Source organism: Pseudophryne corroboree, chromosome 6 (genome assembly GCF_028390025.1).
Source record: "Pseudophryne corroboree isolate aPseCor3 chromosome 6, aPseCor3.hap2, whole genome shotgun sequence".
In the NCBI taxonomy this organism is placed as follows: domain Eukaryota; kingdom Metazoa; phylum Chordata; class Amphibia; order Anura; family Myobatrachidae; genus Pseudophryne; species Pseudophryne corroboree.
In genome coordinates this window covers 116911697-117030580 of record NC_086449.1, presented here as the reverse complement: position 1 = coordinate 117030580, position 118884 = coordinate 116911697, and the positions used below count along the sequence as shown (strand labels likewise).

Genomic DNA, 118884 nt, shown 5'->3' with positions numbered 1-118884 from the left:
CAACGTCGCTTCTTGTCAGCCTCCAGGACCCTCAGCATTTGTAGCAACGTCCGGTTGAATCGTTCGCAGGCCCCATTCCCCTGGGGGTGGTACGGGGTGGTCCTTGATTTATTCATGCCATAGGTGCGACACAACCGCTCCATCACCCGCCCCTGGAAGCACGCACCTTGATCCGAATGGAGGCGCTCCGGGCAGCCGTACCGCCGGACGAAATGCTCCACAATGGCCCTAGCCGCCGTGTCGGCCGTCTGGTCCCTGGTAGGGACAACCACTGTGAATTTGGTGAAGTGGTCGGTCATGACAATGGCATACTGGCACCCACGCACCGACTCTCCGATCAAAACATAGTCCACCATGAGGAGCTCCAGGGGTCTGGTGGTCCGGATGGTCTGCACCGGTGCCCGTTGTTCGCCACCTTTGGTGACTGCACACCTCCTACAGGTCTGACACACGCTTTCTACCAGGGTCTGCAACCCCGGGAAGAAATACTGTCGGCGGACCCATTGCAGGGTCTTCTCTGTACCAAAATGGGCGCCTTCTTCATGGGCCTCTGTCACCAGGCCACGGGCCGACTCGCGGGGTAGAACCACCTGCCATACTTTCCGGAGCTCATGCTCGAGGTAAGCTTGGCGGCACAACACCCCTCCTCGTACGGCCAGTCGTTCCCACTGACGTACCAGCCTCCTGCCCCACGGGCTAAGCCGCAGCCTCTCCGCGGAGGTCGGCCAGTGGTCCCGCTCCTTCCACCCCCGTACATACCGCACCTCCGGGTCTTGCCCTTGGGCCGTAGCCCAGTCCGGCAAGGTCTGCTGTAGAAGAATCCCGCGTGCTGCCTTGGGCCCGTTCGGGCTGGGGGTCATCCGGGTAAGGTCAGGCATCTCCTGACCCTCTCTCTCTTCATCCGTGGGCCCCATAGGTAGCCCTACCGGATAGCGGGACAGGGCGTCTGCGTTGGCATTCGCCTTACCCGGCCGGTATCGAATCTTAAAGGAGAACTTGGCCAAGCGGGCTACCCAACGCTGCTCCAGGGCGCCCAACTTGGCCGTATGCAGATGTGACAGGGGGCTGTTATCCGTGACCACTTCGAAGTCGGTGGCGGTCAAGTACTCTGCAAACTTCTCGGTGACCGCCCAAACAACTGCCAGCAACTCCAGCTTGAACGAGCTGTAGTTGTCAGGGTTCCGCTCTGACTCCCGGAGACTCCGACTCCCATACGCGATGACTCGCTCCTGGCCCTCCTGTAACTGGGAGAGGACGGCCCCCAGGCCTTGGTGACTTCCGTCGGTGTATAATATGAATGGCTTATCGAAGTCCGCATAAGCCAGCACGGGTGCCTGGGTGAGGGCTTGTTTAAGCCCCGTGAAGGCAACCTCCTGTGCTTGGTCCCACGCCACTGCCCGATTCCGCACATCCGTGGCAACACCTCGCAACAGTCCATGCAGAGGGCCGGCAATTTTGGCAAAATCCCGAATGAACCGCCGATAATAGCCCACCAACCCCAGAAACGCCCTCACCTCCGTCACGTTGCCCGGGGTCTTCCATTCCTGGACTGCGGCAATTTTATCGGGGGTGGGCCGCACCCCTTCCTCTGAGACTACATGGCCCAGGTACTCCAGGCTGGACTTCAGGAGGTGGCACTTCCTTGGCTTCAATTTGAGGCCGTATTGCTCCAATCGCTGGAGCACTTGTTCCAGCCTCTGCAAGTGTTCCTCCAGGGTGGGGGCGAACACTATGATATCATCCAGGTAAATGAGGATTGCCTCGAAGTTCAAGTCCCCGAGACAGCGCTCCATAAGGCGCTGGAACGTGGCCGGTGCATTGGAGAGCCCGAAGGGCATTCGACAAAAATCAAAAAGCCCCATGGGCGTCACGAACGCCGTCTTCGCCTGATCCTTCTCCGCAACGGGCACCTGCCAGTACCCACTGGCCAGATCCAAGGTGGAGAAGAAGCGCGACTTCCCCAGGGCCGCCAACGACTCCTCAATGCGGGGCAAGGGATAAGCGTCCCGGACGGTGCAGCTGTTTAACCTCCGGTAGTCCACGCAGAATCGGATCGTCCCGTCCTTCTTCTTGACCAGCACGATGGGGGCAGCCCATGGGCTCTTACTCTCCCTGATGACGCCGTTGGCCAACATCTGCTGGATCATGGTCTTAACCTCTTGGTACAGCTTCGGGGGAATCTGCCGATAGCGCTCCCGAGCGGGCAGGCTGTCACCGGTGTTTATCTCATGCTCTATCTCGGTCGTGTGCCCAAAATCTTCCTCGCTGCGGGAGAACGACTTCTGTCGTGCCCACAACATGCGCTTTACCCGGTCCACCTCGGCGGTACTAAGGCCCTCCAGTGATACGTCCATCTGGTTTAGTATCACGTCCCCGTTCCACTCCGCGGTGGGTTCCTGTTTTTCCTCGAGGGCGACGGCCAACGTCCAAGGCTCGCATGCGTCTGGCTTTAAAGTAACCCTAGGGCCGGGTTCAATACCACCCTCGGGGATAGCCTCTAGATGGGCCAGCACTGACCTGCCCGGGATCTTAATTGGAGAGTTTCCCAGGTTGCACACCCATAGGGGTACGGTACCATTCCGTACGACCGCTACGGTTCGGGCCAGCAGCAACCCGGCCTCCACTTGTCGGAACCAACAAGGCTCTATCACAACCTCCTTCCCTTCTAACCGCTGCTGTGCACGGATGGGTACTTCCAGGACCACCTCCTGTCTCGCCGGAACCCTCACCCTTTGATTATATCGCGTCTTGATCAAGCCGAGAGGATGCAGGGTTTCTATAGAGGCGGTCTCCTCCTTCTGCTGGACGACCCTCTGGAAAGCCTGCTGCACCGGCCTCTGTACACCCAGGTACTTCCAGTACTGGGGGCCCTTATCGTGTACAAGTACTCGATCTAGACTCCGTAGGATGTTCATCCCCAGAATCACCGGCCCATGGTGAAACTCCTCACCACTCACCACTACGAACCCTTTTCTCCCAAGGGACTGCCCATACACCTCCACCTCAATCCACACGACACCTGTCACGGGAATGGGGAGGTTGTTTGCGGCCACTAGGGTTACCCAATTTCCGACGCTGGTGGTCGTGAGATGGGCATAATCTTCCCTAAACCGTTTCTCGGACATGGTGGACACTTGGGATCCGGTATCCAAAAGGCAACGTTGATCCCTCCCTCCTAGCTTTGCCACTACCGTGGGACACTCACCGAACAAGTCCGATGAGTTGACGACGTCTACTTGCGCGCCGCCTTCCCCCGCGGATTGTCCCGTTACCGCGAGGGACCTTAGTTTAAAGGTCTCCTACGCCCCTCCCGTCCGGAGCGGCGTCCTGGGCAATCCCGATCGAAGTGTCCAGGCTCCTCACATTCCCAACACACCAGCTCGCGGGGTCCTCTCGAGCGCCCCTCGCCTCCTCGACGTCCGGCGGTCTCCGTTTCCTTTTTTTTCCGAGGGTTCCTTTCCTTGGGCCGGTCCTCGTCATCCCAGCTCCTCCTTTCAGGGTCGGCGTCACGGTTTTTGGCCCGTTCCACCCGCTGCCTCAACTGGGACACTTCGTCCTGGACGAGAAGGAGCGTGGTGGTTAACTCCTTGATACATCCTTCCAGGGGACTAACCTCTGGTGTTCGGACCCTATCTACCGGTTGGGTGGGTGGTGCGGCCACGGCGCTGGAACTAAGCTCCGCATTTTCCTCCTTCTTCAGCGCCATCCCTAATACTTCGAAGAAGGTGAGTTCGCCATCCCCGTCGATCTTATCCTGGAGGTAGTTCCGCAGGGACCTGCTCCTCAGTCCACCAATTAAAATACCTCGCAAGGTGGAATCCGGGTCCCCTGTCATCAAGTCCTCATCTTCTCTCGTCTGGATCTCGCTCATGTACTCCTGGATCGCGTTCGCGAACTGGGAGATCGTCTCATCTTCCCGTTGAACCCGTGCGAACACACGCTTCTTCGGGGTGGTGGTGGTGGCCTTCTCCCCATACACGCCTTTCAGGATGGTGAAGACATCGGCCAGGTTCTTCCGTAGCCGCTCGGGGCGTACTCGCACGGTCTTGCGGGCATCGCCAGTCAGAACCTTCAAAGCCAAATTCACCTGGATCCGCCTCGGAATTTGGTAGAGGTCGATCGTAGTTTCCAACTGCTCGATCCACTCTGTCAAGGGCATATTCCGTCCATCGAACTTATCGAGGTGGGTAAGGGCCGCCCCAATGGGTACCCTGTCTCGAGGCGCGTCCTTCGTCTCCTCGGGGGACTCGTTATCCTCATCCTCCGGACGTTCCACTTCCTGATCCATCTTTTCTCAGGATCCTGCCGACTACGCCAAATGTAAGCGGATCAGTATATGGTACGAAGTCTGCGCCCGTGCAAGTAAATCCCTGCTTACCTCTGTATACGTCTTATGCGCTGCCCTCAACCTGGGCTTCTGGGGTCGCTTCTTCGGAGCCCTCCCCGCCGTGGCCCAGCCGGAACTCGACGGCTAGAAAAGGACAAGAAACAGTCTTACTGCGGGGCCACTGGTTCCCTCCAGGGAATAGGTGGCACACCGGGGCAGCTGCAACGTTCACCGATTAGGTGAATGTCATCATCGGCCCATGGGCCTCAGCTACCCAATCATCACCTATTGGCACTTGCGCACCGAGGTGTGAGCGGGTCCGCTAGGCCTAGCGGGATCCTGCAACCGGTGCTCGACACGGACAAATACACAACTCACAATTAGTACTTACGCAGGCAATCTTGTCAGCTTGCTTGAAGCGCCCCTCCGCTCCTGGGGAAAAAGGACGACAGCAACCTCCCTACAACTAAACAACGGCTAACAACAAACTGAGCCTAATTGTTAGAAACTACAACTTATTGGGCTGGCTACGTCTCCTAATCACTAACAGGTCAAGCAAGTGCAAGTTCAAATGCGAATACATTTATTATGAGGAGTACCTTGTCATCCGGTCCGTCACAGGTTCTGCTGCCCCTCCTGGTGAGGCCCCACTCCCCACGGTCCTTACCCACCTGGGAGCGTACACCCGACGCGAGGGTCAGCCGACCCTCCGCGCCTCACCTACAGCGCACCCCGCCGAGCGGCCGCACAGCACACTCGTCGAGGTACGCAAGGCACGGGGTTCCACCTATTAGGTCAACAGCCCGATGGTGTTCTCCTCCCCTGGTGGGTCTGTTACCGGGTCACCTTGTAATACCCTAATGCCCCACAGGCCTAGTGCCTGGCTTGCGCCCCGGGCCTAGTGCCCGCCTAACTGGCGCCCGTTGGGTGACCTGGGCCTAATACCCAGGGTCACCTTATTCGTCCCACTTGGCCACAAGGACTCAACAATATGCCCCACGGGCCAGGAGGACCCGACTCGGTGCCCACGGGCCGGAGGGGCCCGACTAACTACCCACAGGCCGAGAGGGCCTGACCATGCCCACGGGCCTAGTGCCCGAACACCCGGTGGTCTAGTGGTAGGAGGCTCGGCGCGAGGCCGCTTACCGGGCCGTTGGGAGAGGCCGCGGTGGGGAGCTTCGTTAGCTCTTTCGCTTCCCACACACCGCGGCACTCTCCGCCGGGACTTCCGGTGGGCTCCTCTGTCCTGGCCGTTCCGACGTCTTCGTCCTCTTCCCGGGCGTAGACAGGTTCTTCCAGCTGTGACCTCTTCTGTCTTCTTTTGCCGCTTCCGGGCCGCTCTCGTCGTCGTCGTCGTCGCCGCCGCCGCTTCTGCCGCTTCCCGGGCACCGCCGCCGTCTTCTTTCTTCTTTTTCTTCTGGAGCTCTTCTCTGCTCCGTCCCCGGCGCCGACTGACTGCTCCCGCTCCGCCGCGTCTGTTATAAGACGCTGGGAGGGGGCTGAGCTATGACGCGACGAGCCTCGATTGGCTCATCGCGGCATGTCCTGATTGGCTGACCGGGCGCGAGCCCTGATTGGCTCCCGCCCGGCGCCGCTCGGTGCCGCGATTGGAGGGGCCTGAATCCCAACGGATGCAAGCCCCTCCGCACTCGGGACCCGCCGCAATGCCGCCGCCGACCGAGGGAGTGGGGGCAAGCAACTGCCCCCGTCCCCCGCAACCCGCTGCCCTCTCACATAAAAAAGACCAAAAGCCCTGCATAATATCTAGCAAGATGGCAGATGATATGCCCAAAATATTAGTGTTTATTTGAAGAGTTATCCCGCCTAGGATATCTAGTCAGAGTGTTGACAGTAACCATGTTGATATTTACAAAGTTCAACATATTTGGCTAGATGCATCATCGCTTGGAAAGTGATAAAATGGAGAGTGAAAAATTAACAGCCAATCAGCTCCTAACTGCCATTTTTCAAACACATCCTGTAACATGGAAGTTAGGAGCTGATTGGCTGGTACTTTTTCACTCTCCATTTTATCACTTTCCAAGCGATGATGCATCTGGGCCATTGTCAAGTACCATGTCCACATCCTCAACATGTTGACATGTTCACAATGCCGACACATGAAATATCACCATGTTAAATGCAATGTTCTGAGGATGTCGACAGTTAGGGTTAAGCACTCTCGGAAAGGTTAGGCTGTGTAGCGGGATGGGGTTGTTTAAGGATAGACGTTAGGATTAGGAATAGGGGGTAGAATACTCACAGATACACCGCGGCAGGGACAACGCCACCGAAACTGCTCCTTAAGTGACTGCTGGAGCTGCAACCACCAACAGGAGACGTTAAGACATTACTAGATCACCAGGGATGGTTTGTCGCCAGTTCTTCATGTCAACATGTCCTCCTTGTTGACATATTGCATTTTGACATGACAATTGTCGATCAATCTGACCACAATCCAATTCTTTTAGGAGGAGTCCACCACCGTGCCAGACATATAATTCAAAATGCTGCTATTGTTATTCTAGCCATTGAACCCTACAAGTGACGGTATTCTAACTCCAAACACGTTCAGAAGACTTGATTACCCACTCTAATTTCTAGGCATGAAAGGGTCATTTAATTTCCACATTTATGACCATTAGCGCTACCTTGCTTTTTTGTGTATTTACCGGTTGGGTCTGACCAACCCTTTGTTGTTTAGCAGCTGTGGTGAACCCCCTCATCTAGCGCCAGTTAACCACTTAGGTGGTATTCCTTTTGATTACCCACTCTAATTTCTAGGCATGAAAGGGTCATTTAATTTCCACATAACGAATGTATTCATGCTGCCTGTACTGTGAACTATACTAGGGGTGGATTAACGGAGGAGGAGAGCCGTGTGCAGACTGTGTGTGGAACCCGTCCTATCTATGGCACCGTAAACTCTGGTGTTATGCCAGAGTCTACAGTGCATGCACAGATCTCCGGAAATGCTGCACCCGTCATGTACCGATGTTTAAACATTACTCCACAGGTTCGTCAGCCATTTTCCCAGTGACTTTTCCCCCGCAGCTGCATTGTTGACTCGGGACTCCGGAGAGGTACGTATTTGAACCTGGGTGCAATGTGTGTGATGTAGGACCATGGACCCATAGGACTGTTTGCACTGTATACACTGTACCCATCATAGAAATGGCAGTGAGCCATACCCACATTGTGGCATGTGCACTGTCCCCTCTGCCCTCAAGCATGCCCTTGTCTCCCCTATTCTTAAAAATCCTTCCCTCGATCCTAACACTCTATCCAACTACCAACCTATCTCTCATCTACCTTTTGACTTTAAACTCCTTGAGCATATTTTCTACAACCGCCTAACTGCCTTTACGTAAAATTTGCAATCACCTTCTTGCTGCCAAATCCAAGGGCCACTACTGTATGCTTATTCTCTTTGAACTCTCTGCTGCTTTTGACAATGTGGACCAGCCTCCACCCCCTACAAATCTTTTACTCCCTCAGTCTGCGTGATACTGACCTCAAAATAGATACGGGAGGCCGTCATTCGGGATGACGGCGGTCAGAAGACTATCAGTGGCATCCTGATGCTGAGAATCCCGACAGGGGAGCAGTAAGTATAATAACCCTCTTCCCCTACCACCTAACCCTCCCCACCTGCAGCCTAACCCTCCACCTTAGTGCCTAAACACAACCCTCCCTTCCCGCAGCCTAACCCTAACCCTCCACAGCCGTAGCCTAACCTTAATACCCCTTCATAGTGCCTAACTCTAATACTCCCTCCCCAAGCTTAACCCTAACCCTCTCCTCCCACCGAGTAACTATAACCCTCTCACTAGTGCCTAACCCTAACCTTCCCTCCTGCAGTCTAACCCTAACCCTCCCCTTCATACTTACATTTGCAATTGTGACCATAGGGATACTGAGTAACGTCAGGATACCGATGCTGGTCTTCTGAGCATCAGCATCCTGATTGTTGGGATCCAACTACATTATTAATAATAATAATAATAATAATAATAATAATAATAATGATATCCCCTAGAATTACAAGCATTTAATAGAGAGAGAACGTTTGAGAAGGTGTTTGTGTGTCCTGGTGTGGTGGGGGGGAGGACACTGACACATAGAAACATGCTGACACACTGACGTTGACACAGACAGATGCTCACACACAAACACACTTACACAGATACTGACTATTTCACCTTCTCATGATGTGTGTCCCTTGATTCCCCATATGCAGCCATGGGAGAGGAGGCCACAGTGCAAGCCACAGCCACCGAGTGGGAGTGGTGGGTACAGTGTAAGCCACTGCCGCCGGGTGAAACGGGGACAGAGTGGCATTCTATCTGCCCCTGCACACAGCAAAACTGCAAGAGATAGGAGAGACCAGAGAATCACTGCTAGAGATGAAGGAGAGCCGAAGAGTCACTGCAAGAGATAGAGGAGACAGGCTGTAGTGTGGCCGTGAGGAGCAAAATGATCCCTCATGCTGCTGCTGGCTGCTACTAAATGCCCATCTCTGCTAACTGAATCTTAACAGCTCTTTAAACTGCACTTTTAACACCCCACTCCTCCACCCCCACACACACACTCTCTCTGGCTGTGCTGCGCATTGTTTGTAGAGGAGCTGTGTGACCTGCCCTAGCCTGGAAGAGGGCTGCATGGAGGAATCAGGAATAACTTCCCTGCAGCTCTACTAGGAAACCAAACCCTGACCTCCTATCATAGCACATACTCGTCTTATACAGTGTGCAGGGAGAGGACGCATTGCAAAGTTAGACACACTCACGGGTGATCAGAGCCACCGCCGGCCATAACCTACATATGCTTCCAGTTGCGATTCCAGTTCCTACAGGCTGCTGGTGATCAAGGGATATATTGCTCCAGGGCGCCCCATGCTAGTACACTGTTTGCCAGGCCCTGGATACCTGGCCCCTTGGTGCGCTCGCTGCCCATGGTCATTTGCCTTGAGGGCAGCAGCCAGCAGACTCTCTTCACTGCGCGGCTCCGGCATGAATGAGTTTCTGCGCATGCGAAGAAGCTCTGATCGCCGAAGCCATGGATATAGGAGATGGCCAAAGTGAAGGGGGAACACGGTGACTGAAGATAACAGTTTTTTGAGTGATCTTTCTAACCAGTGTCTTATACGTATGTTAGAAAGAGTTGCTCCAACAACTCTCCGCCGGGTCACGACTATGCTTACCCACAAGTACAGTGCTTTTTCGGTGGGCGTCTGTGTCTAGCATGTCCAGCAGACGTTAACAGGCTGTGGCCGGAGCACGGGAAGAAGGTCAGGCATCGGTTCCGCTTAGCTAGATGGAATACGGACACAGTGCACTGTTTTGGGAGGAGACTACCAAACAGTAGCTGAGGCGGCTGCCACCGCGGGTGCACCAGTGCTAGGCCTTAATGATCATAGGCTCCAGGAATAGCATGAGGCCGCGATCCCTAGGGTTGATGTCAGCAGGGGGAGTCAGACGCTCTCCTGGTCGCCCATCCCCCTGGTTCATGACCAGTTTCCCCCGAGTCTCCCGCCTAGAACTGTTTCCTCGCTTCCTTCCCGGTTGCTGTGCACGAGGGGACCCGGTCGCAGCATAGGCGGCTGTGTGACCGGTGCATCTGTGTTCACTGAAGTGTCTGTGTTCACTATAGGTTCATGGAGCGGCAGTGTACACTAGTAGCATTTGGATCCACTTAGCCTTCGCTAACGTATTGATCGATCCTGGAAGCGAGCTGATACTCCCTGTAGCCCACTCTAATGAGTACGGGTTATACAGCACTAAATCTCTATCTACCTTTTGAGTATGAATAGTTAGATAAGTGCCTATTGCATATGAGTCTTTATACATTTACTGTTGTTTAATTTGCATTGTGTCTGAATACGTCAGATCCATTTAAACATGATCAGTAATATGTTCTCTTACATACTGTACTTAAAAATGTGTTTGTAGTTAATGATGTGCTCATATTGCTAATTATACTAATGTATAACATGTGACTGACTGCTAGTGTGATAGCTGACTTTACTATATGTCTGTCAGTTTGTTTTTCTGATCCTCAATGCTGGTGCATGGGTAGGGTCAGATTGTATGTCACTTTAGAAAGTTTAAAATGATTACAGTAACAAATTGTGTAGTACACTGTGAAAGTGCTGATTATTTATCATGTCTAAGAGTGGCAAGGGTGAGGAAGGTACACTCACAGCAACACCAACACTCATATCATGTTTGTCTTGCAAAACTCTATTATCTTCTCAGGATCTGGTTCAGGATGGTTTGTGTGCAAATTGTTTTAGTTTTCAGCAAAATACAAGGCAGATCCAGGTACAACGTCAGGTACAGATAGATCCACCTTGGGCTATGTTTGCACAGACCTTATCCAGTATAGCTGAACGGATAATTCCTACAGCTTCTGTACCAGGTATAGGTTACACTATTAACCCTTACATGCAGCTCCCTACCTAAGGTATAGCACTTCCACCAGCAGCTTCTCAAAAGGAACAAGCTGATAAACCGATGGTAAGTAAATCTTCACCATTTACAGGCTACACATGAGGCAGAGGAGGATTCATTGGAGGATGAAAGCTCAATTAATTCTACTTCAGCATACGAAGAGGAAGAAGAAGGTCTCAGCTCAGAGGATATAGCTGAGTTAATGAAAGCAATGTAAGGCATTCTATTCTTAGAGGATTCAGCAGAGCCTGTGTTAAAAACCAAGGCACCTGTGTTTAAACATCCCAAAACAGTTTAAACCGAGTTTCCAAGGTCAGATCAGCTGACGGAAATCATGGAAGAGGCTTGGGCAACACCCATTAAGAAATTTAGAATTCCTAAAAAATGGGATTCCAATTATCCTCTTCCAGCTGGGGATTGTTTAAAAAGGGAGGTGGCTCCTAAAGTAGCATGTGATTGGATTAGTGCAAAAATCTATATTATCTTTGCCTTCAACATCATTAAATGATGTCACAGATAGGAGAATGGATGGGTTTCTAAAAACCATATTTTCCCTGTCTGGGTCAGTCATAAGGCCAGCCATATCTTCAGCTTGGATGGCAAAGGCAGTGGCTGCCTGGGCTGACACATTAGAGGGGGATTTTTCTGTAGCTTCTAGAGAGCAAAAATCCCATATAACTCATATAAAACAGGCTGCAATATTCTTGGAAGAAGCAGCTTTAGATATGGGTACTATTGCCTCCAGGGCATCAGCTTCAACAATCGCTGCTCGCAGAGCAGTCTGGTTACGTACGTGGATAGCTGATTCAGAACCTAAGAAGGTTTTGGAATATTTGCTTTTTTCTGGAAATATTCTTTTTGGTAAAGAGTTGACAGATATTCTGGAGTCAGAAGCAGACTCCATAAAGGTCAAGTCTCCTTCCACATACAACTTCAAACCTAAATTTCCGGCTTTTCGGCCCTTTTGGTCTCAAGGAAAAGCTAGGGGGAAAAGAGATCACAAGCAGCCCCAATACAACAAGTCTGGTAACTCAAAATAGCTTTGGGCTAACAGAGGGCCGCCTTCCAAATCAAAAGACAAGCCATCAACCTGATGGTGCGGGCCTCCACCTGGGTGACCCCACAGGGTAGGAGGCCGACTTCTTTAGTTTGCACAGATCTGGCAGCAGTCTACAACAGATGCCTGGGTGCAGGAAGCAGTTTCACTAGGTTCAAGAAGCATCCTCCTCGAAGGTTTTTTTGTACCAGCCCGTCTCGGGTATAGACAAAGACCAGGGCTTTGCAAGAAGCAGTTCAGTCATTGCTTCAGTCAGGAGTAGTCATTCCAGTTCCCCCTGCACAATGAGGACAGGGTTTTTACTCAAACCTGCTTTTAAATCAGAAGCCAAATGGGTCATTTCGGCCCATTCTCAATCTCAAAATGCTAAACAAATACATTTGGGTACCTCGGTTTTACATGGAGACGTTCCGTTCCATAGTCTTGGCCATGGAGCCAGGGGATTATATGGTATCCCTGGATATACAGGATGCTTACCTACATGTTCTTATAGCACTGTCTCATCAGTGTTATCTCAGGTTCGCTACCCTCCAACAGCATTTTCAGTTCCAGGCCCTACCATTTGGGTTAGCCACAGGCCCCAGAGTATTTACCAAGATTGTGGTGGTTATGGCATCTTATCTCCGCCAGCAGGGGATAATAATTTTTCATTACCTCGACAATCTTTTAATCCTGGCACAGTCCCAGGAATTGCTCCTATGTCATTTCCAGCAGACATTAACATGTCTGCAGAGGCACGGGTGGCTCATAGTTTGGGCAAAATCATCTCAAGTTCCGTCACAACGGATGACTCACTTGGGGGCTGTACTGGATTCAGATCTGCAGAGAGTATTTTTACCTCGGAACAAGATATCCAAGGTTCAGTCAAGGATTCAAAACTTGCTACACAGTAAACAGTATCCATTCATGCAACAATGCAAGTGATGGGTTTGATGGTGTCAACATTCAACATGGTGGAGTATGCACAATTCCACTCAAGGCTTCTGCAGCGTCTGATTCTTGCCAAATGGAATGGATTACATCAGACAATAAAAACACAGACTATGGTACTTTCGATAAAAGTAAGAAGGTCATTAGCCTGGTGGCTACAGACATCCCCTCTGGACAAGGGGAGACCCTTTTGGATATCAGATTGGGAAATTCTGACAACAGATGCCAGTCTCCAGGGCTGGGGAGCAGTGTCCGAAAAGTTGTGTTTCCAGGGGCGATGGGCCAAAGTAGAAAGTTGCCTGCCAATAAATGTGTTGGAACTTTGGGCCATATACATGGCACTGATTCAGGCAAAGGACATTCTTCGAGGAAAACCAGTCCAGATCCGCTCGGATAATGTGACGGCGGTAGCGTACCTCAACCATAAGGGAGGAACTTGCAGCCAAAAAGCAATGAAGGAGGTAAGTCACATACTAAAGTGTGCAGAACTTCATCATCCAGCCTTGTCCGCAGGGTTCGTTCAGTGAATCCTAAACTGGGAAGCGGACTTTCTCAATTGACACACCATTCATGCAAGCTAATGGGCTATATACCCGGAGGTCTTCCAGACTCTAGTAGACAAATGGTGGTTGCCAGAGATAGATCTCATGGCGTCCCATCTGAACAACAAAGTGCTCGCATACGGGTTAAGAACAAAGGATCCCAGAGCAATCTTTGTGGACGCCTTGTCAGTGAGATGGGTCTTTCGTCTCGCTTATGTGTTTCCTCCAATCACCCTATTACCCAGAGTGGTGCGAAAGATAAAGCAAGGAAAGGGTGCCGTGTTACTAATAGCTCCGGCTTGGCCCAAAAGGCTTTGGTATATGGATCTGTGCTGGCAGCACCACCACAGCTATTCCAATTCCTGGGTGTCACTGAGTCCGCAACGTGGCGAGCGTTGCGAGCCCAAAGTGGCTTCGTTGTGCTAGCCCCCTTGCCGGCATTCTGGCGGTCGGGATCCTGGCATCGGTATTCTTACCAAAGAGATCCCGTACCCAACCGCATCCTGCAGCCAAACAGCGAATGGCTTTTAGCATGCTGATAGGTGGATGAATGCAGCTATCCACCAGAGTGCCGACAGCCATTCACTGCATGGAAGCATGTGGAGTGATGGCACAGGATCACAATACTATTAAGACGACCTTGGTTAGGGGCTATAATTAGGAATTCTCACTGTCAGAAGTGCCAATGGATTCGCAGGAGTCTTCATTAGCTGACTGCTGGACTTGGAAGACATCGCTGGAAGCGTTGTACTCCATATGACCACACTAGATTGGCATACATTTTAGATTGGCAGACATTTTGTACGCTGATGATACTCAAATCTACCTATCCTCCCCAGATTTATCACCATCTGTATTGGCTCGTGTCACTGGATGCCTGTCTGCCATTTCATCTTGGATGTCATCTCGCCACCTCAAACTCAACATTTCCAAATCAGAATTAATTATTTTCCCACCAGCTAAGGGTAGTTACCAACCTGATATTGCCATAACTGTCGACAATGCAACTATCCACCCTACCCCACAAGCTCGCTGCCTAGGTGTCATCCTTGACTCTGAACTGTCGTTTGTTCCACACATTCAATCTGTCTCTAAATCATGTTACATGCACCTTAAAAACATATCCAAAATACGCCCTTATCTTACACAAGACACTGCAAAAACTCTGTTCCATGCACTCATCATCTCCCGCATTGATTATTGTAATAGTCTCCTTACTGGTCTTCCCAAACATAGGCTCTCACCACTTCAATCCATTTTAAATGCAGCTGCGAGGCTAATCTTCCTTGCCAGACGTTCTTTGTCTGCTGATCCGCTCTGTCAGTCCCTCCATTGGTTACCGGTATTCTACCGTGTCAAATATAAAATACTTTTACTTACATACAAGGCTATTAACCAAACTGCACCATCATACATCTCCTCACTCATCTCAAAATATATCGCTACCAGACCCCTCCGCTCTGCACAAGATCTGCGTCTCTCATCCAGATGTATTACCTGTTCCCACTCAAAATTACAGGACTTTACCCGGGCTTCACCCACTCTGTGGAATGCCCTCCCATGCACAATAAGACTCTCCACTAGTCTCCAAACCTTTAAACGTTCCCTGAAAACTCATCTCTTCAGACAAGCCTACCAAATTCCTGACCCACACACATAACCTTCAATGCTTCCCTATCCAGTTACATCCCCTCTGCACAGTCCCCATAACCTCACATTTTGTCTTCCAACATTGCTGGTTGATCATATCATATAACCCATTAAGAACCTAGCAATCTGGGGAACCATTATGTAACAGGTTGCATCTATCCTTGTGTATCAATGCCTATTTCCCTATAGATTGTAAGCTTGCGAGCAGGGCCTTCCTACCTCTATGTCTGTCTTTGCCCAGTTTTGTTCTATAACTGTTGTTCTAATTGTAAAGTGCAACGGAATATGCTGCGCTATATAAGAAACTGCTAATAAATAATAATAATAATAATAATAATAATAATAATAATAATAATAAATAACTAAACATTATAATGATATTAACATTTTTATCAATATTGACATGATACAAGCCCACAAAATAGTGACATACAAAATGTATTTTCCTTTGAATTCATTTTTAGATGTTTTTCAAATTGTTTTGAACATTTTACATATTTATTGTTTCAAGTTTTTGTATACTTTTTTTTATGCCATGTATTTAACAGTGATAATTAAAATTTGTATGGTACATTTAAAAAGCTTTCTTTCAATAAATTCCATTTCAATTTTATTGATAGGTATTATTTTTTATTGCTAATTCAGATCATTCCAGGTGAATATACACTGGTCTTAAATCTGTATAGTCCCCTTTAAGAGTCTTAACCTATATTAATCACCATAAATATGTTTTTATCAGATTTAACGTGAATTTTTTTTCTTTTCTAGCAGTCGTGAAATGGATACACAATAATTACATGTGCATAAATAAAAACATAAAAAAGTAATAAAATAGAAAAATTAGTGTTTACTTTTATATACTTTGTGTACTGTATCTGAATTTTATTTCCACTGAGTAGCTGTAGAGCCCCCTATGCAACCCAGATATACAGTAGCCTTATAGTCTCTTCATTTAGATTCCCAGAGTCATGAGGCTCAGGTTGTGGTCTAAGTTGATACTTTTGCACAGATTGTATCCAGCAATGTTTCAATGGAATAGTTACAATTGCATAACACTGTTTATTGCTTCTCATTAGTATTAGTTTCCAGCACACGCAGGAGTTCTGACTACATTCAGGTTCTAGCTACAATATAGGGAGTAGCTTTAGAATTAACATTCATACAAAGGGGGCGACCCGGCACCGGTCTGAAAATGGTTTTTGATTACAGAAAAACCAAATTTGGACAATTTTCAAGTAAAATCTTTAATATAATGTCCAGTTTTGGTGTGCGCCCAGAGCCAGTGACATATGCATAAACAAAATTTATTTGGAAATATTAAGAATATAATTGCCCCAATTATATTCTTAATATTTCCAAATAAATTTTGTTTTATCTGCTGACTAATCAACCTAGTGTTATTCATTCTAGTTATTTAACTACCATTAATGAGTGCGCCCACACAAGAGCCTTCTTCTTTCTCCCTTTTGTTTATGTTTTTATAATCAAAGGATTATATTACACGCAGCTGTTTTGATCTAAGCTGTGTTATTTTTGCTGTTGTTGTTGAGTTCTTGTTTGTTTAACTGCCATGCCATATTATGATCCTCCCTGGAATTAGTGCGCATAGATTGTAAGGCTTATGTTCTGTACACACTATTAGCTCGGCCATTGCAGCTACTCAGCACTGTGTGTGACGATGACGTTTTCTCTTTCACTGCCGTGTGGTATATTAGAGATGGGGCCGGGGCTGAAACCGTGTAAATATCTCGCGGGCCGTTGGAGTCTTCATATGAAAAATAGGAGGAAGAGAAGTTCTTGGCGGGCTTTCACCTAAGCCAACCAGGATGAAGGGCGTATTTATCTCATCAAATCACAGAGCAGCACTGTGCATAAATAGAGTTGTTCCCGGCAGCCAGCTATTCAGTCTTCTAGGTTTTAGCTTCTTCGTGTGAGTCAGGTGATGAGCTATGGCCAGGACCAAGCAGACCGCCCGCAAGTCTACTGGAGGCAAAGCTCCTCGCAAGCAGCTGGCAACCAAAGCTGCCCGGAAGAGCGCCCCAGCTACCGGCGGCGTGAAAAAGCCTCACCGCTACCGTCCCGGGACCGTTGCCCTGCGAGAGATCCGTCGCTACCAAAAATCCACTGAGCTGCTGATCCGCAAGCTGCCCTTCCAGCGCCTGGTGCGGGAGATCGCCCAGGACTTCAAGACCGACCTGCGCTTCCAGAGCTCTGCCGTCATGGCCCTGCAAGAGGCCAGCGAGGCTTATCTGGTGGGGCTGTTCGAGGACACCAACCTGTGCGCCATCCACGCTAAGAGGGTGACCATCATGCCCAAAGACATCCAGCTGGCCCGCAGGATCCGAGGGGAGAGGGCATAGATACTCGCCACTCCTATACACGCAACAACACAAAGGCTCTTTTCAGAGCCACTCAAATCTTTCTAAACGAGCTGAATCCAAAGGAATGCTAACTATCATTATTACGTGTTTCAATAACTGATTAAAACCTAGTTATAGAGTTCCTAATAACATTCACTTATAAAATTGTTATGCTGAACAAAATAAAAAAACATCTGCAGTGAGGAGCGCACAGATTACACGGTATTGTTTTCTCATTGTACCGTGTGATAGGGTAAAGCAATTGCACACACAGCAGAGTTTACGTATGGACAAGCTCGGCTATATACGAGCAGTACTCTGCTTTCCATTCATATAAGCCAAAGGGGCCTCGTTTACAGCATGCAGTGATGGCAAAGGGAACCTTTGGACTATCATTAGACGTCGCCACAACAGAACAGAGCACCTAAAGTGTAAGGGAGCGTTTGCACATTAGCAGTTGTATGGAAGCTAAAGTGCACGTGTGTATAAATACAGAGGATTCCTGCCCCCTGTCACTGTGGAAATAAAGGCGCGACTAGCCAGCCAGCTATCGCTACAATACAAACAATGGCACTATATACAGCTCTCTAGGGAAGAGGTGGGTGGCTCTGAAAAGAGCCTTTGTTGTGTGTCAGGTACATCGGGTCTGTGGTGGAAGCTGCAAGCCTCACATTACTTGCTCTTGGCCGGTTTGTGGCTCTCGGTCTTCTTGGGCAGCAGCACGGCCTGGATGTTGGGCAGAACGCCTCCCTGGGCGATGGTCACCCCACCGAGCAGCTTGTTGAGCTCTTCGTCATTGCGCACAGCCAGCTGCAGGTGGCGGGGGATGATGCGGGTCTTCTTGTTGTCGCGGGCGGCGTTTCCGGCGAGCTCCAGAATCTCAGCGGTCAGATACTCGAGCACTGCAGCCAGATATACCGGGGCACCGGCTCCCACACGCTCCGCATAATTTCCCTTCCTCAGCAGACGGTGAACGCGACCGACTGGGAACTGGAGACCGGCCCTGGATGAGCGAGTCTTGGCCTTTGCCCGGGTCTTGCCGCCTTGTTTCCCTCTTCCGGACATGTTGCTAGGTTCACAGACACAAATGCAAAGTACCAACCGACTGAAACGCTTCCGATAGTGATGGGTAGTTCATGAATGATTAGTTCAAAATGAACTAATCTTCAAAGTGAACTAGTTCGTTCAGTTCACAGCTTTGGCAAAGATTAGTTCATCAGGAAGGAGGAGTCAGACACAGACAGAATAGAGCCAGCATTAGGCTTCTCACTGTCTCATTCACTGGATTTTCACTTCCTGAATCTGATGCTGTGAAATGAAAGTTAAAAGTACAACACAGCCCAGGAATCAGATCTAATAAAAAATAGCATCTGCACTGCCTAGCCAAAGTGTATGGGGTAAATTTACTAAGGTGGGAGATTTTTTAGAATTGGTGATGTTGCCCATAGCAACCAATCCGATTATATTTATTATCTGCTAGAAGCAGCTAGATAAATGGTAAGTAGAATTTGATTGGTTGCCATGGGCAACATCACCAGTTCTAAAAATCTCCCACCTTAGTAAATTTACCCCTATGTGTGTCTGTGAGTGAGCATGTGTGGTCATGCTGCTCACCTTTCTGTGATACAATCACTGTCCTATTAGTCCAGATGTCCAAACACTTGCTGCTACTTCTGGTACTACTGGTTCCTGTGCATATTGCTGTGCTAAATCTTCTGCTGGGTGTTGTGTAGGTGCTGCTGCAGCACTGTTTTTATTCAGCTCTCACTCAGCAGTACTCATGAGTCAGTACATCTCTGCTGCCACAGGGGTCACTGCTGTGCTCAGACATGGAGTGGACTCACTCTGTGGAGCTGAGTGAACTGCATTGTCCTGACGACTCGTGAGTCATTCTCCTTGCAAGTAGTTCAGTAGTTCAGCAAGTAGTTCAGTAGTTCAGTGATTCATTACAGTTCACTGATCAGTTCACTGACTCAATGACTCATACAGCCATACGAGTCAGTGCAGTACTTCTCAGCTACCATGTGTGGCACTGCTGTGCTCAGGCATATGCATTGTATGGAGCTGATACTGAACTGCATATAGCCATGATTAATTCACCTAGCATATTAGGTGGTCACAAGGTACACTGTCACTACCAATCAACCAAAGACAAATTCTGAGTGCTGCATGCTATCCTGTAGGGCAGGCATGTCCAAACTGCGGCCCTCCAGCTGTTGTGAAACTACATATCCCAGCATGCCCTGACACAGTTTTGCTGTCAGATGTCAGAGAATGCTAAAGCTGTGTCAGGGCATGCTGGGATATGTAGTTTCTCAACAGCTGGAGGGCCGCAGTTTGGACATGCCTGCTGTAGGGTCTGATTACTCTACACAAGACATAGGGGGATATGTATGTCTGTCTGATGAACCTTCAGTCTTGAAATAATTAAAAATATGATGGTACATATACTTAGGTAGTTCTATAGAAGTGATGTTGCCCATAGCAACCAATCAGTGTGTGTGTGTGAGAGTGAATACTGAATTCTCATGAGTCAGTTTACCTCAGCTGCCACAGGGGTCACTGCTGTGCTCATGGAGTCAGTGGTGGACTCTATGAAGCTGATTGAACTGCATTGTCCTGACGACTCACGAGTCACTCTCCTTGCAAGTAGTTCAGTAGTTCAGCAAGTAGTTCAGTAGTTCAGTGATTCATTACAGTTCACTGATCAGTTCACTGACTCAATGACTCATACAGCCATACGAGTCAGTGCAGTACTTCTCAGCTACCATGTGTGGCACTGCTGTGCACAGGCATATGCATTGTATGGAGCTGATGCTGAACTGCATATAGCCATGATTCATTCCTCCAGTATATTAGGTGACAAGCTACACTCCCAATCAGCTAAAGACACAGTGCTGAGTGCTGCATGCTATCCTGTAGGGCAGGCATGTCCAAACTGCGGCCCTCCAGCTGTTGAGAAACTACACATCTCAGCATGCCCTGACACAGCTTTAGCATTCTCTGACGGAAAAACTGTGTCAGGGCATGCTGGGATATGTAGTTTCACAACAGCTGGAGGGCCGCAGTTTGGACATGCCTTCTGTAGGGTATGATTACTCCACACAAGACACAGGGGGATATGTACTATGAACCTTCAAGTGACATAAAGTTGAGCAGTTGTCCCTAGCAACCAATCAGCTTCTGTCACTTTATATACTGTTGAACATAAATGACAGAAGCTGATGGGTTGCTTTACAACATCTCCACTTTATCTCTCTAAGGTCTGTTACATTGGGGCAAAGGGACTTTTTCTTTTCTTTTAATTACTGTATTTTAAAAGCAGAAAAAAAAGAAAAGTGACTTATGACATTACTCTGGATTTGGGTCTTTCACATGCATATTATGAAGTAAAAAGGAGTACCAACAATGGGATCAATATTGCAGAGATACATATGTCACTATAAGGTTGCTATATAACTTATTGCTTTTCTTAAAAATAAAAAATCTGACATATTACACACATCTGATCATTTGAAAAAGATTATAACTCCTATAATGAGCTAGTATTAGAAATGCCTACTCTATGTGTAATAGTCTAGACTAGTTCTAAATCTAATCACTCCTTTCAGTCTGAGTCAGTGAGTGAAATGATGAACTAAATGAACTAGATGAACTAATCTTCTGAACTAATCTTTTCAGTGAACTAGATCATAATGAACTAATCACCGAACTGAACTAGATTTCCCATCACTAGCTTCCGAAATATGCTTTTAAACCCGCCCTCCTCCCTTATATTCACTCAGAAAGGATCCGCTGCTTGCTCTGTGATTGGTCTGCGCACCAAGGAATCAATGCCGTTCAAGTTCGAGCACAGACCAATCAGCAAATGGAGGGTGGTGTTTCGATGCCAACAACGTCACACAATTCTTCTACCCAATAGTGTTTGGCAACAGTGGCGAAGCCTCGTTTGCATAAGCTGACTATAAATAAAGCAGCTCCAGGCAGTGTAAGAGATAGACTTTCTCTGCTTTGTTTCGTGGAAAGACTTGTGTATCTGTAATGCCTGATCCAGCCAAGTCCGCTCCGGCGCCCAAGAAGGGCTCTAAAAAAGCCGTGACCAAGACCCAGAAGAAAGATGGAAAGAAGCGTAGGAAGAGCCGGAAGGAGAGTTACGCCATCTACGTGTACAAGGTGCTGAAGCAGGTGCACCCTGACACCGGCATCTCCTCCAAGGCTATGGGCATCATGAACTCCTTTGTCAATGACATCTTTGAGCGCATTGCGGGGGAAGCTTCCCGCCTGGCTCACTACAACAAGCGCTCCACCATCACCTCCCGGGAGATCCAGACCGCCGTACGCCTGCTGCTGCCGGGAGAGTTGGCCAAGCACGCCGTGTCCGAGGGCACCAAGGCCGTCACCAAATACACCAGCGCCAAGTAATCTCCCCTTCCTCTCCCACACGAACACAAAGGCTCTTTTAAGAGCCGCCCACCTCCTCGCTAATCGGGCTGTAACTGTTATTGTTTGCACTGTGTCCTGTCTCCCTGTATTTGACTGAATCACAGTAATCTAGGCTGTGTTGTAGTTTCTTCATTCCTTATACATGTGCATCTTGTTAGTCGGATGCTGGGGAACTCCCCTCTGGTGTGCGAGCTAGTACAGACCCCCCTGTTGATGATTACTGCGTGCAAAGCGGCATTCTCTCCGCTCTCATGTACTGTAAAACACGTTCCAGATGTAGATCAAGTTTCTACAGAACTCGTTAAAGCTACAGATGCCAGGGCTTCTAAATAGCCAGAGAGCAGCAGAAACACTGCCCGTGTAGTTGCTGTGTGACTAGAACATTTTCTGTCTGGCTCAAGTGATACAAACTGGATTGTTACATTGTTAATATCGACGAGGCTGAATATCGCTACTATCTCAGGCAGGATGACTTATTAAGCAACTTATTCTTGATAAACAGGTGGTTAAAAGTCAGTCTTCAAGATGACCTGTGTTACTATGATATCGTTGCAAAAGTAACAACGGGATGCAAACTGCGGTGCCCCTGCTTGTACCTAGTCCATTATGACATCACACAGCAGGGTTCCCGTTTAGGCGCACACGTACCAGTTATGCTCGTTGTTATAAAAACAGCTTCAATGTTTATTTGAGGAGTAGTAGTGATCCGGGTCGCAATGTGGCTGAGCGCTAAGGTACGGTTCAGCTGACCCAATTGACATACTATTATTATTTACACCTAATATACAATATTATGAGACGGCGAGAGAACATAGCTGATACGCTGGCGCTCGCTAATTAGAGATCGAAGCGAACCGAGCCTGGGTGCCAGGAATACTTTTAGCGAGGGACACATCAGAAGCGGCATGCCATTGGGGGAGTGTTCCCCTACCAGGATTTGAATTGTCCACTCCGGTTAACTTGTTTTGACCCGCCGAATTTAGCTCGGCTCTCATTGGGCCAGTCCGATGAATCGCCCTCCTAGCCCAAGGCGCTTTTGTGGGTCCGACGTAATAGCGATAAACACTATATATGTATTTGGAAAATATATTATTTATCATTTCAGGGAGAATGAAATGTCACTACTTTTCGTTAATTGAATATAGGTGTAAAACCTTCTTTAACTATTTTGCCCATACTAATTTTACTCTAGAAATGTGGGATCAAATGGATCCAATTATTTTTTTTAGCATTTATATAAGATATGTGTTCACGGAAATGAATAGAGATGACGAATAGAAAGCTGCCACTGTGTTGCGGTGTGCTAGGTCAGAAAAGGCGGACTACCCAGGTCTCCTCCGCTCCGAGTTCTAAGTCCCCCATCAGGTCCGCTCTTCCTCTTCATAAAGGGCAGCTGTGAGGCGATCAGTTCATTCTTACTGTCTGCAACTCGCAAGCTGTTTGAAGATGTCAGGAAGAGGCAAAGGTGGTAAGGGACTCGGGAAAGGAGGCGCTAAGCGCCACAGGAAGGTGCTGCGGGACAACATTCAGGGCATCACGAAACCTGCAATTCGCCGTCTCGCTCGCAGAGGTGGCGTGAAGCGCATTTCTGGCCTCATCTACGAGGAGACCCGTGGTGTGCTGAAGGTCTTTCTAGAGAATGTGATCCGGGACGCCGTCACTTATACCGAGCACGCCAAGAGGAAGACTGTCACAGCTATGGATGTGGTCTATGCTCTCAAGCGCCAGGGCCGCACTCTGTATGGTTTTGGAGGTTAAGATCTGGCTCCTCTCTTCGGATGATCTCCTTTCCCGAAACGCACTATAACAAAAGGCCCTTTTAAGGGCCACCTACAGTACTCCTGAAATGAGCTTTATGAACATGCTGCTTTTCAAGGGAAGCGTATTGTCAAAGTCAGATCCACAATTTTAACGATAGAAATACACTTCTTTCCCATCTACAACGTCTCGCTGGATATTCAAATATTAGACACCAGAAGTTGCTATTTACAATGCATAGACCATATAGATCTAGAATTCTAGTCATGCTCATGCTGGAATGGAAAAAGGCAGCAGCATAAATGTCCATTTGGATGATGCCTCCGTTTGTCTAGGTGGAATCGATTCGATATTGTTTTATGAAAAATGGTGAATGATGTAGGTGTAATATACTGTACATATCCTGCGCAGGAGGTGCTGTAGCGGGGTACTCTTGAAAAGATGTTTAGAGTTAAAACGTAACTTGTATTATGACGATGACATGCTGACAGAATACATGTCCTAAAATTCAAGCATAGTGTATAAAGGCACAGCTGTGAATGTTTCTCCAAGTGTAGTCTATATATAATCCTGTTGCTGGCCAGTTACAACGACCTCTTGAACAATTAATAAGTAGGGAAGCTTACTTGCTAACGACTCTGATACAGGGGATAGAAACTGCACAGATCTATTTGTCTCTACTGGAGGTTCTCTTTCTGGTATAGCAATCTCCCTGTTATTGTGTAGCTAGTGTTCTCAGAAAGTGCAAAACAAACATTAAAATGATACTTGCTTTTCAGCAGCTACCCTGCAGACTGTTCACCACAGGGAATGGTGAATGCTCGAGTACACAGGAAGGAAGCATGCCGCTATTGTGAGCGGCCTGAGGTAGGAAGCAGGACATCCAGGTATTATTTCCCGATCAGTCTTGCTACAGTAGCGCTAATAAATAACCCTGCGTTACCTATTAATAAGCAACCAAAAATCCCACGGAGACACTGCTGAACTGTAACGTTATGTAGTGACTCAATATCTGTACACAGGGTGCCCCCAACTGGTCACGCCGTGCGCCTACAGCTCTGCCGAGACAGGGTGGGTGGCTCTGAAAAGAGCCTTTGGGGGGATAACAAGGAAGCGAGGCTGCTACGGCGGCTCTTCCATCACTTCTTGGCCGCAGCTTTCTTGGGCTTAGCTACCTTCTTGGCCGGGCTTTTGGCGGCTTTGGGCTTCGCTGCCTTCTTGGCCGGACTCTTGGCTGCTTTGGGCTTCGCCGCCTTCTTAGGCTTCACGGCTTTAGGCTTCTTTGGGCTTTTGGCAGCAGCCGCTTTTGTGGGTTTTTTCACCTTCTTGGGGCTCTTGGCTGCACTCGGAGCTCTCTTGGGCTTCTTCGGGGACTTGGCCACTTTCTTTGCCGCTGGTTTCTTGGGCTTCAGGGCGGCCTTCTTGCTCTCCAGCTGCTTCTTATTGAGCTTGAAGGAGCCGGAAGCGCCGGTGCCTTTGACCTGGGTGAGAGTTCCTTTGGTCACCAATCCTTTCACCCCCACTTTGATGCGACTGTTGTTCTTCTCCACATCGTAGCCTCCGGCAGCCAGAGCCTTCTTCAGGGCGGCAAGAGAAACTCCACTGCGCTCCTTAGAGGCGGCCACGGCCCTTAGGATCAGCTCGGAGACGCTGGGACCTGAAGACTTGCCGCTCTTCTTGGCTCCTCCTGCGGCTTTCTTCGGCTGTCTCTTCTTTTTGGCTGCGCCCTCTGATGGCGGGACAGCGGCGACGGCTGGTGCAGTTTCTGCCATGTTAGCGCAAAATACAGCAACGTCCTAACGACAAGTCACTAAGCTAAACAAAACGACGAAGTTTCTTATATACGACGCCGGCTGTGCTGTGATTGGATGCTGAGAGGGTTGCGTTCTGTGCTCCTATTGGCCGAATGAGCAGCCGTGTAAAATCTTCCAAGTCTGAGAGTTAGGAAGAATCTGCTCTCCCCTTGTGTTTCCCTAGCGCAGAAAAAGAGTCTTTATAGGGCACGAGAGGACCAGCGACCTGGCTCTCTGCACCACACCCGTACTACAAGGACTCCCCTAACCCTCTATGGTCATTGCTGGCTTAGACGCTGCAAATGGAGTGAGGAACAGCCGCTGGCAGCTCACCCACACCAGGCTCGATCTGCCCGGCATGTAACACATCTCTACTTTTCTACGAGGCAAAAAGGTCCCATCGGGGCACTATTCTCACTTACTGGCATTACAGATAATGAAGGTGCTCTAGGGCACAATCTGTGCAGAGGAGGGTGCATTTTAAAACACATAAAAGTGATGTGTGGGCTCCTGTACTCCCGGGTGAGTAGCACAGGCAGGTTGCCTTACAGAGGGATTTGCACTCTTGCCTAGGAAGAATATGTAGGAGAGCCAAGTACAGGTTAATGATGGCTGGAATTCTCCTCGTAGTGAAGAATGCAGATGGTATTTGACCCAAATGTTCATATAACGATCCAAGTAGCTATCCATTTCTGTATATGTATGCAGGATAGCTGTGCCTGTAAGAGAGCTCTGGTGACATGGTCCCAATACTTTGAGACTGCTATGAGACAAAACTCGGTTGGTGTGTCAGGGGGGGGAGTCAGTGGCATTTCCCATTAGACAAGTGAGTATGTTTTGCCGGTGGACGGGATGCCGGCTGTCAGTATACCGACAGCGGCATCCCGGGCATTAGAATCCAGATAGACTCCCATGAATCCTCCTAACCCTAACCTTTTCCCTACCCTAACCCTCCCTTGTGGGTGACTAACCCTAACCCTTCCCGCTTTGTGGCTAACCCTAACCCTCCCTTTCCCGCTGCCTAAGCCTAACCCTTCCCGCTTGATGCCTGACCCTAACCTCCCCTTCTAAGTGCCTCAATCTAACCCTGTCTCCCCGGTCCCTAATCCTAACTTTCCTGCCTAAACCGAACACCCCCCCCCCCCCCCCCTTCTTCGCGTCCCACTGTGAGGACGGTCGGGATGCTGGTGCTGGCTGTCGTAAATGTGATGCTGGCACCCCGAACTATGTCGGTATGTAGACATCGGCATTGCATCCTCCTTCAGTATCCCAGCATTGTTATATTGACCACCAGGATCCCATCAATCGGGAAGCTACCTGCTTCCCATTAAGGCCCGTGCCTAGGGGCGCACTTGGATGTTTGTGTTGGTACTGTCAGCCTAAAATGTGTCAGTAACTGCAAAATATATCCAGTCTACTGCATACTTGCCTCTGGTCAGGACAATAATAAATAGCAGTTTATGGAAGAATGGGAGCAAATAGGAGTAGAATAGGGGGAGATGGGAGAAACAGGAGGAGGAATAGGGGGAGATGGGAGTTGAGTGGGGGGGGGTGGCTAGGAGGGGACAAGAGGATTCGTGAGAGATTGAAAGGTGTGGTGTAAAAAAGACCAAAAGCCCTGCATAATATCTAGCAAGATGGCAGATGATATGCCCAAAATATTAGTGTTTATTTGAAGAGTTATCCCGCCTAGGATATCTAGTCAGAGTGTTGACAGTAACCATGTTGATATTTACAAAGTTCAACATATTTGGCTAGATGCATCATCGCTTGGAAAGTGATAAAATGGAGAGTGAAAAAGTACCAGCCAATCAGCTCCTAACTGCCATTTTTCAAACACATCCTGTAACATGGAAGTTAGGAGCTGATTGGCTGGTACTTTTTCACTCTCCATTTTATCACTTTCCAAGCGATGATGCATCTGGGCCATTGTCAAGTACCATGTCCACATCCTCAACATGTTGACATGTTCACAATGCCGACACATGAAATATCACCATGTTAAATGCAATGTTCTGAGGATGTCGACAGTTAGGGTTAAGCACTCTCGGAAAGGTTAGGCTGTGTAGCGGGATGGGGTTGTTTAAGGATAGAGGTTAGGATTAGGAATAGGGGGTAGAATACTCACAGATACACCGCGGCAGGGACAACGCCACCGAAACTGCTCCTTAAGTGACTGCTGGAGCTGCAACCACCAACAGGAGACGTTAAGACATTACTAGATCACCAGGGATGGTTTGTCGCCAGTTCTTCATGTCAACATGTCCTCCTTGTTGACATATTGCATTTTGACATGACAATTGTCGATCAATCTGACCACAATCCAATTCTTTTAGGAGGAGTCCACCACCGTGCCAGACATATAATTCAAGATGCTGCTATTGTTATTCTAGCCATTGAACCCTACAAGTGACGGTATTCTAACTCCAAACACGTTCAGAAGACTTGATTACCCACTCTAATTTCTAGGCATGAAAGGGTCATTTAATTTCCACATTTATGACCATTAGCGCTACCTTGCTTTTTTGTGTATTTACCGGTTGGGTCTGACCAACCCTTTGTTGTTTAGCAGCTGTGGTGAACCCCCTCATCCAGCGCCAGTTAACCACTTAGGTGGTATTCCTTTTGATTACCCACTCTAATTTCTAGGCATGAAAGGGTCATTTAATTTCCACATAACGAATGTATTCATGCTGCCTGTACTGTGAACTATACTAGGGGTGGATTAACAGAGGAGGAGAGCCGTGTGCAGACTGTGTGTGGAACCCGTCCTATCTATGGCACCGTAAACTCTGATGTTATGCCAGAGTCTACAGTGCATGCACAGATCTCCGGAAATGCTGCACCCGTCATGTACCGATGTTTAAACATTACTCCACAGGTTCATCAGCCATTTTCCCAGTGACTTTTCCCCCGCAGCTGCATTGTTGACTCGGGACTCCGGAGAGGTACGTATTTGAACCTGGGTGCAATGTGTGTGATGTAGGACCATGGACCCATAGGACTGTTTGCACTGTATACACTGTACCCATCATAGAAATGGCAGTGAGCCATACCCACATTGTGGCATGTGCACTGTCCCCTCTGCCCTCAAGCATGCCCTTGTCTCCCCTATTCTTAAAAATCCTTCCCTCGATCCTAACACTCTATCCAACTACCAACCTATCTCTCATCTACCTTTTGACTTTAAACTCCTTGAGCATATTTTCTACAACCGCCTAACTGCCTTTACGTAACATTTGCAATCACCTTCTTGCTGCCAAATCCAAGGGCCACTACTGTATGCTTATTCTCTTTGAACTCTCTGCTGCTTTTGACAATGTGGACCAGCCTCCACCCCCTACAAATCTTTTACTCCCTCAGTCTGCGTGATACTGACCTCAAAATAGATACGGGAGGCCGTCATTCGGGATGACGGCGGTCAGAAGACTATCAGTGGCATCCTGATGCTGAGAATCCCGACAGGGGAGCAGTAAGTATAATAACCCTCTTCCCCTACCACCTAACCCTCCCCACCTGCAGCCTAACCCTCCACCTTAGTGCCTAAACACAACCCTCCCTTCCCGCAGCCTAACCCTAACCCTCCACAGCCGTAGCCTAACCTTAATACCCCTTCATAGTGCCTAACTCTAATACTCCCTCCCCAAGCTTAACCCTAACCCTCTCCTCCCACCGAGTAACTATAACCCTCTCACTAGTGCCTAACCCTAACCTTCCCTCCTGCAGTCTAACCCTAACCCTCCCCTTCATACTTACATTTGCAATTGTGACCATAGGGATACTGAGTAACGTCAGGATACCGATGCTGGTCTTCTGAGCATCAGCATCCTGATTGTTGGGATCCAACTACATTATTAATAATAATAATAATAATAATAATAATAATAATGATATCCCCTAGAATTACAAGCATTTAATAGAGAGAGAACGTTTGAGAAGGTGTTTGTGTGTCCTGGTGTGGTGGGGGGGAGGACACTGACACATAGAAACATGCTGACACACTGACGTTGACACAGACAGATGCTCACACACAAACACACTTACACAGATACTGACTATTTCACCTTCTCATGATGTGTGTCCCTTGATTCCCCATATGCAGCCATGGGAGAGGAGGCCACAGTGCAAGCCACAGCCACCGAGTGGGAGTGGTGGGTACAGTGTAAGCCACTGCCGCCGGGTGAAACGGGGACAGAGTGGCATTCTATCTGCCCCTGCACACAGCAAAACTGCAAGAGATAGGAGAGACCAGAGAATCACTGCTAGAGATGAAGGAGAGCCGAAGAGTCACTGCAAGAGATAGAGGAGACAGGCTGTAGTGTGGCCGTGAGGAGCAAAATGATCCCTCATGCTGCTGCTGGCTGCTACTAAATGCCCATCTCTGCTAACTGAATCTTAACAGCTCTTTAAACTGCACTTTTAACACCCCACTCCTCCACCCCCACACACACACTCTCTCTGGCTGTGCTGCGCATTGTTTGTAGAGGAGCTGTGTGACCTGCCCTAGCCTGGAAGAGGGCTGCATGGAGGAATCAGGAATAACTTCCCTGCAGCTCTACTAGGAAACCAAACCCTGACCTCCTATCATAGCACAGACTCGTCTTATACAGTGTGCAGGGAGAGGACGCATTGCAAAGTTAGACACACTCACGGGTGATCAGAGCCACCGCCGGCCATAACCTACATATGCTTCCAGTTGCGATTCCAGTTCCTACAGGCTGCTGGTGATCAAGGGATATATTGCTCCAGGGCGCCCCATGCTAGTACACTGTTTGCCAGGCCCTGGATACCTGGCCCCTTGGTGCGCTCGCTGCCCATGGTCATTTGCCTTGAGGGCAGCAGCCAGCAGACTCTCTTCACTGCGCGGCTCCGGCATGAATGAGTTTCTGCGCATGCGAAGAAGCTCTGATCGCCGCAGCCATGGATATAGGAGATGGCCAAAGTGAAGGGGGAACACGGTGACTGAAGATAACAGTTTTTTGAGTGATCTTTCTAACCAGTGTCTTATACGTATGTTAGAAAGAGTTGCTCCAACAACTCTCCGCCGGGTCACGACTATGCTTACCCACAAGTACAGTGCTGTTTCGGTGGGCGTCTGTGTCTAGCATGTCCAGCAGACGTTAACAGGCTGTGGCCGGAGCACGGGAAGAAGGTCAGGCATCGGTTCCGCTTAGCTAGATGGAATACAGACACAGTGCACTGTTTTGGGAGGAGACTACCAAACAGTAGCTGAGGCGGCTGCCACCGCGGGTGCACCAGTGCTAGGCCTTAATGATCATAGGCTCCAGGAATAGCATGAGGCCGCGATCCCTAGGGTTGATGTCAGCAGGGGGAGTCAGACGCTCTCCTGGTCGCCCATCCCCCTGGTTCATGACCAGTTTCCCCCGAGTCTCCCGCCTAGAACTGTTTCCTCGCTTCCTTCCCGGTTGCTGTGCACGAGGGGACCCGGTCGCAGCATAGGCGGCTGTGTGACCGGTGCATCTGTGTTCACTGAAGTGTCTGTGTTCACTATAGGTTCATGGAGCGGCAGTGTACACTAGTAGCATTTGGATCCACTTAGCCTTCGCTAACGTATTGATCGATCCTGGAAGCGAGCTGATACTCCCTGTAGCCCACTCTAATGAGTACGGGTTATACAGCACTAAATCTCTATCTACCTTTTGAGTATGAATAGTTAGATAAGTGCCTATTGCATATGAGTCTTTATACATTTACTGTTGTTTAATTCGCATTGTGTCTGAATACGTCAGATCCATTTAAACATGATCAGTAATATGTTCCCTTACATACTGTACTTAAAAATGTGTTTGTAGTTAATGATGTGCTCATATTGCTAATTATACTAATGTATAACATGTGACTGACTGCTAGTGTGATAGCTGACTTTACTATATGTCTGTCAGTTTGTTTTTCTGATCCTCAATGCTGGTGCATGGGTAGGGTCAGATTGTATGTCACTTTAGAAAGTTTAAAATGATTACAGTAACAAATTGTGTAGTACACTGTGAAAGTGCTGATTATTTATCATGTCTAAGAGTGGCAAGGGTGAGGAAGGTACACTCACAGCAACACCAACACTCATATCATGTTTGTCTTGCAAAACTCTATTATCTTCTCAGGATCTGGTTCAGGATGGTTTGTGTGCAAATTGTTTTAGTTTTCAGCAAAATACAAGGCAGATCCAGGTACAACGTCAGGTACAGATAGATCCACCTTGGGCTATGTTTGCACAGACCTTATCCAGTATAGCTGAACGGATAATTCCTACAGCTTCTGTACCAGGAATAGGTTACACTATTAACCCTTACATGCAGCTCCCTACCTAAGGTATAGCACTTCCACCAGCAGCTTCTCAAAAGGAACAAGCTGATAAACCGATGGTAAGTAAATCTTCACCATTTACAGGCTACACATGAGGCAGAGGAGGATTCATTGGAGGATGAAAGCTCAATTAATTCTACTTCGGCATACGAAGAGGAAGAAGAAGGTCTCAGCTCAGAGGATATAGCTGAGTTAATGAAAGCAATGTAAGGCATTCTATTCTTAGAGGATTCAGCAGAGCCTGTGTTAAAAACCAAGGCACCTGTGTTTAAACATCCCAAAACAGTTTAAACCGAGTTTCCAAGGTCAGATCAGCTGACGGAAATCGTGGAAGAGGCTTGGGCTACACCCATTAAGAAATTTAGAATTCCTAAAAAATGGGATTCCAATTATCCTCTTCCAGCTGGGGATTGTTTAAAAAGGGAGGTGGCTCCTATAGTAGCATGTGATTGGATTAGTGCAAAAATCTATATTATCTTTGCCTTCAACATCATTAAATGATGTCACAGATAGGAGAATGGATGGGTTTCTAAAAACCATATTTTCCCTGTCTGGGTCAGTCATAAGGCCAGCCATATCTTCAGCTTGGATGGCAAAGGCAGTGGCTGCCTGGGCTGACACATTAGAGGGGGATTTTTCTGTAGCTTCTAGAGAGCAAAAATCCCATATAACTCATATAAAACAGGCTGCAATATTCTTGGAAGAAGCAGCTTTAGATATGGGTACTATTGCCTCCAGGGCATCAGCTTCAACAATCGCTGCTCGCAGAGCAGTCTGGTTACGTACGTGGATAGCTGATTCAGAACCTAAGAAGGTTTTGGAATATTTGCTTTTTTCTGGAAATATTCTTTTTGGTAAAGAGTTGACAGATATTCTGGAGTCAGAAGCAGACTCCATAAAGGTCAAGTCTCCTTCCACATACAACTTCAAACCTAAATTTCCGGCTTTTCGGCCCTTTTGGTCTCAAGGAAAAGCTAGGGGGAAAAGAGATCACAAGCAGCCCCAATACAACAAGTCTGGTAACTCAAAATAGCTTTGGGCTAACAGAGGGCCGCCTACCAAATCAAAAGACAAGCCATCAACCTGATGGTGCGGGCCTCCACCTGGGTGACCCCACAGGGTAGGAGGCCGACTTCTTTAGTTTGCACAGATCTGGCAGCAGTCTACAACAGATGCCTGGGTGCAGGAAGCAGTTTCACTAGGTTCAAGAAGCATCCTCCTCGAAGGTTTTTTTGTACCAGCCCGTCTCGGGTATAGACAAAGACCAGGGCTTTGCAAGAAGCAGTTCAGTCATTGCTTCAGTCAGGAGTAGTCATTCCAGTTCCCCCTGCACAATGAGGACAGGGTTTTTACTCAAACCTGCTTTTAAATCAGAAGCCAAATGGGTCATTTCGGCCCATTCTCAATCTCAAAATGCTAAACAAATACATTTGGGTACCTCGGTTTTACATGGAGACGTTCCGTTCCATAGTCTTGGCCATGGAGCCAGGGGATTATATGGTATCCCTGGATATACAGGATGCTTACCTACATGTTCTTATAGCACTGTCTCATCAGTGTTATCTCAGGTTCGCTACCCTCCAACAGCATTTTCAGTTCCAGGCCCTACCATTTGGGTTAGCCACAGGCCCCAGAGTATTTACCAAGATTGTGGTGGTTATGGCATCTTATCTCCGCCAGCAGGGGATAATAATTTTTCATTACCTCGACAATCTTTTAATCCTGGCACAGTCCCAGGAATTGCTCCTATGTCATTTCCAGCAGACATTAACATGTCTGCAGAGGCACGGGTGGCTCATAGTTTGGGCAAAATCATCTCAAGTTCCGTCACAACGGATGACTCACTTGGGGGCTGTACTGGATTCAGATCTGCAGAGAGTATTTTTACCTCGGAACAAGATATCCAAGGTTCAGTCAAGGATTCAAAACTTGCTACACAGTAAACAGTATCCATTCATGCAACAATGCAAGTGATGGGTTTGATGGTGTCAACATTCGACATGGTGGAGTATGCACAATTCCACTCAAGGCTTCTGCAGCGTCTGATTCTTGCCAAATGGAATGGATTACATCAGACAATAAAAACACAGACTATGGTACTTTCGATAAAAGTAAGAAGGTCATTAGCCTGGTGGCTACAGACATCCCCTCTGGACAAGGGGAGACCCTTTTGGATATCAGATTGGGAAATTCTGACAACAGATGCCAGTCTCCAGGGCTGGGGAGCAGTGTCCGAAAAGTTGTGTTTCCAGGGGCGATGGGCCAAAGTAGAAAGTTGCCTGCCAATAAATGTGTTGGAACTTTGGGCCATATACATGGCACTGATTCAGGCAAAGGACATTCTTCGAGGAAAACCAGTCCAGATCCGCTCGGATAATGTGACGGCGGTAGCGTACCTCAACCATAAGGGAGGAACTTGCAGCCAAAAAGCAATGAAGGAGGTAAGTCACATACTAAAGTGTGCAGAACTTCATCATCCAGCCTTGTCCGCAGGGTTCGTTCAGTGAATCCTAAACTGGGAAGCTGACTTTCTCAATTGACACACCATTCATGCAAGCTAATGGGCTATATACCCGGAGGTCTTCCAGACTCTAGTAGACAAATGGTGGTTGCCAGAGATAGATCTCATGGCGTCCCATCTGAACAACAAAGTGCTCGCATACGGGTTAAGAACAAAGGATCCCAGAGTAATCTTTGTGGACGCCTTGTCAGTGAGATGGGTCTTTCGTCTGGCTTATGTGTTTCCTCCAATCACCCTATTACCCAGAGTGGTGCGAAAGATAAAGCAAGGAAAGGGTGCCGTGTTACTAATAGCTCCGGCTTGGCCCAAAAGGCTTTGGTATATGGATCTGTGCTGGCAGCACCACCACAGCTATTCCAATTCCTGGGTGTCACTGAGTCCGCAACGTGGCGAGCGTTGCGAGCCCAAAGTGGCTTCGTTGTGCTAGCCCCCTTGCCGGCATTCTGGCGGTCGGGATCCTGGCATCGGTATTCTTACCAAAGAGATCCCGTACCAAACCGCATCCTGCAGCCAAACAGCGAATGGCTTTTAGCATGCTGATAGGTGGATGAATGCAGCTATCCACCAGAGTGCCGACAGCCATTCACTGCATGGAAGCATGTGGAGTGATGGCACAGGATCACAATACTATTAAGACGACCTTGGTTAGGGGCTATAATTAGGAATTCTCACTGTCAGAAGTGCCAATGGATTCGCAGGAGTCTTCATTAGCTGACTGCTGGACTTGGAAGACATCGCTGGAAGCGTTGTACTCCATATGACCACACTAGATTGGCATACATTTTAGATTGGCAGACATTTTGTACGCTGATGATACTCAAATCTACCTATCCTCCCCAGATTTATCACCATCTGTATTGGCTCGTGTCACTGGATGCCTGTCTGCCATTTCATCTTGGATGTCATCTCGCCACCTCAAACTCAACATTTCCAAATCAGAATTAATTATTTTCCCACCAGCTAAGGGTAGTTACCAACCTGATATTGCCATAACTGTCGACAATGCAACTATCCACCCTACCCCACAAGCTCGCTGCCTAGGTGTCATCCTTGACTCTGAACTGTCGTTTGTTCCACACATTCAATCTGTCTCTAAATCATGTTACATGCACCTTAAAAACATATCCAAAATACGCCCTTATCTTACACAAGACACTGCAAAAACTCTGTTCCATGCACTCATCATCTCCCGCATTGATTATTGTAATATTCTCCTTACTGGTCTTCCCAAACATAGGCTCTCACCACTTCAATCCATTTTAAATGCACCTGCGAGGCTAATCTTCCTTGCCAGACGTTCTTTGTCTGCTGATCCGCTCTGTCAGTCCCTCCATTGGTTACCGGTATTCTACCGTGTCAAATATAAAATACTTTTACTTACATACAAGGCTATTAACCAAACTGCACCATCATACATCTCCTCACTCATCTCAAAATATATCGCTACCAGACCCCTCCGCTCTGCACAAGATCTGCGTCTCTCATCCAGATGTATTACCTGTTCCCACTCAAAATTACAGGACTTTACCCGGGCTTCACCCACTCTGTGGAATGCCCTCCCATGCACAATAAGACTCTCCACTAGTCTCCAAACCTTTAAACGTTCCCTGAAAACTCATCTCTTCAGACAAGCCTACCAAATTCCTGACCCACACACATAACCTTCAATGCTTCCCTATCCAGTTACATCCCCTCTGCACAGTCCCCATAACCTCACATTTTGTCTTCCAACATTGCTGGGTGATCATATCATATAACCCATTAAGAACCTAGCAATCTGGGGAACCATTATGTAACAGGTTGCATCTATCCTTGTGTATCAATGCCTATTTCCCTATAGATTGTAAGCTTGCGAGCAGGGCCTTCCTACCTCTATGTCTGTCTTTGCCCAGTTTTGTTCTATAACTGTTGTTCTAATTGTAAAGTGCAACGGAATATGCTGCGCTATATAAGAAACTGCTAATAAATAATAATAATAATAATAATAATAATAAATAAATAAACATTATAATGATATTAACATTTTTATCAATATTGACATGATACAAGCCCACAAAATAGTGACATACAAAATGTATTTTCCTTTGAATTCATTTTTAAGATGTTTTTCAAATTGTTTTGAACATTTTACATATTTATTGTTTCAAGTTTTTGTATACTTTTTTTTATGCCATGTATTTAACAGTGATAATTAAAATTTGTATGGTACATTTAAAAAGCGTTCTTTCAATAAATTCCATTTCAATTTTATTGATAGGTATTATTTTTTATTGCTAATTCAGATAATTCCAGGTGAATATACACTGGTCTTAAATCTGTATAGTCCCCTTTAAGAGTCTTAACCTATATTAATCACCATAAATATGTTTTTATCAGATTTAACGTGAATTTTTTTTCTTTTCTAGCAGTCGTGAAATGGATACACAATAATTACATGTGCATAAATAAAAACATAAAAAAGTAATAAAATAGAAAAATTAGCGTTTACTTTTATATACTTTGTGTACTGTATCTGAATTTTATTTCCACTGAGTAGCTGTAGAGCCCCCTATGCAACCCAGATATACAGTAGCCTTATAGTCTCTTCATTTAGATTCCCAGAGTCATGAGGCTCAGGTTGTGGTCTAAGTTGATACTTTTGCACAGATTGTATCCAGCAATGTTTCAATGGAATAGTTACAATTGCATAACACTGTTTATTGCTTCTCATTAGTATTAGTTTCCAGCACACGCAGGAGTTCTGACTACATTCAGGTTCTAGCTACAATATAGGGAGTAGCTTTAGAATTAACATTCATGTTTTTATAATCAAAGGATTATATTACACGCAGCTGTTTTGATCTAAGCTGTGTTATTTTTGCTGTTGTTGTTGAGTTCTTGTTTGTTTAACTGCCATGCCATATTATGATCCTCCCTGGAATTAGTGCGCATAGATTGTAAGGCTTATGTTCTGTACACACTATTAGCTCGGCCATTGCAGCTACTCAGCACTGTGTGAGACGATGACGTTTTCTCTTTCACTGCCGTGTGGTATATTAGAGATGGGGCCGGGGCTGAAACCGTGTAAATATCTCGCGGGCCGTTGGAGTCTTCATATGAAAAATAGGAGGAAGAGAAGTTCTTGGCGGGCTTTCACCTAAGCCAACCAGGATGAAGGGCGTATTTATCTCATCAAATCACAGAGCAGCACTGTGCATAAATAGAGTTGTTCCCGGCAGCCAGCTATTCAGTCTTCTAGGTTTTAGCTTCTTCGTGTGAGTCAGGTGAGGAACTATGGCCAGGACCAAGCAGACCGCCCGCAAGTCTACTGGAGGCAAAGCTCCTCGCAAGCAGCTGGCAACCAAAGCTGCCCGGAAGAGCGCCCCAGCTACCGGCGGCGTGAAAAAGCCTCACCGCTACCGTCCCGGGACCGTTGCCCTGCGAGAGATCCGTCGCTACCAAAAATCCACTGAGCTGCTGATCCGCAAGCTGCCCTTCCAGCGCCTGGTGCGGGAGATCGCCCAGGACTTCAAGACCGACCTGCGCTTCCAGAGCTCTGCCGTCATGGCCCTGCAAGAGGCCAGCGAGGCTTATCTGGTGGGGCTGTTCGAGGACACCAACCTGTGCGCCATCCACGCTAAGAGGGTGACCATCATGCCCAAAGACATCCAGCTGGCCCGCAGGATCCGAGGGGAGAGGGCATAGATACTCGCCACTCCTATACACGCAACAACACAAAGGCTCTTTTCAGAGCCACTCAAATCTTTCTAAACGAGCTGAATCCAAAGGAATGCTAACTATCATTATTACGTGTTTCAATAACTGATTAAAACCTAGTTATAGAGTTCCTAATAACATTCACTTATAAAATTGTTATGCTGAACAAAATAAAAAAACATCTGCAGTGAGGAGCGCACAGATTACACGGTATTGTTTTCTCATTGTACCGTGTGATAGGGTAAAGCAATTGCACACACAGCAGAGTTTACGTATGGACAAGCTCGGCTATATACGAGCAGTACTCTGCTTTCCATTCATATAAGCCAAAGGGGCCTCATTTACAGCATGCAGTGATGGCAAAGGGAACCTTTGGACTATCATTAGACGTCGCCACAACAGAACAGAGCACCTAAAGTGTAAGGGAGCGTTTGCACATTAGCAGTTGTATGGAAGCTAAAGTGCACGTGTGTATAAATACAGAGGATTCCTGCCCCCTGTCACTGTGGAAATAAAGGCGCGACTAGCCAGCCAGATATCGCTACAATACAAACAATGGCACTATATACAGCTCTCTAGGGAAGAGGTGGGTGGCTCTGAAAAGAGCCTTTGTGTTGTGTGTCAGGTACATCGGGTCTGTGGTGGAAGCTGCCAGCCTCACATTACTTGCTCTTGGCCGGTTTGTGGCTCTCGGTCTTCTTGGGCAGCAGCACGGCCTGGATGTTGGGCAGAACGCCTCCCTGGGCGATGGTCACCCCACCGAGCAGCTTGTTGAGCTCTTCGTCATTGCGCACAGCCAGCTGCAGGTGGCGGGGGATGATGCGGGTCTTCTTGTTGTCGCGGGCGGCGCTTCAGGCGAGCTCCAGAATCTCAGCGGTCAGATACTCGAGCACTGCAGCCAGATATACCGGGGCACCGGCTCCCACACGCTCCGCATAATTTCCCTTCCTCAGCAGACGGTGAACGCGACCGACTGGGAACTGGAGACCGGCCCTGGATGAGCGAGTCTTGGCCTTTGCCCGGGTCTTGCCGCCTTGTTTCCCTCTTCCGGACATGTTGCTAGGTTCGCAGACACAAATGCAAAGTACCAACCGACTGAAACGCTTCCGAAATAATATGCTTTTAAACCCGCCCTCCTCCCTTATATTCACTCAGAAAGGATCCGCTGCTTGCTCTGTGATTGGTCTGCGCACCAAGGAATCAATGCCGTTCAAGTTCGAGCACAGACCAATCAGCAAATGGAGGGTGGTGTTTCGATGCCAACAACGTCACACAATTCTTCTACCCAATAGTGTTTGGCAACAGTGGCGAAGCCTCGTTTGCATAAGCTGACTATAAATAAAGCAGCTCCAGGCAGTGTAAGAGATAGACTTTCTCTGCTTTGTTTCGTGGAAAGACTTGTGTATCTGTAATGCCTGATCCAGCCAAGTCCGCTCCGGCGCCCAAGAAGGGCTCTAAAAAAGCCGTGACCAAGACCCAGAAGAAAGATGGAAAGAAGCGTAGGAAGAGCCGGAAGGAGAGTTACGCCATCTACGTGTACAAGGTGCTGAAGCAGGTGCACCCTGACACCGGCATCTCCTCCAAGGCTATGGGCATCATGAACTCCTTTGTCAATGACATCTTTGAGCGCATTGCGGGGGAATCTTCCCGCCTGGCTCACTACAACAAGCGCTCCACCATCACCTCCCGGGAGATCCAGACCGCCGTGCGCCTGCTGCTGCCGGGAGAGTTGGCCAAGCACGCCGTGTCCGAGGGCACCAAGGCCGTCACCAAATACACCAGCGCCAAGTAATCTCCCCTTCCTCTCCCACACGAACACAAAGGCTCTTTTAAGAGCCGCCCACCTCCTCGCTAATCGGGCTGTAACTGTTATTGTTTGCACTGTGTCCTGTCTCCCTGTATTTGACTGAATCACAGTAATCTAGGCTGTGTTCTAGTTTCTTCATTCCTTATACGTGTGCATCTTGTTAGTCGGATGCTGGGGAACTCCCCTCTGGTGTGCGAGCTAGTACAGACCCCCCTGTTGATGATTACTGCTTGCAAAGCGGCATTCTCTCCGCTCTCATGTACTGTAAAACACGTTCCAGATGTAGATCAAGTTTCTACAGAACTCGTTAAAGCTACAGATGCCAGGGCTTCTAAAAAGCCAGAGAGCAGCAGAAACACTGCCCGTGTAGTTGCTGTGTGACTAGAACATTTTCTGTCTGGCTCAAGTGATACAAACTGGATTGTTACATTGTTAATATCGACGAGGCTGAATATCGCTACTATCTCAGGCAGGATGACTTATTAAGCAACTTATTCTTGATAAACAGGTGGTTAAAAGTCAGTCTTCAAGATGACCTGTGTTTACTATGATATCGTTGCAAAAGTAACAACGGGATGCAAACTGCGGTGCCCCTGCTTGTACCTAGCCCATTATGACATCACACAACAGGGTTCCCGTTTAGGCGCACACGTACCAGTTATGCTCGTTGCTATAAAAACAGCTTCAATGTTTATTTGAGGAGTAGTAGTGATCCGGGTCGCAATGTGGCTGAGCGCTAAGGTACGGTTCAGCTGACCCAATTGACATACTATTATTATTTATACCTAATATACAATATTATGAGACGGCGAGAGAACATAGCTGATACGCTGGCGCTCGCTAATTAGAGATCGAAGCGAACCGAGCCTGGGTGCCAGGAATACTTTTAGCGAGGGACACATCAGAAGCAGCATGCCATTGGGGGAGTGTTCCCCTACCAGGATTTGAATTGTCCACTCCGGTTAACTTGTTTTGACCCGCCGAATTTAGCTCGGCTCTCATTGGGCCAGTCCGATGAATCGCCCTCCTAGCCCAAGGCGCTTTTGTGGGTCCGACGTAATAGCGATAAACACTATATATGTATTTGGAAAATATATTATTTATCATTTCAGGGAGAATGAAATGTCACTACTTTTCGTTAATTGAATATAGGTGTAAAACCTTCTTTAACTATTTTGCCCATACTAATTTTACTCTAGAAATGTGGGATCAAATGGATCCAATTATTTTTTTTAGCATTTATATAAGATATGTGTTCACGGAAATGAATAGAGATGACGAATAGAAAGCTGCCACTGTGTTGCGGTGTGCTAGGTCAGAAAAGGCGGACTACCCAGGTCTCCTCCGCTCCGAGTTCTAAGTCCCCCATCAGGTCCGCTCTTCCTCTTCATAAAGGGCAGCTGTGAGGCGATCAGTTCATTCTTACTGTCTGCAACTCGCAAGCTGTTTGAAGATGTCAGGAAGAGGCAAAGGTGGTAAGGGACTCGGGAAAGGAGGCGCTAAGCGCCACAGGAAGGTGCTGCGGGACAACATTCAGGGCATCACGAAACCTGCAATTCGCCGTCTCGCTCGCAGAGGTGGCGTGAAGCGCATTTCTGGCCTCATCTACGAGGAGACCCGTGGTGTGCTGAAGGTCTTTCTAGAGAATGTGATCCGGGACGCCGTCACTTATACCGAGCACGCCAAGAGGAAGACTGTCACAGCTATGGATGTGGTCTATGCTCTCAAGCGCCAGGGCCGCACTCTGTATGGTTTTGGAGGTTAAGATCTGGCTCCTCTCTTCGGATGATCTCCTTTCCCGAAACGCACTATAACAAAAGGCCCTTTTAAGGGCCACCTACAGTACTCCTGAAATGAGCTTTATGAACATGCTGCTTTTCAAGGGAAGCGTATTGTCAAAGTCAGATCCACAATTTTAACGATAGAAATACACTTCTTTCCCATCTACAACGTCTCGCTGGATATTCAAATATTAGACACCAGAAGTTGCTATTTACAATGCATAGACCATATAGATCTAGAATTCTAGTCATGCTCATGCTGGAATGGAAAAAGGCAGCAGCATAAATGTCCATTTGGATGATGCCTCCGTTTGTCTAGGTGGAATCGATTCGATATTGTTTTATGAAAAATGGTGAATGATGTAGGTGTAATATACTGTACATATCCTGCGCAGGAGGTGCTGTAGCGGGGTACTCTTGAAAAGATGTTTAGAGTTAAAACGTAACTTGTATTATGACGATGACATGCTGACAGAATACATGTCCTAAAATTCAAGCATAGTGTATAAAGGCACAGCTGTGAATGTTTCTCCAAGTGTAGTCTATATATAATCCTGTTGCTGGCCAGTTACAACGACCTCTTGAACAATTAATAAGTAGGGAAGCTTACTTGCTAACGACTCTGATACAGGGGATAGAAACTGCACAGATCTATTTGTCTCTACTGGAGGTTCTCTTTCTGGTATAGCAATCTCCCTGTTATTGTGTAGCTAGTGTTCTCAGAAAGTGCAAAACAAACATTAAAATGATACTTGCTTTTCAGCAGCTACCCTGCAGACTGTTCACCACAGGGAATGGTGAATGCTCGAGTACACAGGAAGGAAGCATGCCGCTATTGTGAGCGGCCTGAGGTAGGAAGCAGGACATCCAGGTATTATTTCCCGATCAGTCTTGCTACAGTAGCGCTAATAAATAACCCTGCGTTACCTATTAATAAGCAACCAAAAATCCCACGGAGACACTGCTGAACTGTAACGTTATGTAGTGACTCAATATCTGTACACAGGGTGCCCCCAACTGGTCACGCCGTGCGCCTACAGCTCTGCCGAGACAGGGTGGGTGGCTCTGAAAAGAGCCTTTGGGGGGATAACAAGGAAGCGAGGCTGCTACGGCGGCTCTTCCATCACTTCTTGGCCGCAGCTTTCTTGGGCTTAGCTACCTTCTTGGCCGGGCTTTTGGCGGCTTTGGGCTTCGCTACCTTCTTGGCCGGACTCTTGGCTGCTTTGGGCTTCGCCGCCTTCTTAGGCTTCACGGCTTTAGGCTTATTTGGGCTTTTGGCAGCAGCCGCTTTTGTGGGTTTCTTCGCCTTCTTCGGGCTCTTGGCTGCACTCGGAGCTCTCTTGGGCTTCTTCGGGGACTTGGCCGCTTTCTTTGCCGCTGGTTTCTTGGGTTTCAGGGACTTCTGGGCGGCCTTCTTGCTCTCCAGCTGCTTCTTATTGAGCTTGAAGGAGCCGGAAGCGCCGGTGCCTTTCACCTGGGTGAGAGTTCCTTTGGTCACCAATCCTTTCACCCCCACTTTGATGCGACTGTTGTTCTTCTCCACATCGTAGCCTCCGGCAGCCAGAGCCTTCTTCATGGCGGCAAGAGAAACTCCACTGCGCTCCTTAGAGGCGGCCACGGCCCTTAGGATCAGCTCGGAGACGCTGGGACCTGAAGACTTGCCGCTTTTCTTGGCTCCTCCTGCGTAGGGATGGACATCGATGGTCGATGTTTCCGAACCATCGATGTTTTTGTTTCGATGGTAGTGATTTTATCATTTAATGGTGCCCTCCCGATGTTTTTCACCATCGAATGATAGTCATTCGATGTTCTTCCGATGGTGGTTTGTTTTTTTTCTAATTCCAAATAGCTATGCCTCCTCTTGCTGCTGTGTCTATCAGGGAAACTTCCTAAGTCCATTGGAGGCTGTCTGTTTCAGACATGAGCCTGCTCAGCCAGACCCCTCACCCCCTCCCCTCTCTAGGCTGCTGCTAGGCAACAGGGCCCACTGCAAGCTCTCACTGACTCAGAGAGCCAATCAGATCCCAGACCTTACCCTGCAGCAGCAGAAGCCACAGACACTCGGAGCTCAGGAGGATTCAGAGGAGACAGAGTGACCTCACTGATATTTATATCACTCCAGCTATACACCACCATTGATCAGATTCAGGGGGAATAATTTAGGAGGGCTATGGACAAAGTCCTTGCTTGAGTATGTTTTGGACTGTGGGAAAAACCAAGAGAAAACACAAAACCATGGAAAGAACATACAAACTCCACACCATAATCATCGGAATTGGTCCCATGTGAGACAGCAAAGCAAACCGTGCACTAAGCAAGTTGCCATCCACATTATTGTAAGAAATTCCCAGCCGGTACGCCGTACCACCGGGTCGTCCACAATACTGCATTCCGCTGGCTTCGTTCTGTGTGAGGGGAGGAGAGCGCAGCGCAGTGCCTCTCCTGCCCCTCAATTCTCTTGGATGCCCAGTCTCACTCTCCAACGGCGGCGGCGCGGTCAATCTGAATAAGGCACCGGTTTACTAGCCAATCAGAGCTTATGGACCGGCAGCCGCGGCTCCTGATTGGCTGCCGGTCCGCGAGCTCTGATTGGCTAACAAACCGGCGCATCATTTCAGATAGACCCCGCCGCCGTTGGAGAGTGAGACCGGGCATCAAAGAGAATTGAGGGGCAAGAGAAACACTATGCTACGCTCTCCTCCCCTCACATAGAAGAAACAGCCAGCGGTAAGGGGTGGGGGGCAATGAGCACACAGTGGGACAATGTATATCTGCCACAGGGGGGCATTGTATATCTGACACAGTGGGGGCATTGTATATCTGACACTGTGGGGGCATTGTATATCTGACACTGTGGGGGCATTGCATATCTGGCACTGTGGGGGCATTGTATATCTGGCACTGTGGGGGCATTGTATATCTGGCACTGTGGGGGCATTGTATATCTGGCACTGTGGGGGCAATGTATATCTGGCACTGTGGGGGCATTGTATATCTGGCACTGTGGGGGCATTGCATATCTGGCACAGTGGGGGCATTGTATATCTGGCACAGTGGGGGCATTGTATATCTGGCACAGTGGGGGCATTATATATCTGGCACAGTGGGGGCAATGTATATCTGGCACAGTGGGGGCAATGTATCTCTGGCACTGTGGGGGCATTGTATATCTGGCACAGTGGGGGCATTGTATATTTGGCACTGAGGGGGCAATGTTACTTCATCATTGGGCATTGTGTGTGTATATTATATATGTATATTATACACACAATGTCCAGTGATAAAGTAATATGTTGCTCAGAGTCTGGCCCTGCCCCCGATCCCAATTCCCACATTGCAAACGAAAATACAGGCTTTTGCGCATGAACTAGTCATATAAATAGTTTTCACCATCGAATACTTTTGATGTGATGGTTAGTAACCATTGCATCGAAAGTTTCAATGGTAGAACATTGCCATCATATGATGGTTTGCTTTCGATGTCCATCCCTACTCCTGCGGCTTTCTTCGGCTGTCTCTTTTTTTTGGCTGCGCCCTCTGATGGCGGGACAGCGGCGACGGGTGGTGCAGTTTCTGCCATGTTAGCGCAAAATACAGCAACGTCCTAACGACAAGTCACTAAGCTAAACAAAACGACGAAGTTTCTTATATACGACGCCAGCTGTGCTGTGATTGGATGCTGAGAGGGTTGCGTTCTGTGCTCCTATTGGCCGAATGAGCAGCCGTGTAAAATCTTCCCTGTCTGAGAGTTAGGAAGAATCTGCTCTCCCCTTGTGTTTCCCTAGCGCAGAAAAGGAGTCTTTATAGGGCACGAGAGGACCAGCGACCTGGCTCTCTGCACCACACCCGTACTACAAGGACTCCCCTAACCCTCTATGGTCATTGCTGGCCTAGACGCTGCAAATGGAGTGAGGAACAGCCGCTGGCAGCTCACCCACACCAGGCTCGATCTGCCCGGCATGTAACACATCTCTACTTTTCTACGAGGCAAAAAGGTCCCATCGGGGCACTATTCTCACTTACTGGCATTACAGATAATGAAGGTGCTCTAGGGCACAATCTGTGCAGAGGAGGGTGCATTTTAAAACACATAAAAGTGATGTGTGGGCTCTTGTACTCCCGGGTGAGTAGCACAGGCAGGTTGCCTTACAGAGGGATTTGCACTCTTGCCTAGGAAGAATATGTAGGAGAGCCAAGTACAGGTTAATGATGGCTGGAATTCTCCTCGTAGTGAAGAATGCTGATGGTATTTGACCCAAATGTTCATATAACGATCCAAGTAGCTATCCATTTCTGTATATGTATGCAGGATAGCTGTGCCTGTAAGAGAGCTATGGTGACATGGTCCCAATACTTTGAGACTGCTATGAGACAATACTCGGTTGGTGTGTCAGGGGGGGGAGTCAGTGGCATTTCCCATTAGACAAGTGAGGTGGGTCCAGTATGTTTTGCCGGTGGACGGGATGTCGGCTGTCAGTATACCGACAGCGGCATCCCGGGCATTAGAATCCCGATAGACTCCCATGAATCCTCCTAACCCTAACCTTTTCCCTACCCTAACCCTAACCCTCCCTTGTGGGTGACTAACCCTAACCCTTCCCGCTTTGTGGCTAACCCTAACCCTCCCTTTCCCGCTGCCTAAGCCTAACCCTTCCCGCTTGATGCCTGACCCTAACCTCCCCTCCTAAGTGCCTAAATCTAACCCTGTCTCCCCGGTCCCTAATCCTAACTTTCCTGCCTAAACCGGACACCCCCCCCCCCCCCCCCCCCCTTCGCGTCCCGCTGTGAGGACGGTCGGGATGCTGGTGCTGGCTGTCGTAAATGTGATGCTGGCACCCTGAACAATGTCGGTATGTAGACATCGGCATTGCATCCTCCTTCAGTATCCCAGCATTGTTATATTGACCACCAGGATCCCATCAATCGGGAAGCTACCTGCTTCCCATTAAGGCCCGTGCCTAGGGGCGCACTTGGATGTTTGTGTTGGTACTGTCAGCCTAAAATGTGTCAGTAACTGCAAAATATATCCACTCTACTGCATGCTTGCCTCTGGTCAGGACAATAATAAATAGCAGTTTATGGAAGAATGGGAGCAAATAGGAGTAGAATAGGGGGAGATGGGAGAAACAGGAGGTGGAATAGGGGAAGATGGGAGTTGAGTGGGGAGGGGTGCCTAGGAGGGGACAAGAGGATTCGTGAGAGATTGAAAGGTGTGGTTTAAAAAAGACCAAAAGCCCTGCATAATATCTAACAAGCTGGCAGATGATATGCCCAAAATATTAGTCTTTATTTGAAGAGTTATCCCGCCTAGGATATCTAGTCAGAGTGTTGACAGTAACCATGTTGATGTTTACAAAGTTCAACATATTTGGCTAGATGCATCATCGCTTGGAAAGTGATAAAATGGAGAGTGAAAAAGTACCAGCCAATCAGCTCCTAACTGCCATTTTTCAAACACATCCTGTAACATGGAAGTTAGGAGCTGATTGGCTGGTACTTTTTCACTCTCCATTTTATCACTTTCCAAGCGATGATGCATCTGGGCCATTGTCAAGTACCATGTCCACATCCTCAACATGTTGACATGTTCACAATGCCGACACATGAAATATCACCATGTTAAATGCAATGTTCTGAGGATGTCGACAGTTAGGGTTAAGCACTCTCGGAAAGGTTAGGCTGTGTAGTGGGATGGGGTTGTTTAAGGATAGAGGTTAGGATTAGGAATAGGGGGTAGAATACTCACAGATACACCGCAGCAGGGACAACGCCTCCGAAACTGCTCCTTAAGTGACTGCTGGAGCTGCAACCACCAACAGGAGACGTTAAGACATTACTAGATCACCAGGGATGGTTTGTCGCCAGTTCTTCATGTCAACATGTCCTCCTTGTTGACATATTGCATTTTGACATGACAATTGTCGATCAATCTGACCACAATCCAATTCTTTTAGGATGAGTCCACCACCGTGCCAGACATATCATTCAAAATGTTGCTATTGTTATTCTAGCCATTGAACCCTACAAGTGACGGTATTCTACCTCCAAACACGTTCAGAAGACTTGATTACCCACTCTAATTTCTAGGCATGAAAGGGTCATTTAATTTCCACATTTATGACCATTAGCGCTACCTTGCTTTTTTGTGTATTTACCGGTTGGGTCTGACCAACCCTTTGTTGTTTAGCAGCTGTGGTGAACCCCCTCATCTAGCGCCAGTTAACCAATTAGGTGGTATTCCTTTTGATTACCCACTCTAATTTCTAGGCATGAAAGGGTCATTTAATTTCCACATAACGAATGTATTCATGCTGCCTGTACTGTGAACTATACTAGGGGTGGATTAACAGAGGAGGAGAGCCGTGTGCAGACTGTGTGTGGAACCCGTCCTATCTATGGCACCGTAAACTCTGGTGTTATGCCAGAGTCTACAGTGCATGCACAGATCTCCGGAAATGCTGCACCCGTCATGTACCGATGTTTAAACATTACTCCACAGGTTCGTCAGCCATTTTCCCAGTGACTTTTCCCCCGCAGCTGCATTGTTGACTCGGGACTCCGGAGAGGTACGTATTTGAACCTGGGTGCAATGTGTGTGATGTAGGACCATGGACCCATAGGACTGTTTGCACTGTATACACTGTACCCATCATAGAAATGGCAGTGAGCCATACCCACATTGTGGCATGTGCACTGTCCCCTCTGCCCTCAAGCATGCCCTTGTCTCCCCTATTCTTAAAAATCCTTCCCTCGATCCTAACACTCTATCCAACTACCAACCTATCTCTCATCTACCTTTTGACTTTAAACTCCTTGAGCATATTTTCTACAACCGCCTAACTGCCTTTACGTAAAATTTGCAATCACCTTCTTGCTGCCAAATCCAAGGGCCACTACTGTATGCTTATTCTCTTTGAACTCTCTGCTGCTTTTGACAATGTGGACCAGCCTCCACCCCCTACAAATCTTTTACTCCCTCAGTCTGCGTGATACTGACCTCAAAATAGATACGGGAGGCCGTCATTCGGGATGACGGCGGTCAGAAGACTATCAGTGGCATCCTGATGCTGAGAATCCCGACAGGGGAGCAGTAAGTATCAAAACCTTCTTCCCCTACCACCTAACCCTCCCCACCTGCAGCCTAACCCTCCACCTTAGTGCCTAAACACAACCCTCCCTTCCCGCAGCCTAACCCTAACCCTCCACAGCCGTAGCCTAACCTTAATACCCCTTCATAGTGCCTAACTCTAATACTCCCTCCCCAAGCTTAACCCTAACCCTCTCCTCCCACCGAGTAACTATAACCCTCTCCCTAGTGCCTAACCCTAACCTTCCCTCCTGCAGTCTAACCCTCCCCTTCATACTTACATTTGCAATTGTGACCATAGGGATACTGAGTAACGTCAGGATACCGATGCTGGTCTTCTGAGCATCAGCATCCTGATTGCTGGGATCCCAACTACATTAATAATAATAATAATAATAATAATAATAATAATAATGATGATATCCCCTAGAATTACAAGCATTTAATAGAGAGAGAACGTTTGAGAAGGTGTTTGTGTGTCCTGGTGTGGTGGGGGGGAGGACACTGACACATAGAAACATGCTGACACACTGACGTTGACACAGACAGATGCTCACACACAAACACACTTACACAGATACTGACTATTTCACCTTCTCATGATGTGTGTCCCTTGATTCCCCATATGCAGCCATGGGAGAGGAGGCCACAGTGCAAGCCACAGCCACCGAGTGGGAGTGGTGGGTATAGTGTAAGCCACTGCCGCCGGGTGAAACGGGGACAGAGTGGCATCCTATCTGCCTCTGCACACAGCAAAACTGCAAGAGATAGGAGAGACCAGAGAATCACTGCTAGAGATGAAGGAGAGCCGAAGAGTCACTGCAAGAGATAGAGGAGACAGGCTGTAGTGTGGCCGTGAGGAGCAAAATGATCCCTCATGCTGCTGCTGGCTGCTACTAAATGCCCATCTCTGCTAACTGAATCTTAACAGCTCTTTAAACTGCACTTTTAACACCCCACTCCTCCACCCCCACACACACACTCTCTCTGGCTGTGCTGCGCATTGTTTGTAGAGGAGCTGTGTGACCTGCCCTAGCCTGGAAGAGGGCTGCATGGAGGAATCAGGAATAACTTCCCTGCAGCTCTACTAGGAAACCAAACCCTGACCTCCTATCATAGCACAGACTCGTCTTATACAGTGTGCAGGGAGAGGACGCATTGCAAAGTTAGACACACTCACGGGTGATCAGAGCCACCGCCGGCCATAACCTACATATGCTTCCAGTTGCGATTCCAGTTCCTACAGGCTGCTGGTGATCAAGGGATATATTGCTCCAGGGCGCCCCGTGCTAGTACACTGTTTGCCAGGCCCTGGATACCTGGCCCCTTGGTGCGCTCGCTGCCCATGGTCATTTGCCTTGAGGGCAGCAGCCAGCAGACTCTCTTCACTGCGCGGCTCCGGCATGAATGAGTTTCTGCGCATGCGAAGAAGCTCTGATCGCCGAAGCCATGGATATAGGAGATGGCCAAAGTGAAGGGGGAACACGGTGACTGAAGATAACAGTTTTTTGAGTGATCTTTCTAACCAGTGTCTTATACGTATGTTAGAAAGAGTTGCTCCAACAACTCTCCGCCGGGACTATGCTTACCCACAAGTACAGTGCTGTTTCGGTGGGCGTCTGTGTCTAGCATGTCCAGCAGACGTTAACAGGCTGTGGCCGGAGCACGGGAAGAAGGTCAGGCATCGGTTCCGCTTAGCTAGATGGAATACGGACACAGTGCACTGTTTTGGGAGGAGACTACCAAACAGTAGCTGAGGCGGCTGCCACCGCGGGTGCACCAGTGCTAGGCCTTAGGGATCATAGGCTTCAGGAATAGCATGAGGCCGCGATCCCTAGGGTTGATGTCAGCAGGGGGAGTCAGACGCTCTCCTGGTCGCCCATCCCCCTGGTTCATGACCAGTTTCCCCCGAGTCTCCCGCCTAGAACTGTTTCCTCGCTTCCTTCCCAGTTGCTGTGCACGAGGGGACCCGGTCGCAGCATATGCGGCTGTGTGACCGGTGCATCTGTGTTCACTGAAGAGTTTGTGTTCACTATAGGTTCATGGAGCGGCAGTGTACACTAGTAGCATTTGGATCCACTTATCCTTCGCTAACGTATTGATCGATCCTGGAAGCGAGCTGATACTCCCTGTAGCCCATTCTAATGAGTACGGGTTATACAGCACTAAATCTCTATCTACCTTTTGAGTATGAATAGTTAGATAAGTGCCTATTGCATATGAGTCTTTATACATTTACTGTTGTTTATTTCGCATTGTGTCTGAATACGTCAGATCCATTTAAACATGATCAGTAATATGTTCTCTTACATACTGTACTTAAAAATGTGTTTGTAGTTAATGATGTGCTCATATTGCTAATTATACTAATGTATAACATGTGACTGACTGCTAGTGTGATAGCTGACTTTACTATATGTCTGTCAGTTTGTTTTTCTGATCCTCAATGCTGGTGCATGGGTAGGGTCAGATTGTATGTCACTTTAGAAAGTTTAAAATGATTACAGTAACAAATTGTGTAGTACACTGTGAAAGTGCTGATTATTTATCATGTCTAAGAGTGGCAAGGGTGAGGAAGGTACACTCACAGCAACACCAACACTCATATCATGTTTGTCTTGCAAAACTCTATTATCTTCTCAGGATTTGGTTCAGGATGGTTTGTGTGCAAATTGTTTTAGTTTTCAGCAAAATACAAGGCAATCCAGGTACAACGTCAGGTACAGATAGATCCACCTTGGGCTATGTTTGCACAGACCTTATCCAGTATAGCTGAACGGATAATTCCTACAGCTTCTGTACCAGGAATAGGTTACACTATTAACCCTTACATGCAGCTCCCTACCTAAGGTATATCACTTCCACCAGCAGCTTCTCAAAAGAAACAAGCTGATAAACCGATGGTAAGTAAATCTTCACCATTTACAGGCTACACATGAGGCAGAGGAGGATTCATCGGAGGATGAAAGCTCAATTAATTCTACTTCGGCATACGAAGAGGAAGAAGAAGGTCTCAGCTCAGAGGATATAGCTGAGTTAATGAAAGCAATGAAAGGCATTCTATTCTTAGAGGATTCAGCAGAGCCTGTGTTAAAAACCAAGGCACCTGTGTTTAAACATCCCAAAACAGTTTAAACCGAGTTTCCAGGGTCAGATCAGCTGACGGAAATCATGGAAGAGGCTTGGGCTACACCCATTAAGAAATTTAGAATTCCTAAAAAATGGGATTCCAATTATCCTCTTCCAGCTGGGGATTGTTTAAAAAGGGAGGTGGCTCCTAAAGTAGCATGTTATTCGATTAGCGCAAAAATCTATATTATCTTTGCCTTCAACATCATTAAATGATGTCACAGATAGGAGAGTGGATGGGTTTCTAAAAACCATATTTTCCCTGTCTGGGTCAGTCATAAGGCCAGCCATGTCTTCAGCTTGGATGGCAAAGGCAGTGGCTGCCTGGGCTGATACATTAGAGGGGGATTTTTCTGTAGCTTCTAGAGAGCTAAAATCCCATATAACTCATATAAACAGGCTGCAATATTCTTGGAAGAAGCAGCTTTAGATATGGGTACTATTGCCTCCAGGGCATCAGCTTCAACAATAGCTGCTCGCAGAGCAGTCTGGTTACGTACGTGGATAGCTGATTCAGAACCTAAGAAGGTTTTGGAATATTTGCCTTTTTCTGGAAATATTCTTTTTGGTAAAGAATTGACAGATATTCTGGAGTCAGAAGCAGACTCCAAAAAGGTCAAGTTTCCTTCCACATACAACTTCAAACCTAAATTTCCGGCTTTTCGGCCCTTTTGGTCTCAAGGAAAAGCTAGGGGGAAAAGAGGTCGCAAGCAGCCCCAATACAACAAGTCTGGTAAGTCAAAAAAGCATTGGGCTACCAGAGGGCCGCCTTCCAAATCAAACGACAAGCCATCAGCCTGATGGTGCAGGCCTCCACCTGGGTGACCCCACAGGGTAGGAGGCCGACTTCTTTAGTTTGCGGTGAGGTCAGAGGCTGGTGAGGCACTACAGCCATAATGTCCGCCTGTGACAGGACGGTCCCGTACGAGAGCACTCGCCGCTTTCGCGTCCCGTCTCCTGCGCACAGAATGGAGGGTCAGGTCACACGAGGCCTGACCACATAGGGGATTCCCGCTTACCGTCAGTAACCGCCTGTTACTGACTCCACCCACTGCGTTGTGGGCGGGTTTATGCTGCCACCACCAAACTCCTAACCTGCCGTGGCGTTTGGAACCACGGTTCTGCTCTGTATGTGCCGACGCACTGCCTTACCACACCTGTGTGGTGTTGACGAATCCCCACTAGCCACTTGCTATGCCTCTACCGGTAGCTGGCGGAAGGTGGAACTAGGAGACGTTAGGTGCTTCCCTGGACAGCCGGAGGACGGGGCTATGTTTGGCATAACCCTGTAGGTCACAAGATGAAGCAATCTTCTTGAGGCAGATGAGATGTTTATTTGCTCAATAATAGCCTTAAAAAAGACTCTTCCCTATTGCTAGGGGCAACAGCATACAGCAAGATGTTCCAGCAGAATAAAGATGGTACAAATACAAATCTGGAGGCACGCTGTCACGATCCGGGTATCTGGACGCCATTATTTACCTTTCAGGTGTCTCCTAAGGCTGTCCCAGCGTCCTAGGCCTGGTTCCCAGCTGTGATGCAAGCATTCATATGTCATATCTTATCTCTGCTGATCCGAGGATATTCTTCCTCAATGCCCGGGCGACTGGCATGGCGTCACCTGCCGGCGGGGCCTCGGGGCATCATCTCCATATTCCTAATGCATACAGGGTATGTGGCACTCCTCACCTACTGCAGCCGCGGCCGTCCATGCTGAAGGTTGAGACGCAAGTCGGCGTTCTCTATGTTCACCGCCGCCATTACAGAGGAATCTCCATGTGGTGAATACAAACAGCTTTCCCTCCACAGGCCGCTATGGGCGCAGCCATCTTAGTTCCAGTCACATGATCCTGACCTCCAATCCATAGCTCTGCTGAAGTCTGTATAATTAAGTCATCCAATCCCTTTACACCTAAGGGTATAAAGGGACTGAGCCTGCACTAGGAAATCGTCAGTGCTTTGGTTGTCAAACCTTGTTTCCAGTCTCTCTCTCTCCTGTGGTTATTTTGTTCCAGGTTTCCAGCTCCTGTCTCCAGTTACCACTAAGAGACCCGCACCAGCTTACCACCTTGTGGTGCAGCCTGACTCTGCAGTCTTCTATGACTACTCCAGCTTCCAGCTACAGATCCATCTGCTTCCAGCGGTCAGCTTCAAGCAGTATTCAGCTTTCTTCAAGTGCCGGTGCTTCTCCAGCGGATACCTACATACCAGCGGTATCCGCAACCCATCGGTACCTGCATATCATCATTTCCTATATCCTCGCTCCCTAGCTTCATTCTACTACCTGGCTGGTTCCATCCAGCATCCACTCCGTGTTATCTACCTGGCTGGTTCCATCCAGCATCCACTCCGTGTTTTCAACACCTGGCTGGTTCCATCCAGCATCCACAGCAGTCCTCTCAGCTACAGTGTTACCAGCTTCAAGCGCTACATCTACTGGTGTGTTCCTCGGCTACTCTCACTACCACGGACGGGTCTGGTAAGGACATTCCATCACTGGGACATTAAGAACTGTACCTTATCCTACCAGTACCCTGTGGCTCTTGCCAAGCTTATAGTGATCCAGGAACTGTTTTATTTTATCTACTGCATATCTATATTCATTTACCACTGCTGTGAATACAGAGTTCTGTTAATAAACTTTTATTGACTTTTAAATCCTGGTTATCATGGTCACGCCTTCGGGCAATCTTCCTACACCATACTTACATGTCTAGGGGTCTGATTAAACCTCCCAAGTTTAGTTTCACCTCAGCCCCTACAACTGAGGCTTCCTCCCGTCAGCTCAGGCCCTCAGTTGTGACAGTAAGCACTGACCATATGAATCCAGCCGGAGACCAGGATCAAGCGGCCAGGCCGATGCAAGAACTGGCAGCCAGACTCGAACATCAGGAGGCTGCACAAGGCTACATCATCCGCTGTCTCCAGGATCTCTCTACTCGGCTGGATGGGATCCAAACAACCCTCCGTGGATCAGGCGCGTCCGGTGCGTCCACCACAGTGACACCAGCTGTAACCCCACCCACCTTGCCCATTTCTGCTCCACGTCTTCATCTTCCAACGCCAGCAAAATTTGGTGGATCTCCAAGATCTTGCAGGGGATTTCTCAATCAATGTGAAATTCATTTCGAGCTACAACCTGGCAGTTTCCCTAGTGATCGCACTAAAATTGCCTATATCATTTCCCTCCTCAGTGGCTCAGCCCTTGATTGGGCATCACCTTTATGGGAGAAATCCGATACCCTGTTGTCCTCATATACTGACTTTGTAACGACATTCAGGCGCATCTTCGACGAGCCAGGCCGGGTAACTTCAGCTTCGTCTGAGATTCTCCGTTTATGCCAAGGAGCGCGTACTGTGGGACAGTACCTAATACAGTTCAAGATCCTAGCATCCGAACTGGCGTGGAACAACGAGTCCCTGTATGCTGCATTCTGGCACGGCTTATCAGAAAGCATCAAGGACGAATTAGCTACCAGAGACTTGCCCTCTAAGTTGGATGAGCTAATATCTCTATGTACAAAAGTTGATCTACGGTTTAGAGAAAGAGCAACTGAGCGGGGAAGGTCTTCTACTCCAAAATCTTCTGCTACTCCTCCTCGTCAACCGTCTCCATCCAAAGATGAGCCCATGCACATTGGTCGTTCCCGTCTATCTCCAGCTGAGCGTTGAAGACGTCTTTTTGAGTCCCTCTGTCTTTACTGTGCAGCTCCGTCTCATGCAATCAATGCCTGTCCCAAACGTCCGGGAAACTTCAAGTCCTAGCTCGCCAAGGAGAGGGCCGGCTAGGAGTAATGCTCTCCTCTCCATCTCCTCATGATTGTAATCTCCCAGTCTCGCTTCAAATTGCTCAACGTTATAGGAACGTCATTGCCCTCCTAGATTCCGGAGCAGCTGGGAATTTCATAACTGAAGCATATGTTAAGCGGTGGTCCCTACCCACTGAGAGACTTTCCTCGTCCATTTCTTTAAATGCCGTGGATGGCAGTAAGATTTTTGACGCAGTTATTTCTTTAAGAACTCTACCAGTTCGTCTGAGAGTAGGAGTTCTTCATTCAGAATTTATTTCCTTTTTGGTGATTCCAAGAGCCACACATCCAGTGGTTTTGGGCCTTCCATGGCTTCGTCTCCATAACCCATCTATTGACTGGATGACTACGCAAATACTGGCATGGGGTCCTTCCTGTACTGAGTCCTGTCTGTCCAAAGTACTCCCTGTTTGTTCTTCCTCCTCCAGGTCGTCTGATGTTCCACCTCCTCCGTATCAAGACTACACGGATGTGTTCAGTAAAGCTTCTGCTGATATCCTTCCTCCTCATAGAGAATGGGACAGTCCAATCGATCTCATCCCAGGGAAGGTTCCACCTCGAGGCCGAACTTATCTGTTATCTTTACCAGAGACGCATTCCATGGAAGAATATATTAAGGAGAATCTGGCGAAGGGTTTCATCCGACCTTCTTCCTCCCCAGCTGGCGCAGGTTTCTTCTTCGTTAAGAAGAAAGACGGTGGCCTGCGGCCATGCATCGACTACAGAGGCTTGAACGACATTACCGTCAAGAACCGATATCCTTTACCCTTGATTACCGAACTCTTCGATAGAGTTAGTGGAGCAACCATCTTCACGAAATTGGATTTGAGGGGTGCCTACAATCTTATCCGGATCCGAGAGGGTGACGAGTGGAAGACCGCCTTTAACACCCGTGATGGACATTATGAATACCTTGTCATGCCTTTCGGATTAAGTAATGCTCCAGCTTACTTCCAGTATTTCGTGAACGAGATCTACAGAGACATCTTATATCGTCATGTCGTTGTTTATCTAGATGATGTACTTATCTTTGCCAATAATCTAGAGGAACATCGTTTCTGGGTAAAGGAAGTTCTGTCCCGTCTCCGTGTCAATCATCTCTATTGCAAATTAGAGAAGTGTGTTTTTGAAGTCAAGTCCATTCTGTTTCTAGGCTACATTGTGTCCGGTTCCGGACTAGAAATGGATCCTGAGAAACTACAAGCAATCCAGAATTGGCCGATACCTGTAACCCTCAAAGGGGTCCAGAGGTTTTTAGGATTCGCCAATTACTACAGAAAGTTTATACGAGACTTTTCCACCATTGTGGCGCCTATCACTGCGTTGACCAAGAAGGGTGCTAATCCGTCCAAGTGGTCTGAAGAAGCTATGCAAGCTTTTCATCTATTAAAGCAACAATTCATCTATGCTCCGGTTTTGAAACAGCCCGACATCAATTCTCCTTTCATCCTTGAGGTGGATGCCTCTTCCGTTGGAGTAGGGGCGGTGTTTTCCCAGAGAGCTAAAGATGGTCATCTACATCCTTGCAGTTTCTTCTCCCGGAAGTTCTCCCCAGCTGAGCGCAACTATGCCATTGGCGATCAGGAGTTGCTGGCAATCAAACTCGCTCTGGAGGAGTGGAGGTACCTGCTGGAGGGAGCTTCTCATTCGGTCACTATACTTACCGATCACAAGAATCTTTTATATTTGAAAGGCGCACAATGTCTTAATCCTCGTCAGGCCAGATGGGCACTTTTCTTTTCCAGGTGCGACTTTAAACTCCAGTTCTGTCCGGGCTCTCAGAATCGCAAGGCCGATGCCCTTTCCCGCTCTTGGGAGCAAGAAAATGAGTCAGAGTCTTCTGACAAGCATCCTATTATCAATCCGTTGGCATTCTCCACGGTAAGGATGGACTCTACGCCCCACCAGGGAAAAGTTTTGTGAAGCCGGTGTTAAGGAAGAAGCTCATGCATTGGGCACATGCTTCCCGCTTTGCCGGACATACAGGCATTCAGAAAACCCTTGAGTTTATCTCTAGGTCTTATTGGTGGCCAACTCTGAAGAAGGACGTCATGGAGTTTATTGCATCTTGTCCAAAGTGTGCTCAACACAAAGTATCCCGCCAGTCGCCTGCGGGGCAACTGGTTCCATTATCTGTTCCCCGTCGACCGTGGACCCATTTGTCAATGGACTTTGTTACAGATCTGCCTATGTGCAACAAGTTTAACACCATCTGGGTAGTGGTTGACCGGTTTACCAAGATGGCACATTTCATTCCTCTCACCGGTCTTCCGTCAGCTTCCAAGTTGGCTCAAGTATTCATTCAAGAGATCTTCCGACTACACGGTCTTCCCGAGGAGATCATCTCTGATAGAGGAGTACAATTTGTAGCCAAATTCTGGCGAAGTTTGTGTCAAGTTCTCCAAGTCAAATTAAAGTTCTCTACAGCTTACCATCCTCCGACCAATGGTCAAACTGAGAGGGTAAATCAGGACTTGGAGGCCTTCCTCCGCATCTATGTGTCTTCCTCACAAGATGACTGGGTTCAACTCCTTCCCTGGGCCGAGTTCAGCCATAACAATCAATATCATTCCTCATCTTCTTCAGCACCATTCTTCATCAACTATGGATTCCACCCTAAAGTTCTAGAATTCCAGCCGCTTCCAGCAACTTCTGTACCAGCAGTGGATATCACCTTACGCCAGTTTTCAAATAACTGGAAAAATGTGCGAGCGGCTCTGCTCAAAGCATCGTCTAGATACAAGACGTTTGCAGATAAGAAGCGTAGGGCAGTTCCTGCTCTCAAAGTGGGTGATCGTGTGTGGTTGTCTACGAAGAATTTGAGGTTGAGAGTTCCCAGCATGAAGTTTGCGCCTCGTTACATCGGTCCTTTTCAAATTGAACAAGTCATCAATCCTGTTGCTTACAAACTCCAGTTACCCCCATTCTTGAAAATTCCTAGGACATTCCATGTTTCCCTTCTGAAACCGCTGATTCTGAATCGATTCCATTCTGCACTACCTTCGGCTCCTAAAGTCCAGACTCAACGGGGAGTTGAGTATGAAGTTTCCAAGATTCTGGATTCACGCTTCCGCTATGGTCAGTTACAATATCTCATTGACTGGAAGGGCTATGGTCCTGAAGAGCGCTCTTGGACCAATGCTTCAGATGTCCATGCTCCTGCCTTGGTCCGGAATTTCCACTCTAAATTTCCTCAGAAGCCTAAGAAGTGTCCTGGGGCCACTCTTAAAGGGGGGGGGGTGCTGTCACGATCCGGGTATCTGGACGCCATTATTTACCTTTCAGGTGTCTCCTAAGGCTGTCCCAGCTTCCTAGGCCCGGTTCCCAGCTGTGATGCAAGCATTCATACGTCATATCTTATCTCTGCTGATCCGTGGATATTGTTCCTCGATGCCCGTGCGACTGGCATGGCGTCACCTGCCGGCGGGGCCTCGGGGCATCATCTCCATATTCCTAATGCATACAGGGTATGTGGCACTCCTCACCTACTGCAGCCGCGGCCGTCCATGCTGAAGGTTGAGACGCAAGTCGGTGTTCTCTATGTTCACTGCCGCCATTACAGAGGAATCTCCGTGTGGTGAATACAAACAGCTTTCCCTCCACAGCCCGGTATGGGCGCAGCCATCTTAGTTCCAGTCACATGATCCTGACCTCCAATCCATAGCTCTGCTGAATTCTGCATAATTAAGTCATCCAATCCCTTTACACCTAAGGGTATAAAGGGACTGAGCCTGCACTAGGAAATTGTCAGTGCTTTGGTTGTCAAACCTTGTTTCCAGTTTCTCTCTCTCCTGTGGTTATTTTGTTCCAGGTTTCCAGCTCCTGTCTCCAGTTACCACTAAGAGACCCGCACCAGCTTACCACCTTGCGATGCAGCCTGACTCTGCAGTCTTCTATGACTACTCCAGCTTCCAGCTACAGATCCATCTGCTTCCAGCGGTCAGCTTCCAGCAGTGTTCAGCTTTCTTCAAGTGCCGGTGCTTCTCCAGCGGATACCTACATACTAGCGGTATCCGCAACCCATCGGTACCTGCATATCATCATTTCCTATATCCTCGCTCCCTAGCTTCATTCTACTACCTGGCTGGTTCCATCCAGCATCCACTCCGTGTTATCTACCTGGCTGGTTCCATCCAGCATCCACTCCGTGTTTTCAACACCTGGCTGGTTCCATCCAGCATCCACAGCAGTCCTCTCAGCTACAGTGTTACCAGCTTCAAGTGCTACATCTGCTGGTGTGTTCCTCGGCTACTCTCACTAACACGGACGGGTCTGGTAAGGACATTCCATCACTGGGACATTAAGAACTGTACCTTATCCTACCAGTACCTTGTGGCTCTTGCCAAGCTTATAGTGATCCAGGAACTGTTTTATTTTATCTACTGCATATCTTTATTCATTTACCACTACTGTGAATAGGGAGTTCTGTTAATAAACTTTTATTGACTTTTAAATCCTGGTTGTCATGGTCACGCCTTCGGGCAATCTTCCTACACCATACTTACATGTCTAGGGGTCTGATTAAACCTCCCAAGTTTAGTTTCACCTCAGCCCCTGTAACTGAGGCTTCCTCCCGTCAGCTCAGGCCCTCAGTTGTGACACACGCAGGCCTCCTTTTTATGTCAATTTTCCACACGGTACCACAGGGGGGTAAGCCCTCCCTGTCTACTCCAACCAATCAGGTTATCACACAAAATATAAATAAATTACATTTTCCAAGGATGTAAGTAAGTGCAAAAAACAATATCCTCCTTCCTGTCACCCAGACAACGTTTGGTATCAGATTAACATTCACTATTGATAAATGTATCACATAGCTTCAAAATACAAATGTTTATGTCTCATTCACATCTCCAGGCAAACCCAGTGTTTGGGATTACAACAGGAAAGGCTATACAACACATCAAACAGTCTTCCTTCCTGCATCTGCCATTCAGGGTTCGTATATCAATTAAATCATTACATGAAACAGGTTCCAAGCCCAGAACTACTTTACATATGGGATAAGGAGATTCCCCATCAGTAACATCCCTCTCTAAGGAACTTACACATCAAAATGTTTTGTCATTCACACCTCTCTGCTAGGACAGGGCCATTAGCATGCCACTTCCTACTGACAGGAGATGATTATTCAGACATCTATAGTAAGTGCATTTTTCCTTTAAAATACAGGTGACCACATCTTATATATAAATATAGTTAAACATGCATTCCTGCAGTTGTGCACAGAGCACTACATATGACATGTTAAGACACATCATTAAACATACTTTTAAACAGTCTGCGCCCAGCGCCGTAAGTACATTTACAGTGACGCCAAGCGCCTATTGTCCGCAACATGGTGCCGAGCACTAGGGGTTAACCCCTTCAGTGCTGCAGCGCCCATTGTCCACGTGGGCTGGAGGTCTCTCCGGCCACACCGCCGAATCCTGCCGATGACCCCTACCACCGCCGAGCCAATGCCCGCTACTGCCTCTGAGCCGATGCCTACTGCCACCGCCAATGGCTTACAAACTTGCCCACCATCAACTGACCCAGCCCTCCGCCACTAATTTGCATCTCAATCCGATGCCGCCAATGCCTGCTGCCTGCCTGCTCATCATACTTGTGATATATTGTACATTTTTATAGAAAAAAAAATAAAAATTAGTGTTTGGGAAGGGAGTGGGAAGAGGACATGAATGCAATTTTGTTGTCCAGGGCTTCCATTAACTTAATGGAGAAGGGTCTGAATGGGTTAAAAAATGTAAAAAAAAATGTGTATGGTCCCCCTTCCTAAGTATAACCAGCCTCGGGCTCTTTGAGCCGGTCCTGGTTGTTTAAATACTGGGGAAAAATTGGACAGGGGTTCCCCGTATTTAGACAACTAGCACCGGGCTCTTAGACCGGTCCTGGTTCCAAAAATACGGGGGACAAAAGATGTAGGGGTCCCCCATATTTTTAAAACCAGCACCGGGCTCCACTAGCCAGGGACATAATGCCACAGCCGGGGGACACGTTTATGTAGATCCCTGCGGCCGTGGCATTACCCCCCCCCCAACTAGTCACCCCTGGCCGGGGTTCCCTGGAGGAGTGGGGACCCCTTAAATCAAGAGGTCCCCCCCTTCAGGCACCCAAGGGCCAGGGCTGAAGCCCGAGGCTGTCCCCAGCACCCCTGGGTGGTGGGTGCCGGGCTAATAGCCATAAGTGTGTATAAAAAAGAATATTGTTTATTGTCGTGGAACTACAAGGCCCAGCAAGCCTCCCTGCTTGCTGGTACTTGGAGAACCTCAAGTACCAGCATGCGGGGAAATAGATGGCCCGCTGGTACCTGTAGTTCTACAACAACAAAAATACCCAAATAAAAACACAACACACACACCGTGTAAGTAAAAATTTATTTACCTACATCCCACGCCGGTCACGTCCACTTGTCCATGTAGAATCCAATAGGTGGTTCCTGTAAAAATGAGAGAGAGATTACTTACCTACATCCCACGCCGGTCACGTCCACTTGTCCAGTAGAATCCAACAGGGCCGGTACCTGTAAAAATGAAAATTATACTTACAAACAAAGTAATCCACAGGAAGAGAGAGAGAAATTAATGAATATTATACACTCGCTGACGTGGGAGGACGTTAGAGCACAGACAGGGGAGAGTGCTGCAGATAGCTGGGATGATGGAGCAGGCACCCCCGATAGTTGTGAGCCTAGTAGCTATACCCCTAGTAGCTTTGCCCCCTGTAGCAGTGCCCCCAGTAGCAGTGCCCCGAGTAGTTGTGACCCCTGTAGTTGTGCCCCCAGTCGCTGTGCCCCTTGTAGCTGTGCCCCCTGTAGCTTTGCCCCTTGTGGCTGTGCCCCCCATAATTGTGACCCCTGTAGCTGTGCCCGTTGTAGCTGTGCCCCTTGTAGCAGTGCCCTGAGTAGTTGTGCCCCCAGTCACTGTGGCCCCTGTAGCTGTGACCCCAGTCGCTGTGCCCCCAGTAGTTGTGACCCCAGTCGCTGTGCCCCTTGTAGCTTTGCCCCCAATAGCTGTGCCCCCTAGCTGTGCCCCGAGTAGTTGTGCCCCGTCGCTGTGCCCCCTGTAGCTTTGCCCCCAGTAGCTGTGACCCCAGTCACTGTGCACCCTGTAGCCTTGCCCCCAGTAGCTGTGACCCCAGTAGCTGTGACCCCTGTAATTGTGCCCCTAGTTGCTGTGCCCCTTATAGTTGTGCCCCTTTTAGTTGTGCCCCCCAGTTGCTGTGCCCCTTGTAGTTGTGCCCCCCAGTTGCTGTGCCCCTTGTAGTTGTGCCCCCCAGTTGCTGTGCCCCTTGTAGTTGTGCCCCTTTTGCTGTGCCCCTTATAGTTGTGCCCCTGTTGCTGTGCCCCTTGTTGTTGTGCCCCCCAGTTGCTGTACCCCTTATAGTTGTGCCCCTGTTGCTGTGCCCCTTGTAGTTGTGCCCCCCAGTTGCTGTGCCCCTTGTAGTTGTGCCCCTATTGCTGTGCCCTTGTTGCTATGCCCCTTGTTGTTGTGCCCCTGTTGCTGTGCCCCTTATAGTTGTGCCCCTGTTGCTGTGCCCCTTATAGTTGTGCCCCTGTTGCTGAGCCCCTTGTTGTTGTGCCCCCCAGTTGCTGTGCTCCTGTTGCTCTGCCCCCAACACAAACACATAAAAAAAAACCACACACATACTTACCGCTCCTGCAGCGCTGTCCTCCGTCTCCGTCCGCCGGCTCGTCTCTGCTGTACTATGGGAGAGACATCATGACTCATGACATCTCTCCCATAGTAGCGCCGCTCAGACACCAGGGGTCAATTATGACCTCTGGTGTCAGTCAGCGGCGCTGGCTGCGGCGGGCTCCTACACAGCCCACGGCGCCTGCTGCAGCTGGGAAGGGGGCTCGCTAGTGATTGGACAGCGGATCCAGCACTGGATCCGCTGGGACAATCACATCTGGGGCACTGACAGGGGCGTGCATTCATCGGGGCTGAATGCACGCCCCTGTCATTGCGGCACCAGTATAGGTGCCGCTTCCCCATTCATTTTCAATGGGCTTTCACAGCCCATTGCTGCGCCCCGCCCCCTGCCCGCCCCCCGCTGCCCGGACTTTTAGTGTTAGCAGCGGGAGGCACCTCTCCCGCTGCCTCCCAGCTGTCCCTCACAAGCAGCCACAGGGGGGGAGAATTATTAAAAGAATAAAAAAAGATATTTATAACAGACTGTGTTATAAATATCTTATTTTTATTATTTTAATCATTATGACAGGGGAGGCACTGCCTCCCCTGATTGCACGTCCCTGGTTTGCACAGATCTGGCAGCAGTCTACAACAGATGCCTGGGTGCAGGAAGCGGTATCTCTAGGTTCAAGAAGCATCCTCCTCAAAGGTTTTTTTGTACCAGCCCGTCTTGGGTAGAGACAAAGACCAGGGCTTTGCAATAAGCAGTTCAGAAATTGCTTCAGTCAGGAGTAGTCATTCCAGTTCCCCCTGCACAATGAGGACAGGGTTTTTACTCAAACCTGTTTTTGATTCAGAAGCCAAATGGGTCATTTCGGCACATTCTCAATCTCAAAATGCTAAACAAATACATTTGGGTACCTCGGTTTTACATGGAGACGTTCCGTTCCATAGTCTTGGCCATGGAGCCAGGGGATTATATGGTATCCCTGGATATACAGGATGCTTACCTACATGTTCCTATAGCACTGTCTCATCAGTGTTATCTCAGGTTCGCTACCCTCCAACAGCATTTTCAGTTCCAGGCCCTACCCTTTGGGTTAGCCACAGGCCCCAGAGTATTTACCAAGATTGTGGTGGTTATGGCATCTTATCTCCGCCAGCAGGGGATAGTAATTTTTCATTACCTCGACAATCTTTTAATCCTGGCACAGTCCCAGGAATTGCCCCTATGTCTGCAGAGGCACGGGTGGCTCATAGAATGGGCAAAATCATCTCAAGTTCCGTCACAATGGATTACTCACTTGGGGGCTGTACTGGATTCAGATCTGCAGAGAGTATTTTTTACCTCGGAACAAGATATCCAAGGTTCATTCAAGGATTCAAAATTTGCTACACAGTAAACAGTATCCATTCATGCAACAATGCAAGTGATGGGTTTGATGGTGTCAACATTCGACATGGTGGAGTATGCACAATTCCACTCAAGGCTTCTGCAGCGTCTGATTCTTGCCAAATGGAATGGATTACATCAGACAATAAAAACACAGACTATGGTACTTTCGATAAAAGTAAGAAGGTCATTAGCCTGGTGGCTACAGACATCCCCTCTGGACAATGGGAGACCCTTTTGGATATCAGATTGGGAAATTCTGACAACAGATGCCAGTCTCCAGGGCTGGGGAGCAGTGTCCGAAAGGTTGTGTTTCCAGGGGCGATGGACCAGAGAAGAAAGTTGCCTGCCAATAAATGTGTTGGAACTTTGGGCCATATACATGGCACTGATTCAGGCAAAGGACATTCTTCGAGGAAAACCAGTCCAGATCCGCTCGGATAATGTGACGGCGGTAGCGTACCTCAACCATAAGGGAGGAACTCACAGCCAAAAAGCAATGAAGGAGGTAAGTCACATACTAAAGTGGGCAGAACTTCATCATCCAGCCTTGTCCGCAGTGTTCGTTCAGTGACTCCTAAACTGGGAAGCGGACTTTCTCAATTGACACACCATTCATGCAAGCTAATGGGCTCTATACCCGGAGGTCTGCCAGACTCTAGTAGACAAATGGGGGTTGCCAGAGATAGCTCTCATGGCGTCCCATCTGAACAACAAAGTGCTCGCATACGGGTTAAGAACAAAGGATCCCAGAGCAATCTTTGTGGACACCTTGTCGGTGAGATGGGTCTTTCGTCTGGCTTATGTGTTTCCTCCAATCACCCTATTACCCAGGGTGGTGAGAAAGATAAAGCAAGGAAAGGGTGCCGTGATACTAATAGCTCCGGCTTGGCCCAGAAGGCATTGGTATACGGATCTGCAGATAATGTCAATGGATGCTTCATTTCTGCTCCCTCAACGTCCAGACCTTCTGTCGCAGGGTCCTTGTTATCACAGACATCTGTATCAACTGTCTTTGATGGCGTGGCTCTTGAAACCTCTATCCTGAAGTCAAGAGCATTCTCACAACAGATAATTCAAACAATGCTTATAGCAAGGAAACCTTCCTCAGCTCATATTTATCACCAAATATGGCAAACCTATATTCATTGGTGCAGTAAAGGAAAGGTGGACCCTAAATCTTTCAGAGTTTCCAGGGTCTTAGCATTCCTTCAGGCAGGAATGGATAAAGGTTTGAAGGTGGCTTCCATGAGAGTGCAAGTGTCGTCATTGACTATATGGTTTCAAAAGAAAATTGCCAATTTACAGGATGAACGTACTTTTTTCCAGGGAATGCTGCGCATTCAACCTCCGTTTGTTCCGCTTACAGTGCCGTGCGACTTATGTTTAATTCTGAAAGCCCTTCAAGTTGCTCCATTTGAACCACTTAATAAAGTGGATCTTAAGTGGTTGATAGCTAAAGTTATCTTTCTACTGACTATGGCATCATCTAGAAGAGTATCAGATTTAGGGGCATTGTCATGTCATTCACCATTTCTGATTTTTTTATCCAGATAGAGCAGTTCTCAGAACTAGATCTGGGTATCTTCCTAAGGTCTAAATTCCACCTTAATGATAAATTGTAGTTCAGGCTTTTCAGGTACTGGGACTTTCTGTGGAAGATGCATCGCTGGACGTGGTCCATGCATTAAGGACCTACAGTATGTGGATCGTACCAGTGCCATCAGAAATACAGATTCTCTTTTCATTCTCTACGGATTTCACAGGAGAGGATGGCCTGCTAGTAAACAAACGCTGGCAAGATGGCTTTGGATGACGATTTCAGAAGCATATTCCCAGGCTGATCTCCCTGTTCCGGCTAATGTCTCTGCTGACTCTACTTGTAAGGTAGGTCACTCATGGGCAGCACAGCATGGTGCTTCAGCAGAACAGATATGTAAGGCAGCCACATGGTCTTCCATTAACACGTTCATTAGACATTATGCCTTGGATACCTTTGCCTCTCCTGACGCTGAATTTGGCCGAAGGGTTCTCCTGTCTAATCAGGAGCGTCCCCACCAATAAATTGCTTTGAGAAATCCCATTGTTATCCCGTGGATAACCTGTGGACCCTGCCGGAGAAATATACGTTATGGTAAGAACTTACCGTTGATAAATGTATGTCTCCTAAGTCCACAGGATCCACAGGGATCCCACCCTGACGCACCTGATTTGAGGATCCTTTTAGTCACTAACATCTTCCTTCTTGTATGGAAGGGTGTGCATATGTGTTCTTCTGGCCTGATCAGGGCTCTACATGATGCTCCTTCCTTGTGCTTTGGAATACAACTGATTTGCCTGAGCCAGGAGGTGGGGATATATGGACGGGCCCGTTGCATGCTGGGAGGCCGGAAAGCTTTGATCGACTGGTGCCAATCCGCTGTCGCTTCATCATATCCCATTATTATCCTGTGGATCCTGTGGACTTAGGTGAAATACCGTTATCAATGGCAAGTTCTTACCATAACGTATATTTTCGACTCCACCCTTTTCTTCAAACCAAACATTCAACAGAGAGCGTCTTCTACTGACTGGTCATCTGTTGACAGGATTAATGGAACCTCTTCTTAAAGTATATGGGTTTGCTGAGGTGACTCCTTGCAATCCCACATATCACTGTGAACCAAAGATTTTACCATGTATTGTTCTGGGCCAGGGCTGGCCAAACTGGTCCTCGAGATCTACCAACAGTTCACATTTTCCAAGCCACCTAGCTAGTGTACAGGTGTAGTCATTACTAATTAAGATGTGCTGCATTCATTCCTAACTGACAATTCTACAGATCTCCAGGAGGCCTGGAAAACATGAACTGTTGGTAGATCTCGAGGACCGGTTTGGCCAGCCCTATTCTGGGCTATCTTCAAAGTGTTCCTAGGTCACATTGCGATATATGCCACCCAGTTAATGCCATTGTGTACCTGATGGGTGGAAGATCTACAGTCATCGAAAAGAGATGAGATCCTGGCTCTTGTCTTACTGGCGCAAATTCTGATAAAACTGGCTACGGAAATCGGAGAGTGGACGGCTGACCACAAATCCTCCTCCTAACCAACAAAACTATAGCAGCCACTATATAGGGCAATCCAAGTGAGCTACTAGGTCAAAGCAGGTACTTCCATTTTTATCAATCCTGCCAACTGTAACGCTGTGGGCCTTTTCCTGGGGGCCTGATCCATACTTACCAGGTAACATGTTGTCATGATGACCCTTAATCCTTCCCGTAAGATATACCCTGTAGTGCCATAGGTGATAACTGCTTTTGATGTGAATGGGGTGATTATTATTATTATTATTATTATTATTATTATGTTATGCATACTTCTACTGGATACTAACTAACTATTTGGATGGGGGGGGGGGGGGCATGGAATGGAGTCATCATAAAAACTGCATGATATTAAGCAAATACATGTTTTTAAATTGTCAAAATTTCCAGTGTTGACATTCATAATGTTTACAGCACAATGCTAACAGTTATGAGGTTGACATTGCTAAAACGTCTACATTAAACATGTCGACATGTGTAGAATGTCATCATGTTCACAGGTGAAGTGCCGACAAGCTGCATGGACTGTCATCGGAGGCTTAGGCAGGAGGCTAGAGTTAGTGTTTAAGGGCAGTGCCATCTTAAAGTATTGGTACACTACTGTAGGTAGATGGCCAGGCCCCTATGATCCTTAAGGGGCTTCCAAGATGGTGCAGGCTGGGCCAGGGTCATCTCCCCCAGGCCGCTACCTCCAGAGCTTCCTGTGATGCAGGTAGAGAATGCTGTCTGACCCATCTGATTGTGAATTACACACAAATAAAGCGTCCAGTCAGCATTCTCCTTCCTGCCCGGTAGTCAGGATCCCGGCAGTCAGAATACAGATTCCGGGATCTTGACAGCTAGAATGCCGGCAGCACCACCAAAGCTATTCCCACTGCTGGGAGCCACCGAGCCTGCAATGTGGCGAGCGCAGCAAGCTCAAAGGGGCCTTGATGTGCTCACCTCCCTGCCAGCATTCTGCCAGCACTTTTTTTTATGCCATGTATTTAACAGTGATAATTTAAATTTGTATGGTACATTTAAAAAGCGTTCTTTCAATAAATTCCATTTAAATTTTATTGATAGGTATTATTTTTTATTGCTAATTCACATAATTCCAGGTGAATATACACTGGTCTTAAATCTGTATAGTCCACTTTAGGAGTCTTAAACTATATGAATCACCATAAATATGTTTTTATCAGATTTAACGTAATTTTTTTTTCTTTTCTAGCAGTCGTGAAATGGATACACAATAATTACATGTGCATAAATAAAAACATAAAAAAGTAATAAAATAGAAAAATTAGTGTTTACTTTTATATACTTTGTGTACTGTATCTGAATTTTATTTCCACTGAGTAGCTGTAGAGCCCCCTATATGCCTTATAGTCTCTTCATTTAGTTTCCCAGAGTCATGAGGCTCAGGTTGTGGTCTAAGTTGATACTTTTGCACAGATTGTATCCAGCAATGTTTCGATGGAATAGTTACAATTGCATAACACTGTTTATTGCTTCTCATTAGTATTAGTTTCTTACTGATTGCAACTCGCAAGCTGTTTGAAGATGTCAGGAAGAGGCAAAGGTGGTAAGGGACTCGGGAAAGGAGGCGCTAAGCGCCACAGGAAGGTGCTGCGGGACAACATCCAGGGCATCACGAAGCCAGCCATTCGCCGTCTCGCTCGCAGAGGTGGCGTGAAGCGCATTTCTGGTCTCATCTACGAGGAGACCCGTGGGGTGCTGAAGGTCTTTCTAGAGAATGTGATCCGGGACGCCGTCACTTACACCGAGCACGCCAAGAGGAAGACTGTGACAGCTATGGATGTGGTCTATGCTCTCAAGCGCCAGGGCCGCACTCTGTATGGTTTTGGAGGTTAAGATCTGGCTCCTCTTTGGCTGATCTCCTTTCCCGAAACACGCTAACAAAAGGCCCTTTTAAGGGCCACCTACAGTACTCCTGAAATGAGCTTTATGAACATGCTGCTTTTCGAGGGAAGCGTATTGTTAGTCAGATCCACAATACTAACGATAGAAATACACTTCTTTCCCATCTACAAAGTCTCGCTGGATATTCAAATATTAGACGCCAGAAGTTGCCATTTACAATGCATAGACCATATAGATCTAGAATTCTAGTCAATCTGGAATGGAAAAAGGCAGCAGCATAATTGCCTCTGTCCATTTGGATGATGCCTCCTTGTGTCCGGGTGGAATCGGTTCGATATTGTTTTATGAAAAATCCTGAAGGATGTAGGTGTAATATACCGTACACACTCTTGAAAAGATGTTGAGTTAAAATGTCACTTGTATTATGACGATGACATACTGACAGAATATATGTCCTAAAATTCAAGCATAGTGTATTAAGGCACAGCTGTGAATGTTTCTCCAAGTGTAGTTTATATATAATCCTGTTACAACGACCTCTTGAACAATTAATAAGTAGGGAAGCTTACTTGCCAACGACTCTGATACAGGGGATAGAAACTGCACAGAACTATTTGTCTCTACTGGAGGTTCTCTTTCTGGTATAGCAATCTCCCTGTTATTGTGTAGCTAGTGTTCTCAGAAAGTGCAAAACAAACATTAAAATGATACTTGCTTTTCAGCAGCTACCCAGCAGACTGTTCGCCACAGGGAATGGTGAGTGTTCGAGTACACAGGAAGGAAGCATGCCGCTATTGTGAGCGGCCTGAGGTAGGAAGCAGGACATCCAGGTATTTCCCGATCAGTCTTGCTACAGTAGCGCTAATAAATAACCCTGCGTTACCTATTAATAAGCAACCAAAAATCCCACTGAGAGACTGCTGAACTGTAACGTTATGTTGTGACTCAATATCTGTACACAGGGCGCCCCCAACTGGTCACGCCGTGCGCCTACAGCTCTGCCGAGACAGGGTGGGTGGCTCTGAAAAGAGCCTTTGGGGGGATAACAAGGAAGCGAGGCTGCTACGGCAGCTCTTCCATCACTTCTTGGTCGCAGCTTTCTTGGGCTTAGCTGCCTTCTTGGCCGGGCTTTTGGCGGCTTTGGGCTTCGCTGCCTTCTTGGCCGGACTCTTGGCTGCTTTGGGCTTCGCCGCCTTCTTGGCCGGACTCTTGGCCGCCTTCTTAGGCTTCGCGGCTTTAGGCTTCTTTGGGCTTTTGGCAGCAGCCGCTTTTGTGGGTTTCTTCGCCTTCTTCAGGCTCTTGGCTGCACTCAAAGCTCTCTTGGGCTTCTTCGGGGACTTGGCCGCTTTCTGTGCCGCGGGTTTCTTGGGCTTCAGAGATTTCTGGGCGGCTTTCTTGCTCTCCAGCTGCTTCTTATTGAGCTTGAAGAAGCCGGATGCGCCAGTGCCTTTCACTTGGGTGAGAGTTCCTTTGGTCACCAATCCTTTCACCCCTACATTGATGCGACTGTTGTTCTTCTCCACATCATAGCCTCCGGCAGCCAGAGCCTTCTTCAGGGCGGCAAGAGAAACTCCACTGCGCTCCTTAGAGGCGGCCACGGCCTTTAGGATCAGCTCGGAGACGCTGGGACCTGAAGACTTGCCGCTTTTCTTGGTTCCTCCTGCGGCTTTCTTCGGCTGTCTCTTCTTTTTGGCTGCGACCTCTGACGGCGGGACAGCGGCGACGGCTGGTGCAGTTTCTGCCATGTTAGCGCAAAATACAGCAACGTTCTAACGACAAGTCACTACGCTAAACAAAACGACGACGTTTCTTATATACGACGCCGGCTGTGCTGTGATTGGATGCTGAGCGGGGTGCGTTCTGTGCTCCTATTGGCCGGATGAGCATCTGTGAAAAATCTTCCCTGTCTGAGAGTTAGGAAGAATCTGCTCTCCCCTTGTGTTTCCCTAGCGCAGAAAAGGAGTCTTTATAGGGCACGAGAGGACCAGCGACCTGGCTCTCTGCACCACACCCGTACTACAAGGACTCCCCTAACCCTCTATGGTCATTGCTGGCCTAGACGCTACAAATGGAGTGAGGAACAGCCGCTGGCAGCTCATCCACACCAGGCTCGATCTGCCCGGCATGTAACACATCTCTACTTTTCTACGAGGCAAAAAGGTCCCATCGGGGCACTATTCTCACTTACTGGCATTACAGATAATGAAGGTGCTCTAGGGCACAATCTGTGCAGAGGATGGTGCATTTTAAAACACATAAAAGTGATGTGTGGGCTCCTGTACTCCCGGGTGAGTAGCACAGGCAGGTTGCCTTACAGAAGGATTTGCACTCTTGTCTAGGAAGAATATGTAGGAGAGCCAAGTACAGGTTAATGATGGCTGGAATTCTCCTCGTAGTGAAGAATGCTGATGGTATTTGACCCAAATGTTCATATAACGATCCAAGTAGCTATCTATTTCTGCATATGTATGCAGAATAGCTGTGCCTGTAAGAGAGCTATGGTAACATGGTCCCAATACTTTGAGACTGCTATGAGATAAAACTGGGTTGGTGTTTCGGGGGGGGGGGAGTCAGTGGCATTTCTCATTAGGCACGTGAGGCGGGTCCAGTATGTTTTGCCGGTGGACGGGATGCCGGCTGTCAGTATACCGACAGCGGCATCCCGGGCATTAGAATCCCGATAGACTCCCATGAATCCTCCTAACCCTAACCTTTTCCCTACCCTAACCCTCCCTTGTGGGTGACTAACCCTAACCCTTCCCGCTTTGTGGCTAACCCTAACCCTCCCTTTCCCGCTGCCTAAGCCTAACCCTTCCCGCTTGATGCCTGACCCTAACCTCCCCTCCTAAGTGCCTAAATCTAACCCTGTCTCCCCGGTCCCTAATCCTAACTTTCCTGCCCAAACCGGACCCCCCCCCCCCTTCGCGTCCCGCTGTGAGGACGGTCGGGATGCTGGTGCTGGCTGTCGTAAATGTGATGCTGGCACCCTGAACAATGTCGGTATGTAGACATCGGCATTGCATCCTCCTTCAGTATCCCAGCATCGTTATATTGACCACCAGGATCCCATCAGTCGGGAAGCTACCTGCTTCCCATTAAGGCCAGTGCCTGGGACGCACCTGGATGTTTGTGTTGGTACTGTCAGCCTAAAATGTGTCAGTAACTGCAAAATATATCCACTCTACTGCATGCTTGCCTCTGGTCAGGACAATAATAAATAGGGGTTTATGGAAGAATGGGAGCAAATAGGAGTAGAATAGGGGGAGATGGGAGAAACAGGAGGAGGAATAGGGGGAGATGGGAGTTAAGTGGGGGGGGGGGTGGCTAGGAGGGGACAAGAGGATTCGTAAGAGATTGAAAGGTGTGGTGTAAAAAAGACCAAAAGCCCTGCATAATATCTAACAAGCTGGCAGATGATATGCCCAAAATATTAGTGTTTATTTGAAGAGTTATCCCGCCTAGGATATCTAGTCAGAGTGTTGACAGTAACCATATTGACATTTCCAAAGTTCAACATATTGGCCTAGATGCATCATCGCTTGGAAAGTGATAAAATGGAGAGTGAAAAAGTACCAGTCAATCAGCTCCTAACTGCCATTTTTCAAACACAGCCTGTAACATGGAAGTTAGGAGCTGATTGGCTGGTACTTTTTCACTCTCCATTTTATCACTTTCCAAGCGATGATGCATCTGGGCCATTGTCAAGTACCATGCCCACATCCTCAACATGTTGACATGTTCACAATGCCGACACATGAAATATCACCATGTTAAATGCAATGTTCTGAGGATGTCGACAGTTAGGGTTAAGCACTCTCGGAAAGGTTAGGCTGTGTAGCGGGATGGGGTTGTTTAAGGATAGAGGTTAGGATTAGGAAGGAATAGGGGGTAGAATACTCACAGATACACCGCAGCAGGGACAACGCCACCGAAACTGCTCCTTAAGTGACTGCTGGAGCTGCAACCACCAACAGGAGACGTTAAGACATTACTAGATCACCAGGGATGGTTTGTCGCCAGTTCTTCATGTCAACATGTCCTCCTTGTTGACATATTGCTGTCACAATCCATGTAGTTTCTCCTCCATGCCTGGGGTGGCGCTCTCTGCTCTGGTGCTCCGCGTTCTGCTCTGTATCTGCAGCTTGATAATTAGCTGTTACCACAGCTGTGAGCAGCACCTGAACTCACTACTTAGGCCAGCCACACAGGCTCCCTGTTGCCAGTTCATTGAGTCAAGATTGTTACAGCTCCTGGTCCTGGTCATGGTCATGCTGGTCTCTGCTGCTAAATCGACCAAAGAACTGCCAGTGCTCTTGTTCCCGGCGAGTTTCTCCGCAGTCTACCCCAGTGTCTCCGGTGCTTCCAGCGTTAACTGCTGCACAGCTTCCAGCGTTCTCAAGCAGCTTCTGGACTTTAATGTGTCTCGGTCATCAGCGTGCTGGGAGTCAGTGTCTGCATCAGAGTCTTTAAGTATTATTTTCAAGTTCCTAGAATCATCAGTGTCTCCAGTCAACGTGTACTACTCTGCAAACCACCAGTGTCTTTAATTGTTATTCTCGAGTTCCTGGAATCATCAGCGTCTTCAGTCACCATTTTCTACTCTGCAAACCACCAGTGTCTTTAATTATTATTCTCAAGTTCCTGGAATCATCAGCGTCTTCAGTCATCGTTTTCTACTCTGCAAACCACCAGTGTCTTTAATTATTATTCTCAAGTTCCTTGAATCATCAGCGTCTTCAGTCATCGCTTACAACTTTGCAAATCATCTGTGTTTTCAATCATCATTCACAAGTTCCTTAACTCATCAGCATCTTCAGTCACCATTTATAAGTCTGCAAATCACCAGTGTCTTAAATCATCATTCACAAGTTCCTTAACTCATCAGCACCTTTAGTCACCGTTCACAAGTTTACAAATCATCAGTGCCATCCTGTGATCCAGCTACAGTGCAATCCTGCAGTCCAGCTACAGTGCAATCCTGCAACCCTGGTACGTGCATACTCTACCACAGTCTACATCATTTTCATGTACTCACAGTCTCCTGGCATCCCATGTCCCCTCAGTTTTCCCTTTGTGTTCTCTAGTTATTCCTGCTTTATATTTATTGTTTACAGTTGTACATTGCTTTAATAAACTTGCTATTATACCGTGAACATCAGTCCCTGCTAATATGTTCTCACAATGGGAGATCCAAACGAATTCTGACAGTATGAACTGGCCAAAAACAAACAGCAGGGGAGATAATTGCAGTCTGCCTGAGGGAGTTTTCTCACAGCTCGTTAACCCCTCAGCTCCCGGGACATCACCTTCTTTAGATTTGTTACAACTGGGGGTTTTAAAGGAGAAGTTAGACCAGCTACAGACTTTAGTGTCCGGTATTCTATGCGTTCTTCCTGAATTCCTGGGGAGACTGGTGGACCCCAGTAAAATAGCTCCAGAAAAGGAGTTTTCTTCTGACCCATGGACTAGGCATGCTAGGGGCACCTCTCCTCCTCAGACAAGAGGCAAGTTCCAAAGTTTCCCTCGACCTAGCCTCTCTGAAACAGAACGCCAGTATCGTAGAGACTATAAACTTTGCCTGTATTGTGGGGGTCAAGGACATTTTATTTTAACCTGTCCCATTCGAAAACCAAGAAATGGGGGCAGAGTGTATCTCCAATCTTTAAATACCATCTGTCACAAAACTGGTCTTCCACCTAGAGTTTCCAAGCCTGTCGCCCTAGGAGGGGGTTCTTCAGAGTGTCCAGCCCCAAGAAGGGGTTCTTCAGAGTATCTTGCCCCAAGAAGGGGTTCTTCAGAGTGTCCAGCCCCAGTGAGGGGTTCAGAGCGTCCAGCCCCAGTGAGGGGTTCTTCAGAGCGTCCAGCCCCAAGAGGGGGTTCTTCAGAGCGTCCAGCCCCAGTGAGGGGTTCAGAGGGTCCAGCCCGAGAGTCTACAGAGTGCTGCCCAGCCCGAGAGTCTACAGAGTGCTGCCCAACCCGAGAGTCTACAGAGTGCTGCCCAGCCCGAGAGTCTACAGAGTGCTGCCCAGCCCGAGAGTCTACAGAGTGCTGCCCAGCCCGAGAGTCTACAGAGTGCTGCCCAGCCCGAGAGTCTACAGAGTGCTGCCCAGCCCGAGAGTCTACAGAGTGCTGCCCAGCCCGAGAGTCTACAGAGTGCTGCCCAGCCCGAGAGTCTACAGAGTGCTGCCCAGCCCGAGAGTCTACAGAGTACTGCCCAGCCCGAGAGTCTACAGAGTGCTGCCCAGCCCGAGAGTCTACAGAGTGCTGCCCAGCCCGAGAGTCTACAGAGTGCTGCCCAGCCCGAGAGCCTACAGAGTGCTGCCCAGCCCAGCCCCGTGAAGTGGGGGCTCTTGCCTCAGGCCAGCCCCGTGAAGTGGGGGCTCTTGCCTCAGGCCAGCCCCGTGAAGTGGGGGCTCTTGCCTCAGGCCAGCCCCGTGAAGTGGGGGCTCTTGCCTCAGGCCAGCTCCTTGAAGAGGGGGCTCCTGCCTCAGCCCAGCCCCGTGAAGAGGGGGCTCTTGCCTCAGCCCAGCCCCGTGAAGAGGGGGCTCCTGCCTCAGCCCAGCCCCGTGAAGAGGGGGCTCTTGCCTCAGCCCAGCCCCGTGAAGAGGGGGCTCTTGCCTCAGCCCAGCCCCGTGAAGAGGGGGCTCTTGCCTCAGCCCAGCCCCGTGAAGAGGGGGCTCTTGCCTCAGCCCAGCCCCGTGAAGAGGGGGCTCCTGCTTTAGTTCAGCCCTGTGAAGAGGGGGCTCCTGCCTTAGTTCAGCCCCGTGAAGAGGGGGCTCCTGCCTTAGGCCCTCATTCCGAGTTGTTCGCTCGCAAGCTGCTTTTAGCAGCATTGCACACGCTAAGCCGCCGCCTACTGGGAGTGAATCTTAGCTTCTTAAAATTGCGAACGAAAGATTCGCAATATAGCGATAAGACATTTCTGTGCAGTTTCTGAGTAGCTCGAGACTTACTTTGCCAGTGCGATCAGTTCAGTGCTTGTCGTTCCTTGTTTGACGTCACAAACACACCCAGCGTTCGCCCAGACACTCCTCCGTTTCTCCAGCCACTCCCGCGTTTTTCCCAGAAACGGTAGCATTTTTTCCCACACGCCCCTAAAACGGCCTGTTTCCGCCCAGAAACACCCACTTCCTGTCAATCACATTACGATCACCAGAACGAAGAAAAAACCGTGAGTAATATTCCTAACTGCATAGCAAATTTACTTGGCGCAGTCGCAGTGCGAACATTGCGCATGCGCACTAAGCGGAAAATCGCTGCGATGCGAAGAAATTTACCGAGCGAACAACTCGGAATGACCACCTTAGTTTAGCCCCGTGAAGAGGGGGTTTCTGCCTTAGTTCAGCCCCGTGAAGAGGGGGCTTTGAGCATTATGTCAATCTCGGAGGAAGAATCTAGCACTCTCCTTTCTCACAACACAGGCCTTATATCTAGACACATAGGCACTGTTGTAGTCCTGGGTTCCAATCTTACTACTAACTTGTTGGCTCACGATTTGGGTAGAGCCCAGTCCCCCAGGACTTCCGGGAAGGACCAAATCCAAAAAGTACCATCCAAGTCTCTAGTCAAAGTTCGGTTAGGATCATCATATATTTCTGACCAGTCTCCTGAAAGTCTGTCCCCTCCTCAATGTCCTGATGATCCATCTCCAGTGTTTCCAGAAAATCAAGTTTCCACTTCACAGAATTCATCCAACGCTCCATCTTTGGATTACTTTGATGGAGATTTAACGCAATACTTCGCACTAGTTAATCGATATGTTTCTATGATGGAGACAGATCCTTCCCTCGGAATTACTCCATCCAACATAGTTACATTTTTATTCCTGACCTTCAGAGGAGAAGCCACGGCTTGGGCTAGTCCACTAATTGAGACCAATGACCCAGTTCTTCTCAATCTTGTGGCCTTCAGTGAAATGGTAATTAAGAAATTCAATTCATGGTCTTACCAGTCTTCAGTCCCAATTGAGGTTCCTGCCCAGCCGGGGTCATCTAAGGTTCCTATCTATCTTGGTTCATCCGAGAATCCTGTTGCCAGCTTAGAGACTCCAGCAAATCAGCTTACCTGTTGGTTTTCTTCAGCTCCAGTCTACTGTTCCTACTGGGAAATCCACAAAAAAGGAGAAAGAAGAAAAAGGGAAAATCTAAGTTGAAAGCCTCTGTTGGACTTCCTTGGCAGCATGAGGATACCCTGATATGCCCTCTACCTTTTGATTCAGACTCTGACATGTGTTGAGCGTCTGGAATCCGCTCCTTAGGGAGGGGGTACTGTCACAATCCATGTAGTTTCTCCTCCATGCCTGGGGTGGCGCTCTCTGCTCTGGTGCTCAGCGTTCTGCTCTGTATCTGCAGCTTGATTAGTAGCTGTTACTTACCACAGCTGTGAGCAGCACCTGAACTCACTACTTAGGCCAGCCACACAGGCTCCTTGTTGCCAGTTCATTGAGTCAAGATTGTCACAGCTCCTGGTCCTGGTCATGCTGGTCTCTGCTGCTAAATCGACCAAAGAACTGCCAGTGCTCTTGTTCCCGGCGAGTTTCTCCGCAGTCTACCCCAGTGTCTCCGGTGCTTCCAGCGTTAACTGCTGCACAGCTTCCAGCATTCTCAAGCAGCTTCTGGACTTTAATGTGTCTCGGTCATCAGCGTGCTGGGAGTCGGTGTCTGCATCAGAGTCTTTAAGTATTATTTTCAAGTTCCTAGAATAATCAGTGTCTCCAGTCACCGCCAGTGTCTTTAATTGTTATTCTCGAGTTCCTGGAATCATCAGCGTCTTCAGTCACCGTTTTCTACTCTGCAAACCACCAGTGTCTTTAATTATTATTCTCAAGTTCCTGGAATCATCAGCGTCTTCAGTCATCGCTTACAACTTTGCAAATCATCTGTGTTTTCAATCATCATTCACAAGTTCCTTAACTCATCAGCATCTTCAGTCACCATTTACAAGTCTGCAAATCACCAGTGTCTTAAATCATCATTCACAAGTTCCTTAACTCATCAGCACCTTTAGTCACCGTTCACAAGTTTACAAATCATCAGTGCCATCCTGTGATCCAGCTACAGTGCAATCCTGCAGTCCAGCTACAGTGCAATCCTGCAACCCTGGTACGTGCATACTCTACCACAGTCTACATCATTTTCATGTACTCACAGTCTCCTGGCATCCCATGTCCCCTCAGTTTCCCCTTTGTGTTCTCTAGTTATTCCTGCTTTATATTTATTGTTTACAGTTGTACATTGATTTAATAAACTTGCTATTATACCGTGAACTTCAGTCCCTGCTAATATGTTCTCACAATGGGAGATCCAAACGAATTCTGACAATTGCATTTTGACATGACAATTGTCGATCAATCTGACCACAATCCAATTCTTTTAGGAGTCCACCACCATGCCAGACATATAATTCAAAATGTTGCTATTGTTATTCTAGCCATTGAACCCTACAAGTGACGGTATTCTACTTCCAAACTCTTTCAGAAGACTTGGATACCCCACTCTAATTTCTAGGCATGAAAGGGTCATTTCATTTCCACATAACGACTGTATTCATGCTGCCTGTACTGTGCACTATACTAGGGGTGGATTAACAGAGGAGGAGAGCCGTGTGCAGACTGTGTGTGGAACCCGTCCTATCTATGGCACCGTAAACTCTGGCATTGTGCCAGAGTCTACAGTGCTTGCACAGATCTCTGGAAATGCTGCACCCATCATGTACCGATGTTTAAACATTAATCCGCAGGTTCGTCAGCCATTTTTCCAGTGACTTTTCCCCCGCAGCTGCATTGTTGACTCGGGACTCCGGAGAGGTACGTATTTGAACCTGGGTGCAATGTGTGTGATGTAGGACCATAGACCCATAGGCCTGTTTGCACTACACACACTGTACCCATTATAGAAATGCCAGTGAGCCATACCCACATTGTGGCATGTGCACTGTCCCCTCTTCCCTCAAGCATGCCCTTGTCTCCCCTATTCTTAAAAATCCTTTCCTCGATCCTAACACTCTATCCAACTACCAACCTATCTATCATCTACCTTTTGACTTTAAACTCCTTGAGCATATTTTCTACAACTGCCTTTCTTTCCTCCTACTCCTTGTTTTACTTATTTCAGTCTGCCTTCTGTCTTCTCCGCACCACTGAAACTGCCCTAACGTTAGATTTGCAGTCACCTTCTTGCTGCCAAATCCAAGGGCCACTACAGTATGCTTATTTTCTTTGAACTCTCTGCTGCATTTGACAATGTGGACCAGCCACTCCACCAGCAATTCTTTTACTTCATCAGTCTGTGTGATACTGACCTTAAAATAGATACGGGACGCCGTCATTCGGGATGACGGCGGTCAGAAGACCGTCAGTGGCATCCTGATGCTGAGAGTCCCAACAGGGGAGCGTTTAGTATAATAACCCTCTTCCCCTACCCCCTAACCCTCCCCACTTGCAGTCTAACCCTCCACCTTAGTGCCTAAACACAACCCTCCCTTCCCTCAGCCTAACCCTAACCATCCCCACCCTAACCTTAATCCCCCTTCATAGTGCCTAACCCTAATACTCCCTCCCCACAGCTTAACCCTAACCCTCTCCTCCCACAGCCTAACTATAACCCTCCCACTAGTACCTAACCTTCCCTCCTGCAGTCTAACCCTAACCCTCCCCTTCATACTTACATCCGCAATTGTGACCATCGGGATAATGAGTGGTGTTAGGATACCGATGCTGGTCTTCTGAACATCAGCATCCTGATTGTTGTGATCCCAATTACATTAATAATAATAATGACGATGACGATGATGATGATGATGATGATAAAAATAATAACAATGATATTCCCTAGAATTACAACCATTTAAGAGAGAAAGTTTGAGAAGGTGATCGTTTGTGTGTGATTGTGTTTGTGTGGGTGGGGAAGGGAGTGCAATGGGCATATAGATAAATAGAGAAATGTAGATTTAATAAAAAAATAGGGGCGGCAAAAGGGGAGAGGAGTTGGGGAGTAGGAAGGACAATAAGGGGAGAAAGTGAGTGGGATGGATGGGAGAAATAAGGTGAAGAATAAGGGTGATAAAAGGAAACAGGAGAAACAGGGAGAAGAGTAGCGTGAGATTATAAGAAAAAGGAGGAAATAATGGGAGAACAGAAAAAAGGCAGAGGGAGGAATAGGAAAGATGAGACAAATGGGTGGAATGTAAAATAGAAGGAAGAATTAAGGTGATGAAAGACACAGGATTAAAAAGTGGAAATGGAAGGACAAGGCGAAGAATGGGTGAAACAGGAACAGATGGACAGGTGTGGAAGAGCTAAAAAATACAAAAATATGAAAGCCCTGCACAATAGCTAGCCAGCTGACAAATGACAAGCCCAAAATGCTAGAGTTGTAATAGTTTTATCAAACTAGCATCCCCACTTACCCAGCTGGCCCTGGTTGGAGCAGGATTTTGCCAGATATGAGGCAAGTGGTCCAGAGTTCGAGACAGGAGCTGAAAAGGGCCATACTTCAGGTGAGACAGGCACCTTCTAGAGAAAAAAACTTAAACAGTTAGGCCCACCAGCTTGCAGGCCAAGATGACAGGCAATGGTCATCCGAGGAGTGGAGCAATTTGGCAACAAACTTATTTAGATGCAGAGCTGTACCGCAAGCAGATAAAGGGACTAATGATCAGGGCCTGATATAAGGCAAAGGATTATTGGGTCCCCAAGGATGGTAAATAACTATCCCATTCAGATAGCTGTAAAGGCCACATCCTTCTTGCTTACATGTAATTGAAATGACATGCATTTTGGAACAGGGTTATTTGGAGTTGCAGCTCCTCTGTAATAGGTCTACAATATTTTCTGGGACTGTACCCTCACAGAAACCTCTGATTTTGCTACTGTGTACCAACCTAGTTCGGAGTTGACTTACACTTCAGACCTGCCTTGCTTGAAGAAGAGTAACTGGTCTGTAAAGGAGACTGGGGCAGTGCTCCAGAGTTCTTGAGATAGGACATTCTCTCTACAATTCAGTGGCACTTCCAGGTTTTGATGTGAGGGGGAGAAAATAAAAAAAGGAATATATCAAAATGTACATACATTATATTTCCAGCCAAATTGTAACACAAATTACACCTCACATTATCAAGCCATTTTCATTTACGATGTCACCCCTGCTTCTTACCTGGACTCTGTTGGTCCAGCTGTCACTGTTCACCATTCACAAATCTGCAACATTCCAAATGCACCAGATACCAGCAAAGTATAATCGATCTACGTATGAGCAACGCTGTAGGAAAATCAGCTCCCTGGTGGACATCCTCAATCAAATTCATGCTCAGCTTCTGTGGCACAGGCAAATTAATGATTGCAGTGGCATATGCCTACTATGCATGCTGCCAGCATCCATCTGGTATTTTCAAAATGATGGCACATGTGCAGAAGGTCATAATGGCTCTGGCACAGATACAGAGTCTTTGGATCTCATGAGCTGGCAACAAGTGTCCAAACATATCACAAGAATAAATGGTTGCTGGCATCAAGTGAAAGAGTGGTGCCTGCTACTTGGCATGTAGAGTGGGGTCTGTTCTGGGTGCAGTGAGCATGGCATGGGATCCCAGTGGTCAGTGTGCACAACCCACCCTGCAACCATTATAGATATATCACTGGATGATGCCCTTTCCTCCTTCAAACAGTCTTCTTTCAAATCCATTATCTTTTCTCAGGCCTCCCAGAGCTCTCCACTACCTTCGTTTGTCTTTTGTGTCCCCACATCTCTATCTCTGCACTTGACATTTTTACATGCAAAATTAAGTCCATCTACCAGGACTTCATCTCCCACCATACACCCCTCCTCTAACCACCTCCTTCCCGTCTGGCCTCTACCCCTCCGTCCTCTCCTACAATCCTGTCAACTATGACTTAAATCTATCTGTTTTTTAGAGCAGAGGTTTTAGCCCTTACCATTCATCTTGCTTTTTCCTACCGTCTTTAATCATCTTACCACTTTGGCCTTTTATCTCTCTCATTAGTCAATGATCCCTCAGCATTCAAGCATGCCCTTATCTCTGCCATTCTTTAAAAATACAGTCCTGACACTGAGTCTCTCAGTAATTACCTCCCCCACCTGTTTTCATCCTTTTAGACACAACATTTCTTGAGCAGATTTTCTTTCCTCCCACTCTGCTTGGCCCACTTCAATCTGGATATGACTGCTCTCCAAAAATGTACTTCACTGACATCATCTAAAGGGTGCACTCTGTACATAATCTGCTGGTCCTCTACCTTTGACATTTTGTAAATCATTCACTCCAATAATCCCTTTAACAGTGTACTCTGAGAGCTGTCTTCCTGCCTATCTGACTGCTCTTTAGCTGTCTCTTCTCATGACTCCACCTAATCCATCATCTGCTAACTGTTGGTGCCCCTCAGGGCTCTATTCAAGGTCCCCTTCTGTTCAACCCTTATATTTTGCACTGGGTGAGCACATCCGCTTTTTTGGTTCCAGTTCCAACTTTATGCTGATGAAACTCAAGTCTGCACTCTTCCTGTGATACTCTTTCCCCCAATATTTTGTCACTCATGTATCTAACTATGTCTATTTGTAATTTTCTCCTGGCTGTCCCAGTGACATCTTAAACTTCATATCTAAGTCTGAGCTCATTGTCTCCATACTCTCCCCAGATTATTTTATCATCTTCCTAGCAACTGTTTATTAAAGCATGACTATTTTGGAGTTAAGCACCACTATTTAGGAGATATTTTTAAATCCACCCTTTTCTTCAAACCAAACATTCAGCAGAGAGCTTCTTCTACTGACTGGTCATCTGTTGAAAGGATTAATGGAACCTCTTCTTAAAGTATGTTCCTGAGATGACTCCTAGCAATCCCACATATCACATGAACCAAAGATTGTACCGTGTATTGTTCTGGGCTATCTTCAAAGTGTTTCTAGGTCACATGCGATATATGCCACCCAGTTAATGCTGTTGTGTACTTGATGGGTGGAAGATCTACAATCATCGAAAAGAGATGAGATCCTGGCTCTTGTCTTACTGGAGCAAATTCTGATAAAACTGGCTACGGAAATTGGAGAGTGGATGGCTGACCACAAATCCTCCTAACCAACAAAACTATAGCAGCCACTATATAGGGCAAACCAAGTGAGCTACCCGGTCAAAGCAGGTACTTCCATTTTTATCAATCCTGCCAACTGTAACGCTGTGGGCCTTTTCCTGGGGGCCTGATCCATACTTACCAGGTGATATGTTGTCATGATGACCCTTAATCTTTCCCATAAGATACACCCTGTTGTGCCATAGGTGGAGGTCATCATTTTTTGAAGTAGTGGCATGGGAAGGGATGAGCCAACGAAAAGGCAGGTACACATTCAACTTGGATTTTGGAGGGGGGGAAAAAGATCCTTAGGGATTTAGGCGCTTCCATCACTTTGGCTAAACCTGAATTCTTCTATTGGTACTCAACAGTTACATGATTCAAAGTGACACTGTCAGAGTGTGAATAAAGAACATACCCATTGTGGACACCCCCATGGACCATTTCTCTCTCTGGTCAGTCTGGGCAGTTTGCCCATACAATAAATCACACTCAGGCACAAGCCAGTGCTGAGGCCCCAGAATATGCAGCTATGCATAACAGACACTCTATGTAGTCATCATAAAAACATCATGATATCAAGCGATGAGATGTATTTAAATTGTCAAAATTTACAATGTTGACATTCGTAATGTTTACAGCACATTGCTAACAGTTATGATGTTGACATTGCTAAAATGTCTACATTAAACATGTCGACATGTGTAGAATGTCATCATGTTCACATATGAAGTGCCAACAATCTGCTTAGGCACTAAGGGGAGGCTAGAGTTAGTGGTTAAGGGCAGTGCCATCTTAAAGTATTGATACAGTATTGTAGGCAGATGCCCAGGTCCCTACAATCGTAAAGGGGCCTCCAAGAACGTGTAGGATGGGCCAGGGTCATCTCCCCCTGGGCCGGTACCTCCAGAGCTTCTTGTAGTGCAGGTAGAGAATGCTGTCTGACCATTCTAATTGTGAATTACACACAAATAAAAGCAGCCAGTCAGCATTCTCCTTCCTGCCTCCAATCCTGCGGAATGTAGTCAGAATCCCGGCAGTTAGAATACAGACGCCGGGATCCCAACCACTAGAATGTCGGCAGCACCTCCACAGCTGTTCCCACTCCTGGGTGTCACTGAGTCCACAATGTGGCTAACGTAGCGAGCCCAAAGGGGCTTTGTTGCGATCATCCCCTTGCCAGCATTCTGGTGGTCAGGATCCCGGCATCGGTATTCTTACCAACGGGATCCCGTACCCAACCGCATCCTGCAGCCAGACAGCGAATGGCATTTAGCATGCTGATTGGTGGATGGATGCAGCTATCCACCAGAGTGCCGACAGCCAGTCACTGCATGGAAGCAGGTGGAGTGATGGCACAGGATCACAATACTATTAAGACGACCTTGGTTAGGGGCTATAATTAGGAATTCTCACTGTCGGAAGTGCCAATGGATTCACAGGAAGCCTTCATTAGCTTCATCAGTTGACTGCTGGACTCTGAAGACATTGCTGGAAGCGTTGTACTCCGTACGACCCCACTAGATTGCCATAAACATTTTATCAAAATTTTAATGATATTAACATTTTTATCAGTATTGATATGATACAATCCCACAAAATAGTGACATACAAAATGTATTTTCCTTTGCATTCATTTTTAGATGGGTTTTTTTTTTCCATATTTTTTGGAACATTTTACATATTTATTGTTTCAAGTTTTTGTATACTTTTTTATGCCATGTATTTAACAGTTATCATTTAAATTTGTATGGTAAATTTAAAAATAGTTCTTTCAATAAATTCCATTTCAATTTTATTGATAGGTATTATTTTTTTATTGCTAATTCACATTATTCCAGGTGAATATACACTGGTCTTAAATCTGTATAGTCCCCTTTAAGAGTCTTAAACTATATTAATCACCATAAATATGATTTTATCAGATTTAACGTGAATTTGTTTTTTGGTTTTTCTTTTCTAGCAGTCATTAAATGGATACACAATAATTATATGTGCATAAACAAAAAAAAAAAACATTTTAAAAAAAGTAATAAAATAGAACAATTAGTGATTACTTTTATATACTGGGCCTTTGGTACTGTATCTGAATTTTATTTTCACTGAGTAGATGTAGAGCCCCCTATGCAACCCAGATATACAGTAGCCTTATAGTCTCTTCATTTAGATTCCCAGAGTCATGAGGCTTAGGTTGTGGTCTAAGTTGATACTTTTGCACAGATTGTATCCAGCAATGTTTCAATGGAATAGTTACAATTGTATAACACCATACCTCCCAACATGACCCTCTCCAGGAGGGACACAATGCCCTGCTTCTGTAATTTTTTCTTAATTTTATGTTTGCCAGCACCTGTGCAGTAACTAGAGATTATAGCGCTGTGTGCAAAATACAGCATTGGCGTCCCCCCCCCTACCCCCCCTGTCCCCCCACCCCACCCCCGTCCCCCCATATCCAAAATAGGGACAGTGTGCCAAAAAGATAGGGTCATGGCTTCATGGGGAAGGGGCGTGACCATAAAATAGTAAAATAGTACCAATGCATATTAAGCTGCACAGTAGTCTCCATTATTCAAATTACGCTGCACAGTAGTGCCACTTACACACATTACACCAGGTAGAGCCCATTTTACACATTATGCCAGGTAGAGCCCTTGTCACATATTCCACCATGTAGAGCTCTGTTTTACACTTTATTTCAGGTAGAGCCCCTATCACACATTACGCCAGGTAGAGCCCCTATCACACATTACGCCAGGTAGAGTCCCTATCACACATTACGCCGGGTAGACTCCCCTTTTACACATTACGCCAGGTAGAGCCCCCTTTTACACATTACAGCAGGCAGAGTCCCCCTTTTACACATTACGGCAGGCACAGCTCCATGGTACACATTACGGCAGGTAGAGTCCACTTTTAAACATTACGGCAGGCAGAGCTCCCTTTTATACATTACGGCAGACAGAGTCCCCTTTTACACAGTACGGTAGGTAGAGTCCTCTTTTTCACAGTACGCCATGTAGAGCTCTTTTTGCACCGTACGGCAGGTAGAGTCCCCTTTTACACATTACAGCAGGCAGAGCTCCCTTTTACATATTATGGCAGGTAGAGTCACCTTTTACACAGTACGCCAGGCAGAGCCCTTTCCTCCCCCCCCCCCCCACCTACCCTTAGGGTGTAGTGTACTGTAGTACTGTATAGCGTAATATAGTGTAGAGTAGTGTAGTGGGCGTTTCTGTATTTCCTTACCATGTGTGCCCCTGTCTGGAACTGTTATTTTGTACAATGCTCCGTCTGTTTTATTTTTAAAGTGCCCCCTGTCTGTTTTCTTTTTATAGTGCCCTATGTTCTTCTTTGTTTTCAAAGTGGTGCTCCTATAGTGCTTTACATAGCTCTTCAATCCACCCACTCCCTGTATGTTTTATCTCATTTATGTGTACTTTATGCTCCTCACCCGCTTCTACCCACACAGACACTCACATGTGTATTTGCCTGCTATAATGTGTACTACACCTCCATCTGTATGTTCCTGATAGTGATTTGCTATCCTTCCCTCACCCATGCTCTCCAAATACTGTACTTACCAAGAAAGGTGGTCTTCTTCTGTCTGCATTACATTATGAGCGCTACGCTGTTGCTGCATGCTGGGACTCAGCGCCTGGGTGCATCTGCTACCTGGTCTGAACACTGCAGAGAGGTCATCGATGCAGCCCCTTTCTCCACAGGATCGGTGAGAAGCTGCCCGGAGTGAACATTAGCTGCTGCTTCGGCTGCCGGTTATCTCTCAGCTGTCCCAGGCTGAGACATGTGTCCCTGGCTCCATGCACATCACAGAAGGTCTGAGCTTGCAGCGGAGCGCTGCCGCTCCCACTGCAAACCAATGGTTGCAGGGAAGAGGCAGGCCACGGGCAAAGCAGGGTGGCAGGCTGGCCAGCACTGCCACTGACTACAGCAGTGACCAGCGGCACAGAGCTTGGGTTGCGGGCACCAGGCATGGGGGGAGCAGAAGGAGCGGCCACCAGGGGGAAAATATGCGGCCACTCGGGGTGTATGTAGAAGGTGCACCCACAAGGCAAATGCGCTGTTGGCAATGCACCTTCTGCACACACCTAGTTATGGCTCTGGTTTCAGCACAGGTGATGGCAATCATAAATTAAGAGGGAAGTCCAGGAGCAGAGCATTTTGTCCCTCCTGGAGTGGGTCATGCTGGGAGGTATGTAACACTATTTATTGCTTCTCATTAGTATCACATCGTTTCCAGCACATGCAGTTCTGACTACATTCAGGTTCTAGCTACAATATAGCGAGTAGCTTTAGAATTAACAGTCATGTTTTTATGATCAAAGGATTATATTACATGCAACTGTCTTGATCTAAGGTGTGGTATTTTTGCTGTTGTTTGCTAGTTTACCCGCAATCCCATATTATAATGTCCCTGGAATTCGTGTGTATAGCTTGTAAGGATTATATTCTGTACACACAATATTTTTTATCACAGGCCTTTGCAGCTATTCAGCAACATTGTGTGTGATGATTACATTTGATCTTTCACTGCCGTGTGGTATAGTTTTTGTAATGGGACCGGGGCTTGTAAACCGTGAAAAAAACTAAAATTGTAACTCATGGGCCATTAGAAACTTCATATAAACAATAGGAGGAAACAATAATTCTTGGTGGGCTTTTTGAAAGTTACTACTTCACCTAAACCAACCAGGATGAAGGGAGTATTTTTTTGAGGATGTTAGCAACGGAGTAAAATAAAAATAAAAAATCCCTCTATACACAAAATGCAGTCCAAACTTACTAGAGCTTAACTATCTTGGCAGTTATAGAGATATTGGGGGTAATTCCAAGTTGATCGCAGCAGGAATTTAGTTAGCAATTGGGCAAAACCATGTGCACTGCAGGGGGGACAGATGTAACATGTGCAGAGAGAGTTAGATTTGGGTGTGGTGTGTTCAATCTGCAATCTAAATTGCAGTGTAAAAATAAAGCAGCCAGTATTTACCCTGCACAGAAACAAAATAACCCACCCAAATCTAACTCTCTCTGCAAATGTTATATCTGCCTCCCCTGCAGTGCACATGGTTTTGCCCAATTGCTAACTAAATTCCTGCTGCGATCAACTTGGAATTACCCCCATTGGGTGAAATAAACTTGTTTTTACACGCTGATTGTGCACAACAAATCAATTCAAAAGTTGCTCCATGCTGACGAGCTAAAATGAGCAAAGTGGCCCGCTTCGGCGCCTAACCGGCAGCTTTCACATCGCACACAGCACTTTGGACGGGTTTAGCTGTTTTACGCGGCTAAATCTGAACTATCTGGACATGAACAGTGTGATCAAAAAACTGAATATCGCTCCCCGATCTCCCTTCACTTTAGATGGGAGATCAGGCATGATAAACAATGAAATTGTCCAGACTGGTTTGTGGATAGGAGACCCAGAGAGTGAGGACCAGCACACCAAGCCTAGCACACTCAGTAAGACTGCAGGCTGTATAAATACACTGAAGCTCTGTGTAAATACCAGAGCTTACTGCTATCACAGAACAGCAATTATAATATATAATCTAGTGGCTCTCCTCCTTCTAACACCCCTGTACCGGATTCCCAGTGTAATGGAGTGTAATGGAGTGTCCCTGGAGGAGCTGTGTGAATTGCTGCTGCTGCTGGAAGCAGAGGGAGGTGCCAGGAAGCCGCTGGTCCCACTCTGAGTTAGCTCCGCCCCCTTATATGGTGCCGGAGCTATGTGTTTATTTATGCTGGCTAAAGTCTCCTAATGGTGCCAAATGTAGTATGAGTACCTGTTTCCACCAAAACAAATGCCAGTGCACGCAGGGGGGCTATGGGATCCCTTCATGGAGGGTCCAAATGCCGACCCTGTGATAGCGCCGCACCCTGGAACCGGAGGATCCCCTAGCAGGGTCCCCGGCTTCTACTCACCACCCCCTCGACGCGCCTGCGAAGCTTCGTCCCCAGATTCCGATTGGACACAAACAAAAGGTTGTTTGTGTCACATTTTTATGCAGAGATAGATCCTGAAGATGGTGCATGCTTGCACCGAAATGTTGATGTGATGTCCTGTTGTATGATTATCTGAATATATCTATTGCTGCAAAAACCCTCCCGAGTGCCGCTCCATCTATCATTTGTATTGATGGGTTCACCATGTTGGACGTGGACTCCGGGGTATTACCAACATATTCATTGAGTGCCAGATCAAGTTATCTATCTATCTAGCCCACACAAGAGTGTGCACTCTCACTTAAATAAATCCAACTTCCAAATGACCACCATCTTCAGTCTGTCACTTCTTACTGCCTGATACCCACTAACTTCCCATGAGCAGTAGTTACCTCCCTCTGCTCACAGGAAGTAGGTGGGTATCAGGCAGTAAGAAGTGACAGACTGAAGATGGTGGTCATTTTGGAAGTTGGAGTTATTTAAGAAAGAGTGCACCCTCCACTTTGTGGCACTTATGGTATAGCAGTGGACCCGACAACAGCCTACTGGGGGCACCCACAACCTTGAACCATATGAGATACGAGTGCAGTACACCTTTGGCTATCTATCTGTATTTTTTCTTTAAGTTGCTAAGGTCTATCAGCCTTTATGAAGGAGATCTGGAAAACTTAAAAACCATTTCATATTGACACATATGGTATGAGAAAGTAGCAGGGTGCTGCAGTACACCCTTATAGTTACAACAACAGGTTATTGTTACAGAGCCAGTTATGTGTTTCTCAGCAGTTTTGTGGTAAGTGAATACTACTACTGCTACAGATTAGTGATGGGCATTACCTTGCTATACTGCTCCATGCACCACTGACTACACCAATCCCCTCAGTGTAGGACCCCTTTGTGTTCTCCCTTACTTGAAACAATTATTTTCTCTCTGGGTTGCTAAAAATAGGAGTGTTATGGTAGATTTACCATGGTTAACACTTTTTGCGAGGTACATTAGGTTCCACAGGGAAACATTGGGGTGTAGAGTGGATCTTGATCCTGAAAGAGATAGTATTAATCTTAAGCAGCTATCAGCCATTTTGTATAAGTAGCAGCCATGATGTGGTGAATAAGGAAAATGCTTTGTTAAGAAGTCATAAAAATGCTGACATTTCATAGTTAGTACATTCTGTGAGAAGCAAGGCCATAGCTATAGTCTTGGAAATATGTTATTAGACAGTTTTTCATGTGTTTAGACTTCTTGTGAAGGACACAAATGAGGGGTTCAGCTAGGGAGGATTTCTGAGAGAAGATGCATTTTGTTTTACCCTGTGACGTGTATCAAGTTTTCATGCAAGTGACTTAATGCCTTGTGGAATAAACAAAACTTCAGTCTCATCTTGCCGACATAACCGTGAGTGTTGTTTGCTTCCTGGGATTCCCAATGCATTGGTAAACAAATGGTATCGAACAGACAATTGAAGGGTATTGATAAAAGGAGGCTTATCTCCGACAGTTACATGGGGGCTCTTTTGCTGGGATCGCTGACAGCTGCCGACATCAGATGATGACACGACTGCTGGACATGTACAACTGCTGACATACCCAGGTGAGTGATCTGAAGATTGATTTTCAACATGATTACTCTATCAGCACTTGTATATAGCCCTTTGGTCTGTTCATCTGCTCAGGTAAGCTATACGCGATCATTTGGACCCACTTGTCTTTTTGAAAGCATTCATTATTTTTCTGTGTGCGCTGATAAAGTTATGTTTCAGTTTCACTTTTGCAAGGAAAAAATGTGGTTTTATTTTTAAATGACGTGTCATAACTGCAAATGCTCAATATGTTTGTGGCATAATCCTGCTATTGAGTCTGAATATTGTGAATTTAAAGGTATATTGCAAAACAGTGATTTTAGTTTTGTAGGGAACTTTAAGATAGGTTTTGCAACAGTTGTGCGGTGTCATGTTGATAAAGTGGTGACAGAAAAATTTATCGATGATACATTTCCATATTGTCTTGATAAATTACTTGTTAATTATATACCAGGAACCTATTAGGGGGTTTGTTCTAAGTCTTTGTCATCCTTACCCCTTGGTCCCAGAGTTATAGTTAGTGAAGGAAATTCCACTAATTATAAATAACGTTTAACCAGATGGCATAGAATTAGGTTAAGACACTGAACACTCACATACTCAGCCTTTTTAAATCCAGTACAGCCGAGTAAGGGGAAAAAGGATCTGTTTTTGGTGCACAAAATTTTAAAATATAACTTTTAATTTTTTCCGTTAAAATTAATTATAACGATGTATTGTAACGTATTCTGCTGATTAGCTAGTATGCGAAATATTAAAACCACAAATAACAGATATGTGAAAGTATGACAACACTGTGAATTACAGAAGAAAATATACTTTATGGTAAGAACTTACCGTTGATAACGTGATTTCTCTTATGTCCACAGGTATCCACAGGATAACATTGGGACATTGTCGAGCGACAGCGAAAATGGCACCAACACGGTCACAAGCTTTCTGGCCTCCCAGGATGCATTGGGACCTCCACTATATAGACTCAGTCAGATCAGTTCTTTCCACAGCGATTTTAGGCAGGAACATCAGACAGAGACCTGTTTAGGCGATAAGAACACACATGCACACCCTTCCATACAAGAAGGAAGAGGTTTTAGATTGTCTATATCCTCAAATAAGATGCGTCAGGGTGGGATCCCTGTGGATACCTGTGGACATAAGAGAAATCACGTTATCAACGGTAAGTTCTTACCATAACGTATATTTCTCTGGCTGGGTCCACAGGATTATCCACAGGATAACATTGGGATTCCCTAAGCCATTTTAGTGGTGGGGACGCTCCTGATTGCACAGGAGGACCTTTCGCCCGAAGTCTGCGTCATGAGAGGCAAAAGTATCCAAGGCATAATGTGTTTATGGAAGACCATGTGGCTGCCCTACATATCTGTTCTGCTGAAGCACCCTGTTGTGCTGCCCAAGAAGAACCTGCCTTAAGTGTAGAGTGTGCAGAGACATTAGCCGGAATAGGGAGATCTGCATGAGAATAAGCTTCTGATATTACCATTCGGAGCCATCTCGCCAGCGTCTGTTTACTAGCAGGCCATCCTCTTCTATGGAATCCGTAGTAGAGGATGAAGAGAGAATCTGTTTTCCTGATGGCACTTGTACGATCTATGTAGATTCTTAAAGCTCGGACCACGTCCAGCGACACTTCTCCCGCAGATAGTCCCGATGCCTGAAAAGCTGGGACTACAATCTCTTCATTTAGGTGAAACTTTGATAACACCTTTGGAAGATAGCTAGATCTCATTCTGAGAACTGCTCTGTCTGGAAAAAAACTTAAGAAAGGAGACTTACATGATAATGCTCCTAAATCTGACACTCTTCTGGCTGACGCCATTGCCAGTAAAAAAAGAACTTTAACCGTTAACCACTTAAGATCTGCTCTCTCAAGTGGTTCAAACAGAGGACCCTGGAGAAATTTAAGAACTAAATTCAAATCCCAGGGAGCTGCAGGAGGAACAAATGGAGGTTGAATATATACTACTCCTTGAAAAAACGTACGTACATCTTGTAAATCAGCAATTTTCTGCTGAAACCATACAGTTAACGCTGAGACTTGAACCCTCAAGGAAGCAGCTTTCAACCCCTTATCCAATCCTGCCTGAAGGAGATACAAAATCCTAGCTACTTTAAAAGATCTCGGATTTAAATTTTTTCCAGTACACCAATGAATATAGGCTTGCCATATTCTATGATACACACGGGCCGAAGAAGGCTTTCTTGCTCTAAGCATAGTTTGGATTACTTGTTTCGAAAATCCTTTAGCCTCTAGGATAGAGGTTTCAACAGCCACGCCATCAAAGATAGGCGATCCAGATGACTGTGACAACAAGGACCCTGCATTAGCAGATCTGGACGTTGAGGGAGCAGTATCGGTGGTTCCACGAACATTCTCAAAAGATCTGTGTACCAATGCCTTCTTGGCCAAGCTGGAGCTATTAGAATAATCGCTCCTTTTGCCTGTTTTATATTTCTCACTAATCTGGGTAACAGAGATATTGGAGGGAACAGATATGCCAGCTGAAACCTCAATTCTACGGACAGTGCGTCTACAAGGACTGCTCCTGGGTCCCTTGTTCTCGATCCGTACCTCGGAACTTTGTTGTTTAGACGCGACGCCATAAGGTCTATCTTCGGTAGACCCCATCTGTTCACCAGTGTCTGAAACACTTCTGTGTGTAGTGCCCATTCGGTTTCCTGAATGGTGTGCCGACTGAGAAAATCCGCTTCCCAGTTTAGTACACCCGGGACAAATACTGCTGACAATGCCGGGAGATGGAGTTCTGCCCATTTTAGAATGGGAGTTACTTCCTCCATCAATCTCTTGCTGTGAGTTCCTCCTTGATGATTGAGGTATGCTACTGCCGTCTCATTGTCTGAGCGGATCTGGAATGGTCTTCCTTGTAGATTGTCCTTTGCCTGAACCAGAGCCAAGTAAATGGCTCTTATTTCTAACAGATTTATTGGCAGGCGACTTTCCCTTGCGGTCCATTTTCCTTGGAACCATAGGCATCCGAGTACCGCCCCCCAGCCCTGCAGGCTGGCATCTGTTGTCAGGACTTGCCACTCTTTTATCCAAAAGGGTCTCCCCTTGTTTTAAATGGTCTGTCTGTAGCCACCACGCTAGAGACCTTTTTACGTTTACTGGAATCTTTATCATCTGCTTCTTTATCGTCTGATGATTTCCGTTCCATTTGGTCAGAATAAGGTGCTGCAACGGTCTGGAGTGGAATTGCGCATATTGCACCATGTCGAAGGTTGATACCATCAGACCCAACAGTCGCATTACTGCATGGACTGACATTGTCTGGGGAGGCAGATATAACATGTGCAGAGAGAGATAGATTTGGGTGTGGTGTGTTCAATCTGCAATCTAATTTGCAGTGTAAAAATAAAGTAGCCAGTATTTACCCTGCACAGAAATAAAATAACCCACCCAAATCTAACTCTATCTGCACATGTTATATCTGCCTACCCTGCAGTGCACATGGTTTTGCCCAACTGCTAAAAATAATCCTGCTACGATCAATTTGGAATTACCCCCATTGTTCCTGTGTTTCACAATGTGTTATGATTCACTTGGACTTCCAGGATCAATCACACATTCATTTATGTGACCTCCCTCTCATTAGTATGTAGGATCTATGTATGGATCCTTATAAACGTATAGTTATAATTTACCTTTTATTTGTAATATCAGATCCCTATATAAATTTTACTGGTATGCAATTCTCAGTATAATAGTATGATGCCTCTTTGTACAAATTATCAGAAGTTAATCCTCTTGCTTAAGATATCACACTGCAGTGTCAGTTCACCTCTCACTTATAGTGTCAGGTGTTTAACTCGTACCATAGGATCCCACATCCTGTGGTATTTCTCATATATGAGAATATATATTGGTTCACCTCTCACTTATAGTGTCAGGTGTTCAGCTCTACCTCCTATATTGTTTTAATGAAAAAATTCTTATGCTTGTAATCCCAGAGGGTAGAGTTGATTATTCATGGGCATCAATCTCTTTATTGCTATATTATATAGCTAGAGATTTGCTTCAGTGATAGTACAGTAAAATGTATGACAGTCAAAAAGGGGATAAGTATGGTGTATATATAACACTTTGTAATTTATACAGAATGTGGGGTGACCTTATATAGAAGGAATTCACAACACAGTAAGTATGTATAGATAGATTTAATTCCCATCAATGTTTGGCTAATGTAAGTACACTGACTTCATTAAGTTTCTATCCGAGGTCCATTCATGCTAAGCTGCGGTCAGGTATGTGACAGGCATTCCGCGGCTGAGCTGTGTTTAACCGGCTACTGTAATCTATCGTAACTCAGCGGCACCAGATCAAGTTATTCACCCTTCACCCGGATGTATGACTTATGATGGCATTGATATACACATTAATAAAGGCGCGTAATAGTCAGTGATCCTTTAATTAAGATCTGGTAAAGTAGCTCTGTAATCAGATGATAGGAACCAATTACATGTACAAATCCCTTAAATAAAGTTCTTATGCTGTTAATATATACACATTGATGTCTATCAATTCTCTTTCTATTATAGTGAACTGTACTTAGGTAATGACTAGCATTTATATATATATATATATATATATATATATATATAAGTAGCCTGTATTGCACTCCGGCTGGTATATTGTTTCAAATACTGCATGTAAATTACCTATCCCAGCTCATATCCGTGCCGGATATATTTTATATAATCTGACTTGCGCAGCAATGGACCTAATGTCCGAGTCTCTATCACTTTACAATTGCCATGTTATAATCATGTGGTACTAAACTTAGCTATACATTCTTCTATACTGAGCACATTAAATCTCTAATACATTTTTATATTAGACAGGAGAAGCAGACGCGTAGGACGCTCAGGTCCTACGTATGTTTCACATTAGCTGTAAAATCGGGAAAAATAGATAATTGATATATCAAAGTTTATTGTAATGGTAACATTATCAATTCTAATCTGTTATTCTATGTGCTCTGTAAATATACAGGCTGGGGATGGGAAGTAAGGTAACAATTCACCTGTTAGTTTTATGTGACTAATTGCATACGGGTGCAAAATGTTTATGACTACGGAATATGGATAATATAACAGTAAGCAAAAATTGCATTAGAAAAATAATTGTCATTTTATTCCTGAATGCATTACAAGATTTTAAACATAATTAGAAAGCAGAAAGTTTAACTACATAGAACATACTACTGCAAATTATATTAATGGGTGATTACGCATAATTATGCAGATTTATATATTTCCATAAAGTCATTTTTCATATATGCAATATGTATTTTAGTTTTGGTTTAGAAAAAATAATTCTTAGCTGTCAGGTAGCTGAAGATAGTAGCATAGTGCTCATTATTACAGTACTTTACTGATAAAGCTAAATATTTATCGTATATAAAACACTTTAAGAGGTCTAAGAACACTGTACGCTATCTACGTAAGAAGTACCGTAAGGGTACGCAAGTTGTGTAGCGATCGCTCAACCGTAGTCGAGACGCTCAAGCGTCACGTTCGCTTACGGCCCAGTGATCACAGGCAGGCACGCTATTGGCTGCCGACTAACGTAATGATTCGCTATAGCGTAGCGTACGCTCGGGACCACGAGGAGATCACCAGCGGTGGAGACGCTTACAACGTTAAACCTTTATATCTATACCTTTAACGATGAGATACACAGTATACCTTAGTGTAGAGACAGAGTGTAAGTGCAACCTGGTGTAACCTGATTAACTACAAAGCTGCTTGAGCGTCACCGACGCTCAGAGAATACTTAACCCTTATAAAGAATACACAGATACCTGGGCTTAGGGTCCAAAACCTATTATATGTATTATAACTATTATACTTGCAAAAGGAATCACAGTACAAATGATACACTACAATATAACATAAACCAACTAACCAGATAAACTACACAGGAAATACAATACAATACAATTAAAGGAAAATACGAGAGAGATAGAGAGAGAGAGAGAGACAGAGAGAGAGAGAGAGAGATGGCTCACAGTAAGACAATATGATTACGGAGAAAACTTACGCACAAGGGGAATGATCGCATGCGCCTCGATATCCAGCTCCCGATTATCAGCAATGAGAACCGTTGAAGAGAGTGAAGTTGGATATGGTCGGCCTGCGTATTTATGCCCCACACACAATACAATTCAATGGTCCCTACAATCTCATTGTTCATTGGACACAGGAATTCGGCTTCGCATTATAACAAAAGGTCATAGGTTGATTCATACAGGTGGGCTGTGACTATTTCCAACTGCTCAGGTGGGAGGGAAACTGGGTTTCCCGCCGCATGGGTAATAAAGTGCAAATAAAGTAAATGTTCATAAACTTCTTATGTCCATAACTATTTGCACGAGCGATTGATCTGCTTCAAACCAACACCGGAATATTTCTAATTAAATATTCTTCCGATGGATACTAAACACCACTGTATTACTCCTGTCTGACCCTTCGTATCAAACAAAGAGGGATTTCTCTGTTCAGGAACATGCTATGTTAACCAAACTTTCAGAATCTATCAAAGGGACCATGATCTACAAAATACATTATTAGTGAAAATATGTAATGATTGAGTCGCACGCTACGATCGCATAAACTCTACCGTAAATACGCATACCATGCGCCTGCGGGTGCCCGCGACTGTGAGTATGCGCACGTACGGGAGAGCGTACGCATGCGCAGCACGGACCTGTGTGAGGTGCAAATATGGTAGTGTGCATAGAGATATTTTTCTGACTTTGACAGTCCACCCTTTGGCAGTCAATAATAACTGCCACCTTCTAAAACATTTCAAAAGGAGAAAAATATATGTCAGGGGTTAATTCATTTCCATGGTTGGGTAAGGGAGGAGAGAGGAGTAGGTGGGAAGAGGGTATGACCTAGTGAGATAGCAGAAGCATGTGTGTATGAGTCCATGTTTGGGGGGTCATGTATCATCGTGCCGTACGTGTTGTAAATCAAGCTTCGAGGTATTGCGAAGTATACATTTGAATTCCTTCTTATCCCGTGGTACGGGTCTGTGGATGGGCTGTCAAACTTTACCGAGCTCTTTTCGGATTTGAACAAAATGGGGAGCACATTTTAGTTGATGATACATGAATGGGGGAATATGTGATTGCTGATATCTGTGCCTGTATTCCCTATACTATGTGTGTCATTACCTGAGGGTTGTAGAAATGAAGAAAAGACATAATTACGGTAAATGCGGTGGTATTCTATGTCAGGTTAATGTACATCTGTCGGTTGAAGTTTTGTTCGGTATCAGTTGAAAGTCGTCTTCTTTGCGCTATGTTGCCCATTAGGTGTGAGCAAAAAGCTTTGTCAATGCCATTAGATTTACAAAAAATGTTGGGCTAGCGTAAGTTTAAGAATTCTAGGGAAACTGGGGATCCATGGCAAAGTTCATCAAATGTCCGTATCTCAAGTGGTCAAAACTTCTTCTTTGGTCTATCCGTTGTCTGTATAGCGTCTCGTCAACTTCCTCGTCCAAGTGGGTCTTTTTATCTTGGAGAAAAAACAGAAAAACAGGTGAAAGAAACGGACCGTATAATCGCATTTTCATTACATCATTGTTTCTATCATTGGGTCATAAATCAAATCCAGGTTAATTACAGTTTCCTCACTCCTCAAACTCATTACCCTGGTACGATGTTTGCACTTCATTAAAGCCTGACCGCATCTAAATATCAAGCCAATTGATATGACAACACCTAAGATACATAGGAGAAACTTCCCAACATCCATTATGACTCCTTGAGCCCAGTCTCCCAAACCGGAGAACCAATTTCGCGGGTTCAACCATGACGCCCAACCAGTCAGCTCATTACCTACAGCAGCAAGAGTGAGATTGTGTTTTCGGCGAAATTCCCACTTCAATTGGAGAATATCGTCCATCTTTTGGTCTATGACCTCGACCGGATCCTCGGTGCTATTCGTGATATACGTGCAACACTTCACGCCGTACTGTGTTGCCAATGTAACACAATATCCGCCTGTCACTGCTGTGAGGTAATTAAGAACCATTCTATGCTGCACCAGTTCTGTTTTATAAGCTTGAAGTTCCCTTCCAGTATATCTAAACGTGTCATCATACATTTCCGTGATATTATCTAACAAATTTGCGAGCGCCGATATGTATTTATAATTTAGCACTCCTCTAGCGGTGCGGGTGAAATCTAACGCGATTAAGAATTGAATCCCGGTGGATTCACTTATCAGATCAGAGGCCGGATGCTCTGTCTTCTCTATCAGGTGCCTTTTAACAACGTGCTCGTAATGGGTGTGAGTATAAGGAGCTTGGGCACCACGATGTATGTCTTTCATTTTATCATGTGTTACAGTCATTACTTCAGGCAATACTTTTCCAATATAGCACAATCCTTCAGAGTTTGGGGCAAGCCACTTGTACGCCTTTCTCCCGCATATGAAATATGCATCATCGGGGAGAACATATGGGACGGAGAAGGACATAACCATGTTACACACCTTCCAGGTGAACTCTCCTAACCCTAATTCTTCCATCTGCTTAATACACGTATCAGGTTGTACGATATGTGCACAGTATCCTGGTGATACTTCTCCAACTCTCGTAATCCTATTTCCTAAGGTGTACCTATACCGGAAAGATTTTCCTCTACTGGCTATGTGGCGTACAAGCTCTGTATCTGTAGGCATTCTATCTGCTCTATGTGAAAAGGTCATGGTGTGGTTACTCCATGACACTTCCCAATTTCCCGGCTTTCTGGGATTGGAGATGTTGAAACATAATAGGGACCTATCCACATGGTATTGGTGGAGCTTCAAACTAGGAGGGCTGGAGATATTAAACCTCCTGTCCACCGGTCTCCCACCATTTAACTCAAGTACCTCCCCTATCGTTAAAGGAAATGGTACTAGCCCTGATTTGCTATGACCTTGAGGTACTTGAGAGCATACCCAACAATCTGTTTTGCTTAACACATTACCCACTAAGGAGTGATAGTCACTCAATGGATGCCGGTCCATATGGATATTAAAACTGGATTGGCATTTCTTAATGCACCCATCTTCAATGACATTGTTACAGAGCCTACAGATACAGTTTTCCTCAGCTAACAATCCGTCACAATTCCTTCTATGGTCAATGCTATCGGATCGTTTTCTGATACTCGCCTTTGCTTGTTGGTTAGGTTGATCTTGGAAAACTACGCCTCCATCTTTATCATCAGAACCCATTCCAGAACCTCTATCGACCTCCATGGTACTCTCGCCGGAACAGACTGCTCTGGTCAACATCATGGTCAACAGGAAAATCCGGATCACAGTCTCTTGGGGCAAGTCCATCTTATAGGAGGAAACGGAGAAGAATGAGAAGGAGGAAAAAGAAATTTGAGGGAGAGGGGATGGGAAGTGGAGAAAAACAATAAAAGGGAGTGGGGAGTCGACAACAGCTCTCGGTCTTCAAGGCTCAGGTGCCGCCTCAGTCCTCCTGGAACAGACACTCCAGTGATACAACCTCTACCGTCTGTTCCTTATCACGGGACTTCTCTGGATCAGCAACCTTCTTGCAGTGGGATGAATGGACCCAAGTCTCTCTCTCAGCAACCTTCAATGCTGTAGTGCTAGTCAATAAGACCTGGTATGGTCCTTCCCATCTATCAATAAGGCAACCTGAGCGTAGAAAATTCCGTATCATTACATAATCCCCAGGTTCAATGTCATGACAATTACTATCAGGTAGATCAGGAACCACCAACTTCAGATTATCATTTTGATTCCTTAACTGTTTACTCATGTTAATCAAGTACTTTACAGTTACTTCATTGTTACATTTCAAATCATCCTGAGGGTTAATCATGACATGCGGTTGCCGACCAAACAAGATTTCAAAGGGAGACAGATTAAGAGGGGACCTGGGAGTGGTTCTGATACTGTTCAATACAATGGGTAAAGCTTCTGGCCATGTCAATCCTGTCTCTGCCATCACGTTACTCAATTTATTTTTAATAGTGCTGTTCACTCTTTCGACCTTCGCACTCGCCTGTGGACGGTACGGAGTGTGCAGCTTGCTATCAATTCCCATCAACTTACACATTCCTTGAAAGACATCACCTGTAAAATGGGTACCCCTATCACTTTCGATTATTCTAGGGATACCATATCTACATACAAATTCCTGCACAATTTTCTTAGCAGTAAACATAGCGGTATTTGTAGCCGCAGGAAATGCTTCGACCCAATTTGAGAAAACATCTATACAAACAAGTACATATTTCAAATTCCGACAAGGGGGTAATTGTATAAAGTCAATTTGTATTACCTGGAAAGGGCCGCCGGCAGGTGGGATATGGGATGGTTCTGTAGGTATTGCCTTTCCAATATTCTTTCTCAAACAGGTAAGGCATGACATTGCTCTTTTACTCGCATGAGAGGAGAATCCTGGGGCGCACCAATAGGCTCTTACCAATTTGCACATCCCCTCCTTGCCTAGATGAGTCAGCCCGTGAGCTGCTTCAGCCAGACATGGAAGATATGCTCTGGGGGCCACTGGTTTACCATGTCCATCCGTCCAGAGTCCTGAGGACTCCTGGCCATATCCCTTTGCCTTCCAGACTGCCTTTTCCTGTGTGGAACACAAATTTTGCATTTCACACAACTTCTGTGTGTTAATGGTATTAAATACCATCAATTGTGTGGTGTCTGTCTGTATGGGGGTAGCAGCTGCTAACTTAGCAGCTTCGTCCGCTCGGCTGTTACCAAGTGATACCGGGTCTTGGCTATATGTGTGTGCTTTACATTTGATAACAGCCACTCTGTCGGGTTCCTGTATCGCTGTTAGAAGCCTTTTTATGTGAGCTGCATGCGCTACCGGTGTACCAGCGGCCGTCATGAAATTTCTGAGACGCCATAGGGCTCCGAAATCATGGACTACTCCGAATGCGTATCTAGAATCGGTGTAGATATTGGCTGACTTACCCTTAGCCAATTCACATGCTCTGGTTAGGGCGACCAGTTCAGCAACCTGGGCTGAGTGAGGTGGGCCTAGCGGTTCCGCTTCTATGGTGTCTTGGTCATCTACGACTGCGTATCCAGTACACAAGTCTCCCGAGTCTGACTGTCTATGGCAACTACCGTCCGTGTAGAACGTGAGTTCTGCATCTTCCAGTGGGTTGTCACTGATGTCAGGCCTTGCGGTAAAATTTTGGGTCAAATATTCCATACAATCATGTGTATCTTCCTTTGTATTAAATCCTCCTTCCCCATCACTCTCACCTTCCACCCTTTGTGCCTGACCAGGCACACCTGGGAGATACGTTGCAGGATTTAATGCACTGCATCTCCTTATGGTGATGTTTACGGGGGCCATTAGTGCCAATTCCCATCTTGTAAACCTCGATGATGAGACGTGTCTGGTTTGGGCAGAATTCAATAAGGCTGATACTGCATGTGGCGTATGGATTGTGAGGTTGTGGCCTAGCACGACATCTTCGCTTTTTGTCACTAGCAATGCTATCGCAGCAACGCTTCGCAAGCATGTGGGGAGGGATCGCGCTACCGTGTCTAGCTGAGCGCTGTAGTATGCAACTGGCCTACTGGCATCACCGTGTTTTTGGGTTAGTACACCTGCCGCGCAACCAGCACTTTCTGTTCCGTACAGTTCAAAGGGTTTCCCATAGTCTGGCATACCTAGTGCTGGTGCCTGCGTTAGGCACGGTTTGAGTCTCTCAAATGCTGTTTCGGACTCGTCTGTATGCGAAATCCTATCAGGTTTGTTTGAGGAGACCATTTCCTGCAAAGGTAACGCCAAAATGGAAAACCCTGGGATCCAATTACGGCAATACCCACACATTCCTAAAAACGTTCTGATCTGTTGCTGGGTTTGTGGCAGAGTCATGTCTCTAATTGCTTGGATTCTATCAGCGGTTAGGTGTCTCAGTCCTTGTGTTAGACAGTGTCCCAAATATTTTACCTTAGTTTGGCATAATTGTAACTTGTCTTTGGACACCTTGTGTCCTGTGTCTGAAAGATGAAACAGGAGCTGTTTCGTATCCTTCAGAGATGCTTCCAGTGAATCTGAACACAGTAATAAATCGTCCACATACTGTATCAATACTGATCCACTGTCTGGTTGGAAAGACTGTAAACAATCATGCAAAGCCTGAGAAAATATACTTGGACTATCTATGAAACCTTGGGGTAATCGAGTCCACATGTATTGGACTCCTCTGTATGTGAATGCAAACAAATATTGGCTGTCAGGGTGCAGAGGTACCGAAAAGAAAGCGGAGCAGAGGTCAATAACAGTGAAAAATTTGGCAGTGGGAGGGATTTGCATTAGGATGACAGCTGGATTTGGCACTACGGGGAACTGACTCTCAACTATTTTGTTAATCCCCCTTAGATCCTGCACTAGTCTGTAACCCCTCCCCCCACTCTTTTTCACAGGGAAGATGGGACTATTAGCAGTGCTGGACGTTCTTACCAGAATGCCCTGTTGTAGCAAGCGCTCTATTACTGGGTAAACTCCTAACTCCACCTCTGGCTTCAGAGGGTACTGTGGGATTTTTGGAGCTATCCTACCATCTTTTACTTGTACAACTACTGGAGCTACGTTTGCCATTAATCCAGTGTCTTGTCCGTCTTTTGTCCAAAGTGACTCTGGTATCTGAGATGTCATCTCTTCTATTTGGGATGGATTCCTATTTGTCATAATGGTATGTGACATTAATTTTGATGGGGAGTCTAACATGTCTCGCACTTCCTGAGCGTGTTTCTCAGGTATGTCCAATAATACACCTTCAGGAGTACAATAAATGACGCACCCCATTTTACACAGTAAGTCTCTTCCCAGGAGATTGGTTGGTGCCGATGCAGCCAGCAAAAAGGAATGCTTGGTATGCAAAGGCCCTATTGTAATCTCGGCTGGTTTGCTAACAGGGTAGTGCTGGACTACTCCTGTTACTCCCATGGCTGGAATTGTCCTACCAGTGGTTCTCATGCCCACTGTCGAATTTATCACTGACTTGGCCGCCCCTGTGTCTACAAGAAAGTTTAAAGTTTTACCAGCTACATTAATCGCGATCTCGGGTTCACTTCCAAGGTTGGCAATTAACTTTACTGGCTGCAGATTACAGGTATGGCCACACCCCTATTGGGTATGGTGACCTCCCAGAATCCTGCTGGCAGCAACTACTTGTGAGGGAGATAGTTGGGAACTACCAGAGGCATGCCAGTCTCTGTTTGGGGGATATCTTTTTGTTTCCCCTGTATGTGGCTCATAACTCCGTTTCTGTGGACTTTGCTCCCAATGTCGTGTGTCGTGTCGTTGTCTAGGGGGTTGGTATGAGTTTCGTGGATTCTTTACTCTACAATCTCGTGCCATGTGTCCCTGTTTGTGACAAGAATAACAAGTAACCATACTTGACTTACCCACAGGATTTGGTGATACAAACAAAGGCTGCCTTGTGGTCAGAGCCTGTATACTTACTGACATTAATTTATCACCTTGTTGTTCCCTGTGTCTGGTGATGTTTCTATCGTGATCAATAGCAGCCTCTCTCAAAGTAGCCACAGACAGACCTCGCCAACATGGTTGTGTGGTCTGTACCCTAGTCTTCAATGACTCTTTTAAACCATCCATCAGTACCGATACTGCTACTTCCCGATGGTTTGTGTCTGTTTTAATGTCCTCTATGCCTGTGTATTTTGCCATTTCTAATAATGCTCTGTGAAAATACTCTGCAGCTGTCTCTGACTCCTTCTGTTTAATGGAGAATATCTTATTCCATTTAGCTACCGCTGGGAAATACTCTTTTAACTGCAAGTTTATTCTTTTCACATTATCTTGGTTGTACACATCTGTAAGAGGTACATCATGATCTAGTCCGCAATCAGCTAAAAATTGAGTTGCGTCGACATTTGAGGGTAAACATGCTCTCAGCAATATCTACCAGTCTTTATTGTTGGGCTCTACAGTGTTACCTAAGTCTCTGATGTATTTTTGACTGGCAACTAAGTCTTTTCTAGGGTCAGGAAATTCAGACACTATGGTCCTTAATTCCATTCGGGAAAATGGAGTGTACATGGCAATGTTCCTAATGGGAGTGGCTCCTGATGCGTCTGTTTTCCCATTTGGCACTGCTATTACTCTAACAGGTGTAATTCTAACAACCTCATTCTGTGTAGATTCTACAGGCTGTGGTGAAATAGTCTCAGCATAATGCATGGTGCCGTACTTACCAGTTGATACGACCTCACCTATCCCTCCGCTAGGGGCCTTTACTAATCTCGTGGGTGGAGCTGTGCCTACTGTGGTCTCTGCTATGGTGGCTGCTAGAGAGAGCGCTGAAATCGTTGCCGATTCGTCCTCTTGATCACACTCCTGAGGAAAGTTCAAAACAGGGTACAACTTGCACGGGTTAATACTTGCATGGGTTAATGGGTTAACATTATCATTAACATTTACACAGTTACTAAGTGATTTTGTGTTACACCTTAGTGCGTCTTTCTCCGCAATCAACTTCTCTCCTGATATATATGGTGGCGGTGGGGCCGTGGCAATCAGTTTTCTGTTAGAGCCAGATCCCGCCGCCTGAGCCAAACCTCTCTGTATCTCACCTTCCTGTTGCCACAACTGTAAATAATCATAATGCTGGATTCGTCTCTTTGTTGATTTTATGAGACATATCCTCCTCCTTAAATTTTGTAACACTTCTGAGCTGAAGCTCCCTACTCTTGGGAATTTCTCCCCGTCATGTACAGTCATTCTCTCCCATTCATCACATAAAGTTTCTGTGTGACTTCCATATTTCTCACACATTATATACCTGGCCGACCCAATTGGTCGGACCACTGAATCAACCCGAACCGAGGTTGATCGCCCCCTACCTGAACAAGTGGCCCCCATAGTTCGAAAGTGTTGCTTTATTTAGCCAACCCTTACGAAAAACCAAATGTCAACAATAGGCTGACGGTGGCGGTTTACCGAGTACCCCACTCACTCGCCCACGCCGACCAATACGACCTGATCACACCGATATGGTGCTGGCGTACTCGACCTAGGGCCCCTGCGACCTGAACCTCTATTTACTGGAACCTGCGAGGGTTATCCGAAGAACACTTACTCTTTCCAGTAACTATTGGTTGCTGGATAGTTCGAGTGAGCAGCGAACTTCCCTTAAAATAAAAAAATTACACAAATCACGTTAGAGTGTACAAATAGCGTTTGTGACCCCTTTACTCTAATGGTATTAGGTCAGATTACTAACTACTGCACACACTTACGTGCGGTCCAGTCGTTCAGTACACAAACAACTAAGCTTATGTACGGAAAGACCAATGGAATCGAAACTTACGACTGCGAATTCCTTCAGCCAGAGCTTATATGGCCTATATGGGTGTTGCACCAACCCTTTTCGGTGTTGTGCCTGTGAACTGTATAGCGGACTTCCTTGTCGGCTGTACCTGGACCTCCTGGTCTGCTATGTACAGTACGACCTCCTGGTCTTGTTACAGTATGACCTCCTGGTCTGCTATACTCTAATGCTCAAAATTGTATATTTAACCAGAGATGCCTCCCTAGCCACCGTGCACGTCACTTACACGCATGTACCTCACGAGTACTCGACTTTTCTTGTGGTTCAACCTTTAAAAATTGTAAAAACACTCACTCATCACATGTACACTTTTGTTTCTATTTCTATTTCTGCGCAGAAATTTTTCTTCAGATCAGGTGTGTTACCAATTAGGAGCAGGATCTGTTAATTAAAATTTCGGACACCCAAAAATAGACTTGCGTTATTTCTCGCCTCGCGTTATTTATCGCTTTGCGTTATTTATCAACTTATCGTGACTTGAGCTACGTGGGCGTAACCGGACGCTCCGGTGCGTAACGTACGCTGCGTGCGTCGGCCTTTGGATTGCGTACGCAAGTCTTTGTTAGAGACACGTATACGCAAGGCAAAGATCCACCGTAACACAATTTATACTTTTATCAATGTAGATGATCCTTGATCATCTACCACACAAACACACTGACTTCGCCTTATCTCCCAGGCAAAACTGTGTGTTTGTCTATCTTTTAACTATATTACCTTTACTCTTAAACTATGAAATAACGGCAAATCTTTTTTAGCACTTCTATCAACTATAAAACTGGCAGACAGGAGAGTGATATACGAAAATGAAAAAAAGAAAAAGAAATGCAGATATATATATATGTGTGCGTGCGTGTGTACGCAAGACAGAAAAATAAACAGTTTTAAAAGACACTAGCGTTTTGTTCTTACCTCCGGTTCCCGGATTCCTTCAGCACTCTTTACCTAAGCGAAGCAGACGCTTATCCCGTCAGCACTACGAGGGATACAACCTCCCGCCCTTTGCTGAGGGATAATGTCTGCTGATCTACCTAGTGCAGATATGTGAAGGACGGGCGAGCCGCCAATTGATAAAGCTAAATATTTATCGTATATAAAACACTTTAAGAGGTCTAAGAACACTGTACGCTATCTACGTAAGAAGTACCGTAAGGGTACGCAAGTTGTGTAGCGATCGCACAACCGTAGTCGAGACGCTCAAGCGTCACGTTCGCTTACGGCCCAGTGATCACAGGCAGGCACGCTATTGGCTGCCGACTAACGTAATGATTCGCTATAGCGTAGCGTACGCTCGGGACCACGAGGAGATCACCAGCGGTGGAGACGCTTACAACGTTAAACCTTTATATCTATACCTTTAACGATGAGATACACAGTATACCTTAGTGTAGAGACAGAGTGTAAGTGCAACCTGGTGTAACCTGATTAACTACAAAGCTGCTTGAGCGTCACCGACGCTCAGAGAATACTTAACCCTTATAAAGAATACACAGATACCTGGGCTTAGGGTCCAAAACCTATTATATGTATTATAACTATTATACTTGCAAAAGGAATCACAGTACAAATGATACACTACAATATAACATAAACCAACTAACCAGATAAACTACACAGGAAATACAATACAATACAATTAAAGGAAAATACGAGAGAGATAGAGAGAGAGAGAGAGAGACAGAGAGAGAGAGAGATAGATGGCTCACAGTAAGACAATATGATTACGGAGAAAACTTACGCACAAGGGGAACGATCGCATGCGCCTCGATATCCAGCTCCCGATTATCAGCAATGAGAACCGTTGAAGAGAGTGAAGTTGGATATGGTCGGCCTGCCTATTTATGCCCCACACACAATACAATTCAATGGTCCCTACAATCTCATTGTTCATTGGACACAGGAATTCGGCTTCGCATTATAACAAAAGGTCATAGGTTGATTCATACAGGTGGGCTGTGACTATTTCCAACTGCTCAGGTGGGAGGGAAACTGGGTTTCCCGCCGCATGGGTAATAAAGTGCAAATAAAGTAAATGTTCATAAACTTCTTATGTCCATAACTATTTGCACGAGCGATTGATCTGCTTCAAACCAACACCGGAATATTTCTAATTAAATATTCTTCCGATGGATACTAAACACCACTGTATTACTCCTGTCTGACCCTTCGTATCAAACAAAGAGGGATTTCTCTGTTCAGGAACATGCTATGTTAACCAAACTTTCAGAATCTATCAAAGGGACCATGATCTACAAAATACATTATTAGTGAAAATATGTAATGATTGAGTCGCACGCTACGATCGCATAAACTCTACCGTAAATACGCATACCATGCGCCTGCGGGTGCCCGCGACTGTGAGTATGCGCACGTACGGGAGAGCGTACGCATGCGCAGCACGGACCTGTGTGAGGTGCAAATATGGTAGTGTGCATAGAGATATTTTTCTGACTTTGACATTACTATTATTTAAAATACAAAAATTTGTGGTAATGCAGTTTTGATGAAGGGAAAAATGAGTTAGACATTGCAACCCCAAACATATTGATTGAGAACATTACATACCATGGTTTCAGTCTAATATGTTAGGAATTGTAAATGAGTTACCAGATATAAGGAAAAATAATCCTGCTGCATTTTATTAAGCAAATGCAAAAAGTGTATTATATATATAAGTAGATTTAGAACAGGTTTTAAAAGCACGGCAACAGGCTTCTGACCAGCCTTATGTGAAGCAGCACACATGAGATTTCAGAGTATGTGTCAGCAGCAGCGGCAGTGTACCCAACCACCACTAACAGTTTGACAAAAGGTACCATTACAGTGACTTTACCCACAGGAGACACAAGGGTTTCAAGAACTGTTTTTTTGCAAAACCAGATTCCTCCACATGTACTTACAGATCAGGCCATCGCAGCAACTGGATTAAGAGGTCAAGCCCTACCCCTGCAAGAAAGCAAGATGTACCAACAACATTCCAGCAAAGATGTATCCTGAAGTAAAAGCTGCTATACAAGTCTACCTCTCACAGGAAAAGTCAGACAAAGAGGAACAACAACTCCCACCATGGACATCATTATGTTGAACACCAGCATGGGTGGACTTAAAAGACATCTGACAGAGATCAATACTACATGGCAAGATTACAGAGGTGATGCCATGATCAGAAGATTTGAAGCACCAACAGCTCCAAAGTTAAAGCAAATACTAAGGAACAAGACAGAAGAAGTCCCAGAAGACAAATGAATGATGATGCTTCTGCCAATATAAAATACAAGCTTCTTCAGGTACCTCCCAGTGAACATAATGTCTCCAGAAGAAACAACAAAAGGTATGATTACAGTCACCTTGCCCACTGGAGAAGGGCATTTGTGTCTAATGAATACTGGAGCCAGCAGACGCAGAAGACAGCAGGGGGAGGTACCACAAGAACTGATGATGTCAGAAACACTTAAAGGAACAGGAGATGCAAGAACTACAGTCACCAATACCAGTCCAGTTCTTGACCTCGAAGTACATGTCCAGTGACTTTGCTGAAACACAATGTACTGAAGCTTATCCAAGCAAGAAAACAGTACACCTCAGCAGAAGTTGAATTTTCCAGCAACTTATCAAAGGAGATACAGAACCATTTAGAAGCAAGTTGGAACAGAAGTTAAGTATTGGCTCATTCCCGCAGTACCAGTTGTGGAAGAAAGTAAGCAATACTGCTAGACCACATTACCCCAGGGAGGGGCTACATCACCAGGTGATTTATCCAAAAAAACACACAGCTAATACAGTATGTGGATGACCTGCTGATTGACACCACCACTGAAAGAAGTACCAGGAAGAGACAGTGTCCTTATTGAAGTTTCTGGAAGAACAAGACTGCAGAGCCTCAAAAGGAGAAATTGCAGCTAGCAAAGCAAAAAGTGATCTTCATAGGATGCTCAAGGTACCGAACATCTAATAGAATAGAGAAATAAAATAATAATACAAGCTAAGATACCAACTAGTGTCAAGCAAGTCAGAGATCATTCCTGGGCCTAGTAGGATACTGCAGAGAATGGATACCTCTAGCATCAGTCTACATGCAAGCATTGTATGACAACACTGAAAGAGTCCACATCCTATACAGCAACAGATGAATAAGCAATTGAACAATTGAAAGCAGCAGTTGCCTCATCTCAAGGACTAGAACTACTTGACTATTGAAGAAGGAGGCCATATACAGAAGTTCTTACGCCAAAATATGGACTAAGGCGAAGACCAGTGGCCTACCACTCAAGTAAGCTTTACAACATCATTCAAGGAGCACCTACCAGCATCGGAGCAGTGGCAGCAGCAGCAGTCCTAGAAGAGGACAAGAGCACAGGCATAGTGCTGAATCATGAGCTTATCATCCAGGTACCGCATGTGGGAACAGAGAAGCTTCAGCAAGCAAGAACCAAACACCTGTCAGCAGCAAGGCTGACCATGTATGAAGTAGCACTGCTAAGTCCAACAACGTAACCATCAGAAGATGTACTACCCTCAATCCAGCAACCCTTTCCCAGCATTAATCAATAAAGGTGTTGAATCTCAAGATTCAAAAGGAGGGAGTAACAGATTATCTTCATTATCTATTGATGGATCAGCAAGGAGAAGATGATGATGAGGACCAGGAAGGTGGTCTAGAAGAGGAGGATAAAGACAGATCATCATGGACATAGAGGGATGGCCCAGAGCAAGATGATAGTTCTACTAAGCAAAATCCAGAGCAATATGATAGTTCTACTAAGGGCAACATTTTTCTTTTTCCCATGATTGTATGGCTTTACTGGAACAAGAACTACCTTATGCTCAGCATGAGCTATATGTGGATGGATCAAGGTACTATAGGGATTCCTTATACAGTATATGTAGTAACCACTGAACATGAAGTTGTGGATTCAGGATCCTTACCATCCCAGTACAAGAGTGTGGACCAGATATGAAAAAGCAGAGGCTTCAAGAAGGTAAGTGGCGAAGACAAACAACATGCTTCACTGATCAGACACCAGTTCAGAGCTCTGCAAGGGTCACAGAAAAGGTTGCCATAATGAATATCCAGGCACATGCAAGAAATGACACTCCTGAAACAAGAGGCAACAATCTGGCAAGATGCTGAAGCCAAGAGGGCAGCAAGATGCCCCCAGCAGGAAAGGCAAGCGTATACAGTAACCATTCCAGTGCCAGACCAAATGCCTGAATATGATACGCTGATTGAACTTCAGAACCAGGCAGGAGAGAGTGTGAAAAAAGAAAAGCAACCAAACAACCAGTGAAAGTAGCAATCTACACTAGTTGCCATAATGAATATCCAGGCACATGCAAGAAATGACACTCCTGGAACAAGAGGCAACAATCTGGCAAGATGCTGAAGCCAAGAGGGCAGCAAGATGCCCCCAGCAGGAAAGGCAAGCGTATACAGTAACCATTCCAGTGCCAGACCAAATGCCTGAATATGATACGCTGATTGAACTTCAGAACCAAGCAGGAGAGAGTGTGAAAAAAGAAAAGCAACCAAACAACCAGTGAAAGTAGCAATCTACACCAAACAAACAGTGAAGGTAGCAGTCTACACCATACAGACAAAAGAAACAGAAGAAGTAAAGCCTCAAACGCTTGATCTACAGGATTTGAAGAAATTTCAGGAACAAGCAGGTCCTGAAGAAAAAGCAGCATGGCAGAGAGAAGAGGAGCTAGACAAGAAGAAACTTGTTTATGGAAATTGGAAGAGAAGTTATGCTTACCCAGAAGCTTATATCCACGTATGTGTCAAGTCAGCCATGGACTCACACACCTGGTAAAGGATCAAATGGAAATTTAGTAAATGAAAGATGGATAGCTCCAGAAGTTTATCCAGATGCAACCAAGTTTGTACAAGCCCACTGCATATGTGGAAATGTCCAATCCAGGACAGAAGGTCGCAACCCTTGGAGCAAACCTAAACAAAAATTATTTTCCATTTCAAAGACTGCAAATTGACTATATCTAACTGCCAAAGATGTATTGGTAGCCACAGACATTTTCAGTTATTAGCCAATGGCAAAAGCAACAGCAAAATCAATAGCTAGAAAATTAGTTTCAGAAGTTATTTGCAGATATGGAATACCAGAAGTTATAGTAGCAGATAGCGGTATTTATTTCATTTAAGAAACAATGTAGTACCATAATGTATGACTTGGGAATACAACAGGCATTCCATGTATCACCCACAGGTTAGTGAGTGTGTCACAGAAACCAGAAAGGGATGCTAAAGTGTTTATTTCTAGTACTGGTTAATAGTAGAACCATATTCAGTAAAACCTAGATTATTCACCTTATGAAATATTGTTTGATAGCATACCTATAGGATGTTATTAACCACAAGAGTTACAGCATAAATATGGTAATTTGACTGCATATGTTAAAAAAAGTCTTACTGAAGAAACTAACACCTTTGTATTCTCTAGTTTTTCCCTCTCTCCCAGATTCAGGAGCAGATCTGAATCCCCACAAGCTTTACCCAGGAGATTGGGTGTATCTGGAAAGACACATGAGAAAGTCACTTCAGCCCAGATTTGATAGTCCACATCAAGTGTTGTTGACCACGCCCACTTCTGTGAAAATTAATGAGAGAGAGACTTGGGTCCCACTGCAAATTTGCTCAAGTTAAGTTTGAACAATGAAATACACAAACATGCAGATGCTAATTGGGCCTAAACTAGACAGGCCACTATGGGTCATTATATTGGGAACTTCAGTACTCATTGTAGTCATAATATACTCTATATCCCTCATAGGTGAGAGCAGGTACTGGCATGTCCGCCAATCCAAAGTTACATACCAGTGTTAGTATGTAAGATGTGTGGTATCAAAGCCACTAGATCTTGTGTTAAACAAATTAAAGATCATGAAATCTCTAGGATTTCAAAGATACCAGTTAGTTAAGAAATGCTGGGCTCACATGGGCCCACATCTGGAAAAGGAGGGGAATGGACATTTGTCCCCACTACATATAAGCGTATAAGGGTTTTAGATTTCTTTGAAGCAAATACATACTACAAAATAGAGTGTGACAGTTTTTTAAAATGTGTATGAAAAGAAATCCAAGAATGTGTTGTACATTTATCACTAGTGAAATAGATAATGCGCAAGAAGTGGTTTAGAGATAAGTCCAAGAAGTGGAGAATCAAAGGCAGGCATATGCCAACAAACATAATACCACTGACTTCCTGGAGGGGACTTGGGGGAAGGGAGGATGGTTTTCCTCTCCTGGTTAAATCCTGCCAATTGGTTTAGCGAGATCAAAGAATAGATTGTTGAAATTGTGATGTTTTTTTATTAAAATTTGTTGGCTTAGCAATTTGCATATATCTGTGTTTTAAGATGCTATTTTGTTTCCTTTCAACTTGAAAGAAGTCTGTAAACTCAAAGATGTGAAACCTCCAAGTTTAAGAAACTACACAAGAACTTGGCAAGAAGAAGCCGTGAGCAGTCTACCTTAATGGATATGATGTGAACGGTCATTACCTTTCATTGGATAGAGTGACGAGCACAATCCTACGGGAATATAGCCTTTAGCACCATTATAGCTAGACTGTTTGCCTAGACTCTGTAGGTAGAGATTGTGTAATGCCTTATAGCTCAACTGCAATGTCAATTTATCATGAAAAGGATGGACTGAAAGAGATAGTATTAAGCTTAAGCAGCTATCAGCCATTTTGTATAATTAACAGCCATGTTGTAGTGAATAAGGAAAATGCTTTGTTAAGAAGTCATAAAAATGCTGACATTTCATAGTTAGTACATTCTGTGAGAAGCAAGGTCATAGCTATAGTCTTGGAAATATGTTATTAGACAGTTTCTCATGTGTTTAGACTTCTTGTGAAGGACACAAAGGAGGGGGTCAGCTAGGGAGGATTTCTGATTAATTTTGTTTTACCCTGTGACGTGTATCAAGTTTTCATGCAAGTGACTTTCTGCTATATAACGCCTTGTGGAATAAACGAGCTTCAGTCTCATCTTGCCGACATAACCGTGTGTGTTGTCTGCTTCCTGGGATTCCCAATGCATTGGTAAACAAACTGTATCGAACAGACAATTGAAGGGAATTGATAGGAGGCTTATCTCCGACAATCAAGAGGCACCAACAGGCTAAAGCTTTAAGCTGCCCAGGATGCATTGGGGCCTCCTCTATAAACCCGCCTCCAGGCACTGAGAGCTCAGTTTCATTAACTAGTCCAATGCAGGAGCAGGTAAGAGAGAAGGCAGATGTTAGTCACATAAAACCACATTCTCACAACAGGAGTAGGTACCAGCGGTTAATGCCAAACAAACCCATAGAAGCTAGGTGCGTCAGGCTGGGCGCCCTGTGGAACCCAATGTACCTTGCAGAAAGAGTGTTCACCATGGTAAGTGTACCATAAAACTCCTTTTCTGCAGTAGGGTACATTGGTTTCCACAGGGAAACATCTGGGATTTACTAAAGCAGTTCCTCAAGGGAGGGGACGCGCCTTAGCAGATGAGAATTTGGTGTCCAAAGGAAGCATCCTGGAAGGCGAAAGTATCAAAGGCCTAGAACTTAAGAAACCTTTTAATTGAGGACCATGTAGCTGCCTTGCACAATTGTTCAGAGGACGCGCCACGGCGGGCCTTCCAAGAAGGTCCAACAGACCAAGTAGAATGGGCATTAATAGCAGCAGGAGCTGGGAGTCCAGCCTGCGCATAAGCTTGTGCAATCACCATTCTGATCCATCTGGTCAAGGTTTGCTTATTCGCAGGCCAGCCACATTTGTGGAAAACAAACAGTACAAAAAGGGTATCTAACCTCCTGATAGAGGTAGTCCTCTCCACATAAATATGTAGAGCCCTAACCACATCCAAAGAATGTTCTTTGGGAGACAATTACGAAAATATAAAGGCTGGTGAAAAGATGACACCACCATAGGCAAATAACCTGGGCAAGTTCGTAGAACTGCTCGGTCATGGTGAAATATCAAAAAGAGTGGAGGACAGGACAGAGCTCCTAAGTCCGACACCCATCTCACAGAGGCAATAGTCAGCAAGAACAGGACCTTGGCCGTAAGCCATTTAAGGTCCACCAACTCAAGAGGTTCAAATGCAGACTATCGCAGGACATTCAGTACAACAGTCAGATCCCATGGAGCCACAGGAGGGACAAAGGGAGGCTGAATCTGAAGGACACCCTGAGTGAAAGTATGAACGTCAGGTATAGATGCAGTTTTTCTCTGAAACCATACCGACAAGGCAGAAATGTGAACCTTGAGGGAGGCCAGACGATGGCCCTGTTGCAGAAAAGCCAGAATTCTGGAAGTTCTGAATTGGTATGCATCATAATTCTTATCAGCACACCAGGTGAAGTAAGAATTCCAGACCCTGTAATATATCCGGGCAGATGTGGGCCTTCAACATAGTTTGGATAACCGCCTCTGAGAATCCTTTGGCCCTCAGGAGTGATGCTTCAAGAGCCATGCCGTCAAAGCCAGTCTGGTCAGGTCTGGGTAGATACAAGGGCCATGTACGAGGTCTGGCTGCTGAGGAAATAGAAGGGGATGCCCTGTTGACAGACCCTGCAGGTCTGAGAACCAGTGCCGTCTGGGCCATACTGGAGCGATTAGAAGTAGCGATCCTCCTTCTTGCTTGATCTTCTGTAGGACCCTGGGCAGAAGTGACCCTGGAGGAAACACGTAGGGCAGCCGAAAGTTCCATGGAGTTGTCAGTGTGTCCACAAATGCTGCCTGAGGATCCCTGGTCCGAGATCCGAAGACCGGCACCTTGTAAGTGTGTCGAGACGCCATTAGGTCTAAATCCAGTAGGCCCCACTTGTCCACTAGGAGTTGAAAGACTTCTGGATGAAAACTCTACTCTCCGGTGTGCACGACCTGGCGACTGAGGAAGTCCGCTTGCAAGTTCAGGACGCACGGAATGAGCACTGCCGATATTGCTGGCAGATGGTGTTCCACCCAATGAAGGAATTTTGACACTTCCATCATTGTGATGTGGCTTCAAGTGCTTCCTTGATGGTTTATGTATGCCACCGTGGTGGCGTTGTCTGATCTTACTTGAACAGGCCTGTTCTGTACCAGAGGCAGAGCTACAGATAGGGCATTGAACACCGCCCTCAGCTCCAGAATGTTTATCGGAGGGAGTGATTCCTCCTTGGTCCATCGTCCCTGAAAAGAGTGTTGCTCCAACACAGTGCCCCATCCCCTCAGACCTGCATCCGTTAGTTGGACCCAGTTGAGTATCCAGAAGGGCCAGCCCCTGCTCAATTGCTGGTCCTGTAGCCACCAGGGCAGCGACAGACAAACCTCCAGAGTCAAAGTGATCATGTGAGATCTGATCCAATGAGGTAGGCCTTCCAACTTGGAAAAGATAAACCTATGTAGAGGGCGGGAATGAAATGGAGCGTACTCTACCATGTCGAATGCCGAAACCATCAGGCCAAGTACATGCATCGCCGAGTGTATGGACACTCTGGGGCGACAAAAGAAGCATCTTATCCTGTCCTGAAGCTTCAGGACTTTCTGGAAACAGAAACAGATGCTGGATGTGTGTGTCCAGGAGTGCCCCCAGGTGCACCATGCTCTGAGATGGGACCAGCGAGGACTTCTTCCAATTGATGAGCCATCTGTAGGCTTGTAGGAAGGTTACCGTCAGTTGCAGATGACTGAGGACAGGGCCATAACTAGGCAGGGGGGGGGGGGGGGGGGGGGCTAAAGGGGCAAGCGCCCCGGATGCAGGGTTTGAGGGGGCGCCAAGGAGTCACAGAGGAGCAGTTTTTTTTTTTTTTTTAACCGGCAGTGCTGTGCTGCTCCAGTGAGACAGCAGACAGCTCCCGGAGCTGGTGTCGATGCTGTGCAGGTGAGCTCCAGTACCTGGGATCTCTCCTATGCTGGCTACTGTCTAAAACTCACTTCTTTGCCATGCAGTGCTGCGACTAGCGTGCAGTGCACCGTGCAAGCTATAGAAGACTGTGCTCCCAGTTAGCAGTATCAACCTCCGCTTTGCCTCCCAGATGGGGGGATTTGGTGTAGCTTATAGGGTGTATGTAGTGTAGTGATGTAGTGTACCATATAGTATGTGTAGTGTAGTAATGTAATGCAGTATATAGGGGCATGTAGTGCACTGATGTGGTGTAGCTTATAAGGGGATATAGTGTAGTGATGTATTGCAGCATATAGGGTATGTAGTGCATTGCATAGGAGCATGTAGTGTAGTCAGAGCCGGCCATAGGCATAGGCAAACTAGGCAATTGCCTAGGGCATTTGATATGCCTAGGGGCATCATCAGCTTCTGCTGATTAAAATGATATGCGAAATGCCTATATTCTGTATGTAGCATTTCCTATGCAGATACAGCCACAGTCTCGCACAGTATATTGGCATGCTGCATATCATTTTAATCAGCAGAAGCTGCTTGTGCATCCTAGCCACATAGCAATGCAAATAAGATGCATTTTCATTAAAAAAAAGTGCCCGACGTTAGCATTGATGCAAGATTTGTGAGGACACATCTGTATCCAAGCAGAGGCAGAGGTCACAGTGTTAGTGGAAGTGTGAGTGCTGTGTGCATGTGAGAGGGTTGGTTGTGCAGTAGTGTTTAGAATATGTGTAAGGAGCATTATGTGTGTCATGTGAAAATGCATTAATAATGTGCAACATATGTGCAAAGGGCCACTATGTGTGTCATTATGTGTATAAGGGCATTAATAATGTGCGGCATATGTGTAAGGGACATTATGTGTAAAAGGGCATTAATAAAGGTTGTCATAATGTGTAAGGTGCATTATGTTTATAAGGACATTAATGTGTCTCATATGTGTAAGGGGCATTACTGTGTGGAATTGTGTATAAATGCATTACTAATGTGTGGCATTATGTGTATAAAGTGCTCTACTATGTGGCGTTGCAAATAGAAAGGGCACTACTGTGTCGTCTAATGTGAATAAAGAGCAATAAGGTGTGGTGTAATGTGAATAAGGAGCAATTCAGTGTGATGTAATGTGAATAAGGGGCTCTACTGTGAGGAGTAACGTTCATAAGGTAAAGCGATACTACTGTGGGATGTAATATGAATTATGGACACTATCGCAAGATAAAATGTGAATAAAGTTGCAGTACTGTGTGGCGTAATTGGAATTGGGGTTACTATTGTGTGGCCATGTCCCTTCCCAGCAAGAAGATGCCCCTTTTTGGGCTGTGTATCAAATGTGCGAACTGTTCCTATTTAAAATATAGGGGGTACAAGGACTGCTATGGGTGAGGGGTGATGGTGCTGGGAAAGATGTGCAAGGTCAGAGGCAGAACCAGCGGTGGTGCTAGGGGGAAACAGCCAAAATTTTGCCTAGGGCATCATATTGGTTAGGGCCGGCTCTGAGTGTAGTGATGTAGTTCAG

The 118884-nt window shown here is 46.4% G+C and overlaps 10 protein-coding genes across 10 annotated transcripts; 6 read left to right on the top strand and 4 right to left on the bottom strand.

Moving 5' to 3' along the window:
- Positions 1-16907: 16907 nt before the first annotated feature.
- Positions 16908-17626, top strand: LOC134934967 (histone H3). The gene has a single exon (XM_063930287.1). The coding sequence runs from the start codon at positions 16908-16910 to the stop codon at positions 17316-17318; it is 411 nt and encodes a 136-aa protein (XP_063786357.1). The 3' UTR covers positions 17319-17626.
- A 364-nt stretch (positions 17627-17990) lies between these two features.
- LOC134934446 (histone H2A type 1-like) lies at positions 17991-18383 on the bottom strand. Its single transcript, XM_063929886.1, has one exon. It carries the CDS (start codon positions 18381-18383, stop codon positions 17991-17993), a length of 393 nt encoding a protein of 130 aa, XP_063785956.1.
- Positions 18384-21321: 2938 nt separating this feature from the next.
- LOC134934966 (histone H2B 1.1-like) lies at positions 21322-21789 on the top strand. Its single transcript, XM_063930286.1, has one exon. It carries the CDS (start codon positions 21360-21362, stop codon positions 21738-21740), a length of 381 nt encoding a protein of 126 aa, XP_063786356.1. The 5' UTR covers positions 21322-21359; the 3' UTR covers positions 21741-21789.
- Positions 21790-23207: 1418 nt separating this feature from the next.
- Positions 23208-23519, top strand: LOC134934445 (histone H4). The gene has a single exon (XM_063929885.1). It carries the CDS (start codon positions 23208-23210, stop codon positions 23517-23519), a length of 312 nt encoding a protein of 103 aa, XP_063785955.1.
- Positions 23520-24591: 1072 nt separating this feature from the next.
- Positions 24592-25337, bottom strand: LOC134934965 (histone H1B-like). The gene has a single exon (XM_063930285.1). It carries the CDS (start codon positions 25289-25291, stop codon positions 24659-24661), a length of 633 nt encoding a protein of 210 aa, XP_063786355.1. The 5' UTR covers positions 25292-25337; the 3' UTR covers positions 24592-24658.
- Positions 25338-37391: 12054 nt separating this feature from the next.
- On the top strand, positions 37392-38094 carry LOC134934964 (histone H3). The gene has a single exon (XM_063930284.1). It carries the CDS (start codon positions 37428-37430, stop codon positions 37836-37838), a length of 411 nt encoding a protein of 136 aa, XP_063786354.1. The 5' UTR covers positions 37392-37427; the 3' UTR covers positions 37839-38094.
- Positions 38095-41110: 3016 nt separating this feature from the next.
- Positions 41111-41422, top strand: LOC134934444 (histone H4). Its single transcript, XM_063929884.1, has one exon. The coding sequence runs from the start codon at positions 41111-41113 to the stop codon at positions 41420-41422; it is 312 nt and encodes a 103-aa protein (XP_063785954.1).
- Positions 41423-42360: 938 nt separating this feature from the next.
- Positions 42361-69076, bottom strand: LOC134934443 (histone H1B-like). The gene is made up of 3 exons (XM_063929883.1): positions 68940-69076; positions 51852-52024; positions 42361-43118 (listed from the first exon to the last, which is right to left on the bottom strand). The coding sequence occupies exons 1-3, from the start codon at positions 69074-69076 to the stop codon at positions 42562-42564; spliced, it is 867 nt and encodes a 288-aa protein (XP_063785953.1). The 3' UTR covers positions 42361-42561.
- Positions 69077-69120: 44 nt separating this feature from the next.
- Positions 69121-69432, top strand: LOC134934442 (histone H4). The gene has a single exon (XM_063929882.1). It carries the CDS (start codon positions 69121-69123, stop codon positions 69430-69432), a length of 312 nt encoding a protein of 103 aa, XP_063785952.1.
- Positions 69433-70520: 1088 nt separating this feature from the next.
- On the bottom strand, positions 70521-71186 carry LOC134934441 (histone H1C-like). The gene has a single exon (XM_063929881.1). The coding sequence runs from the start codon at positions 71184-71186 to the stop codon at positions 70521-70523; it is 666 nt and encodes a 221-aa protein (XP_063785951.1).
- Between the last annotated feature and the right edge of the window lie 47698 nt (positions 71187-118884).

Coding starts and splice junctions, on each gene's coding strand:
- LOC134934442 (XM_063929882.1), top strand. CDS start 69,121: ATGTCAGGAAGAGGCAAAGGTGGTAAGGGACTCGGGAAAGGAGGCGCT.
- LOC134934446 (XM_063929886.1), bottom strand. CDS start 18,383: ATGTCCGGAAGAGGGAAACAAGGCGGCAAGACCCGGGCAAAGGCCAAG.
- LOC134934965 (XM_063930285.1), bottom strand. CDS start 25,291: ATGGCAGAAACTGCACCAGCCGTCGCCGCTGTCCCGCCATCAGAGGGC.
- LOC134934444 (XM_063929884.1), top strand. CDS start 41,111: ATGTCAGGAAGAGGCAAAGGTGGTAAGGGACTCGGGAAAGGAGGCGCT.
- LOC134934967 (XM_063930287.1), top strand. CDS start 16,908: ATGGCCAGGACCAAGCAGACCGCCCGCAAGTCTACTGGAGGCAAAGCT.
- LOC134934445 (XM_063929885.1), top strand. CDS start 23,208: ATGTCAGGAAGAGGCAAAGGTGGTAAGGGACTCGGGAAAGGAGGCGCT.
- LOC134934443 (XM_063929883.1), bottom strand. CDS start 69,076: ATGAGAAGCAATAAACAGTGTTATGCAATTGTAACTATTCCATCGAAA. Junction 52,025..68,939: donor CTAAATGAAGAGACTATAAG/GCATATAGGGGG, acceptor ATGGGATTTTAG/CTCTCTAGAAGCTACAGAAA. Junction 43,119..51,851: donor ATCATTTAATGATGTTGAAG/GCAAAGATAATA, acceptor ATCCCTACGCAG/GAGGAGCCAAGAAAAGCGGC.
- LOC134934964 (XM_063930284.1), top strand. CDS start 37,428: ATGGCCAGGACCAAGCAGACCGCCCGCAAGTCTACTGGAGGCAAAGCT.
- LOC134934966 (XM_063930286.1), top strand. CDS start 21,360: ATGCCTGATCCAGCCAAGTCCGCTCCGGCGCCCAAGAAGGGCTCTAAA.
- LOC134934441 (XM_063929881.1), bottom strand. CDS start 71,186: ATGGCAGAAACTGCACCAGCCGTCGCCGCTGTCCCGCCGTCAGAGGTC.